This window comes from Passer montanus, unplaced genomic scaffold, assembly GCF_014805655.1.
Source record: "Passer montanus isolate IOZ18808 unplaced genomic scaffold, ASM1480565v1 scaffold75, whole genome shotgun sequence".
NCBI classification, from domain to species: Eukaryota; Metazoa; Chordata; class Aves; order Passeriformes; family Passeridae; genus Passer; species Passer montanus.
The window spans coordinates 2,556,002-2,684,534 of NW_024372702.1; the positions used below are offsets into that span (position 1 = coordinate 2,556,002).

Here is a 128,533-nt window from a genome sequence, read left to right on the forward strand (position 1 = left end):
CTGAGCAGCTGGTCAGGTGAGCTGAGAGGCACTGGTTTGAGGAGTTCCTGTAGTCCCAGGGATACACAGACAGATGTGAAAGAGCATTTCTGTCTCTAGCATAGGGCTTCAAATGCTAGAGAGAGGCAGGTAACCTACACAGCACATACATATGAACACAGGGATGGGCCACTCCATAGACTGGGCAAAATGATATGGCATAGCCCCGCCAAGACATGGTATTTCCTGAGATCAGAGGCAAGAAAATGATCATTCCTAACAAGAGCAAAAACAAGAAAAAAAAGAAAGTGAGAATGGAAAGAAAAAACAGGACAAGGTGAGGTGGTCATGTAAAGAAGGTCCAAGCCAATGTAAGCAAACCAAAGCATGAAGAAAAGGACCAGGTACACTCACCTTTATGCAAAAAACAAGGAAAAATGGTCGATGCTGCCACATGTTGGAGGGTAGGAGAATAAATTAACACATTAATAAAGGGCAAAATAAACAGTAGCTAATTATGGTGTAATTCAAGCCTCTCTTCGAGTAGTTAGCAACTGCAGCAGCAAGTAAGTTTCTGCTCTTCCTCTGTTAGGAGAGAGAAATACTGCCAAAATGCACTCAGGTAGTGAAGGGTCTCCAATGCATTTCCTGCAGACTAGCACTCTCTATCCATGTAAAAACACCTCCCACATCAGTGCGACCAAAGACACATTGAGTTGCTCCTGAGGGAATGAGATGTCACTTTGGCCTCTGGCCATTCAGTTATCCACTTCCCTGCTCTCCTATGTGAACTGGGGGATAGTAATAGGTAGGGACTGAGGAGAGAAAATACTTGTTCCTTCCCCAACTTTGAGCCTGTGCAGCAACACTCAACTCTGCACACAATGCATAAACACAGCAGGCTGGTGGTTGTCTCAAGTCTACCTCCTGATGGGCAAAGTTCATTTCTATCTGAAGTACAAGAGCAGAGAGACTATGGAAATGTCACCAAATTACAGCAAGGTATTCACACGGGGAAAAAAAAGACATGCTAGCCAGCAAGTGTTTTCAAGGCATGTTAACAAATCCAGTTTATCTCACATGCCAGCTCTCCCCCACCTCATTCCCATTCCCACTGAATAGATACTAATTGAAAATTATGTTTTCATGTGAAGGCTTTTTCTAATTTGGTCTTGTTCAAAAGCATTTAGGGATCTTATTGTTTGTTGTGTTTCAAAGTGATTTGCATGAACTCCCCAGGGAAGCCAACAAAGGGCACTACCAACATTTTGCTGGCAGACAGCAAGGGTTTCTACTCAGCACAGAATATTCATGTGCTCCAAGAAACACAGATTCTTGAGGTAGAGGAATCAGCTGAAGAGCTCCAGTGCAAAATATCTAGGAAACTGTTGTAATATCTATTCCCGTTCGGCATTTTTAGCAACCATGGTAAACACAGAGCTCAACTGAAAATATAAATATTTTTTAAATATTTTTCATGGGAAAGGTAGAATTGCCTATGCAATATAAACATGCTTAAAAAGATGCTTTCCAGGCTTTAAGTCTCATGTATGCATCACACTGCACAATCTAAAATCTCTTCATTGAATTCTATAGACTCCCACACATTTATGACAAATGAGCATACAAAGTGTAAAACATTTTGTATTTACCCAACAAAATATGTAATCATGCATTCAGGCATGCACTACACACACACTTATATATTTGAACATGCATGATGCCAGACATTGTGCATATGCACATATTTGTGCATATGAGTGTCTTTGCAGCTCACACAAAGCACAGGAACAGCCTGCACCTTACAAGACACCTGCAGGACCTGCACCTTACAACACAACCTTGCAGGACCTGCACACAGCCAGACATGCCAGTAAAGTTCACATTACTTATATGTCTGTTCATTAACAAAACCTGTGTTTATAGGTTTTGTTAATGAACAGACATATAAGTAATGTGAATAATTTGTAAATATGCAATACACGTCTGTACATTCATTTATTTAAGGAAGTATGGTATTGAGGAGAAAAAAAAAAACATTAAGGCACACAATAAAGTCTTCAAAAGAGACTTTGTTATACAGAAAGCCCAGTTCCTATTATTATGAGTTTTCAGATTGGTGTAAGACCTGGTCTGCATGCGAAAGCTTAGTTGGCACAGGTAGGTTAAGAACATAAAAAACAACCCCATTAATTGACATCCCCATGACAACAGAAGTCTTAGAGCTATGCCAGAAAAAAACCTCTTTGGCAGTCTAATTTCTCTAGTTCAAGAAATGGGAGAAGGAAAAAGAATATTTTGCTTCTTTTTTCAGAGTAATTAGAGTTTCAACTTGCCATCAATTTCTTTCCATTATAACAAAGGCCTGCATCTACTTAGGATGATTTTTCACATTAAAGTGGCTCAAAGTGCTGGAGGAATACTATTTCATTCTAATTTAGCCAAGTTCCAAGTTGCAAAAAATCATTCGGTTTAGAGATCCTATTTCAACTATGACTTGGACAACAGCAAGTACTGCAGGCTGTGGTTTCCACAGCCATGTTTACACAGCTTGCTACAGCCCACAGTGTGTCATCCAGGTGGCACAGACCATTATTAAGTGCTACTTGAGCATATATTCCAAGTGTTCCAGGTATTTCATCCACACTGCTGGGATTTTTCTGAAGTATGTCTGGATAACATCGCCAGAATCAACTAAAAACAAATCTCAGTTCTCAAAATTCTTCTGTCTCTTTTGTCACCATCTAGCTCCTTCTGTGTAGCCACTGTCATTTTCATATTCTTATCAGCCAGCACAGATGTAAAAGTGCTCCATGCCATTGCAAATGCCACTGCAAATACACAGAAGCTGTGGGAAAGTTTTCACAGCTTGCTGCCATGTGGCTTTAGCACTTCCAATCTGTCACTGTGCTGCAGAGCAGCTCTCACGTGTTTTCAGAAGCAGTGGCAGCAGCTGTCTCACCAGCAGCAGTCTCAGGAGCAGTGGAAGGTACAGGATGTCAAGCTGCTCATTGTGGGAGCTGGGTCAGCATCCATGGCTGAATTCATCAAGCAAGAGGCAAGTGGTGGGGAATTTCATAGAGCCATAGAATGGGTTGGGTGACCTTGAAAATCATCCAGTTCCAATCCCCCTGCTATGGGCAGGGACACATTTAAGCAGACCACATTGCACAAAGCCCCATCCAACCTGGCCTTGAACACCTCCAGGGATGGGGGATCAACATCCCTGAGCAGCCTGCTCCAGTACCTGACCACCCTCACAGTTAAGGATTTTTTCCTAATATCTAATCAAAACTTATACTCTTTCGATTTGAACTCTGTTCACCTTTGTGTTGTCACTACATACTCTTGTAAACTCTTGCCCCATCTTTCCTGTAAGTTCCCTTCAAGTACTCTAAGGCTGCAGTTATCTCACCCCAAAGCTTTTCTTTTCCATGCTGAACAATCACAGCTCTCTCAGTCTTCCCTTACAAGAAACAAAATTCTGACCAACTTGGTAACTCTCCTCTGGACTCACTCCAATAAGACAATATCCTTCCTGTGTTGAGGACCCCAGAGTTCCAGGTAAGGTCTCACCAGAGCAGAGCAGAGCAGAGCAGCAGAATCCCTTCCCTGGCTCTGCTGGCCAGACTGCTTTGGATGCAGCCCAGCACGCATTTGGCTTTCTGGGCTGCAAGTGCACGTGGGTGGGTCATGTCCATCTTCCTATCCCCAGCACCCCCAAGGCCTTCTCAGCAGGGCTGCTCTCGATCTGTCCATCCCCCAGCCTGTATTGATACTGTGCATTGCCCCAGACTAGGTGCAGCACCTTGCACTTGGTCTTATTAAACCTCATTATATTCCCCTGAGCCCACATCTCAAGTGGGCTCAGGGGAAGCTCAAGTTTGTCCAGCTTCCTTTGGATGGCATCCTGCCCTTCATGTGTGTCAGCTGCACCACTTGGCTTGATGTCATCTGCTGAGGGTGCTCTTGATCCCATCTTCTGTGTCATTAATGAAGATAATAAGTAACACTCAGCCTAATACAGACCCCTGAGGAACACTACTCATCACTGATGCCCATTGGGACTCTGAGCCATTGACTACTCTGGAGGCAATCATCCAAGCAACTCCCAATCCATCTAACAGTCCACCCATCAAATCCATCACTCTCCAGTCCGAAGAGAAGGATGTTGTGGGGAACCGTGAATGGGCAGCGTGAAAATGCAAAAGCTTGGAGGCAAAATTCAGAGATAAACTTGTTCTGAGCGAGCCCAGAAGCAACAGACTCACATTGCAATGTCCCAAGAGGTAGGAATCATGGCATGGCAAATCAGTGGTGATCATCATAGCAAAGAGGCACAATGCATCCAAACTTCAGCCTGTAGAAAAGTAACATCACAATCATTTTATGTCTTTTCAATGAAGGATGGAGTACCTGTTATCTGTCCTATTAATTTGTCCTAACCAACATTGTACACATTGCGGAACTTTTCAACAAAAGTAGCATAAACTCAGTATAAACTAGTCAGCTGTTCCTCTTTCACAGATGCTCTTCGAGCTAAAAAATTCGTGGATGCTATGTTGCTTTTAACTCTTCTTGCCAAATATCATATTTCACAGTCCCATTTTCTAATTCTTCAAGATGTTTTGTCTCTAATATTGCTGTATGAATGTTCCACACAAACAAGACAATCAAAGACTCTGAAGAGGGCTGAGTTTTCAATCTTTAGCCAGCCTTGCCCATGGGGAAAGTACATGCAGCATTTTGGTCTGCAAACGAGAGTGCTGATTGAGCGCAGTTAATGGGGGGGCTGTGGGAGCTTCTGGATTGTAGAAGACAGGAGTATTACAAACACATTCATAAAGCATTTAAAAGGATGTTCTACATTTCCTACACACTGTGGCAGGGTAAACAGTGAGGGGTACAAGCAGACTGTGTACAAAGGCAGCAACCTGGAAAAAAAAAATACAGAGAGAAAGAAAAAGCCGGCTCTATTTCTCTAATCCCCTTTTTCGGCTGAATTTGGAGAGGCGAGTTGGAGCAGACTCGGCGTTTTTCCCGAGGGAGCAGCGGCACCGGGCCGGGAGCGGCTCCTCCGCGGGGCCCGAGCGCCGCCTGCCGGCACCGCCGCGAGCGCCAGCCGCAGGGACCGCCGCCCCCGCGGGAGAAATCCTGCCTTGCCAAGGGGGAAACTTGGCAAGAAAACCCCATCGCACGAGAAGGAATTCGTGGAAAACCTGCGTTTGTCTGAAGACAGCAGCTAGGTGCTTGTAGCCAGGCAGGATACCTTCAGTGTGTGCCAATGAAAGGCTTTACTTCTACAAACACAGTTATGCACTCATTGTATTCCCCTGTGATGTCTGATCACCCTTTTCTGAAAAGCTCGCCACAGATTTTTAATTGCTGTACCCCTTCACGTGTAAAACCTCTGTTAGTGACTCAAGCCCAATTCTAAAAGGTGAGATTAAAAGAATTCAGGAGCAATTGCTCATGCAGAATAAGCCAACAAGTGGACTCTATTTCAGTCACTTTATTATTCACAGAAACCTTCCAGGTTTGGTTCATAGGATTAGACCACTGTTCCAGTGTGAAGTTTTCATTAAGCATGTCTTCTCCTTCTGTCATAATAGAAGTCTTTTCTTGCCCCATCTATGTTTTTGTCTGAAGCTGGTCCTCCACCAAAGACCGGAGCACTTATGGGATAGGAATAATAATTTTTTTCCTCTGAGAAAAACAGAAAAGTTCATTAATTTCACTAGTAAATTATTTTTCCTCTGGAGAACCTGCAGTGATTCCAGAATACTTGATTTATGGGCAGTGCACAGGAATGGGAGTCAAATGTATAATGACACCACTTCATTATCAAATTTACCACAGGGTTATCACCACATGCTTGGGTTTGCAGAGATTGAGAAGAAAAAAGAGAGAAAAATCCTGACTCATGGCCAGATTAACCCTGTTTTGTGAAACTATGAGACTTGCACTGCAGAGTCTGAAAAAGCTGTGTGTCATTTTCAAATGTGCATTTCAAGCTTCCGAGTTCCTAAAAATGCATTTTCAAAAATATCACAAATTTAATAGAGATCCGTTACTGACTGAAAAATAATTTCAAACAATTTCTGCAAAACATGTAAGAGTATCAGCTTCTCATTTATCTTCCTTTCATATAAAAGCTAAAGACTAAAGGTGATTAATTTTAAAGAGGTTCATTATAAAAAATGTTATATAAATTTCATAAATAGGTGAAAACTAAAGACTAGAAAATGGAAATTGTTGTCAGGCGAGAAAAAAAGAAATTAATAATGTAAAGAAACAAGGAAGTAATTGAGGAAATAAATTTCCAGGATGAAAGGATGGAAACAGAACAAACCTCAGAGAAAACAATTTTTTAATGCGACTCTGAATACCCCTTTTCATTTTGTGTGTTCTCTGTTAGAAAGACAATGAGAACAGCTGAATGTATTACTGCTACAGAAGGTAGAAAAGTATAATTCCAAGGCCTCTAATAGATGTTATAAAAATGTGATTAAAACAGTTAGTTGTAACAAAATACATAATGCTATCATAGTTTTTTGAAGTTGCTTACCATTCCACCCTACCAGTCAATCTCCCTGCCATGCAGCCAAAGTCCATTGGATTCATCTCCCATCTGAAGCATCCCTTCTGCTCTGCTACAGAATGCAGAGCCGGCCTTTCCCAGAAGGTACACAGCCCCTCTCACAACCATTTTCTTTCACGCTTGCTTCTTTTTTCTCCACAACTGCCATAGATAGAACAATGCATAAATGCTACATGTTTATCCATGCTTGCTATGGAATGTAATCAGAGTTTGATAGAGCATTCTTGATTGAAAAAAAGGCAAGAAAATGAGATAACAAGGCAGCTCCATCTATTTAACACTTCAGCAGGGGACAGTAAAAGGCAGTTTAATGAAATGTACATCTTTCCTCCTGTCTGGCCAAGTTGTAAAAGTTTGCCGTGGTAGTGCTGATAAAGATGATTATAGTGAATTCTAAAATCTGCATTCAGATGCAATGCTGCCTGGAAACTGCTGGAGGGCAAGAGATTGACATCTCTTAATATCCACCAGGCTGCCTGAGGAAGCCCTCCCTCCCTGGAAAATGAGAGGTTCTCCTAAGCATGCAGCTCTTCTGTTACATTAAAAATATTTCTTCTCTCATGTCACATTTTGTTCCCACTACTAAGATTACCCAGCATATTCTTTTTAGATGACTTTGGGTGAATGTGATGGCCACAAGCACATCGAGGGGCAGGATGTGGTTAGAGCTCTCTGGGATCTGACAGCAGCCACAAGCTTCCACACTCTCAGACCCCATCAGGGTGTGCAGGAATGACGTGAATCCACTGGTGGACAGGTAAAGGCACTGGATCTCAATTCAAGGAAGGGCAGAAAGGTGACTGATGCTGTCACTACTGCCACTGGCTAAAACACTGAATAGACAAAAAATGGAAGAAGGTAAATGATTGATGCTGCTGTACATCCCTGCTGCATGCGGACTACTGGCATGGACTCTGGAGACAGGCTGGAGCTTCCGATGCCTCCAACAGCATCCTTCATGCTGCTGGGAAGGATATTCAAGACAGGTCCAGTGCTTTGTGTAGCTCAGCCTCAGAGTCACATAAGCGGAATCCTCTTTCATTTTAAATGCCTGTGAAATGTGTAGGAGGCTAAAGCATATTGATATATGAGATGACACTGCTATGGCCTTAAAACCTTTGCCACAATTTCTATTTGGCAATTAAAGCCTAAAGAACACATGCTGCCTTCCTTGGCATGAGCTGCAGATACTTCAGTTTCTGGAATTAAGGAGCATCTTCCTCTGCAAGAAAAGATGCAAGCCACCAAATCACAGGAAAGCAGTCTCCGTCTCGTACTAGGAGCTCAGCGTGCAACAGGCACTTCCCGAGCACCTTCCAACGTGGTTGTATAGGACAGACAAAAAGGGATGCAGAAACGAGGCGCTGGGGAAAGGCATCAATCAAGGGAGGGAGAAGGAGGAGTGTGAAGAAAGACCCGGGGAGAGGTAGGGGGCGAACAAAAAAACTTCAAGAGCTGAAGGCCGTGGAGCATCTGTGAGCGCAGGAACGCAGCCCGTAGCGCGGCCCCGGCCCGAGCCTGCGGCGGGGCGGACAACGCAGGGCTCGGTGAGCAGCCTAAGGCCGGGCGCTGCGGGAGCGCGGCCCCTCGGGCACTCCCCGGGCGCTGGCCGGGCGCGGTGCCGGTGCCGGTGCCGGTGCCGGTGCCGGTGCCGCCCCGTTGCGGCCGCTCCGGGACTGGCGTCTCGCTGGTGCTGACGACGCGGCCCGAGCGGGAGCAGCGGCCGGAGCGGCGGCGGCGTCGTCGTCAGTGGCGGGTTCGGTGTTTCGGTGGCTCTGCCCCTTCCCCGCCGCGCCATGCCCACCGTGGAGGAGCTCTACCGCAACTACGGCATCCTGGCGGACGCCACGGAGACGGCGGGCCAGGTGCGGTGTGGCTGCGGCCTGCAAGGCCTCGCTAGGCCTCGGGCTTGCGTAGCGCCGCGGCGGGGAGTTCCGGGCCGAGGGGGGCGGACGGGCGGGCCGGAGAGCCGTCAGAAGGGCTGCTCGCCTCGCCGCACAGCCGGAGAGCCCCCGGGGCTGTGCTCGGCGTGGGTTTCCTCAGGCCGGCGGCGGCGGAGGGCGCGTAGAAATGGGCAGCGCGCCCGTGGATCTGCAGGGACCGCAGTAGCTCCCGTCGTTTTTCCAGCATCCGCGTCGTGTCGGCAGCTCTCCTTTAAATGCGGCGTCTCGGATATTAACCGCGTCTTAGCTAGAGTCAGGCTGTTTTTTCCAAGGGGGCGGGGAGTTTGGCCTGGCGAATTCGGGCCTTGAAGTCTTTGACACCGCACTTGCAGATCCAGCGCACTTGCAGGTCTGGAGGGCGCCTGGCAGGCTGCCTTGCTGAAAGACTTGCTGAGGGAAGGTGAGGTCTGTTATGGTTTGAAAGCTGCCCGTAGCCCTTTGGTTTTTTCTTCCTTGAGGCAAGAGCATAAGGGTGACCCTCAAGACTGAAAAATATTTTTTCTGTAAAATTTTGGCAAGATCTGCCATTTGTTTATATCGTTACTGAACTATTTTAGAAAATAAGATGACTTGGAATATTACCAATAGAAAATATTATGGCTAGTTACAACTACTTTTGGAATTGCATTAGTTCCTCATTTTCCCGAATGGCCCCCTGAAAACGCAGAAGATACTTTTTTTTTTCCTTTTGGTTCTAATGTCAGTAAGTAGGAAAGTAGTTTTGCCATGTCTGTATCTAACCGTGGATTTTAAACTAAACGAGAACGCTGCTATACAATGTCACTTAAAAAGTTCTTTAAGAGAACAAATATTTTGGTGGTTGTTTGGGAGGGCAGGGGGATGTTGAAGTTTGGGGTTTTTTTGTTTTAATTCAGGTCCCTTCACTTTGCTTGTGTGGTTATGCCCTAGTGAAACAAAGTATCCTTGCAGACAGTCCAACAAAAACATCACCTCAGAGCCAAAAACAAAGTGCAAATAAAATGTAGGGAGCTGCGGGGAGAGGTGCAGAGTAAAACATGCTGTTACCTTGCCACTTCAGAAATGCAAAGTTCATCTCACTTTGCTTCTTGTGAGTAGCTTTTGTGAGGAAGGAATGGCCATCTTAGGCAGAGCAAACTCCAGCATGGTGAGAAATGCAGCCTGTGACAGGGTAGGTGTGTAAGAACCTCTGAGGGTAAGTATAGAGTGGGGATTCCTAAAACACTCTCCAGCTTTGCCCCTCTCCAGCTTTTGGGTTCCCAGAGCCAAAGGAAGTGTCTCTATAACGAGCATAGCTTGTGAGGTTATTCTTCAGTGAACTGTCCTGATGCTTTGTTGAACTGGGTGTGCTTTTGGCATATAAAAGTTCTGTGCAAAAACATTTGTCATTGTTTTGTTAACCTTTGTGACAGTTACCTCTTTATATTTGTCATTTTGCCTGGCGACTCCAATTTCTGCATTCTGAGAAGCCATGACTAATTGCTCCTTGTTCATCAGTTTTATCCCTTAGTGCTTTATTATCTCTTAACAACATCGTGAACATGATCTCTTACTGCAAAACGTCATGATCACCCTGTTTGATACAAAAAAACATTGAGCATGGGCATGGGGGCTGCCAGAAGTTATGGCATCAAGAGAAGCACTGGGCTTGTAAAAAAGTGTTTCAGTTGAGAAAGGGGCTCAGGTATGAGGTGTCCACAAGTGGACAGGTGCTGTCACAAGTGGAATGAAGGTGAGAAGTTGAAAAAAACTGTTAGGAAGCTGGCTGAAAATAAAGAGGAAGACAAACATTTCTTCATAACGCATTGTGCAACTTGGGACAGGGCACTGCAGGGCATGAATTGACTCAAGAACTAACCTAGAGGAGTTAATGGATGATTGGGCAATTAACAGTAATTGAAAACAAAGGTCTGGACACCGTCTGCAGCTTAGGACATTCCTTTGTTACGGATGGGAAGGGAATGCACAAAAGGATCACACTGCTTCTGTAATTGCCTGTGGTTTTTCTAGAGCATTCCCAGCTTAGGACATTCCTTTGTAACTGATGGGAAGGGAATGCACAAAACAGAAGGATCACACTGCTTCTGTAATTGCCTGTGGTTTTTCTAGAGCATTCCATGCTGCCAGGTGCAGATAAAACAAACTCCTGCCTGAACTGTGTTTTGCCTACAGGGCAGGAGTAATTAGCATACAGGAACACAAATGCAGGGAACACAGGCTACTCTGTTCCATTGCTACGTGAATGCTTTTTCATGTGTGTTAAGTTTTGTGTTGTACAACAGAACTTGTTCTTAACATGCACCCATGTCTGTTCTGATGAGTGTTTTCATGGCCAGTTTGTGCTGGCTCGTTCCTGCCTTTGCTGCTGCGTGCACTGCATTGGCCCAGCTACAGAGGGAACTGGGTGGTGATGTGGTTTAGCTGAGAGGCAGCTGATTCTTTCACTTCTTGTTTTTCATCCAGATCTGTATCCCACTCCAGATTCTGGCAACAAGCTGTAGGGAGTGCTTCAGGAGCATGGGCACTAAATTGTAAAATGCAGCTTTCTTTAGAATGCAGTGTACTGCTTTGTAAACTAGTATCTGTGTTTGCTATGGGACAACTTTCATATGGAGTAGTGGTGATGAGATATATGGCTCTGGGAAATTTAATGTAAATAAAGCAAAGAAAGTGTCCTGTGCTGTCAGGGTTGTTGGTGTTCAAAGAATAAGCTGTTTTAAGCATTCCTTTTCACAACCATGAGGACAATTAATCTTAGAAGGTTCCAATTCCCAATAGTATCCTAATAATGCTGACTTCTATTTCACAAACACACAGCTAGACAACAAAGACTTCAATTAATTTAAAGTTTCAGTCCTGCAGGCACAGAATCAGAAGCATCTGTGTGATTCTGGTTGGAGCAGCTAGAGAAAATTTTACTGTTGTTGAAGTGTTTATTCCTGTATTTGGAATAAATGTATATTTCTATATTTAAAACTGAAGGTTTCTGGGATTTAAGTTTAGTTTCCCTTAACAGTTCTTCCAAGCACTGTATTTCATGCCAGATTAGCTACCTGAATAGATAGCAGAGATTCCAGGTGAAGTTAACTACCTGAATAGATGCCAAGGATACTTTAGCACCATATATGTTAATAAGAACTCGTGATCCACTGCAGTGGCACAGTTACTGGGAAAGGTAATCTCTACTTCAGAGACATGAAGTAGCGAATCCTGAGCATACAAAAGGCAGAAACTCCTTGAAAAACTGGTCAAGTTCAGTGGCAGGGATCATAGAATTTCTTGCACTAATCTAATCACATTGTGCAAGAGGTGTTACCCTTAGGGCCGGCAGCTGGAGCGGTACACGCTTGAACTGACAGAATAGCAGTAAAAGCCAGGCAACAGAGACAAATATTACCAAATTGGCGTGGTTATATCAGTCTAGGAGAAAAATATATTCCTTTGTAAGAAGCTTGTATAATATGGTTCTGTTAAATAGTTTCAGAGAATGGGAGAAAAAAGTCCTTCCTTGTCTTGAGAATAAGCCAGGATTTTTCCATTTATGTATTCTGGTTTTGTTTTTTTAGCATAAGGATGCCTACCAGGTGATCTTGGATGGAGTGAAAGGAGGTACCAAGGAGAAGAGACTTGCAGCCCAGTTTATTCCTAAGTTCTTCAAGCATTTTCCTGAGCTAGCTGACTCAGCTATCAACGCCCAGTTGGACCTCTGTGAGGATGAAGATGTTTCTGTAAGAATAAGAATCTTGTAGCAAGTTGATACTTTGAATTTATATTTTGCTGTTGTTTTCTCTTTTTGTTTAATGGGCTGTGTCTTTTGGGAGGGTTGGTCTTTGGAAAATATAAATTTAATTGTATTTTTGCATTTAATTCATTGTGTGATGGTTTGGGAAGATGCATTTTTCATTTATCTTTTTTAGCTCTCACCAGTGATCAAAAGAATAGCTCTGTAGAAAGAAACTTACAGTTTATTTGAATAGCATTTACATGGTTTCCTATCAAAGGGCACTTTGTGGTAATTGATTCTGAAAAATACTCCTGGGAGACAGAATCTTGTTTGCACATGAGAACGACAGGGATGTGATTCTAACTGTTGTGCTTCTTGAGATACTTCATGCTGCTTCTGTGGTGCTGGTAGAAGCTGTACCTTTGGAGCATCTCCATTTATCATGTTTTAAGGGATTTGGACAGATCATTCAAGGATTTTACTCAGTGCTGGGAACAAACCCTAGAGTTTATCCCTGCCATATGCACAACTGTAGAACTGTCCTTCCTGTCAGCAAATAAAACTCCTTAGTAACACACATTCCAGCCTTTATTTTGTTGATCATATGAATTATTTTGTGAATAGAAGTGCTGTTTGAATTTAATTTTTCTCTAGTGCTGCCTAGCTCTAAGAAAAATATATTATTTTCTTCATAAATATGTCAAAATAAGGGAATTTGGAGTGTTATGTAATTTCTGAAATTTTAAATTTTTTTAAATTTCTGCATTATTGACAATTTCAACAGATCCGGCGACAAGCGATCAAGGAATTGCCTCAGTTTGCCACGGGAGATAATCTTCCTCGGGTAGCAGACATACTGACCCAGCTTCTGCAGTCAGGTAGGAGACACGTCCTGGCTGATCTCAAGGCACACCTAAATATGTACACAATTTTGCTTCTGTAGAACATTTTTCATTGATAAATAATTTATCCCAGTGCTGTTGATGTACTTCTTGTGTTTTCTCCTGCTTTATATTTGCTGTATGGTTAGGCTGAAAGAGCACTAATTATTCTAATCCAAACCAAAAATTTTTCTTTTAGATAGAACAATTTTTTTTCATTCAAGCATCTGTAAAAAAGGGCAAGGGGGAGGGAACCTTCCAGTTGTGGACTGCAGCAAATTGCTTTCTGAAAAAGAGTTACTGAATTTCTCATCCCATTTCTAGAACCTGAAAAGGCCTGAGGGCATTTTGTTCCATACAGGTGCATTTTTGGTGCAAAATAAATATTTTGGAGGTAAATTGAGAAATTAATGTACATTTAATCTCAGTAAGTTATAAAGTACTAAATATTAGGTGTTCAAACTTCTGTTAAAACTGCATGGTTAAGACTGGGCTTCTCAAGATGGTAGATTTTGGTTTGGGTTTTTTGAGATTTATGCGTTTCTTCATTTAGTTTAAGAGAGAAATAGTTGCTGCCACACAGAAATACTGTAGATTAATAAAGAGTTTAAAAGTAAATAACTATGTACTTTATATTAATTAAGTGAAAGTTAGCTTGTTTATTAAAATAACTAAATATATAGATTAATAACTTCCCTTCAAATTTTCAGTCCTGTCAAGTTTTAAGGTTTAGTTTTGGTAGGGAGGCTAAAGTGACAAATAGCTTTTTTTTTTTTTACTTCCATAATCATGGCTTTGAACTTCCTCAGTCTAATAGTTTTTTTAAAAATACAGGTTATGTTGTTTATAGTTAAATGCTGAGGACAGAATTCTTCTTGTGCAGTATTAGCCATTTTGGTTTTCTGCTCTTACCTTTCCATTTCAAGTGTATATGAATTTTTTTCTCTCTCCAGATGATTCTGCAGAATTCAACTTGGTGAACAATGCCTTGCTCAGTATATTTAAGATGGATGCTAAAGGTAAAGGACACCTTTTTCTATACATGGCTTTTTTTAATACTTTCCAGTCTGCAGTAAGATGAGAACACGACTCAATTTTGTGTCTTCTTGGTGCAGTGCAAAACTGAGACACACACTAATAGTTTGGTTTTGCAAACAGTACTGAACTTAATAATCATGGAGCTGAATTATGCAGACTAATAAAAGAGTGTGGATTTTTATGTCAAGATACATGAAAATTGTAATGTTTTTTAAAAGTTAGTATAGCAGTTATTTTAAAATGTGTCATGGAATCTTAAAAGAGGGAACTTCTTCCATCTGCATAAAATTTGGTCCAGGTCATAACTTCTAAAATAATTTGTGTTACCCAATTTATTCTCCATTCAGGGACTTTGGGAGGTTTATTCAGTCAAATTCTTCAGGGAGAGGATATTGTGAGAGAGAGAGCCATTAAGTTCCTTTCTACAAAACTGAAAACCTTACCAGAGGAAGTGATGACAAAGGAGGTGGAGGAGTTCATATTGACTGAATCAAAGAAGGTGAGTGTCTGAGTTCAGTTCAAACTCAAGTATTGTTCAACCATCCCTTATCATTGGTGTTGCTTTGGAGGTCTGTTTGAGCATTGTACAAACATCATCTTGTACTTAATCATTCTGATACACTTCAAAGTTTGCAGCATTTTTTTGTGCTAATGTTAAAACCATGGCTCTTCTAATTTTGTTAGAGTGACTTTGATTAGAATTGGACACAATCATTCACATTGGAAAGGGTCTTTGAGAGATTGTTCAGCTCAGTGAATCATGCTCATCTGAAATCTGATCAGACTTAGTGCTTTTTCCAGTTGGGTTTTGAAAAGCTCTAACGATGGAGAGTTCCTGTACTCTATGGGCAACCAGCTTCAATGTTCAGTTGTCCTTGGGAGATGTTTTTCTTTCCCTCTATCCAGTTGAAACCTCGCATTTTAGTTTTGTGTCATTGTTTCATTCTGACCATGTCCACCTCATCAAAGAACCTGGCTGCTATGGGCAGTGTCTTGTTCTCAAGTGTTGGAAGATTAGTTAGTTTGCCCCACCCACATACAGCTCTCTTCCTTTAGGCTGGAAAAGGCTGATTGCTTTATGTTCTCCTCACAGCTCGTGTGCTCTAGACACAGATCACCTTGTTGATTTGCCTTCTTAAAGCTTATCAAGCACCTCCTCATAGAGGAGAACCCAACACTAGGTGCAGTATTCCACATTTGGTCAGATGAGGGCCCAGCCAAGGAGCTGTCAGTCCTCTGTCCCTTTGTTTCCTTGTGCTCTTGTCCTTAGCCCAGAACACTGCTTGTCAGCCAGGGTATGGTGCTGTCACACTTGTTTGTGTGTTGTTTAGCCTGCTGTCCCCCAGAACCCTCAGTCTTCTCAGCAGAGCAGCTCCCCAGACAGTCAGACCCCTACATGTGCTGATGCAGGGAAGTTGCTTCATCCCAGGTGCAGGACTTGGCATTTGTCTTTGTGGAATCTTAGGAGATTTCCATGCATTCCCTAAGTTGAGAAAGATGCCAAAGCTTTTAAAACAAGGAGTAATGATTAGATACTTGTTTAAAATTTATTCTGCCTGAAGCATTTTTTTTTTGTTAGATAGGAGTTTGTTCTCAATTTAGAGTTTAAAAAACTTTCTTGTGCACAACTTGATGCCAGTTGCTTTGGTTTGTAGGTACATTCAATTATACTGAATGTTTTCATGTGTTTCATCAAACTTGTGTTTTTAAATAACTACATGCTAAATTTAAATGCTAAATATTTGCATACTTTACCTTTTCAAATTTGGTAGGTATGACTTGGAGGTTTACAAATTGTTACCACAAAAATATGTTTTCTTTTTTTTTTTTTTGTTAAGGTTCTGGAAGATGTAACAGGCGAGGAATTTGTTCTGTTTATGAAAATATTGTCTGGATTAAAAAGCTTGCAGACAGTCAGTGGGAGGCAGCAGCTGGTGGAGCTGGTAGCTGAACAGGCTGACCTGGAGCAAACGTTCAACCCCTCGGACACGGACTGCGTGGACAGGCTGCTGCAGTGCACGCGGCAGGCAGTGCCCTTGTTCTCTGTGCGTACTGACTCGCTGTGCCCGAGGACTGGGGAGGAAAGCTAATGGCTGGAGCTTGGCTTTGGTGTTCCCAATGATTGTGTTTGAAAGACCACAAATTAGTACTACTGCACTTTTAACCTCTAATGTATCCAGATGTTGGAAAACATCCTTAAAACCCCCAAACACAAAGATACCTTGTGTTTTTCTCTTCTCTTTTCAAATTTAAGCTGTTACGGTGAATTATGACAAGATTCTCACATTATTTTGTATGAATTTGATTATTTCAAGTCTAGTGCCAGGCAGTTGCAGAGCTTAAGGGCCTATTCTTGGGTTGCAAGCAATCTTTTCAGCTGCTGTTGTGGTCATCCTCTGAATTTAGGCTACCTGCAAGGAAGTCTGTGTCTTAGGAATAAGAGGGAAGTTTATAAAGCTTTAAGGTACAGCTGTGGGCAGGCATTTATAAGGGTGGAGGGTTGATGGGAGAAAAAAATTAGCTCCTTCAGGGTCAAGAGTAACATGAATAATGTGTGATGGTTTGTTTGTGGTTTTCTTTTTTTTTTCAGAAAAATGTTCATTCCACAAAATTTGTTACTTACTTCTGTGAGCATGTTCTGCCAAACCTCAGCTCTTTGACTACTCTAGTGGAGGGTCTTGATATCCAATTAGAGGTAAGCCAAAGCTAAAATGTCTTCCAAATAGTTAAAAGTAACCATCCTAGATAAAGACAGCTATTTTAAAAATCACAAGCTCTTTCCTCAAGTAGTTTTCATTTCTTGGCTTGTAGGAAAAGTAGCTGCACTAGAAAAAACATTTGATCTATTGAGGCATGACTGAGCATTGCCTTTTAAAGCGTGTGTCATCTGTCCCAAGCTTTTGAAGCAAGGTAGAATAATAGATCAGTGTAATCATTTTTATATTACTCTCAGTTTTTTTTAAGCACATAGCATTTACTGAAATGATGGTTGCATAGTTTGGGCTAATTTAACCTCCTAAGGGAGTGGCTTAATGTCTGTAATTTGTTTACATTAATCAGTGCTACGACTTCAGTTAGATCTCTGTGGCTCTCACTTGAAGGTGAGATGTGCTGCAGATGTGGGAGATTAAGTTTTGTTTACTTGTTGACTAATGCTTGTTGGGATTACACGCACAAACCTGTGTTTCTCTTTACAGACAGGAAAAACAAATTAGGCATGTTCTTCCTTGAATTGCTTCCTGCTGTTTTGGGAGGGGTTTAGTTGTAATAGCTGGCCTCTACTGTGTCAGCCATAGTGATGTGATAATTGATTTTAAGTTGAATGTTAAGCTTTTCAGTTAACACACAAAAACCTGGCTATCCTTATGTGTAGGTTTTGAAGCTTCTTGCTGAAATGAGTTCATTTTGTGGTGATATGGAAAAGCTTGAATCAAATTTGAAGAAGCTGTTTGATAAATTACTGGTAAGACTAATTCAGTTTTTATTCATATAAAACACTAAGAAATTAAGTTTTCATCAAAACAAGTTATTTTTATGTATTCATCTCTTTATCCTTTTTCTGAAGTGGCTATTTCAGAGCTAGTCCTGTCCACTGATAGAAGGTTGAACATAATTTTTCCATTTAAAGCCTTTGTAGATAGAGATCTGTTATCTGAATAATGTTTTTAAGCCAATAAACTCACGTGTGTTTCTTCTTTTTAAATTTCATAGTCATGAGAGACTCATGTTAATGTCATTAAACACTGTATCTGCACTGACAATTCTAAGCATATTCAGCACTCTTTCAGAAGCATTGGTGCAGTACATTATTGCTTCCTGTGGTAGTTGTGCCACCATAGTGTGTCCTCTGAGTCAAGTCACAGAAGTGTAGGTAAGCCACCTGCACCAGGACTTTATTCAGTACTTCATCCATTAGTATAGAGATGGTGGATACTTCTTAAATTGTCAGTACAGATAAACCATCCAGTTCAGACACTGTGAAAGAGCTGTCATTCAGCATAAATGTGTCTCATGCATTTGTTTTCCTTTCTGTTCTTCAGGAGTATATGCCACTCCCACCAGAGGAAGCAGAAAATGGGGAAAATGCTGGCAGTGAAGAGCCCAAGTTGCAATTCAGTTATGTGGAGTGTTTGTTGTACAGCTTCCATCAGCTAGGTCGCAAACTTCCAGACTTCCTCACATCCAAGCTGAATGCAGAGAAATTGAAAGACTTCAAAATCAGGTAATGATTTAGAGGCAAGCGTTAATGTTCTTTTACCAGGTGTTTGTTAAAAAATGTTAGTGGAGTGCCCTGGGGCTCAGTACTGGGGCCCATCTTATTCAACATCTTTATCAATTACTTGAATGAGGAGATTGGCTGTATCCTCAGTAAGTTTGTGGGCAACACCAAGATGAGTGGGAGTGTTGATCAGCTGGAAGGTAGGAAGGCTCTGCAGAGGGTTTTGGACACGTTGAATCAATGGGCTGAGGACAACTACATGAGATGTAATAAGGTGGACTGCTGTGTGCTGCAGCTGGGTCACAACAACCCCATGTAGCACTGCAGCCCTGGGCTGGAGTGGCTTGAGAGCTGATCAGCAGAAAGGGGCTTGGAGGTGTTGGTTGACAGCCAGCTGGGTATGAGCCAGCAGTATGCCCAGGTGGCTGAGAAGGCCAGTGACATCCAGACCTTGTTATCAAGAATAACATGGCCAGCAGGACCAGGAGAGTGATTGTCCCCCTGCACTCAACACTGGTGATGCCTCACCTCAAATGCAATATCCAGTTTTGGGACCGTTGCTTCAGAAAGGACATGGAGGTGCTGGAGTGTGTCCAGAGAAGGGCAGTGGAGCTGGGGAAGGGTCTGAGCACAAGTCTCCTGAGGAATGGCTGGGGTAGTAGGAGCTGTTCAGTCTGGAGAAAAGGAAGCTCAGGGGCGACCTCATTGCCTGACTGGAGGTTGTAGTGAGGTAGGAGTCGGTCTCTTCTGCCATGTCTCAGCTGAAAGGATGAGGAAATGGCCTTATATTGCACCAGGAAAGGGTCAGATTAGATACTAGAGAAAAATATTTTACTGGAAGAGTGGTTGGGCACTGGAATAAGTTGCCCTGGGAGGTAGTAAAATCACTGTCTCAGGAAGTGTTCAAGAGGCATCTAGATGTTGCACTTGGGGGTATGGTTTAGGTGTGACAGTTGGATTAGCTGATCCTGTAGGTCTCTTCTAACCTTTATAATTCCCTGACTCTATGAAAAGTGTGAATTACTGTCTGGATGCTAAAGAAATACAAACCAGATTGATGGAAGACATACTTTGAGCATTTTTCTTAAAGGGGAAGAAGCAAGATTACCGTTTTCCTTTGCTTATGCTTTTATTTCTATAGGACTGTGTAAATTTTACTAAGGGATTGCTTTTAAATGTTGTAGGCTGCAGTATTTTGCTCGAGGGTTGCAGGTGTATATTCGACAGCTTCGTCTGGCACTTCAAGGAAAAACAGGAGAAGCTTTGAAAACAGAGGAGGTAAGAATTGTTCAGGAATTCGTATTTTTCTAATTGAGCCTATGGAAAGAACCACTGGCACATCTTAATAGGCTGCACTCAGTTTTAAGTATGCAAATAGATTAAGGGAATAATTGTGCTAACGTTATTGCAAGTTCATGTTACCTTATGCTACATTTTGCAAGTGAAGATGATCTCGTTTTGGCTTTCAGCTGCTTGCTTGCTGCAGCCATATTTGGTTTCATTGTGCTCTGTGTTTCGTTTTGAAGGGGAAATTTTCATATGTTGAGCAAAATGAAACACAGTGGGAACTACACTGGAACATTAAAAGCAACTAGTTAGTGTGAAACTACAAGAATCTTAAAAGCAGGTGTGATAAAAACTTGAAAGTGTCACACGTTTCACTATCAGTGTTACTATAGCAATTCACTAGGAAGAACAGTGAATTTAATGTTAGAGCTTCATGTAATGAGGTTGGCATAAAGCTACTAGGTGCTCATTGGTGTCTGTTTTTTTTTTACAGAACAAGATTAAAGTGGTTGCCTTGAAAATAACCAATAACATTAATGTTTTAATCAAGGTAAGTCCTCACATAATGAAGGACTAAATTCCCACGGCAGAGTAACCTATGCAGAAGAAAGGAATAGCTTTGAACCAAGTCGTTTTGTGTAATTGTGTATTGTGTTAGTTGGAGGTAGCCAGCTCAGAGTTGGTGCTACTTTACTTTCTCTGAAGAGAGGTGGATCTTGCTGATCCTACCAGCAGCTTAGCTTTTGCTGCTAATTGTCTTGGGATAGGGTGTGGATACACCTTTGTGCAGCACTAGTTGTCCCCAGAAAACGACACCTTGCTTCTTTGGGGGTCTCTGGATTTTCTTCTCATTTCCCTTTCCTGCAGTGTCAGTGAGGAGTACAGAATAGTTCAAAGAGATACAAGGAGATATAAAGGAAGGAGGAAGGCAAAGCAAGCTGCTGTACAGAACCTGTTTCTCCAAAAAGCCCAGAAGAGATGGGCTGCAAGAAAGAGACTTTCATCTGGAGCCCATGAAACCATTCTGATTTCTTCTAACCCTCTTTTCCTCTCTTTCTTCACTCTCACTTCCAACTATGAACCAAAAACTTGGCCCACCATATTGAGAAGCCTGTCTTGTACATCGTAGGGATATCAGATGTCTTCCATCTGGAAGGAGCCACTGTAGTTCATTGTAAGATGCTTGATGTGCACAAGATAGGAGAGAAAGCCTGGGCTTTCTCTGTAGATTCCTTGAAACATTCAAGGCTGGATGAGATGGGGGTCTGAGCATGGAATATGTCCCTGCTCATTGCAGGGTCATTGAAGTAGATGGTATTTAAACATCCCTTCCAACCCAAACTAGTCTATGATTCTGTATTTGGTCAGTGTAAGACACTATTCTGCTAAGATTAAATCCTACTTGAATTTCCTAGTGAAGGCAGCCAAATAAGGCAGTATTCTACTGCCTTCTCTCTCTGCCATGGGACTAAAGGATTTACAATTATTGGAAAGTAGTGGTTATTCTGGAGTCTCAGTAAGTAGCTAAAATTTTGAAGTGCAATTGACATAAATTTAACTGTAGAATAAACTATCCAATTCTGCATCCATAGGATCTCTTCCACATTCCTCCTTCTTACAAAAGTACAGTTACATTGTCCTGGAAACCAGTACAGAAGGCAGATGCAAGGTAAGAGTTCTTCATACAATAAAAGAAAACAGTGGGGTTTATTTTGTAAGCACTAAAAATTAACCTCCCAAACTGTGTCTGTACAATACAGACAGCATGAGAGTGAAAAGTTTCATATCAAAAATAACACCCATGCTGTGGCTGTGGTGAGATGCTCTTAGTCTTGCTTTAGGGATACTAAAGACAATCAACTGGAGGCTGTTGTGAGATACTATTATTCAGGGCATCATCATTGGCTGCTGCTGGCTTCCAGTGGGTAATCTTTGTGGCTGAGCTAGTATTACTGTACTTCTCACCATAGGGGTGTAATGATATGTTTTTGTTTTCTTCTGTCAGTCAAAAAAGAACAAGTGAAGACACAACCTCAAGTTCACCTCCAAAGAAAGCTTCAGCAGGACCAAAAAGGGATGCCAGGCAAATATATAATCCTCCCAGTGGAAAATACAGCAGTAACCTGGGTAGTTTTTCTTACGGTAAGTTAGGCAGCTTGGAAAAACTTTGTCTAGTGACAGTTGTGTCTTAGGGTGGGGCAATAAATATCACATTCATAGAAGATCAAGTTTTACTGTCATGAATTTTTGTTTGTGATGGTCTCTTCCAGCTGTTGATGTATTGCAGTGTTTGAATGTTACCAGCCTATGACTTAGGTCATTTGCAAGTTAGTTTTAGTAGTGTTTTCATACCTAGAGTTAGTAATTGAGCTGTTGTGTTCTCTGTTACAACACACAGTGCACGAGTTTCCCATTCAACAGGCCATTTGCAGCAAATGCAGAGCTGGGTCACCTCCTGTCATACGACTGGACCTGTGCTGCATTCCTATTGCAGCCACTGCTGATGTTGCAGACCTGCTCCAGAAGTTCTGGGAATTGCCATTTCACTGTGCATACACACAGTTATGTCCTCGTGCTGCCAGTCACATGGAATCTGCCTTTCTGCGAGTCATGTTTTTGGGTGAAGCACAAGAGCAGTCGCAGACTGAATGAGCAGGACCAGCAGTGGCAGCAGCCCATTCCTGTCTTTCCTGTAGGCCCATTGGTCCTACCTCTGGCAAGTAAAGAGTGCTATGACAAATTGTCACCCACACCCACAGGTTGAAAAACTATAATAAAGCTTTGGCAGATATATAAAGAAAAGAGAAGAGATAACACCATGTGCAAATTTCTTATTCTCATTCTTATTCAGGCGACCCACCTGTGTCTTTTAAGATAAGCTTGTAATCCTGCAGGTCTAAAGATTGGGAAACATTCAACCAGGAATGTTTTATTGCTTGCTACTGTTTCTTGTTAGTGAGATGCTTTATCCTTATCAGTCAGCATGCAGTTCTCTCTGTAGGTTAATATAAACTGTATTTTAAGACTATACATTAAGAGAAATCATGAAAGGGAAATGAGAGTTTGGTACACCTTCAAACAAATCCAAAGAAACTATATAAACTTATTAGGGTTTATGTTGTTGGGGATTTTTTTGCTGTGATCAGATATATTCTTAACAAAGAGAAAGGAAAAACTTTCTACAGTATACAAATAGTTTGTGTGGTATCCATCTTTAGCTAGGATTTGTAACTGAATGATGATATCAGCCCCAGAAAAAATAATATACTGGTGGTAACTTAATGTTAAGGGTAGGAAAGGACAGACAGAAAGACAGTTCTGGTTTTCCATAGTTTTATAAAATCACTAGTAGCAAGTCAGACTGACACCTCAAGGTTAATATTGTGTTATTGAACAGGAGGAAGAGCTAGGCAGCCAGTTTTCAATTCTGTGGTGATGTATTGGCCCAAATATGGTCCTAAATTACAGGGACAGTTATGTATCACAGTATTAGTATGCAGAAAGGCTGCACTTAATTTGGATGGGCTCATTCTCCTGACCTCCTTTTAAAATTAGTGGGGTCCATTTTCCATCAGAAAATAATTCAGCAATCTCATGGTCCATAAGGAGGCATAGCCTTAGAGACTGAAGTTACCCTTCAGTACCTCCAGATCCTGCTATTCAGTTTGGATCTGTATAGAGCATAAAACCTGCCTGAAAAGTTTCACCTCTTATTTCAGAGCAAAGAGGTGGTTTCCGAGGTGGACGAGGACGAGGCTGGGGAGGACGTGGCAATCGCAGCCGAGGAAGAATCTACTGAGAAGACTGCTAAATCTTCCATGCCCCTGAAGGGCTAGAGTGAAAGTGCTACTCAGCAAGTTTGCTTGGAGCATTGTTTTCTTCAAGGACTGCCTTCCATTGAGACTGACTTAAATGTTCTTTATACCTTTGTATGTATGATCTACTTTTCTAACGGACTACGACTTGTCCATAGTGAAACTACAACTGTATTTTTGGATGCTTACAGTCAGCAGTTTTGGGTTCTTTCTTTTGAAGTGTCTTCAAGATTCAAAATTGGAAAAGAGCATAGATGTTTCATCAAAAGCTGCATCTTGACAGTTTGTATATTAACCTAAAAGTCAGCTACTGCATAACTGAAATATATAATTGAGTTTATGTATTAAGTAATGGACAGGAAAGGCATGACAACAGAGATATGTGTTAGATAAGCTTAGCAGCTGAAGTAATCCTTTCCTCATCTGTAACCATATTTTGCAATATGTGGAGAAGAGTACCATTGTTAAATTTGCTTTGATTTACTTTCTTTAATTGAATTGAATGAAATACATGCTGGTTTTTTAAAATTTGCAACATGGCTGGAAATCTGTTCTGCTTGTAGCATGAAGCAGTCTACTTTCTTAGAGATGTGGAGAATGTGGCATTTTTTGGTTTGCACATCTTACTCTTCTCCGTGCATTGTAATACAGAAGTGATGTTTTGAAAATTAATTTTTAATGTTTAATATGAATATGTGCATATAGTTATGCCGTGAAATCTCAGTAAATGAATAGCATAAAAAACCAAAACAATAAATGATTAATCATTTCAGGAATGGGTAAAGACTGATGCAGTGATTAAGCTTCAGAGACTGGAGCTGGACCATAGGTGTTTCTGGCTCTTTTCTGTTTTATGCAGATTTCTGGATTAGTTGGCACTGGAGGGTGGACTGGTTGGTTGGTTTTTCTTGTTTTGTGATTTTTGTGTGTGTGTGTTTTGGTTCTTTTTTTTAACCAATAGTTGCATTTAAAAATATATAAATAAAATTGTATTTTGGGTAACATTGAAAAATTCCAGCTATGTAGTTCAATTCAGGTGGAAAAGTTAACAATTCCATGCTATTTTTTTCCATAGCAACTTGAGATTTTTATTTACTGGTGTGCACCCAGAAAATACAATGTAAGAGCACAATGCTTTTTTTTTTTATTCTCACCACTCAAAATTTTAACTTCTCAGGTCATTCAGCATTGTAAAGGAATTAGTATATAGTAAAAAAGAAGTCAAAACAGGAAAAGAATTTTAATTAAGTGTTCCGGAGCATGTTGATGTAAAATAACTTAGTCTTTAGAAGAGTGAATAATACTTCTTATCCTCCTTTATTTTGCCCAGTGATATCCACAGAAGGTGATGTCTCCCCACCCTAGTTCCATTTGTATTTGCTTGTATATCTGATTCAGGTGTTTTCATTAACACTCTTTGATATTTATCACTACAATCAGAAGGCCACAATACCAAAATTATGTCAAAGTTCAAAACATAGTTGGAGATACTAAATTCAAAGTCTTGTTTTTGCTTAACTCTGAACAGTAAGTAGGAAACTTTGGACATTCCAGGACCTGTGAGCTGACTTTGTATTTCTCATTACGTGCCAGCTGCTAGATTCTGATTTGGCTTTAAAACCATGAAACTTGGCTAAAAGCTTTGAAGAAATTTGTGAGGTCAAAATGTCACTCTGAAAATAGGCACTAGATATGTAATAAGCTTCTATTGGGAGGGGAAAAAAAGGAAAAAGACATTTTGCACTTGTGGCTATGACTGGTATTTTGAGGGGATTTAATAATGTAATCCCAAAGCCTAAACATAGCTTGTATTTAGACTAGTAACTAGGTACTAGCAGCTTCTTTTCTCACTGAATTTTGGGTGAGTTTTCTTTGTGTGACTCCTGTATTTCAGAGGTGATGTGCAAAGCTCTTGTGGCCTCAGAAGTAGATTATTTTTCCCCAGTTTCCTATCTAATTTTAACATAGTGAGTTCTTGTGAAAACACCTGTTTACCATCTTGTTAAATTGTAAATGTTCCCTTACAGCTTTGGAATAAATTCATTTTGTAATTTTGTTTGGCTCATTGTTTCACAGTTACTCTGCAGTATTGTGTCACCTTAGTAAAAGAAGTTCTGTGGTACCTTTTTGTTGTAGTTCAGTTACTCCTTAAGTTGCTGTAGATACAGAAAGCTGTTTACCACTAAGGAATGGATCATAATAAGACTGCATTAACTGTTTCAAGTTCAAAGTAATTCAACTTTCAAATGCAGAATTTTGAGGGGGAATTTAAATATTTGGCAAAGGCTGCATGTTTGTATCTTGGAAATTTGATGAAAAGGAATCAGTCATTGTCTTCCTCAAACTCCTCGATGTTGACTGTGATACAGTTTGTTAGTACCTTATGAGAGGAAAGCTAATGTCTGCAAACAATTTGATGGATGAAGATGTGGGTGTTAACGTCTTTGAAATGGCTCGCAATGTCTCTCCTACCTTTGGGCAGCAGGTTTGTTGCAGAGCCCGGACAGCTTGGCTCCTGAAAGAGACCAGGGTGTGCACAAACCTGAGTTTCTGAACTTTGGAGTAAAATGGTAGGTTTAAGGGAGGAATATGTGGAAGGCAGTTCAGGAAGGCTGTACCTTCCTGGTACCTCAGCCAGTGGGGAAAGGAAGAGGGCAACGTGCAGCCAGTTTAGGATAAAAGGAGGCTGCGCCCTGCAAAACCCATAGAGAGAAAAAACCCCATGGCTCTGTGCCTCAGTGGACTCCCTCCTTTTACTGGAATAAAGCTGCAGGACTCCTGTCTCCTTTTTGGACATAAACGTCTGGCGTTTGTGGATTTTCCTGACACTTACCATAGAGCAAGAGCCACTTGGAAGGGCAGCCTAGGGTTTTTTGTGGAATCTAATACGCCTGATTTGAAAACTCTGGCAGCAGTAAGGAACTATCATACTTGTGCAGTATTTTCTCTAGGCTGATACAAACCAAATCTGTTGAACTACTGCCACCATTTTGTAAAGTTGTTCTTGTTTCTACTTAATGAGTTTGAGGTGCAAACAAACGTTGCTGTTTAATAGGTGCTGGGAAGTTTGATGTTCCCAAGAAGCTGGACTGCAGAAAGATGGAACAGAACAACATTTGAATGTGGCAGCCTTTAGATTTCTCTTGGTACTGGGGAAACAGGCTCCCACTGCTGGGTTGGTATTTACTGTCAACTGGAGCAGGGAAAGAAAAGTTCAGGTTTTGCTGTGTAACCGAAAAGCATTAGAAGGGATGTGGCCTTCAGAGCTCTCTTCAGGCAGGTCGTGGGAAGGCTGGCATTAACTGTGTGTGCGTGGCCGCACTGTATGTGCACCGCTTGCTTTGCGCGGGACACAAAGTCGTTCCCTCGACCGGTCCTGGCAAATGTTCCAGTGCCCCGGACAAAAATCACCTCTTTTAAATTGAAGCGTTCAGCGTGTCGCCACACGGCGCGTGTTGGCCTTTAACGCCGGCCGTGTGCTCGGGACAGCAGCTCGGCCGTTACCGGCGGCTGCCAGGGCTGCGGAAGCCGCCGTTGGCCGGACCCGGTCCCCGCGCGGGGCAGCGGGTGCGCGGTGCTGTAACGGTGCTCTAGGGCCGCGCTCCCGCTGCTGTGCCGCCCCTCAGCCGGCGGCCGCTGCAGGACAGCAAGCTCTCGGGCCGGGTGCTCCCGGCGTGGCCTCGGGCACCGACCCGCCTCCGCTCCCGCTCCGCCCCCGGCGCGGCCGCACCGGGCCGAGAGCGCGGCACCGCCCGCTCCCAAAATGGCGGCGGCGGCCGTTCCGCTTCCGGGGGGTGCGAGCAGGCCGGGATTGGGGAAGATGGCGGCGGCTGGAGCGTCCGGGCGGGGCGGGCTGGGACGGGTATGGGTCTTCTCCGGCTGGGCCCTGGGCCTGTGCTCGCTGCTGGCCTCGGGGACGCGGCCCGCTGCTGCTACCACCCACTGGGTGGTCACCGAGGACGGGAAGATCCAGCAGCAGGTGAGCGGCCCGAGGGACGCGGGGCGCTGCCCACCCGGCTGCGGAGGCACGGAGAGCCCCCGTCCGCGGCGTCACTCACCCACAGCCCCGGTCTGCCCCGAGCTGTGCGGCGCGGGGCACGGCGCTGCTCGGCCCGGTGCGAAGCGCTGCCTGTTCCCGCAGCCGCTGCAGCAGCCGGGCGCCGGTGCCGATCGCTCCCGCGGCCCCGGCACGGGGGTCTCCTGCAGCGAGCTGGCGTCGCTTGTGAGACGTGGCTTGAACCCGCCGGAGCCCCGGGGCGAGGCAACGAGGAGGGGCGGTCGGTGGGTCGGGGAGAGCCGAGGATGGATCTGGGCTGGAACTCTGTTCGGAGCAGCGGCGGTTCCTGCCCGGGGCCGCTCCCGGGGAGCCCCCGGCACGAGGCCGGGTCCCGCTTTGGTGGCGAAGCAGCGGTACCGTGGCCCCGGCTCCAAGCGGGAGCCGGCCCGGGCACCCCCGGGCTCCTCGCCGCGGGGATGAGATGTCAGTGAGTTTGCGATTTTTCACATCCAGCCGCAGCCGACCCGGCCGCTTTTCCTTCCTGCTGGAAGTAGGAAAGAAGCGGTGGCGTGTGTGCTCGGTGCAGGAGCACACGCACGCCATGTGGGTTTAGTCAAAATGTCTTATTTTAGTGCGCTGTGCCTCATGTTCACTAAGCGGCTTGAAAGAGTCGATCTGTATCTCGTATTTAGGCATTTTCTTAGTTGCTTGCTTTCCTCTTTGTTGTAAAGGAAGCAGTACTAGAAATTTACTTTGGTGTCAGATCTGTCCCTTTCCCCCTGGAGTGGAAGAGTTGGTCGCTGTAGCAAGCAATGTGGCCTCCCCCCTGTACGAAAGATTGGAGCCGTGAATGTCCATTGTCAGCTTCCGTTTGTGAGGATTTTTAGTCGGGTTTTCCTGTCAAAACGCACTGAGGTCCTCAGACAGGTGGAGCAGACTTTTCTCTGCAGGAAACTCCTGCTGTCTTTATGACTCGGGCACTTCGGCTGTCTGGGTGGAACCAGGCACTCTAACACCCTCGTTAATAATAAATTAATTAATGACACCACTTCCAGTGCTATCTCATCACTTTTCCCCACTTAACATAATGGGGAAGTGGTGCAAGTATATGATAATGGTCTGGAAGCATCTGTGTGTGTATACTGAGTGTATATTATAAAATTTGGGCCAGCTGTTGATTTTGATTATTGCAAGAAAAGCAGCTGTGACTTGGAAAAAATCCAATTAGGTAAAAAGACTTGAAAATCTTATTAGCTAAATTCATTACTTATTTTAAGGAATGGCATTTCATTATGTCAGCTAACTGATGGAACAGGTAGAAGCTTCCACTATACCACTGCTATGCATTAGTCTTTTCTATTACACTTCCAAATGCCTTGTAAGCAGGGGCATTCGCATGTTCCCTCTGTGAAGTTCTCAAAGCCTGTAGGTGAGGTGAGAAAACAGTGTCTGTGGAATAACTTCTCTTACTTGCATGGTCAAAATTAATTCACCCATTTCCAGCAAGGAAATTCTAATTATAAATGTGTTATTACTTGGACTGTGAAGGAACCAGACTCTTCAGTACCTGGAATGTAGTGCTGCAAATTGTCCAGTGAGTTTTTTGTAATTAGATGCATTTTGGCATCTGTTACTGTCGTGTCCCTGGCTCTCATGAAAATTGTATTTAAATTTGTGGTTATTGCTATTGCCAGCTCTGCATGGCACCTCTGAATTTCGTTTTTTCCACTTGTGTTTTGGGGAATCACTGGACAAGTTTTTTAGTGAACTCCAATGTTGTTTTAAGTGCCAAAATGTAGCAGTGGTTCCGTAATTAACAGGAAAAGTGACAGTCTCCACCTGTCCAGCAACAGGCAGGAATTGTTGCAGTCACACCTTGAGTGCTGCATGCAGTTTTGGGTGCCTGGGGATAAGGACATCACACTCTTAGGCTGTGTGCTCTCCCAGAGGAGAGCAAGCAGGAGGATGGAAGCTCTCAAGGGTAAGACTGACGAGAAGCAGCTGAGGTCACTCAGCTCATTCAGCCTAGTTCTGAGGAGACCTCATCCAAGCCTACTGCTTCCTCAAGCAAGGCAGTGGAGGGGCAGGTGCTGAGCTCCTCTCTCTGGTGACTGGTGAGAGGACATGAGGAAAAGGAATGAAGCTGTGCCAGGGCAAGTTCAAACTGGACATTAGGAAAAGGTTCTTCGCAGACAGGGTGGTCGGTCACTAGAACAGGCTCCCCAGGGAAGTGGTCACAGCACCAAATGTGTTCAAGCAGCATATTCTTCGCAGACAAGGTGGTCGGTCACTAGAACAGGGAAGTGGTCACAGCACCAAATGTGTTCAAGCAGCATCTCAGCAGAACCTGGAGGATTCATAAGAGATTTATCAGTTAATTGGTAGAACCACAATATTCCAAAATATTTAAGCTCTCCTCCTAATACCAACAACTTATTAACAGGATAAAAGCCTCCAATTTCACTGCAGAGCATTCCTTTGCTTTAATTTTTCAGAATATTCTTCATTAAGTTGTTCTGTGTCATGAGAACTCATGGGTCCATTCCAACCTGAGATACTCTGATTCATTGGCAGTGGAAACCTCTGCATGTTATGTGCTCCAGGGCCCTCACCACCTCGCATGGGCTTTGCTGTCCCTCAAAGTCAGGACAGGGAGCTGAAGCAGGCGCCTTCCCGTGGGTGCCTGCTGGAGGGGCACGATCACGCCCCTTGCCCAGTGGGCTCCAGCCTTGCCTCTGCAGCCCGGGGTGCAGTTGGCTGCCTCAGCTGCCCCACCACCAGCTTTCTCCCCTCCAGAGCCCAAGTGCCATTTCTGGAAAGTTGTTTTTCTTTCAGCCCCAGCCTTTCATGCTGCATGGGGCTATTTCATCCCATGGGCTTGTGGCTGCTGTTGATGACTTCATGAGATAGGTCCCTGTCAGCCCATTCTCCTCCACCTTGTCTTGCTGCAGCCCTGCAATGACCACGCTTCCCCACACTTGCAGAGAACACCAAACTTGTGGTTCTTTTTTATCGCTGTCAGTAGCAAGGAGTTGTGTTAGTAACGATTGTATTGATCCCTGAGCGATGTGCTGGTGGTCAGCCGTTGTTGGACCTTGCACTGCTCATTGCAATGTTTCCAGCACAGCAGTCTCTGACTGGAAGTGGCTGCTGGTGGCAGAGAGTGGTGATATTAATCAGCATTTATATGATTTCATTTTGGAAATACTACCATGCCTAAAGTCTGAAACACATCTTCAAAGATTGCCAGCTTTTTAGAGGGACACAGGCTTGATCTTCACTTGAACTACTTCAGTTTATCTGAATGGAGCCTGTATAATTAAGAGGTAGGCAAAACTTGATTGATAGTAAGACCCAGACATTCCCACTGCTAAATGAGCCACTATCAGTGGAAATGCAGATGAGCACCAGTGACAAGTGACTTCCTTGTAGCTTTGAGTTTGCTGCTGTGAGCTTTGTTTTGCTTGTTACCAAAGTGTGGGACTTGTGGATGAGGAGCTGGCAGCAGGAGTCACAGATCCTGACCGAAATACAAAATATAGTTGCTGGAATGTGTTTGAGGGAAGAAAGGTGAGATTATTATACATTATTGACCTAAAATCTCTCTTAGCTGTTTCTCCTTACAGTGCAGCACAGTGCAAGCATTTAATATGAGACTATATTCAAGCATTCGAGTGAGATTGACTTTTCTGTGACCCAAGGCCACATGAATACCCTGGCTCAGCCTTGATTTCCTAGTGGTACAAAAACCTGACAGCAGTGGCAAAATTAACACAGACCAAACAATTTTCCATATATCATCAAGATCTCATCTAGTAAACAGGAGTACTTGCTAAGTAGGCACTGTTCAAGTTTCTAGTGAGCATTTCTAAATGACAAAACAAATTACTAGCAGTGCATATAGTATTTCAGAGTCTCAGCCATCAAGAAAAAAGCCATCAAGCTGTATCTGTTGCTATAGTAGCTGGTTTTCAGATCAAAGATATCATTCTCTGGATCAGTTCATGTTCTTCTTTTAGTCTTTTAGTCTGAGAGTCTTCTTCAAGTGTGTGCTCTTGCAAAGCCAGAGACTGACTAATCGTCTCTCTTTAATGAGATTGTATCTGCTCAGTGCAGATGTCTGTAAGCCATTTCACAACTCACAGTATAAAGTTCAGGCTAATATATAACTGATTTTTGACAGTGTTTGTCTGCCAGTAGGGACGCGAGTCACTCTACAGAAGTACTAGTGTACTTCCAGAGAAGAGAGAAACTCAGTGTGAAGAGAGGACAGACAATTGTCACATGAAATGTAATGCAGAATACAGTCATTCATGGCTTTAATGGTGGGGACCAGCTGCTACCCTGGCTCAAAGACCTGACATATGAGAGCAGAGGTAGGGTCTTTCTAGAGATGCCTTGATGGAGGTGATGAAAACTGAGCAAGTAGTGGGGACACAAAGAGCTGCCTTTTTGTGGACTGCTGTGAACTCTGAAGACGTTAGATCAGAATAATTAAACAAAGCACAGAAAATTTCCAGGCAGATGATCCAAAGCAGGATTGGGAAAGTGTTGTCAGGAACAAAGAGGCCCTGGCAAGAAATCTGAATTGGCAAAAAGTTGTTTTAGTTTAATGTGTTGTCATGTATTTTGAAGTTCATGAGAGATGATCTGGAGAGGAGAGTCAAAGAGCATTGCTGGCTAACTTATTTGGAACTAAGACAACCAGCTGCTCAATGAATGTGACATCTGAATTTCCTGCAGTGCTGTAGTGTGCTTCACTCTGGCTCAGTCCAGTAGAGAGGAGAGACAGCACCTATCAGTTGGTCATTTGGTTGCAGATTTGAGTGCAAGTGCTCCTCAGGCAGCAGCAAGGCAAGTTGATTCATGGATGGCTTTAGAGTTAGTTAATGCATTACCCTGTCTGGCACCTGAGTGCACATGTATGCTAACAGGTTGAGATGAGAGCAGTGGTCCATGTGCTCAAGAATGCAGGAAAAGCACCCATCCAAACCAAGGAAAGCTGAGATTCTAGTGCAGCCAAATAAAAAGCTATTTGCTGCTTACAAAAGCATCTTCTGTGATACATGGAGTAGTCGCTCAGTCCTGTCTTGAAAATGACAGGTGAATGTTTGCTTTGCTCTTACTCTAAAGGTTAGTTTGCTTGGTTGTATGAACTCCTTCTTGACTGAGTTTCTTATCCTTCCAAGTCTATTGTATGCTAAACAACAACACACAAACAAAAAAATAACAACCAAAAACCCAACAAAAACAAGGAAACAAAAACCTACACACGCATACACAAAAAAATGTTCATTTTTACTGAAGTGTCTGAGGTGGAGTTATGCCTTCCCCAAAACAGTTGTCAGTCCCTCCTTATGAGGGTGTGCAAAACACCTGGGCTGGTTGGTTTGAATGTTCTGTAGTTTATTAGATGTTATCCTATCCCTAGGATGAACTGAAGCAGAATGGTTTTGAGGCATAGGTAAGGTTTTCTTTAAGAAAAGAAAAAATTGTTCTGATTTAGAACTTCTCTCTTGATCATCAGAGGACCATAGGCCTTCATGTGCTATGAAAAATAGTAGTTAAAAATATTTCTTAAAATTTTCTGCCTTTACATAAGTGTATAAGAAGTTTTTTAACCTGTGAATGGCTGAGTTGCTTAATGTCCTTGTCCCAGGTAGGCATTTAGAACTGCACTTCACCTACAGGGTGAAACTTCCCTGGGGAGCACAGCCTGTGTGTGTCTGTGTCACTGTGAACCTCACGACTAGATTCAAATTTATAAAAATAGGCCTTGTAGTAGCCTGTATGTGGCATGAGAAATGCAAATGTTTCATTCAGTGGAGCCATGGTAGAGAAGAAGCTTCCACTGCTCTCAACTCAGCAGTCAGAGATTTGCATCTGAGGTGGATGAGCTAAGAGGCAGATCCCAAGGGCTGCTGAGCTGCAGCTGTTGGTGGCTGTGCCCCTCGCAGCTGCCACAGTCCAGCAGGTAATCTTATGCCAGGTTTTGAGTGCTGACAGAAAAGCTTTAGAGCAGAGATGTCTGGATTTAGCTGGGCCTGAACACCAAGGCAGTTCAGGCTGTGAGTCCAGAATGCTGTAGCAGTGGCTCTGACCACATTAGGCATGTCCTGCTCATTCCTCAGCTCCTAGTTTTCATACAGCCTTTGTCCTCTGGACACTGTGTGTTCCCAGGTCCCGTTTCTCTTAGGATCCTCACACTCTGATTTCCTGTTTTCTGTCACCTTTAAAATAAGGGTTGGACAATCTGAAAAGATGATACAAATCAACTGTTTAAAACTGGCTATTCTGTGGTGAGAGTTACACTTCATGCCTGGAATGCCTTCCCTGTGTTGTGAGCTTCACAGCTGAAGGGTAGCCTTGGAATTGGCCCAAAAACGTGTTTGCATGAAGACCCCACCAAAGCCCAAAAGAGCAAACTCAGCAAGACTTTGAAATCCGTTGTTGTTACATGTACCTGCCTGCTTTAAAAATACACTGCTGGATAAAGTAATTTCCCTCAGAGTTTAACAGAAAAAATTAATAGGCTTTGTGTTGTTCACTTGCTGAAAGTTACTGCTCAGGGTTAATCTTTTTTAGATACCTTCTAAGTCTAATAATTAGTCTTCCTGTCTGTATTTTCAATATTAGAATACTTGAAATTTTTAGGATTTGACAGTGAGCAGACATCAAGAACCGGTCTGTTTTTATGAAAAAAAGTACTTGCTCATTACAGATGTAGTCTGAATGATCTCTCCATCTCTTGTTTTGATTCAGCTGAGCATATGGCTACTGAAGAATATAAGACCTAGAATACACAGGTTGGAAATTTGTACCCTTAAACATGACTAGCAACACATTGGACACACGGTGTTCCAAGTAAAGTCTTGTTTCCCTTTGAGGTATTTAGATCTGTTACCTAGGATATTCATAGCTTGTGTGATCTCAGTTGAGCAGAGCTATTCGGTAATACTGCAACTTTGTTAGGTTTTATTTCTGAAGTGCTACAAGTGTTTAAAATTTGTGTTTTCCCTGTAGCACAGCTAGTGTTAATGATATCAAAATATCTAGTGCTGTTTGTTAACAGGTTCTGCAGCAGTAAGCTTTTAAATGGCTCAATACTTATAAAAACCCATTTCAACATCATTTTTCTGTGTGAATTTTTTCAGTGACAATCTTGGAACAAGTGTCTTCTGACACTGCCTACTCATCATCTGCATGAGTCAAAGAATTTATTTTCCAGTTTTGTAATTTGTCTTGCACTGAAACCTGTACAGATTTTTTTGTGGCTTTCTCAGAAATGCCATGTAGCATCATGTTGGAATGTAAAGTATCTCAGGACAGCAAGAATATACCAAAAGACAAGCACCAGTTTTCAGATCCTTGGCTCCCCCTCAAGACTGCAAGTTCCACCCTGTTGGAGGGGGAATTGCCTTTATTTTGTACAGTGACAAAACATCCACTGCCTGTAAAACAAATATGGGGAGCCCATATTTCTGTATGCCATCATTTGGTACAGTGTGTTTTCAGCTTTTTCTCCAATAATCTGCCTTCTGCATTTACTAAATGCCTATAGGATGTGCAGAGGCACTAACAGCAATTCTGGTTTTGATGTGCCTGCGCCTCAGTTAACAGCAGGGTTTCCACAGTACTTTTAAAAAAAGTCTTACTTAAAAATAGTTGACTGAGGCATTCATTCACCCTCATTTTTAAAAAAAGTACTTCCTGGTGCAGTGTAACTGGATTGTTAGGAAAAATATGCTGGAAGGTTTGGCAAAACTTGCAGGTCTAATTGCTGAGAGACTTTGATATATGGAGGTAACATAGGAGACTCTAAAACTTCAGGGTTTGATTCAACTCGATGTCTTTTTTCATTACACAAATTCTGTGTGTTTCTTGCTGAATCAGGTTCTTGGTGTACTTTGTGACAGTGAATAAATTTGAACTGTGCTTTATACAGAAACTTTCACCTTTGGGCAAAGTTGAACAGAGAACAGTTCTTCTAAAAGTGTTTTACTGGCAGGCTTTCTGCAGTGTAACTACAGTAGCTGTCAAAGGTTCAAAGAAAGCTTTTCAGCACAACTTTTTTTCCCTGTTTACTGTGTTGGAATTGAAGTCAAATTCTTGCATTTCAAGCACTTCATCTTGCATGTCACAGTTTCAGCACTTTGGAGGAAGAGTAAATGAATGTGGTGCTGTGCCATCAGCGAAACACTTTGAGTTAAAAATGAGTGAGTTGGACAAAGATCTGTTCTGGAGCAGGAGTCTCCACTCTCGGCACCATGAAGCTGTGTTTGCTGTGCATGTTGATGTCTGTTCTGTTTGATCCCAGAGAAGCCTTACGGAGAGTTGCTCACATTTTGAAAAACGTCCAAGTCACAACATCTGAGTATTTTTCACCCGTCTGACTCCTGAATCAGGTGACAAGGCACAGCAGACTTTGCATGAAGGGGTGAAGGTGGCAAGTGTTGGTCGGTAAGAGCACAAGACATGAATCTGAGTGAAACCAGTATCCTCTGAAATCTACCTGGAGTCTTGTTGTGGGAAGGAAGGGGCATAATCCAGAACAGTCTCTAGGTATCCATAAAATGTCTTTTATTTGGACTATTATATTTCTGACTGAAGAATTGTTTGACAGGTCTTCTCTTTGAATTTTAATAAGCAGCATCCCACAAGAAAATTCTGATTATTTTGTGGTTTCATTCAGAGTGTAATTTTCCTGGTTTGGGGACGTGGTTGCACAGGAAAACAGGAACATACCTGGTAGACTTTGAGCACAAGCAGCATGAGGGAAGTGTGAGAATCCATGTGACAAGCCCTGCAGGGCTTCAAGTGTGTCTTCCTGATTTCAGCACATCCTGCTTCCCACTTATCTTTATCGCTGCTGCTACTCATATCTGCGCTGTGCAAGTTATGCAGATGCAAACCTTTGTTTGCAACTTACTGTATTCTTCATGAGGTGTCACTACTGCCCTCAATGGCAAACACAGTGTTGGTGCTCTTCACAGCTCAGTATGTCAGCTTTGTCTTTTTCCAACCGTAGAAATCTCTGGCAACATGAAGAAAATGTGTTTGATGTAGAGATGGGTGTTGTAAAAAGCTGGATAATGAACTGTAAGTCTTCACAGTGTTGCTGACTGGATCTGAGATTAATAAATTTCAGTTTAAAAGCCATCTGTCTGTCACTACAGAAAAGGGAGTAATGAAGAGCTTACCAGGTGCCCACCAAAGTTGCTTCATCACTCCTCTCATCAGCTGCACAGGGGAGAGAAAACGCAAGAGAAAGTTCAAGAGTTTGGATAAGGACTGGGAGAGGTCACTCACTAGTTACCACCACAGGCAGAATAGACTTAGCTTGAGGAAATTAGTTAATTTATTACAAATCAGATCAGGGTAGGGTAATGAGAAATACAAGCAGATCTTAAAAATACCTTCCCCCAACCCATCTTTTTCTTCCTGGACTTAATTTCTGATTTCCTACCCCCTCCTCCCTGGGTGGTACAGGAGGATGAAGAATGGGCGTTCTGGTCAGTTCATCACAGAGTGATTTTACCACAGCTTCCTCCAAGAAGTACTCCTTCTCCTCCAAGGAAGAACTCTTTCCTGTGCTGCAGTGTCTTGTCCCTTCCACAGGAGAAAGTCCTGCATGAACTCCTCCAGTGTTCCTCCAGTTCCTTCTCATGGGCTGTCACAAACCGTTCCAGCTCAGGGTCCCTCCCACAAGATGCCATCCTTCAGGAACAGGCTGCTCCAGTGTGGATCCCCTGGAGGGCCACAGGTCCTGCCAAAAATCCTGCTCTAGTGTGGGCTTCTCACAGGTTCACAGCCTCCTTTGGGTATGCACCTGCTGTGGTGTGAGGTCCCCCATAGGCTGCACATGGATCTCTGCTCCCTGATGGGCTGCAGGGGACAGCCTGCCTCATCGTGGTCTTCACAACAGGCTGCTGGGAAATCTCTGCTCTGGCACCTGGAGCACCTTCTCCACTCCTTCTCTGCTGACCTTGATATATACAGAGCCGCTTCTCTTGCATGTTCTTACTTTTTTTCTGGCCTCAATAACTTCTTTTCTCTTCTTAATGTGTTATCACAGCAGTGCTGCCACAGTCACTGATGGGTTCGGCCTTGGCAGTGAATCTGTCTCAGAGCCAGCTGAAGTCTTCTCTGTCAGACTTAGGGGAAGCTTCTGGCAGCTTCTCACAGAAGGCACCCCTTGCCAAGCAAACACAATGCAGCTACTAAAATTCTGTGGTAGGAGCTTTGTGTTTACACACTGGTAAGGTTAACTTTCTACTAAGCTGAAGGATTCTGCTGTTATTAAAAAGTACTTATTTGCTGGTGACCAGCTGAGTCAGATGTGGAAGGGAAAATCTGGAGACTACAAGAAAAATATCCTTAACTGGGATGATTTCCTGGTGGATTGCTGTAACTTCATGAATTAATTCATTGTTGTTGCAGTTTTGTTGTTGAAACTTTGGTTTCTGCTGCCAGATAATAGTTGTTGGGAGTGTAGAGTTGCTTTCCTGTCAACCCACGCACACTGGGTTGGTAACTCCAAACTCTGCAATACTAAATTCAGACTTCTCATGAGACTGTCTTACCAAAAGTTAAAAACAGAAGGCGACCCTGAATATCATTCTGTTTCTGAATGAATGATAAGCCAGGATCCTTCATCTTTCAGAACAAGGTTTTCTAATTGGTGATGCCTGCATAACTTACTCCAAAAATTCCCAGATGCTGTTTGTCACTGAAAGTGGAGCTGATAGTTGACTTTTCCCTCAGTGACTGTGTAGAATCATGCAAGCAGCCTTTAGATGTCAGATGAGCAGTGCTATTTTGAAATGGGTAATGAAGTGCTTTAAACACAGTGAAACTTATTTTCTTTGCAAATTAATCTCTCATTCATTTGCACATACCGTGGTAGTTTCTTTAGCAAGTGAGGCATAACCCAGTGCTACATTCAGTGCATAACTCTGTCTTTGTGTGCAACCAGTTCAGAGTGAGGTGGGGCCCATAGGAGGAAATATGACCATCTATAAAATGCTGTAGACTTTAATACTTCAACTAACAAGATCATTTGACTTTTTTGAAATTCTATTTTCTCTGCTTCTCTGCATCATGGTGGATACTTGGTCATCCTTTATCTGCAGCAGTTGAATCCAGAATCTCCAAATTCACAGTGTAAAAATGGATTAGTGTCAGTAGCACCCATTATTTTCTATTCATCTGGTGATATGAGAGAATTAATTTGCTAAGGAGGAAACTGAGGTTTTTGTGTAACTGTTTGGACTGTGTAGGCAGCCACCCATCAAAATGGCTCCATACTAAAAGAAACACTGCAGCTTTTGCTTTGGAAAGGAATACTTAGCCAAATTTAGCCAAAACCATGCTTAGGGTTTAGTAAAAGGAACAGGTGTTTATATCTCAGAGGACAAGGTCCTCACTCAGTCAAGAATCTTGCAACAAACGTAGACTTCACAGTCAGTAGTCCAGAGAAAGTAGATTTGAGCTGCTTATCTGACTCACAACAGAGTACAGCCTAAGGTGTAACCTGTTGACAGGACACATTAAGATCACCAGAAAATATGCTGGAGATGCAGTTCTCTGCAGTAAGAGAGTGTAACAGAAATTTGTCCAAGCTATTTGGAAAGGTGACAAAAAAAGAAGAACTTGAGCTCAGGAGGTTCTCCTGCATCTGTATATACGGCAGACTTTTCCATTAAATGGTAATGTCATCAAGTTTGCACAGATGTCACGGGCATGGACAGCCCATTTATCAGTGCTAACAAATAGGTAAGTCCTCACATCTCCATGCAGCAGCTGGTTCTGTATCCCGAAAACTTGAATGGAAACTGAGCAGATCCAGGAAAAACATCTTGATGTAGACCATATAACAGTCACATTAAAAGTGTGAGATGTTGCTGTCATTGTCACCTTGTCTTTTCATCCTGTCATCACATAGTCCTATTTCCTTGTTTCTGTTCTCATGTTCACTGTATCCTTCATGAACTAATTTAGTTTACTAGTTCACACAAAACAACCAGGAGGGAGTTATGTTCTGTTCAGCTTCTGAGTTTGGGTTGGTTTCCAAGAGATCCTGGTGGTTACCACAGCTGGTGTGCAGCCAAGTGTACTGCTCTCACTGACACCTGGGAGGAAACAGGGCTGCAAGCCTGGAAGTGAGCTTTGCATCAGCTCAGCTGCTGCTGCACCACCTTCTCCACTGTAGGGACTTTCCCCCACCCTGTGAGACGGCAGAGTTTGGCATGAGGACAAGGCTGGGGTGTTTCAGCTGTGGGGTGAGTGCCGTAGTTAACTGAGCCCAGCTAGGGGCTGATGTGTACCTGCTCTATCTGTGACTTGCTTTCATGGAGCTGTGAGCTCCTGTGCATAGCTATGCAAGCTGTAGCATGGTCTTCTGTAACAGAGTTTTCGGTCTTCCCCTGCTTCCCTCTTGATTTTGTTACTTTACTTATTAATCCTGAAGGCAGTAGATCCTAATGGTAGGCCAGTGTGTTAAATTAGTTGCAGAGAGGAGTTGAAGCTGAGCTACTTCATGCCTTTTGAGGGACGTGGTGGAGGAATTTTAAAGTTGCAAAATGAAATAAGTTTTTGTGATTGCAGTTTAAGATACCTAGTATTTCAGCAGTAAGTACTCTTAGTAATGTTTGTTGTGGAAATTTATTTGCTCTTATGCTTAGAACTTGAGTGCCTGATTTAAATGAAGCATGGGTTGAATTGGATTCTCAAATGCAATGTTGTTTGAAGTATGGATTTTTAAATGGACATGTTATGAATGTTGACTGGACAGAAAACCTCCTAACAGACAAACTGTGATTGAATTAACATAATTGCCTTCTTTTAAAATCACTGTAATTAGGTGAATGTGTTACATTGATGGACTGTTAAAATGTCTTGCAGGTGGATTCACCAATGAATTTGAGAAACCCACATGATTTGGTAATACTAATGAGACAAGAAACAACAGTTAACTACCTCAAAGAACTGGAGGTAAAGCATAACATTTAAGTACTAACTAATTCTGAAAATACAGATTTTTTTTTCATAGACTTTATAGTGATAGTTTTAGATGGCGAAAATAATTTATTGTTGGCAAAGTTCTCCTTCAATGAAAGGATGAAAAATTTTTCAGATCTCGAGAATTTTTTGCCTCAAGTTTGCCTAACTGGTGTCCAGTTTTATCATTCCCTGTTGTTAGCCATAAATCTTAACGTTTTTAGATATATTTTGGAAGAACACAGAGCAAATAATCTGTTTTTCTTCAAGCCCATTTATTATTGAAAAGGGGTCTGAGACCACCCTTTTGAAAAGGGCTTTAATGAACTTTGAACTGATAAACTGATGTTCAAATATAATAGGGGTTAGGTAAGCAAACAGCTCACAGCCCTTCTGGCCATGTACCCCTTTCTTGTGCCAGCTTTGGTTTTATCAGATTGGGATAACTAACTAAGATTGGGATAACACACACCAGAGGTAGCTTTAGGTGAATGGGTGAAGTAGGAGAAAGGAAAATAAGCAGGACTGCCCCTGTGTTCAGCCAGTCTTTTTCATCAGAGTGTAGTCTTTTTTGTGATGATAGACATTTTGGCTGTGGATAGAATAATACTTGCAAGCTTTTTGGGGCATGGGTTGTGGGTGTGGAAATCACTAATGTCCAACTTCTGGTACACAAATGACTTTCAGCAGAAGTTACCTATTATAACTTGAAAAATACTTGTACAAATTGCCACTAGTATATGTATCTCTATTGTTTCACAGTAGCATGTAATCAAGTGTCTATGGCTTTAATTAAAAATGCAGGTTTTCTCATTTCACAGGTATTCATGTACAGTACTATTTACATGTACTCCTGTTCAGTTGTACTTAGCACACTGACTGGCTAAGATAATGATGATGATTTGTTGCGATGTCTCATATTATTTCCACAAGGTCTTATAGTGGAAAAAAAGGGGGCCAAATGTGAAAAAAATTTATTTACTTGTATCAACCATTTCTTCTTTTCCTAAATCGCCTACCATGGATTTGGAATGCTATTGGTCCACTTTTTAGGCAAACAGGAGAAATAAGGGCTCATTCAAGTTGTATTATCTCTAAAGAAAGCATTTATATGCCATCCAAATCCTAAAAAGTCCTACAGGTGTTATAAAAGATACAAAAGTATTCCCAAAATTCAATGAGAATTTTTAAGATTTTTTTCAGATGAACTTTGTTTTAAGGAAAAAGTGGGACTGTTGAATTGTAACAACTGTAGCATTTGCTTTCATTGGTGTTATATGATTCTGTTTCCTTTTTTTCCTACAGAAACAGTTAGTTGCTCAAAAGATTCATATAGAGGAAAATGAGGACAGAGACACAGGGCTGGAACAAAGGCATAATAAAGAAGATCCAGACTGCATTAAAGCAAAGGTGCCCCTGGGGGACCTAGATCTGTATGATGGCACATACATCACCTTAGAGAGCAAAGATATCCGGTAATAAGATGCTTTAATAATGTACTTTATATTCTGAGATTTTTACTGAATGAAAAAAAAATCAACACTACCTAAAGAAAAGTGAAAAATGACCAGCACTGACTTTCTTTAGATGACAGTTTTTGTTTTGTGTTACTGTGGGATAAAATTGAAACAACATCTGCTACTAGTTTTGAGCAGGTACAACATAAAAAAGCCATTTCCCCCAAACTGTCTATGCTAGCCATGCCCTGAAACTTTTCCTTTCTTCCCAGTTCTACCACTGTTTCTTTATACTGATATGCCCAGACGTGAATTGAAGTGAAATATGTCATGTAGTAGGGGGTTGAATTTGCTTGAGTGTGCTTTCAGTGTTTTGAGCTAGATATTTATTTTAGTGGAAACTGTCTTGACTCAAATGTGAATGAAATTCCATTGATTACCAAGCTGTTGAACTTTCTGGTCATATTTTGTCTCATGTTTACAAAGTGAAGGATGAGCAGCCAGTATCCTTGACATTCAGCTTCATTGGTAATTCATCTTCAGGAATGACTGTTTTGTTTTAGTTGTTTTTTTTATCATAATCACATGAGTACTTGAAGTGGGAAAAGATCAATTTTATCGTCATACACCTTCGTTTGGACTTCTCATCACCCATATTTGGGATTGGCTTGTTTGTTTCAGTTGAAGAGTCTGCATGCATTGCCATTTGCCTGGCAGATACATCATTAATCATAGCAGTGATACACTAGGTTGACCCTGATACATTTTGGAGGCTATCCAAGTGTTGATATTTTCTGTAAAGCAGACAAATTTATTTACTTTATCCTATAGTCGTGACATCTGAATAAAACAGAAATGGGCTAATGTGCCCGAACAGGGGATTTCTGTAATGATCAGAGTACTCTCTGTATCAGCTACCATACTGTCTCTTAGGAGCATGTGCCCAAACAGGGGATTTCTGTAATGATTAAATCAGAGTACTCTCTCTATCAGCTACCATACTGTCTCTTAGGAGCTCCAGCAGTATGTTAATCTGCAGTCTGCTATGTTATGTTATTACGTCCTCAGCCCTGAAGACTATATAGACACAAAGTCCCCAGTGCCTCCAGACCTGCAGCAGCCAGACTGTACAAAAGTTCTAGATCTTCCATACAGTATTCATGCTTTTCAGCACTTACGGGTAAGTGAGCAAATGCAAGTAAGTATTTTTCCCCATTAGGAAGAGGAATAGAAAACTCCTACTGGCAGTTCTCACTCAAGGTTGAAAGGTATTGTAATCTTCCAAGACTGCTTCACACTTTTTTAAAACAACAGTTGTTGGGCCCTGATTAAAGTACCTGCATATCGGAGGTTATACCTGTTCCATCAGGTATACAGTTTCTGTTTTGTTATTTTCTCCCTTATTTTAGAGGACATTTTTAGGAAAATGGAGTCTTTTGTTTTCATAACACATTAGCAAATTGGTAGCTTTCATTGGAACTGCTACCACTAGCTTGTGAATTATCTCAGTTGAAATATGGAGAGTGCTGAAGAGGGTCATTAAAATGTATGAAGATTCAGAATCAAAAAATTGTTTGTAGTTTTGTTGGTAGCTCCTAACATGAATGTCTGTTTGGTATCTGAATGCCAAGCCCTAACCAAGAGGATGAAATAGCTGTTACCTACTAGTGCAAAGTCAGCTGCTTTAGAAAAGTTACAGCAGAAGAGTGGTAGGAAAACTGGTTTTGTCAACAACATTATATGAGCACATTTTCTAATGTGAATGCAGCTTTAGTGCTTTTATCTTGATATTTATTTTATTGCAAGTCTTTTCATTAACAAATAAGGACTTTCTTACAGCTAAACACTAAGTGGAGTTGTTTTACCTCTGTTCCTGGGTCTGGATGTATTTTTGAAAGAAGTATGTTTGTGCTTGGGGAAGGAAGAAAGAGAAGAGGTGCAGGGATACTTCCACTGTCTGAATGTAACCTTACAATCCTGACTTTAGTGCTTCAGTGGTCTTTGGTGATATCAGTAGCTGCCAGATACGCAGTGCTACCAGAACTGAATACTTCCCCTGTAGAACTCACAGGCAGAGGCTGCTTTTGGCTGCTTCTATTGTTTTCCCTCCTGCAATAATATATATTATTATCTGTCAGAGGTGAAATTGTTCTATCAATTCCCAGAGATCTTGAAAGGAAGATAAGATTGTAAAATAACCAAGCCACATGTTTTCATAGAGTCATGCTTTTGTTTCTCTACTCTTAAGTGTCAGCAAATACCTGTATTCAATTTTTATTTCAGGGTGTCCAAGAAAGGGTTAATCTTTCTGCACCCCTGTTACCTAAAGAAGATCCAATCTTCACATACTTATCACGGAGACTGGGAAGAAGTATAGAGGAAATAGGTCACCGTATTTATGAGGGGCTTATGAAGGTATGAAACTGTAATCTTACCGGGTGCACAAAAAAGAGCACTGGAAAGGTCTCACAAGTTGAGATGCACCTCGTACAAGCAGTCAGATCCAGTTTTGCACATGTATTTTTGGTTTACAGTTCAGTTTCAAAACGCAAACTGAGACCATTTTCTTACAGGCAAGTAGAAGCAGGAGAAGGCATCAGCAAAGCCAGTAAATAGATAGTTTCTGTCATCTTTAAGGATGTATGTAGTTATGTTGTCTAGCAAGCCACATTCATTGCTTTGTCAAGGTAATCAGAGTTTTAAAACAAAAAATACAGGTACTTAAAGAGCAAAGAAGAAATAACCATACTGAAGTGTGTATATTTTCGTTAAATGTCTTCCTGTAAAATCTAGGAACCCTCAAATGAACTCCAGCTAAGATGCTGATGCTTAAAATACTGTCACCTCTCATTTCACCTCATTTTGTATTTTTACTTGCTTGAAATGCAGAAATTCTGTTTCTTTAATACATTAGCATGCTGCTTCAGTGTTCCTAAACATTGACAACTGTTGCCAAATGGCAGCTTTCCAGTGGAGGAGGATAGCTTAGAGCAGCTGAGCACCAACTTTGGTGCTCAGCTTTTCATCCTGTAGTAATTAAAGCCCTGATTAACCTTTTAGTTCATGTGTTAGTAGTTAGTACAGTTCATGTGTTTCTCTTTACTGCAGAACTCTTCTTCCTGGGTGCTCTATAACATGGCTTCTTTTTACTGGCGAATAAAGAATGAGCCATACCAAGTAGTAGAATGTGCCATGCGTGCCCTTCATTTTTCTTCAAGGTAAGACTTGCTAATAAGGATTTCTTCTCAGACTGCTTTTCTAGTTACCCTGGTTAGTAAACAGGTTTTGGTTTCTAAGACAGTATGCTAAGGAATAATCTGTGTTATTTGTTCTTGGTCTCTTGGTCTTTTTTCTGTTGTTTCTATGTGCTATACTATGTATATAAATAGTCAAGACATTTTTCTAGCAAGTGATATGTTTTAATGTGTGACTGGCAAATTAATGTGTCCTTGTGCATGATTCTTACACAGTCTTACATTCCTTTAATGTTAGTTTTTAATTTTTTCCTATTTATTTTATTTTACTCTTTTAGGCAAAATAAAGACATTGCACTGGTCAATTTGGCAAATATTTTGCACCGGGCTCACTTCTCTGCAGATGCAGCTATTGTGGTTCATGCAGCTCTGGATTACAGTGACTTCTTCACCAGCTATTACACTTTAGGAAATATATATGCGGTAAATACAATCTTTATTTTCCAAGACTTGAAGAAAATTAAATATTACTTAATCTTTTGAGGTTGATTTGTAATGGTTTACTCTTTTAGTGTGTCTTGTGGTCCACATGCATCCCATGCTTAAAGCTTAAGATTATGTCAAGATACTTTTATTCAAAAGTCTGTCTATTAGCAAAGGCTTTTCTCTGCACCTGGAAATAAATTCCAGTAAAATTCTTCTGCAGCCTTTCTTTAATAGATGTAGTAGCTTGAGAGTCAGAAATGACAGGCTGCTTGTTACCATAAATTAAAATTTCAGTTAATGGCTTCCTTTAAAACTGAGTATTGTTTGTTATATATTACTGCACAATGGCTAATTCTCTCTCTCGGTCGTTCTTCAGATGCTTGGAGAGTACAACCACTCAGTCCTGTGTTATGATCATGCTCTACAGGCCAAACCAGGGTTTGAGCAGGCTGTAAAAAGGAAGCATGCTGTGCTATGTCAGCAAAAGCTTGAGCAGAAATTGGAAGCCCAGCATAGGTAACTAAAATACCCCAGTGGCAATGCAGTCTAACTTCTGTAGTTCTGTTGCAGCAGTTATTTACCTTTCAAGAAGAATTGTTTTTAAATTTCTGTATTTCTTTGATTATACGATAGAATGAAGCATAAGAAAATTTTAAGAAACCTAGTGCAAGAGTGTAGGAAAAGGTGATATTCTAGAAAGCATTCAAAGTAAATCTTCTCTGTTTAATTTCCAAGATCACTTCAGCGAACGTTAAATGAATTAAAGGAATATCAAAAGCAGCATGACCATTACCTTAGGCAACAAGATGTTTTAGACAAGTACAAGCTCATCCAGGAGGAACAAATCTTGAGGAACATCATTCATGAGACACAGATGGCAAAAGAAGCTCAATTAGGTACAACTTTTTAGTGTTCATGCTCATTAAAACAATGAAATATGGCACATATTCTCATAAGTGTGAGGATATAACTTCTTCATATATTAAGATGGCCCTGAGTGGCTCTTGTGTTTTGCTTATTAAACCAAGAGATTGCAGTATGTTCTTGAACAGGGATTTCTTTGAGTCTTTTGAGGCTGGAGTTTCCTTTGGGCTGATGGAGTAAATAAAAAGGATTGACCAAAATGGGGACAAGAGAGGTTGACTGTGTGCTGTCTTTTGTCTTCTTGGAAACCACACTTCTCTAGTATAAGAGAATATTTTCTGCTCTGCAGGGAACCACCAGATTTGCAGATTGGGCAACCAACAGCATAGCTTGCACTGTCAGTGGGATCAGCCTGTTCGTTACCACCGCGGAGAGATTTTTGAAAATGTGGAATATGTTCAGGTTTGTCTGATTCAGGTTACATCCCATTTGCTTTATTAGCAAAATAATTTCAATTTTTTTCAGAGTTGACAAAAGGATTACATTTTGGGTGTGGTAATTATGGTAAAAAAATCTTAGTCTTTCTTTCCTAGAGTGCAAAGTATTTTAATGCATATTTCTTTCTATAGTAGTACAAGCTGAGAGACTCTGAACTATAGAAATAGAGAGGATTTATTGTGAAAGGCTTTGTTTTACCTAGAAAAGAGAATTACTTGAAATCAAAAACTTCATTTTAGTCCAAAGCCTTAGTTTCCTATGATTGCACCAAGAAAAATTGGTACAACAGTACTAAGAAGTTTGGAAGCAAGGTGTGTACTAATAGTGAAAATCCAGAATGACAGGCACCTTAGCAACACCTCTGCTGTGTTAGGACTGCAGATAAGGATTATGATTTTAGTTATTTTGCAATGTGGAGTATGTTCTGAAGTTTCCCCTTAACTAGTTTAAGAAATAGGAATAATTATTTTTAATTTTGCTGTTGTCTTTTGTTTTTCCTATTAGAAATTCAGATTATTGAGATAATTCCAAAAGCCGTGAGTCTTAGCATTTCTGACTTGATTTTGAGCTGTGCAACCTACATAAGTAGATTTTATTTGTGGCCTATTACAAGTATCTGCTGATAGCATTTTTCCTTGATTTGCACTTGTGTTTTCATTGTTGACTTTTTTGCAATATGAATATTACTCTTTCATGGTCTGAGTGGACCAAGAGGATGTTTTTTTTGGTGTCGTTTGTTTTTTTTGTTTGTTTTTTTTTTTTCCTACCAACATTTCAGCTTATCAGTGAGGCTTAACTACATAAGTGAGATGGGGAAATATCATGGAGAAATTCAACAAGGAATTTACCATCTTCTTTATTAAAATGTGTCTTTCTGTTGTTTCTAGTTTGGTGAAGACTCTTCAACTTCTAGTATGACATCCATGAATTTGGATCTTCATGCAAACCAAAGTGTTCACAGCCAGTCCTTGCAGTCTTCCCCTGTGGCTCGTTCTGTTGTTTCAGTATGGAGTGTGGAACCTAGCAGAGTGAGTGAAGAGGATGAGCTTTGCCCTTTCACAGAGGAGGGGTGAAAGTGAATCCTCTCCTTGTTTGTGTGACACTTCTTAGTGTTTGGGCCACAGTTTTGATGTGTGACAGCACTGGAGAATATAGCATTCTGTATTTCTTCAGTATACAAGAAACTGTGTCTAGGTTCTCTGTACTGGTTTCCCATCCTTTGAAACTTCTGGAGCACAGAAGGAGTTGTTCTTTAAACATCTGCTGCAAGTAAAGCAGTACAGCTAAAGACAGAAATTTCAACTGCTGATGTTAAAAAAAAGATGGAAAATAATAGCTATAAAGATCTCAGTTTTGTTTTGTTTTCTTCAGGCTATCCTTTAATATCCCTTTTATTATCTCATTCATTAGAATATTAAAAATGTTGAGAAAATATTAAAAAACAATTCCTTTCCCCCTTAGGACAAACAGCATATTCTTTGGCCTCAGCGGTCAGAATGCATGAAATCTTTCCCCAGAATTCCTGACCCAGAAGAACTGCCAACTTATTTCTTGCCTCCAGAAAACAGAGGATTCAGGCAAGTGTTGATTTTTAAAAGCTGTATTTGTAAATCTTCGTTTTATGAGTGAAGAGTATTTTCTTTCTGGAGAGGATGGATGCAATTAGTAATCAACAAAGAGGTGTTCAAACCTCTTTCTCTGGCCTTTCCACAGAAGGAAGGCATTTTCCTTGATTGTTGTCTTTGCTGTAAGTATAACAGCCGGGCCCGATTTCAGGGTGATTCTTCCCTGACTGTTGGTCCAGGGTGAGCACATTAAACACAGACAGAAGAGGATTTAAGCACAAGTCTGAATGTCTTGTGAACTATATTAACAAAAAAGAAATACCTTGAGAGAGAATGAGGTGAACATCTATTTAATAACTACAGTTAACTGTTGTGCATTACATACATCCTGTTAGCTTTAGTTATGATGAGAGAAAATGATGAAGACCAGAAAACAGTAAGAAAGGATTAGGGGTGGAAAACTCCAGCTCGTTCCTTTGGGACAGAGGTAGAAAATCAGCTTAGTCATAGAAGAGTCAATAATATTTGTTATTATATAGGATAAAATAAATGTGTCTGTACTGCAGTAGCTAACTTACATAGATCAATGCAGTGCTGTAATACCCTAGTCACTTAAATTATGACAGTGGTAGTAAAAAAGCTGGTTCGTTCTACATAGTCATTATAATACTAGTATTGAGCTTGTGTTAAAGGTTCCTATCTAAAAAACATCCAGCAACTTCCTTTGGAAAAAAACAGTTTTCATCTTAGAATGTTCTTTATACATAATTTGGCTACCTCTTGATGTTTTTGAAATCAAGTTCTTGTGTAGAAGTTCAACTGTTCTTTATCACACGTTTAGTCCTAAAGGTCACAGAATCCTTATTACCATAATATGAGAACCTTCTCTTACCTCTACTGCACTGTTCATTGTCTTGTTATTCTCTGCTCAAAAATGGAAAGTAAAGACCTTATAAATTACTTTTCAAGGGAAGGGTGGTCCTTGAGTTCTTCATGTTTGTAGTTCATATCTCATAGGAGTCTGCAGTATGAGGCTTAGCAGATTGTTGTATTTCTACATGATGACATGCAGCACATGCTGTTAATTTGTCTTGGTTCTCCTTATTGCTAGAATTCAGCCAATACTGACTATCCCAGGAGATACTGTTGACCATGGAGAAGCACAGGCACCAGATTGTTCTTCCATTACTGATGCTCGTAATAATGAATCTCTAAATATACTGGTCAAGGAACTAGACACTAATCTAGATTTGAAATTCAGGATGCCAGACAATCAAGCAAGACAAGTAAGAGTTGTTTTCTTGTTGGTTCTCTTCTGAATTAAAATCCTCCTTTTTATTGCATTAAAAATGTTATTCAGATCATGAAAGATTTTGATATTTCAAGCTAATGAGTATCTCTGAAAAATGTGGGCAAATTCTTTCTAATAGTATTGGAGAAAGGGTTAACTTGTCTGACTTCTTTCAGATGGTGGCCAAAAGCACACAAAATTGGAAATTTAATTTACTCTTTGAAATCACATATTTATTTTAAATCTAGCAGTCACTTGATACTATTCATTTCCAAGAGCTACTGCATTCTCCTAAGCTGCTAACTTCGTAGTGCATTCTGGAGATTGGTTGCTTTAATGTTATGTGTTCACATCATCTTCTTAGTACAATATATTTATCTTCGCTTTGCTAAAGAGACCATTTTAGGAAGCAAGTGTTGAATGGCCCTTGTAGATCTTGACTGTAAAATTTATTCAGTAGTTTGTGGAAAAACAAATCTTTGTCTTCCAGGTTTTGCATTCTCGTATCAACAATGAAACTATTACACTGGAGAAGATAGGAGTGTTTCTAGATCATGCCATGAAAAAGGTATGTCCTTCTGTCACATGAGATGAATTCAGAATTCTTACTCGAGATTTGTTTTTATACTTCTAAAGTAGTCAGTGACACACTAGAAAGGAGTTTATTTGCTGCCTGTAACTGAGATGAAACTAACTTTAAAAGCCATCTTTACAAGTAAAGCAGAAATACGTAGAGAAGTATCTTATTTAGCTTAATGTGTACCAAACAACCTGTAGTTGCTTGTTCATGTTGCAAGGATATGGAGCAGCAATATATTAGCTAATTCTGGGAGCCATTTGCTTAATTGGGGGAAGTAGCTTGAAACTACTCCTCCGTCTGCCACTCCTTCCTGCACGCCTGCCTTGTGCTTTTCCTCCTCCTTCCCACTGCCTTGCTTTTCCCCCTACTCTCCCTCCAAGGAAACCAACCCTCTGTCAATCTTCTGTCAGGATAATTAGCACTCTGGGGCAAAGAATGTACCTCTGTATAGAACCCAGTGGAATGCCACCTCCATCTTGCGTGGGGCCTTTTTTGAGTCAAATGACAGGAAGCATTGAGAGAGACGTTGACTCTTTTTGACATGTCAAGTTGATATTTCTCAGTTTAACTTTCTTGTAGAAGTTGTGTCAAGGTATTATATGTAGGTACTTTTTTAGTCTACAATCAGTACCATTTACTATATGCATTTGTTTTAATCAGGAGAAAAAATGAGCAGTAGGAGTTGATTCCTATTATTGTGTTGTTCAGAACAGTCCTATACACGTCTAATGTCTTACTGTGCAGTGCATCAGTATTTTAGTTTTAACTGTAGTATTCTAAATGCTAGAAGCCTTAACTTTTCTGCCTGCTGATGTAAGAACAGTCTAGTGTTTTACCTGTTCTGCTAATGATGAACTACTTAGAGCAGGAATGCCACAGTTAGTATCTTTGTATTGGGAAAGAGAGAATGCTAATACTTGCTGAGGATTTAGTTAGGGAGGTCATTGAGACCTGTGAATGGAGAGTAATTCAGTGAGGAGTTTGGAATGAAGAACATGCAAGTAATGTTATGTATGTGCATTGCAAAACAGGCGTCATTAATCATCTTGAAATCATAGATTATGAAAGATACTCCAAACAAAGAATATTGTATCACATTGATATCTTTCAGTTCATCTAGAACCATAGTTATAACTCTTCTGTGGGAGGGTTTTTTTAAAATCTGGAACAAAAATGTTCTTACTAACTCAATATAGTATCTCTGTTTTGCTTTCTTAATCCTAGCTGTATGTTTCCTACTCAGGCATGCATTTGGGCTTCAGACATGTAGGTAGGACTGAACATCCATTTCTGGTGTTGGTTTTATGCTGTAAATGTTTTGTAGAATTGGGTGATACAGAATGATGAAAATATTAAAACCTACTAGAACATACTTCTAAATTTCAAAGTGCATCTGAAAGTGGATGTTTTACCTACCTCTGTCAACCTATTAGTATTTTTAAATTCTGCTATTTCTCCTCTAGGTTGAGTGCTTCTTTTTGCTATTACAGGTTAAAGAGGAGGAAGGAACATTCAAGGTGTATTTGACACTTCCTCCATTCTTTCACCTGCTCTCACTTATTGCTTACTATTTTATAATCTTTAAACAGTATCTGATGCATGCCAGTTGTCAACTTTCATAAGACAAATAGATAACTAAGAAAAAACAACTCTGAAACCTTAAATTTATAGGGAAAGGTAATGTTAGAGGACCTGGAAGCACATCTAACTGTAATTTAATAGCTGCCTGACTTTCAAATTCTAGCATTTTACACTGATCTGATTTTGTATAATTTTAAGACTCTGAAGTGGCCCTCAAGCATTGCTTCCTGTAGTGAACTAACCATTATCACTTGTACATTTTAAGGGATTTTTTGGTCATGATACAGAGCATTCATACGAGTAGAGTGTGAGCAACAACTGCTACTAAATTGCAGTTCAGCCTGTAAATCATGCCCATTTGAGTAGAATGGAGCAGATTGAGTAATCTGCTAATAGTTACAGCAAAGTCTAATTTTTATCCATTTAATGATGTAGTATGCAATGTTTGCTTCTTATTAAAGAGCAGACATTTCTGTCTTCCTGAGACACCTCTTTGTGGGTGTTTTTATCCTTTTCCCTGACTCTCCTATAGCCAGAAGATCCTCTATGGCTTGTGCTTAATGAAGCTGGATTGTACTGGCGTGCAGTTGGAAATAGCACCTTTGCTATCACCTGTTTGCAAAAAGCATATAATTTGGCTCCACATGAGTATCAGGACATCCCTCTGGTCAACCTTGCTAACCTCTTGTTTCATTATGGTCTTCATTCGGATGCCAGCAGGCTCCTGCTGAAGGCTTTGGCCATCAATGCCTCTGAGGTAAGCTGAATGGGGGTTTGTGTTTGCCCAGCAGTGATGTCTTTTCCCTCATTATTTTCTAAGTACATGTTACTTGTGTTTACCTGCCGTCTTCCAGCTTGTGATTTGCAATGGATGTTAATTTCCATATAAATTCTTGACTGCACCAGGGTTGATGCTGATTGTTGAGAGTATAAACATCTAGAGAAGTTCTTGTAAATCAATGACAGTCTTCCAGCCTTGAAAACTTGTATTATCAACAGAACCTCCAAGGAATTTAATCCTGGTGTTTGGCAAGATTTTAACCTAAAACAGAGATCTGTCAAGCTGTCAGCATTGTATCTTGATTTCTAAAACCCTTAAAGTATTGTGTATGCCACCAAGACTTTTATAGACATCTTTCTGTGACACTTGATTTTTATCTGTACAGTTTTATTTGTCCCTAGGTTTTGTCTATATGCATGAAGGAAAACATGTTCTAGTTGTTTGGTGGCTTTTTTTCCAACTATAGATTCAAACCAGTTTTTTGTATTTCTGAACAGTAGCATGATAAACATTCAGTAGGTTGTCACCTATGTCATACAGGCAGTTTCTGTGTAAGCTGTTTGAACTACTGGACTGGCCAGAACAATTATGGAAAGAAAGAAGGAGGGAATGGCATTGCAGGGAGCACCTTTTTTCTAGCAGATAATTTTGGTCTCGCATCACAGACGCTTCAGTAAGAAGTTTGGCTTCTCTCCTGTGCTCTCTAATTAGATTAACAGCATTTAAACCTGCCAGGCCATCAGTCACCTAGCACATACAAAAGTTAAAAACAGGATAAGTTTATTCAGTGTAGCATGCAGAAATAAATTTTCAAGTGTTGGAAAGGAATATAGTCCATTTGGGTGGCAGGAAAGAGTGCAAAAAGGAGCTACAGAAAGAACTATGCTTGAATGATGTGCCTTAAGAAGAACATATGAAAACACAGCCTTGGAGGGGAGGAGCCTAGGAATCCTTAGGACCATGCTATGTGAGTAGGGCTTCTCTTGAAAAATACTTGCAAATGCTGCCTCATTACAGTAATGCCTGCTTGTATTTCTTTCAGATGTACTCAGTCCTGTAATACCTATTGTACCAGAAAAACTAGCAGGAGGCATTGTACTTGAATGGTATTTGCTGGAATATAATGGAAAGTAAATAAAAGTTAAAATTAATTACAGCTACTGGGAATAAAAGATGTGGTCCATCAACAAAAGCTGTTAAAAAGAAAAAAAATCCTGTTGCTCAGCTTGCACAGTTGTCTGAATGCTGTTCAGTAATTCAAGCTGAGTTGGAAAAATCTTCAGCTACTGCTCAGTCTTTGCATTTTTAGAGAATGAATGTAAAAAACTGTTTCAATGGGGAAAATGGCTGCTTAAATTAAAATACTATTGGCTTTTCTTTATCAGCATATTGGTAATTGCAACAAATTATTTTGTCCAAGTGAAAAACTTTTCAGTCAACCAATAAATGTAATACTTTACTGTATTAAAGTGTTGAGTTCTACCCAGAGGAAAAAGTTTTTATAATCTTTACTTTTCAAAAAAATACTTATTTTAGGGGTGGTAGCCAAAAGCAGTAACAAAAATATTGTTTTACAAAGAATCGAAAGGCATAAATAGCCCCAGACTAGTGTGACATTGGTGTTTTTGGTAACCTAGCTTTTCTAAGGAAAATCTGAACACTCTTGGCAAATGCAGTGCATCTGTCCTGCTAAAACACTAGTGATATTTTTATTTTTTGTGGACTTTTAATGATTCTAAATTGCCTTTACGCATCTCAGTTTAGTCCTGTGGCATTCTCTGCAGTAAACATTATGTTTCTTATGGTTAATGTTTCATTTCATTTTGTGTGTATTTAACAACTGTTTTTTTATTGTAGAAAGATGGAACTCCTAACACAACCCTATGGCAAAACAGCTTTTGGTTGCCACCAATGCATCAAGCTGTTAGTTTTCCATTTTAAGAATAGGCAGTGCCTGTTTAGGAAGTTTTCTAAATTCTTTCCCACCAAATTTATGAGCGTGTGACTTGACAAGGGTATTTCCTAGTTGGCTTCATTCTTAAAACAGTGAACATACTTATGCTGCAGTGTGTTGCTTTTGTGTTCACAGCCCCTGACTTTTCTGAGCCTAGGAAATGCATACCTGGCTCAGAACAACATCAGTGGAGCACTGCAGGCCTTCAGACATGCACTGGATTTGACAGCCAAGTGCTTGGAGTGTGAAAGCAGCCTGAAGATGATCCGCTGTCTGCAGTTTTATCCTTTCCTGTACAACATCACCTCTTCCGTGTGCAGTGGTAAGCAACTGCTGAAAGATGGACCACAAGTGAAATAATGTCTGTTTGCCTCGTGTATTTGAGATTATTTTTTTCTGAGTTTCCACCCTTCTGCTTCACAGTGCTTTCTACCTGTAAGGATCAAGGTTGAGATGTTGCTTTTAATGGAAAAGTTACAGTCCATTAAATAATTGCTTGAGGATAACTTCTTGAATATCTAGAGGGCTTCCACTGAGTGTAAATTAGTTCCTGACTGTCAGTAATACCTTAACAGCACCAATATCTCCTATTGGTTAACAAGGATTGCTGGATTCAGTATTTATGAAAGGGCACATCTACTGCTAGACTGCTCAACAGGGCCTTTGTAATCCCTTCAGGTTTTACAGTCAGCTGGATTTGTTTCTTTAAAGCTGAAGAATTTGATGAAGAGCAGTTTAGTTTTAATTCATATCCTTTCATTGTGTTCAGTACTTTGGTTGCAATTTTCTAGAGTTCAGTCTTTAAGGAACAGCCTGTCTTATGTCAGCATTATATGATTTGTATGGGGCCTGCAATCATTGCTCTTAACACTCCAAAAATTTGTAAGAATAACTTAGAATCCAATCTCTCTCCCAAAAAAAAAGTTGTAAATATTTTCAACAGAATGATTTATTGTCATTAATGGCTATTTATATTTTTTTAAAAATAATTGTTTTCGGAGGGGGATTCTTTCATTTTATTCAGTCCTACTGAATTTTTTCAGTACTTTTTCTGTACTTGAATATGGCCAATATGATACTCATGAGCAATCTTGAAGACAATTTATTAATGTATTTTCTAATCCCTTTTGTCTCAAATTGTTACTAAGGTATCTTTCCATCTAATATTTTCTTTATTTTCAATGTAAACCTTGCCAGAGAAGTGCTTGTGATTTTCAGCATTGGTAGGACTTCCCCAGAGGTTTTTTTAAATTCCCTCTTCAGTGGAGAGACATGGAGAAACCTCCTCTGATTTAGCATCTAGAATTGTGCTGTCTAAACACAGACTAGAGGCCATCCTATCTCCGGGTACAATATGGATGATGCCATCGTAGGTGAAATTCCAGGACTGTGCCATCAAAATATCAAAATAGTAGTACTTTATATGGCCCTGTGCATTTTGCAGTGATTGAGAGCCCATCAGCTGTGCAGAGAAATGAATGCTGCTTGGCTGAGTGAGCTGTAGTAAATGGTGTAGCAGCCCAGCTGGTGGGTCTCTTGCTGGTATGTCAACTCTTATGCTGGTACCTCACAATGAATCTCTTAACTTCAGATTGCCCTTAAAAAATCCTAGGAGATACTGTAAGCAGTAATGGAACTTCCACATTTCATCACAAGAGACACATTCATCTAAAAAGAAAAAACAAAACACTTATTTACTTTTAATTAAGATCTTTTAAAAGTCTGTAACTCGCAAGGTTAAAGTTATTCCAGTCAAACCTTAGTCATAGCTACTCTATTTTGCAGTCAAGCAGAAAGCAATATAAAAGTATATTCACAGAATTTAAACAGTAACAAGCAGTGGTTGTATCTGAACTCCAAAGTTATCTTTGACATCTTTTGCTTTATATGCTTTTCTTCCTTTAACTTGTCATAATGTAGTTTGGTTGATTCTTGGCTTCTGCTTGCATTGGTTCCTGATCCAGGGTGTTCATTCTGAGATCAGCTGTTGCAGCATATGCTGTTTAGGAGGTTTGTGTTTCTTGAATGTGAGGGAAAACCCATCTCAAAAGTGCTTAAGAGAAAAAGTGTTATCTTGCCTTTTTTTGCCAGCTTGGCCACTGCTTAGCAAAGTCAGTATAAATATATTCATGTGGTACATTGGAGTTGGGTTTTGGTCAATAAGGAATTCGTGAAGCTGCTAAATCAAGAGGGAGCAGAATATGCCTTAGCATGTTAATGTTCTCATTAAATTTCAGTATTCCATTATTTACGTATTTTACTCTGTATTTATATTATTTGCCTTTTTATAGGACTTTTCTTAATTTTTATTTTTTATTTTTATTTATAATATCATTTAGGTCATTTTTTGTTTTAGTGCAAGAAACCTGAAAATATAAAGCTGACAAATAGTGTAAATATTCTTTGTGCATTCTTGAGCAGAGTGTAAAATGAACATACTGGTTAACTCAGCCTTGATGATGATTTGTGATTTAAGTCCAAACTCAAAATTTAAAAATTGAAAAGTAGTTTTACCTATCTTATTTGCATAAGGTTTGGGTAAATATTTTTCCCCCACTGTAAACTTCAACTGACTCAAGAGGAACTTTGACAGGCTATATGAGGTAAAGTCTCCAAAACCAGAATGATTTCAAGAATGTGTACTCAGAAATCATACTTTACACTTAAAAGTATCCTGAAACTTTGGGAGCCTTCTGTTGCTCCTTCAGTCCAAGGAAAACAGTTGAAAAGAGATTGTTATTATTCACTTGATGGCATGTCATAAAGTATTTGTATCCTTTAAGATCGATATCTTATGCTGAAAACTGTACCAAGAATTTGGAATGACACATGTTTCTCTGGTTTAATATCTTGCTTTGATGAGCATTCCTTCAGTATTTCTGAAAGTAACAGCAGTAGGCTTCCTGTGCTTTGGGTTGTAGGCCCATGTGGTAGCTGTGTTTTTGCTTCGCCTGTCAAAAGCCTCTGTTCATGAAAACTGAACTGAGTAGCGAGACATGGAATTCCTTGCTCTGCTGCCGTGAGCCATCGGCAGAATCCAGCAAATGGTCAGTGGGAATTATATGCTAGCATGAGATGGAATATGGGATCAAAAATCTGAATTCATGGCCTGATTTTTGATTACAGTATGTGCTTGGTGTTTATTTCAAATAAGTGAAATAGGCATTATCTCAAGCATGTTGGGACGTTTGCTGTTAGCACAGGACATTGGAAGTGTGACAGACTAACACTGACTTTTTGGATGCTTGCTTATATTTTCCTGTCTGTACTGCTGCCTGGTACTGTTTTTTAGTAACTTATTTCTGGTATAGATAATTTATATTTCAAACGCAAGTCTCTTCATGCACATGAGAATGAGAATTAAAAATCTCAGACCAACACTTTTCTATTTAACTTTTGCCTCCTGTAGTCAAGTTTATATAAATGTTTGTTTTCATTGTAAAAGAATTTCTAAATCTGCAGAGGTTTTTGGTGGGGTTTTTTCTTATTTTGTCCAAAGTTATTCCAACCCTATCAACTGTGACATGTATTTTAGACAGCTGCAGGAGTTCAGGCAGTTGTATCTAATATAGATGATATATACAGCAAGAACCCACACAGTACCTTATTCCCAAATACCTGAGAAAATGGTTGGAAAACTTCATTCTTCCAGCATTATCCTGTGGTGATCCTTCTAGAGGTGACTTGGCAGTGTTAAAGGTGTTGCTACATCAGCTCTTAGGTTACTGTTGAGTAAGTTCCTGAAGCAGGTTAAGAAACTTCATGTTGCTTGACAGATAACTTCAGCACCCGTGTCTGACACACAGGTAACAGGACCAAGACGTGTGTGTTAACAAGCTTAATGTGAAAAACAGGGACACTCCCAAAGGTACAGAAATGAAATATTTGGACTGCTTATTAAGCTAGTAGAGAAAGCCAGGATCATTTTTGTCTGATACTAAATGGTGCATTGCTGAGATTTGTCTTGCACACTTTATGGCTTAAAGTATTGCGAGTAGCTTTTATCAGGTATTAAGGTTTGTAGAGGACTATCTAGCTGTGGGATTGTTCCTGTGGTACTTCACTGGCTGATGTAAACATTCAGATGTTGCCAAGCCTTATTACAAAGGTTACAGAATACGAGAACCATATTTTTAGTGTGATGGCCAGCTGGCCATTGAAACATACTGATTTGTTAGTTGCTGTTGGATAAGACTTTTCTTTCTATGTGTAAACAGAATTGTTGCCTGGGCAAACAGAAGTCATTTGTACTCAAAATAATTTTTATCAGACTAAGCATCTATCTCTGACTCACAGTTTGATTTGGTTATGAGCTCATGCACTTCACATCCTTTCAGACAAGACCAAAATTCAAAGTCTTATTAATAGACTGATGATATTCAGAAAGTTTCAATTTTCTTGAATTGAAACAACATGACTTGTTTCAAGCTTCAAGTCTCACTGTCTTTCATGCGTGGCAGGATAGTGCTTTTACAAAAGGCTTTGTGCTGCTCTGTGCACAGTCGAGGGAGTGTGAGTTCATTAGGAATGTATGTGTACACCACCGAAAAACCTGAATCCTTGTATGTGTTGAAACATGACTTGTTTCAAGCTTCAAGTCTCACTGTCTTTCATCCGTGGCAGGATAGTGCTTTTACAAAAGGCTTTGTGCTGCTCTGTGCACAGTCGAGGGAGTGTGAGTTCATTAGGAATGTATGTGTACACCACCGAAAAACCTGAATCCTTGTATGTGGAGGGAGTATTTGTGAGAGCAGTTCATCCTTCCTCAGAGAGAGTTCTGTAATGGGGATCCGCTTTAGGCGTGGCTTCAGTGCCCTCTTGTGGTACCAGTGCTCTGTGCAACACGAAATCAAAACTCCTGCTTTATTCTGTCTATTTCCCCTTAAAATAAAACATGGAAAAGATGCTTCAGCTTAAATGTATGTGGATTTCCTTTATCCCTCAGCACTTAGGTTCTTACAATTTAAAGTAAGTTAAAGTTAATAAGCTTATACCTTTAAGCAAATTGACCTGAAGGGGAGAGGTTGACCTGAAAGGAGAATCTCTACTTAAAACTCTAATAGTAAGCTTATGACAGATTAAATAACTTACTTAAATCAACATCCCAGTTTAAGCAAGCCCCTGACACTAGTTTGACAGCTGCAATCATCTCAAGTCCCTTTAGTAATATGAGATACACAAACATTAAGTAAAAGCATAACATAATTTTCTTCTCAGTAGTATGTTAAGACACAGGAATGTGAAATACTTTTGATTTTTAAATGCACCTCTCACTTAACTTAGTTATTCCCTACTAGTCATGAATGACTTGATAGTCCCAGCAATGGACAGCTACGTTTTTATTCCATTTCCTATGGATTGAGGTCCTCTTAGACATTTTTATTGTAAAAGTAGTTTTCTCCTTCTCAAACTGCTGTATCTTGTTTATCCAAGGAATGCTTATCACAGTGTGAATGGTGTTATATTAATGTTAACGGAATAAACATCCCCTAAGATGTTTACTTGTGGAACAAAGGGTATTGAGCTTCGCTCAGAATTTAATTGTGTTTTAGTTGAAGCAGAAGGCCAGAATCTATACCAATTATATGGGATTCTGAACTGAGCATTTCTGTACATTTAAAATTCAGCTTTTTCTCACCTTGATTTTCAGATTAGAAGGCAAAATTCATGAGTGCTCCTGAACCTTATTGAGAATACTGCATGTAATGGTACTCTTATTTATCTTAGGGTTTACAGAAGAAGTGGGATCTGTTACCATTTGTTTCTCTGTTGCTTTTACTCTCTCTCTTTTGCTTTGTGATAAAGTTCATCTGTATGAACAGAAGAGTCAACACCAGTAGGGTTTTTAAACAACAAGCAGAATTCTATGAAGCACAAGAACAGCTTGTCAGAGCTCTCAGAAACACATCATGGCAATCATTTGCCTTGGTCATGTAGCAGTAGCATGGAGAAGGCGGCTTCTGTGTGAAACAGTGGCAGTTTAAGATCATTGTTATCCTTTGAAGTTAAATACTCAGTTGTTTATTGGTGCCCCAGGCATGCGCAGGAGTGCACCCACATGCCTGTTGTTCACCCTGCAAGTTCTACTTGGAATCTGAAAATCAAGCTGGATTCTTTATACCTCTGGCAGCCAAGCATCTCTATCACTGAGGATCGTACAGTGACCATCTGAAAGATCTGGTGGGTGCCACACAGGTGGACTCTAGGTCACCATATTTGGGCTCTTTAGTGCTAAAGGAGTAAGAGGAGTATAACTTGTACTTGTGTAGAGTTAAAACATTTTGCAGAGTACAGGCAGGTGTGTGATATGAAGAATGATGTGTGCTTTTTGTCCCGGTGGAAGCCAACATCCCCAACATCCCTGGAGAGTGAGGGTGTTGGGAAACGTCCCATCAGGTCTTCCACTCAGATGTGCTTTTGAGTGGAAGATCTTAGAGAAATCAGCCTGGGAATGTGCTCTGTGAGAATAATGTGACCCAGTTATTTTGGATTTGTGCTACTGTTTCTGCACCACCGGCCCAGTAAGGGAAGAAGCAGTTCCCACAGTCCACTTTTGCTTCTGTAATCTTAGAATATTAAGAATATTGATGTGATCTTGAAGATAGTTGACAAGATGCAGGCTTCTTGGTACTTTTCATTCCTTGGAGCCTGATTTATAAAGCATACTTTTCCCTGAAAAGTCTTCATTTAGTGTCTCTAGAGTGGCTGAAGGAAGTTGAAGGTGAATGCCCTAATGCTGCTATGCCAAGCTCATTGAAACCTGTCTTCTCTTTCCATGTATTTTTCTTGTCAAAGCTATATAAAGGATATATAGATAGAGATTCTTAAATTGAAAAATGAAAGAATGTAGTACTATGTTAAACATGGCATTTTTAGCTACCCCAGTATCCAAAGGCTGTGTACCCACTGCTTGTGCACATTGCTTCCAAGCTGCTGCTAGCTGGAAAGCTTAGATTTAGAATCTTAAAGGTTTAAGATTGAGAATCTTAAAGGTTTCTGTAAACAATGCATGATTCTTTAAGTATATCTGTGTTGCTCAAATGTCATTCTCTTTTGCATGCATTTAATATGCTAATGAGTGAATTTGTTCTGCAGCTTCTTTTATCATGCAGAGTATGTCTTGCTATCCTACACACATGGCCTGCTTATTTCCTGCATGGCAGTGTACCTGACAGCTTCTCCCAACAGTCATTGGTCTCACTTTGCATCATGCTCTGTTAAGAATGGTATACCTGCCATATTTAGTGTTCTGTATCCATTCTGTCTTTTCCCAAGATCAGAAGGCCATTGGCTAGCAGAGGAGAGAGGAGAAAATTATGGCCTCAGCTGCTGTAGTAATTTCCCTGTGGAAGGGAGTTTAGAACTGTAGGAGAATTCAGTGGGAGTTCACTGATGCAAAACCATTCAATATGAAGAAAAAGCAGTGCACTATTAAACTAAATATAATATGATATTTCCCATTTTTATCTGCCTTTACAGTGCAAAAGACTATTCTTCATATGTTACCTGGATCTTTCCTTTGCTTGAGCAATGGCTACAGGTTCATGTAGGAAGAGGAGAAACATCAGGCATTGCTTAAAGGGAAAAGATTCCCTCTCCAGCTAAGTTTTAAAAAGTTGATACCTTCAGTTGTCAGATGTATTACCATTTTTTCTGCAGTGTGTGTGGTGCTTTTCTGTGACAAGAATGTAGAGAAAATGAGAAATTTGTGACTGTGTCTTCCTCTGTGAGAGGCTTTCTTTGCCAGTGGCAGTTACTTACGTGTAGCTGCTAAAATTTCTTACTGAACCTTAACTGGATGCACCACCTAGAGCTGGACTGACAAAGAGTTCCAACAACTGCATATGTTCAACAGCCTTTTAGGAGGAGCAGTAATTCCCCAGCTACATTTGCAGGGAGATTTGGTTTCACAAACGTGTTTATAGTTGAGCTGTACGCACTGAATTAGTGAGTTTATTAAAGCGTGTTTGGAAGGGAAAAGAGCCACATGTGGAAAAGTGACAATATGTAGTTTAGTGTCCTTAGCAGCTGGCCGACACCTTGAAGGCTGTATTCACTTGGTCTAAATCTGAGAACTTGTAAAGTGGTGATGTGTGGCCTCAGCCTGGAATGAGTCATGTGGAGGTTGTCTGGAAGCAGCATGCAATGCCATGTGCTCGGATTAAAATGAGCATTGCACGCTGAGCCACAGAGTGCCAGGCACTTAACTACCCCTGATCTGTCTGCTTTATTGATTTGTTTTTTCCTTTTAAGGTTGGTTGCCTGGTTCATGTGAGTTTGTGTTGTGCTCTGACTGTCCGCAAAGCTTTAAATCTATCATCTGTTCTGGCTACTAGAGACTGAAACTAGGACAGTTCAGCATTTCCCTAGAGGAAGAATTTGAAGCTTCTTGAATGTAACCATTTTGAGGAGAAGGGAATTCTTGCAAAAATTTTTAGTCTTTCTGCAGTAACTATTCTATGGCTTTGTACTGTTCTGGCAGTGTTAGGAGTGTTTTCTTGTTGAATTCTAAAGTGGTTGGCAGTATTCTTGTCACACATAACCTTCTGCAGGTACTCCTTACTTAAGGCTAATCTTGGTCATCACAGCCGTCAACACCAGGATTTTTTTTATCCTATTCACAGCAACAGTTCTGCCTTTTAATGGATTTGTGTAGAATGTGCCCTGTCAGGCAAACTGCCAAGCACTTAAAAGCTCTCTTAGATTAGACCTGACCAGTTAACACTGGTCTGCTGTTTGGGTGTGTCAGTACCTCTGCTTTGGTGTCCAGTTAGGAGGAGCAGTTGCATGGATATCTATTCCAAACAAATGTATAAATTGTCATGGATCAAGTCTGACTATGAATCTGCTCTTGCTGAACAGTATAACCTAGTGAAGAGATATACAGATAAACTTAAATACAGCCTATCAAAATAGTTTCTCAGAATAAAAAACATGTAATTGGGTCCCTGTGGTGTATTGTTTAAATCCCAGTATATAGTGCAAATCTCACAGACAAAGTGGTTATCAAGACATAGGCATTCAGAGAAGTGGGAAGCTAACAGTAACCCATGGTGGAGTTACTAACTCTCATAGAGTTCAACTGTGTGATACCATTTCTCAGTAGAAGGTTACTGTTGTACTTAAAGTCCTTTTTAGATGTGAGTTCATAGATACTTAGGATCTGACAGGATCTACAAAACAGGTGATGCCTAGTGTAACAGATATGTGGAAAAGAGGAAAGGTTTGAAAGCTCAAAAAAAAGCAGGCCACTGTAGGCCACTTTGCTTATGCTAGTGATTCTTAAACTAAGAATTGTCTTTTGCTTTATCATAAACTGATTTCAGAATTGTGCTGTGTGTAATGTAATGTAATATTCACAGCAAGCCTTATATTGGCATCTACTGCAGGTGAGTAACAGGCATGTAAATATTAGTAATGTAATATTCACAGCAAGCCTTATATTGGCATCTACTGCAGGTGAGTATTTCTTGTCAAGAAATTAATAAGTAACTATTTTCTTACCTACAGTAAAAAAATCTGGCCCAGGGAGAAGTCACTGAGGACAAGCCCTTTGTCTTCAGAACTTTTATGTGCTTATTTCTCTTGGGTTTTTTTCTCTCTTTCCACAAAACAAACAGAAAAAATCATTACCCTTGAGGCTCAGACTGAAATTCAGACTGGAGGGCTACTCACCTTTCTGCTGTATACATAGGAACAGGGTCCTCTGAAAGAGACATTTTCCAGTCTTCTTTTATTCACTGACAGGATTGGGGGGAAGGGGTCTACATATAGATGTTTAGATGTTTCCATGTTTTGTGCCCTATTCCTGACATCATAGAGTAAGTTTCTGCTTGTAGATGTGCATCATGAAAAAAATAAGTTTCTATTTTAGTGGGTGGAGAGTGAAGGCTTTAGGTAATCAGTCTCTTTGATTTTCCCCTCTGTGATGCTAGGAGGAAGATTGATATTTTCTACTCTGTTATGGAGTAGCCTGCTGAATTCTTCAGGATGTTTTGCATGTATGTCCCTTATTAAACTGCATTGTGTTCTATTTTAATTTCTCTTTAAATTTTCCCATGTTTTATTTATCACTTCTTTATCTTTCATGAGGAAAATTTTTGTTCATCAGGGACTGGTCTGTTACGCAGTGGTGAGATATTTCTCTCAATATGATCAAGAAATCTGGTTATGTGTTGTTGGCATTTGTATGTTTTGAAAGGTTTAATCAGAAATGCTGTGATGAGGCAAAGAGATAACCTTTATAGCTAAGCCAGTTTAGAAGCAGCTATTTTGCTACAAATCAGATTTTAAAACTTCCTACGAGTGAGAACAGTTTTACCATATAAACCTCTTAACTGGAAAACTGTTGATGGGATAAATAATAAAAAAAGAAAGAACTTCTCTATGCTTCATTTTGTGTGCTTTGGTCTACATTTTGATGGCATAAATTATCATCTTGTTTTTTGGTATGCATCAAATGAAAGCTTTTTATGTAGTGTTTTCTTTGACTATTCCTTTATGAGCACACCTCTCATCATCTTTGAAGAAGGGCCACTGGCTATCAGAGGGAGGAATTTATGAAAGTCAGCTTTTAAAATACTTCATTTTGCTTTTCATTATTTGTTTTCGAGACTTCACTTTTTCAATCAGCAGTTCGTCCTGTCCTTTGAAAATGTTTATTTTTGTCCTGTAAATTCTGGCTTTTCAAAGGAGGATTTATATTAAAGGAAAAAGCTAAAAATTAACAAAGGTAAAAATTAACAAAGCTAAAAATTAGTGTCTGTGTGTAGGGAGAAAACACATTAAAACTTGGTTCAGAACTTGGGCACTACACTCCTCATTCTTTTCCAGTACCCATATGGATATTTAACTCCATCAGAGTGAGAACTTAGTGCCATCTGTGTTTTGTTATCCAGAATAGAATCTATGATGATATGTGGGTAGTAGATACATCTTTTTAGTGGTTTATCCAGTGTGTTACAACTGTAAAAGGCATTGGAGGTCCTCTGGTGTTACTGTTCTGGAGCTGAGTCATGCGTGGCTGAAATCACAGTGATTTGTGTAGTAGACCTGGTGTATTTCTCTAGAACTAAATACAGACCTAGCAAACATTCACAAATCAGTATTGCACAGCCAGCTAATTCTAATTGGAACTTCTAGTTTTCTTTTCTTTTTGCTTACCTGCTCTTATCATTTGGTGATCATTTTTCACTAAAAATTAAGTGAATATTCTTTTAGTTGTATTTTTTATGCTTATGTGTGTGGAAAGCAGCAGATGCCTTTGATATTGCTTCTGGAGTTTTAGTGCAGCGTTGTTGTACATTGTTGTTGTACAGTTCAGCAGTTATGGCCTATGGCCTTTTTGTAACATTTTTAATGGCAGTCCTGTTCAGTCGTAAGTGTTCTGCAGTTTCTGCTTTCAGAGCTCAATCACGGGATTCATTTTGAAGTACAAACATGTATTTTTTTCATTAAAACAGTAGAAAAAGGGCTGCATTAATTTTAGAGCAAAATGTAAATAAATCCATGTTAATTTATTATTAAAGTGAGCAAAGCAGCAAGAGCTGCTAAAGATAGATCTCTTCTGTAGTTACTGCTCATCCTACTGCTTTTAAAACTCATGTCAAAATAAGTGGCTTGGATTTTTTCCCTTAGCAAATGCTTTGCAATCAAATACATGTTTATATGTGATTGGAATAACATGCTTGCTGTTAATGTCTCAGAAGATCTTTAGGAAATTACCATGTTCACCTTGAAGGATCAGGGTAATTAGAGTATACAGTGTGTTAATCACCAGTGTTAATGTTGCCATGAAAGTCAAAGTTCATGTTTTTATGTTGTCTAGAGGATGGTTTCTCAAACAGCACTTCCCTGTTGTTAATGTCAGATTAACACTTCCTGGCTTGTTAATGTCAGATTGCAAAAGGTGCAGAAAGTAAGACAGTTCTTAAGGTGCTTATTTAGCCCAAATGCTGATGAATGAGATCCTGGGAGTTCTAGATCCACAAAGCTTATGCTCTTATTCTCTTATTCTAGATTATTTTTGTAAACCCTGGGAAATTGTGTTGCCTGTGACACAAATCATTGAACAAGACTGGTTTCTATAAAAGTGATGGGTGACAATGTGCTGGATTTCAGTTTAATTTCTGTAATGAACATATTTTAGCCTCGTTGTAAATATATGTCAGTCAGGTACTGAGCACACCCAGATTTTTCATGTGACCTCTAAGCAGCATCATTATCCATTCTCATATGTAAATACATATGGTAATACACCACCCCCTTTTACTTTACACCTCCTTTGTCTCTGCATCTGTGTAAGCAGTGCAAAAGTAAAGAGAAGGTTCCTTATTGATGCACTGCTGCTGAGATGTCTGTGGATGAGTCTGTTCATCTGCATGTAGGGATTGAAGCTTATTTCCATTGAGCTCAGTGATATGTCATTCCTGCTGTAGAAAGAAAAAAAACCTGTCTTTACTGAATTTCACTGTGGGGAATACTAGTTTTAAGCGTTCATAAAAAATAAGTATGGAGTTAATAACTCATGGTAGCAACTTGGTTTCAGTTTGTTCTCTGCTCTGACAACTCAGGTATTAGGCTGACTTACATCTGTATTAAGGACAGTTCTCTCTTGGCTGTGTTTACCCATAAAGAGGCAAATTATTTAAGTGACACATATCTCCAGATAACGTGCATTTTGCCTAACCTAATGCAAGTCACTGACTACAGCAGCAGTCCTTGACTCTTGTAATAATTCAGCAGATAATGCAGCTCTGTTTATTCCAAACAGCAGGGGAAAAAAAATCTGTACTTAAATTTAAAATTACTTGACTTTTCGTTCTGAGGCATTATTCTGCCACTGTAATTTCTAAATATGTACCAAAAAAAATAAAATAAAGGAACTAGCCTGTATAACATTAGAAGTTAGGACCCAATAATTTTCGTAAACCTGGGATGTTGGAACATAGGTGGTGGAGTTAGAAATGCCGTAATTTTTTTTTTTTGCAGATTCTGCCCTGACAAAGAGCTAAATGTCAGTAAAAATTTTGTGCTGGCCAAAGACACTTGGAAATAATTTTTTTTTTTAATTTTTTATTTCTAATGCTGTTGATGACACCAAATCATGTATCTTTAGTTGGTATATGGGAATCAAACAATGAAAATATTTAATGAGGCCTCATTCTGTCTGCTAAATGTACCACAAGAAACAAGCAGCTACAGTGGCAGTTACTTTACGTTTTTAGAACAATCAGTGCCTTATTTAATGCTGAGGTTTGATTACTTTGAACACCTTACTAAAGGTGCACCACTTCTGTGTGATACTCTGGGTGGGAGTGTTGTTTGTTCATCTTTCCTCGTTTCTGTACTTCCCATATTTCTCTCCTTGCCTTAGGTGAGTGGCTTTAACTCTGAGCATCTGGGGTCACCTAAGATGACAGAAATTTGCTCTCAGATGAAAAGAAAAACCCAACATATAGCACCAGGAAAGTTCATATGTAATGAGGAAAGTTCATAATGGGTCCCAGATGTGACTTTTATGAGAAATGTGGCAACATTAAAGATGGTTCAGAAAGAGTATTTATTACCCGTTCATAGATGGAGCAACTCTTAAACTTCAGTTACTGCATCGCTTCTCCCTCCTAATATTTCTCCTTCCCTGTGACAGATGTCAGCACTCTGGATGCTTCCCTCCTTATGCTAAGTGGATTTCAACTGAAGAGTTCCTTCCTAAAGAACTTGAGTCTGACTTTTTGTCTAGGGCTTTTTCCACCCTACCAGCTGCAGTAGTTACCACAGCTTCAGTGGACATTTGAGAGGGCTCCTGAAAATCATGAAGGTGGTTGATATTAAATGGGATGGATAATCTAGCAAATCTTTGCTAGTTTGATTTGTGCTAAGGCTGCACAGGTGTGTTCACATTGGCCGAAAAATGACAAGTTTTAACAATATGAGAATAAATAATAAACAGTACTGTGCACCTTTAATAAACAGTACTGTGTTCCACTTTTAATCCAAGATCTCAAGGCTTCAATGTCAAATACAGAGTTTGTATTTGCTTTTTCTCCAGAGGATTTCCTTTGTAAATTAGGAACTACTTTGTGAGTTTTTTCTGCCAATTTCTACGTTAACCTGATACAGACTGTTTGTGTTATTTGCATGATTTAAATAAAGGCCCAGACACTTGCTTATATCATCAGTATGATTTTTGTTTTTCTGTCTGGAATTTAGTAACCAGGTCTCATAATACATAAGGTAAGGCAGACTCTGATCCACTTCCCTCTGAGCTTTCTTAGCTCTACAGAATCAATGGGAAGAGTGACAACAGCTGCTCTCAGAAAATAAATGAGCAAGTAGGTGATCCTTCTGTAGTAAATTTTCAAGGTGAAACAAGCTGAACTTACCAAGTACAATGCAGAGATTTTAGACTTCCAAGTTTTGTAATATCACTGTGTCAGGACTTTACACCTAAAACTCACATGTGCTAATTTAGACAGCCAGAATATATGTGCAATATGAATAATAAATAGCTGGGCATTTGAGGTCAGTGGTCAGAGGTGCTGTAAGTATTGCAGTGATACAGCCAAAGTTCTACAGACAGAGAACATGCCTGGAGTTTGGGGCTGTGTTGTTCCCTTGCTGGTCTCACACACTTCCCCACTGGACTTCCCGTTGGGTTTCAGGCATGTGGCTGACAGAAGCTGTGAAGTTCTGACTTGCAGTGTTTCAGTACCACCAGCTTCATGGTTCACTCACTAGAGATCCTCAACTTCCATTGGTTTTTCAACTACATTCGGCCAAATTTCAGACATTTTTGTCTCCAGCAATATCAGACAACTGAAAGCAGTAATTTGAAAAAATTAGGTCACTCAGGTTTCTATATATAGCAGCTCTCAGATCCCAAGAAAGCCAGCACAGTCATCTAGCCTGTTTTTAGCTGTCAGTGTTTGTAAATTAATATTAACAGAGTTGGTGTTAAGTAGAATTTTAAGTACCATCTTTTTTTTTTCTTCTGCTTGTGCTTTCCAGCTTTTTAAATTCTTTTTGGCAAATTTTTTTTCAGTCAAAAATAGTTGTCTGGGTTTTTGCCCCTCTGCTTCTTTCTTTATACTAATGATGAGTGGATCTTCAGCAAAGAGAATTGTGGCCATCACATTTCTGAGAAGCACCTGACTTGCATTGAAATCAGGCTGGGTTAATGTCAGGTGGGGGCAGCTTAAGTTTTCTGTGTGCACCATTTCTCATAACAAAATGTGAGGCTCTCCATATATTGAAGTGATTGTTTTCTCTTTTTCTCTTTTTCTCTTTTTTTTTTTTTATTAAACCAATTTGTTTTTTATTGGCAGAATGGGAGAGATGGACAGGGGATTGGAGAAAGAATCAATGACTGATAGAGTAGAAAAGGCTGAGTATAACTGGATGGTAGATATTAGAAGAGTTTATGAAGTTAACTACTTCTTATTTATTTACTCATAGCATTGTTTGTCTTCTTACATACAGCAGAAGAGGTAGGACAAGAAATAGTTTTCCCAAAAGATTTATAAATCAAGTTTAGTTTGTTTTATTTTGGTCACTCACACAGAGAAAATACTGGTCTGTTTCTCCTCCAGATATGACACCTCAGTGTTCCCAGATGGAGAACAGAGAGCTAAAAGTTGTAGTTTCACTTTGCAGAGAAGCAGTGGAACAGGTTACCCTTATGTGAGAGTTAGAACTATCCTCTCATCCCACTGGCCTGATAAAGGTGTAAAACCTAGAATTATCCTTTGTAACATAGGATCATTGTATGAAATAGAAAGGGGTCACTGATCTGCTTTATTCATGTTCTTGTTATTTTATGCTTCTTGGTTGAAAATATGCATGAAGAAATACAATTTGCAGTCAGAGAAGGTGGAAAGGAGAAAGTACTTGAGAATCTAATGCATTTAATTTTTCTTTTATTCAGCTGTGGGCTTCTTAATTCATTTGTTCGTGTATACTATTTTCACTCACAAGTGATTGCAATAAAGGAAGGAAGGGTTTTAGAGCAGTAGCTGTGTACATGTCTGTGTCTCAGCCCCATAGCTGCACCTTGGGGTTCAGGGCAGTTCCATCCTCTCATGCATGTGGAGAATGTTGTCATTAGCTGTATTCCCTAAGCACCTCTGGCTGTGGAAAGTAATTAGTGTTAGAAAATTGGAGATATGTAGTTAAAATTAAAAAGTATTGTTACAAAGGTGCAGGTGGCCACCCTTTGAAGTGTCTAAATGCTTATGTGGCACTAAAGGATGCTCAAAGGCTACTGTTGCAAGTGTGTGCTTTTTTATTTCTGCTTATTACTGACTCTGCATCTGTTATTCCTGGATCTTTGCATTTGGTGGAATGTGAACTTGTAACCTGAGCTAAAAATTATAGATGTTAAACTTTCAGCTATATAAACTTCTGATTTTTTTTTTGCACAGATTAATGCTCTTAGCTTTTGTCTTTCTGTTTCATGGGCTAGTCATACCAACATGCTGTCTGTTGCTGGCATAGAAGGTCAGTCTGACATTCCCACATCAGTCTGCCTTGGCCCTTTTTCTCTTGCACGTAAGCATGGTGACCACTGTGGTGTCTCAAGTGAAAATTCATGTGACAGGCAAACACCTCATATGATGCATTGTCACTAAAACCTGCTTGGGAGTGTTCATTGGAGCGGGCACCAGCACACAGTAATTTCTCATCTCCTGTGCAACCTTCCCTTGAAAAGTAGCTGATTTTTCTTGCATTGGTAGTTCACAGCATATACCTAATAGCATAGTTTCCTATAACTCTTTTACATTATCTCCCTTGTCAGTGAGCAGATCAGTTTTTTAATCACTGAATGAAGTCTTTCATACTTCATAGAATTATTCTTCTAATCCATAGATTAAAAACTTAGAAAATCCACAGAAAACTAGAAGATGGTAGCTTCCACAATACAGCTTCTGCACTTGTATCCAGGAGGAGCTTTCTCTCATGGTATATCATTAAATTTCTCTTTTTCAGGCCACTGTCATGAGAAAAATCCAGATGGCAGTTACGGCAAGGAGAAATACTTTGATGACCACTATGAGTCAGCTACAGCAGTGACAGAAGGACACTCTGAGGGAGGTACAGAAGACCCAGAAGTCCTTACTCAAAGTTCAGCAAGGGATCCCTCCTTCTTGAGACTGGAAAGTAAGTCAGCCTTACAAAGTCAGTTCTGGTAAATAAAATTGTTTCTAGATTTTTCAGAAGAGCTGTCTATTTTCCACTAAGAAGCTGTGTTTTCCCCTCTCTGTCCATAAAATAACAAGTAACCCGTGAACTAGTTTCACTCTCTTCACCAGTCTTCTCCAAGCACAACAGGGATGCTTATTTGTGGTGAGGAGGTCTGCATTGACTAGTTCTCTCTTTGTGCAGTTTGCAGTGAGTAGTCAGTAATACTTGAGTTGTGCAAGTGGAAAAGTCGGGTCACAGAGAAAAGATTCTTTTTGTACAATTTGTGAAAGCACAAGGAAAACAATTTTTGAAGTTTTTTATGGTACTCCCTCTTAGACACAGTGACTGCAGAAAGCAATGATTCAGAAGGAGTGGAGGGTTTAGAAGACGATCAGATGTCTGAAGAGATGCTGGCTTTGGTGGATGAGTTTGAAAATTCTTGGCCTCAGGAAGCTTTTGAGGGGGCACTGGAGGTAAAAGGTCGTCGGATGGACTTGCAGGGAATCCGGGTCCTGAAGAAGGGATCTCAGGATGGACTTGCTAGCTCCTGTTTTGGAGACTGTGGTGATGATGATGAAGCTGAATGGGTAAGTTTGAGTTAGTTTACTTAAGTCCTGTACTAAGTGTTGTGGACGAGGGAAAGATGAGAACAGTTCGAGGGGTTTAGCACTGAGAGATACAGAACTTCCCCTATGAGCCTAAAAGATGTAGTCATTGATGGCTGGTGTGAAATGAACAAGTAGCTTCAATCCACCACCAACTTCTTGCTCACAGTTAAAAATAAAAATATAGTTTAACCAAAAATTGTAGTTAGCATGAAAACACGGGAATCCCTCTTGTCATCAAATTACCAGTAAAATATATTATGAAAAATGCCTTTCAGTTCTCCAGCAGTTAAATTGATTTTCTCTTGTGTTGGAGGTCAGAAGTTGCATACTTCATTTGCATGATGTGATCAGTGAAAGGGAGCAGGCTTTGAGAATGAGTTGAGATGGGGAGGAAAAGAGGGAGACAAAGATCTCATCTGTAACATCTTTGGGTTAAAACAAGTAGTGCATTGGGCTAAAACAAGTAGTGCAAAGCAGTCATGGTGTTTCTCACTGTTAATCTTGCTAATACTGTTCTTTTGGTAGATCACTTTTCAGGTCAAACGTTTAAAGAAACCAAAAGTTGAAAGCTTGGATCTTCAGGAACCAGTTGGGAGAAATGTGGAAGAAGGAACTAATGCAGAAAATGAAAACTTTTACCAAACTGCTCTAGAGATCAGTGGACCAAAGATACCTTCTCCTGGACCAATAGGTAACCTGAAATTTCTAGAGAAAGCAAATCATTTGCAGCTGTTGTATTACTGTGGTTTATTTCCTTTGCACCTTTATATTACACTGGTTTATTACTGAAAATAAGCATCACAAAAACTATGTAATGATATGGCCCTTCTAGATGAGTACATGAAAAGACAAGAAATCTCTTCCATCAGCACCTTCTTGATGAAGTGCAGCCTAACTTTGTGTTGAATGAAAACTTCCTAGTTAATTTCCCCAGAAGTTCTGGGGATGAGGTGGTGAGAGTGGAGAATGAAATAGGTAGATATTGTGAGTAGAAGTTGTAAAACAGAGAGGGGACTTGGGTGATCTCTTTTGATAAACTGAATGGGCAGAGGAGTTAGTTTATCAGGATGCAGAATAAGAGTTTGTACTGACTTCTGGTTAGCAGAAGGCATACAACTCAGAGCTGAAAGTTTAGTCTAATAAAAACAAAGTAAATAAATCAAGTGTTCTTCTATAATTATTCAGTAACATTATAAGAGAAAACTTAGAGACTGTCTTCCAAAACACTGTAGTTACAGAAGAGTAGACTTCTGCACCAACACAGATGAGATTTTGAGAGGCAGATGGAGTTTTTGCGAGTTGAATAAGAGAAATTGGAGAGTAATCTGTTAATATGGTGCCAAAGAATAAAACCAAAGTAATTGACCCCTATACTTCTTGTTTTGTCTTTCAATTGAGCTAAAATCTTAATGTTATGGGGCTGATGTGTAAGCAAATTCTAGAGTGCATCTTAGTCCTTGATGATTTGATGACCTGGAAAGTGATTTCACATTTTGAAGGCTTTTACATTAAATCTTTAACAACCTCCTTTTTTAGCAACTGACAAATGTAGGTTATTGAATTAAATTTTAAAATGAGGGGGTCAGGAATACATGAAAACAGACTGTCATTTGTGAGCACACCCCTGTCCTTACCTCAGTGTTTATCCTCCTTCCCTCTGAGTTACTTTTGTGGCTTTATTACATAGCATCCCTCAATTGTAAAGTAATCTTCCCAACAGTCCTGTGAGGCAGAGTCTGCTGGCATCCTCTTTGCAAGAACTAAATCATTAAAATTTAAGTAACAAATTGAAGATCACCTGGGGAGTTCTTAGTAGAACGGAGGAATGATGGTATCTGTCTTGTGTTTCACTCCTTCCCAGACTACTGAACTGTCTGTAGCATTTCCATACCTCTTTATGTGCTTTGCTGTTAATGCCAGTAAGAACTAGCAGTCAGATAGTTCACAGTGGTGGTGATGAGAACTGATCATTTCCATTTGTATCTCAAAATTAATTTCCCCTTTATTACAATATTTTACAAAATACATGGTATTAGAGGCTTTTTCGTTGTTTGCAAAATATGATGAAGTGGTTTACTGTAACTTGGATGAGAAATAGGCATTGCATCCAAATGGGCAAAATTTCATGTAACTAGAAATAAATACTGAAATATTGTCCACATAGCTGGTTTGATAGACTGGCACGTTTTTAAACTTGGCTTCCCACTGTGCAAATCTACTTCTGTAGTGATTTTTTCTTATGTTCCAAATAGTTTGGACATTTTTGGTATGAGAGGAGAATGTTTTCTGACATTTAACACAGGCCAGTTTCCTAGGACTTGATACAGTATACACCAAATCTGAGGGAAAGATTTCAATAGGCTTTAGTTTAAATGTAAAGATACCTTTCTCTGCCTTGCCTTGCTCCTCTGCAGAGTGGGAGAGCTAAAGTGTAATTAAATAGTTTCAGGAAGGTTTCTATCTTGAGTGTAAGAAGACGGTAAAAGCCACTGACTGTCTTAGGCAATACTCATTAAATTGTATTTGCAGTATTTTTCGCCTGGAATTGTCAACAGATAGACCAGTCAACTTTTATTAGTTTTTAACTGTAGCTGTAGAACATTAATGATGACTCACAAATTTGGCTTAAGGACATTTAAGTAGAGACATTACCTGTAAACGAGATTGGCAGTTGTTCTTAATCTGTAGTTTTGGTAAAAGTGTAATGAAACAGATTTGAAATTTCATCTCCTAATCTGTCTTGTGCACAATCTGGTTCTGTCTGTGCATGCTACCAGTCCCATTCAGTCCATTTAAATTTAGGAATGTTCTTAAAGAAATGTCTCTGTAAGACAGACTTTTATAGTGTAGGGGATGTATCCACTGGCATAGAGTATTTTAAGAGTCGTTGTACTGAAATAGAATGTCTTTGTCCTTCCAGTAAGTTTCTTCTATTTTTGTTTTATTTTCTCAAGGAAAAAGGCGTGACTACCGTAGCCTTGGCTGGCCCAGCCCTGATGAATGCCTGAAACTCCGCAGGGTAGAGCTTACAACTGTAGCCAGCACGTGGCTTGCTGTTTCTGCTAAAAACATTGAGTGAGTATCTTGGATATGAGCCCTAAGTAAGTTACTTACACAAAGCAGGACAATTACGTGGTCTTCAGTATGTGTAAACTGAAGATTTTATGTTAGTAAGAAAGAACTTCCAGGATTTCTAAGTTTGAAAGCATCATGTGGAATTTCATCAATTAGACTTGAAAAGTACAAGTGCAGATGTAAGATCCAGTTTCTCTTGCTTCTTGAGCTACTCAGATGAGATTCTGCCAGGTTCAGGGCAGTTTACTTTCACTAGAGAGCTTTCTAATGACTGTTCTGTTCTCTTAACTAATTTGACTTGTTTTATGACATTTGTAGCATTACAGAACACATTGATTTTGCCACACAGCTGCAGGAACCAGCCATGGAGCCCCTTTGTAACCCAAACCTCCCAGCCAGTATGCATACTTTGGACCACCTGCAAGGTGTCTCTAGTCGGGCCAGCTTGCATTACACTGGAGAAAGTCAGCTGAAAGAGGTATGCCAGAGCTGAAGGCCGTCACACAAAAGTGGCCATACTGTGGCAGATTCAAGGTGCATTTAGCTCAGTGCCTTGTCTCCAGAGATGACTTTCAGTGAGTGAATGCCTGGATAAAACTGTAAGAACAGTGCAGCATGAAGTTTTACCAGAATGCTTTCCCAGCCATCTACAGTCTGCCCTGAGGGAAATCCTAAAACACCATTAGTGTCTCTGTATTTATAGCTCTTTGTGGATGAATTAGTGAAGGTAAAGTCCAACTCAGCATACTCAGAATTTTTAGTGTTCTAAGTATTCAGTGCCATGGAGTTACAGCACTGTGTTATACAGATAGTATCAACCCAAGATAGACGGTTATGTTTAGGTTGAAGCAGGCTACAGCATTTGGAAAACGCCAGGCAAAAAAACAACCAACAAGCAAGGGGACATCTCTTACGAGGTTCCAGCACCTAAGCACTTTTACTTCCTCTTCCATAGGTCCTACAGAATCTTGGCAAAGACCACTACTCGCCACAGTCACTAGAACAAGTTGGTACTCGAATAGCCAAAGCTTTGGAAAAGGTATGTGTAAAGGAGACGAGAAGTCTGGGCTTACTGCTCATGACTGGCATAGTGGTCAATCCGGTCTGCAATCGTTTGTCTGAAATCCTACTCAAGGAACGTATTAGTACTTGGGCTAGGGATTTGTGTCTATTTAGCATCTGTAATGCCCTCACAGGTATTTTGTGGAGGTATATCTTATGCTTATACCATCAAGTGTCTTCTGTATCTCTCTGCTGAAACCTTAGCTTGTCTAATGTCCCAGTGTTTCCTGCCCTGTAGTGAGCAGCATTGCTGATTATTGATTTATGAAATGATTTCAACAGTTCTCAACCCTCTTCTTTCTCTTTATGCTACATTGACTTGGAGCTTATGGAAAGTGGAGTTAAGCTATGTCTCCCCTCTCCAGTAACACTCCTCCTGGCATGCTGCTGCCAGACACCTCAGAGGGGCTTCCTGTTTCAGCCTGCTGCTTCTCCCTGGTGCAGTGTTGGCCTGAAGTGTCACATGGGTTCAGGCAGAGGTGTGGTACCATGTGCAAGCCTGCACTCCCTGTTCTCCCCAGAGAAAGCCAAGCTTCTAGCTAAAGGACCTCAGCTGTGAGCCCTAGGATGAGAGGATTAGGGACATATTTTCACAGGATCCACGAAGCAGACAGGAATGTCAGGGATTGCTACTCTGTATTTACAACTAGTAGGGACAGTATCCCAAACTACTGTGGAAAAGAGGGCTCAATGAAAACAGTTTGGTGCCCCTAGCCTGTTGGACCAAAAGCTGTCTGAGGTAGTTGCTGTGCTTTGAAATTATTACCAATATAGCTTTGTCCATCCCCTGAAAGTAAAGACATTACTCTTTTCATCATATTACAAGAGTTAGTTTCTTTTCACTTTAGATGTATACTAGCTTTTTTGCTTCCATGCTAGTTTCCCCTGCAGAAACCAAGATTTATCCAAATTAGCTGAATATTTAGTGCAGAGATTAGAAACAGAATTCTCAGTATTTTCCTTTGTAACACAGGGCATGGGAGTCAGCCAGATAGAGGCTGGGCTTTGGCAGGCTTCTGGACTGAGCTGCATCCCAGGGCATCCTTTCTCTTTCCAGTGACTGCAGGGAGCCTACAGGTCCAATCAGCTAATTTAGCTAAGTTTTTTCCTTCATGTTGGGTAATGTGTGTGCACATATAGATGCTCAGCATCAGAGAGCTGGTTAGAAGCTGTTGTGGCTGCTGAAACTCTTGTTGCTGTTGAAAGCTATTTAACTGCTGTTCTGTTCCTAAGGAAATGATGTTGCACTTGGAATTTGTTTCATTTGGCAGTCTCATTTACCTTGCTATTGCATATATGTTGTCAGAAACTTTTTGCTGCTTTGAAATAGTTTAATACTCTTTTAAAGCGTAACATCCCCTACCTCAGTTTCTCAAATAAATTGGAAGAGTGAAATGTAGGAAGAGTATTCACTACCGGTGTATACATGACAATTTTTTGTGTTCTTCTTTTGCCAGAATCAGACTTCATGGGTCCTCTCTAGCATGGCAGCTCTTTACTGGAGGGTGAAAGGCCAAGGAAAGAAGGCAATTGACTGTTTACGGCAAGCATTGCACTATGCACCCCATCACATGAAGGTGTGTATACGTGTGTGTGCCCTCTACTCAGGTGAAAGAATGTTTTGCTTGTCACAGCAGAGCTTTCACAGGCTGTTGTGAAGGCCAACACTGTATATCAGGTGTCTGTAATGTATTAGATATTAGCTGGTTGAGGTGAAAGATTTTCACCATTTGTTTAGTATGGACTGTCTCTTAAAAAAAAGCTAACTGCAGAAAAGGTTCAGTGGAATTTCCTGCAGTTCCGTGGGTGTGACACCTCCTCTGGGTATCCCAGACTTGAACTTCCTCCTGTTAGGACTTAGAGTCTTCATCAGCCTTTGTCTGAACAAGTGTTCTAATCTAACATGTGAGTGTATGTTTTCTGGTTATGCTTTTAGTGAAGGAAGTACGTCTTCTGGTTGTGCTTTTAGAGAGGTTGGGAGGTGATTATCTAAAGGAATTACTTAAGTGCTTGAATCTTAAGCGTTTGGGCTGTGAATCTCAGTTGTACACTAGTCCTTGACTTTGTGCAGCAGTTCTTTGCTCAGGAAAAAAAAAAAAAAAGCAGTACTTTGGACACAGTCTTCTCTTTAGTGTTTCAGTTGGCTGAAGTGCTCTGTACTCTTCACCTTGCCAGGTGCTATGCTGAGCATTGTAATGTCTGGTCTTAAACACCAGGCTCCCCCTTGCAAACTGATAAATGCAATACAGGCTCCTTACTCAGCATAGCAGATTTTTCTTTTTGACCTGGGCAACAAATTGTACAGCCTGGAAAAATGTAAATTCCACTGGAATCTTGGTCTTCAACCATTCTCTGAAAATTGCGAGACGAAGTAATTCATGCTTTCAGGATATTATTAGGAGGATTTAGCCATTAACAGCAGAAATGCCTCAACTAAGAAATGCACATCCCCACTGCACATTCTTTGTATGTTTCCTATAATTATATTTATTTGCATTATCCATTTAAAACAAGGTTGGAACCAAGACCTAACACATCCAGCTTTTGTTTATTTTCTTGTGTTTCCATGTAATTGGTTCCTCAGGAAAGGAGTCCTGAGCTGTGTGATTTGTAAGGGCCAGACTATGGTTTGGAAACTACAGTTGTCAAGATTATGGTGAAGTAGTGCTTTTTTCTGGAAGTATGATATCATGTTGTTTGAGATTGTATGACTCTCCAAATTTGTGTCTTTTGTCCTCCATATTGAAGCTGCCTCTAGAGAAAATCCTGGATCTTGTTTGTAAAGACAGAGCTCCAACTTTTACTCAGACTTAGCACTGAATTAAAAGCTATTTTGTGTATTTTGGTTTATCCTCCTCTTTGCTTTTATGCACTTTGGCTACTTTCACTTGACTTTTCTCATGCAAACAAAAGGTAATTAATTTTCCAGTGAGCTTCTCTTGTGATTCTGACTTCCATAATATCTGCTTTGCAAACATGAATAACTTGGCCAGCACAGATATTCCTTGAGATGTGAAGGTCAAGGAATTGGGGATCACATACAGAACGTTTATTGTCCTGTTGAAGGCACCTAAGCCTCGGTACTAAGCAGTATTTTGTGCTTTGAAAGTTTCAGGCCCAGCTCCCAGAGAGTCTGTCCTGGCTGCCAGGGCTCTACAATTTTTTCAGTCAGACAAGGTCACAGTCTGGAAATCCAGGAAATAAAGAACATACCATCAGTGTCTAGCTGAGAAAATTTTATTTATAGCTATTACTCAGCATCAGAATAACAATTCTGTGGCAGAGGCAGGACAAAAAATGATGCATCTGTTGCACTAATGGTTACCCCATGTTTTCTTCCCTGCTGTCCCCTTTGTTCATATTCCCTTTCCTTTTATGCAAGAGCTGAAGGAGGGTATTCAAAAAAACCAGCTTCTCTTGTCTCTAAAGAGTGCACCTCATCTTTGGGGAGAAAATAGTCTAAGAGCTTCTAAAAACTAAATGAACATTCAGTTAAGTGAGTTAATTTTTGAGGGCTTTTTTCTATCCAAGAGGAATGTTTGTCACTGTTGTGAGTGGATGTAGATGTGAGGGTTTTTTGTTTGTAACTCAGGCTGAAATGCAGTTTTGTATTAAAATAGGTCTGGATCATTATTCTCAACATCAAAAGAGAGGGAAGTGGGTAGGAGCCAGATGAGTGCGATTTGGTAGTGGATTCTTCTGTTTGTCTTGCTGATCCCGAGACAATTGCAATGGAAAGAAACTGTTTGTTGCTTGCTCTTCTCCTCCAGGATGTACCACTAATAAGCCTAGCAAACATTTTCCACAACGCCAGACTCTGGAATGATGCCATCATTGTGGCTACCATGGCAGTGGAAATAGCGCCGCACTTCGTGGTTAACCATTTCACGCTGGCAAATGTCTATGTAGCAATGGTGAGTGTGCTGTTGCCCAGCTGTGGCTGTCTTTGGGACACTGTTTACATGTATGTAAAAGTCTTATTCTCACAAATAATTTTGAAGGACCAACGTTCAAGAAATTGGGTATGATCATAAAGAATTAGTATCTTTAGAAAGACGACTTCTATTATTTATTTTACTCCTGTTTTTTGTTTAGTACTTTTAAGTACTGAACATTTTTATAAGCTGGCTTAAGAATGCCATGTGCAAAGCTTTGTAAAGACAGGAGCAAACAATTGGTAATTTGTGTTGTCCACCTATCTAAATACAAGATATTTTATAATACTGGAAAATTAATGATGAATTTGGTCTCTATTTTGAAGAGCTAAGCTTGGAATAATAACGAAAACCCAACTCACAGTTGTGGTGAACATACACAAGGGAAGTTCATTTTCAATATCTGGACTATCAATGCCCAGTATAATTTTCAGATTGAACTAAAATTTCTTTATACTGTCTATATATACTATTAAAATACACTTTTTTAAAAAGCAAGATTTACAACTCACCTTCATTTAGTTAGTCTTTATGATATGGCCAGAAATTCATATTATCTCTACTTCATAACTAAAGTTACTGAGAAAAGGAACTTACGAGAAAAAAATAAGTGATGAAACGGACAAAAAGCCCCAGAATGTTTTGGGTGTTTTCTCCTCTCATTTTTCCTCTAATACACTCTCAGATATTGGCATGCTTTCCTGGTTAATAAAAAAGCAGGGTGGCATAGGTAATGAGATTTCACCTATACAAAAACAGATGCTATTTCCACATGAATGCTTCTAACTACTAGCCTGGAGTTCAGCTTATCAATTGAAATTGTCTAGCTATTGTATGCTATTTAAGTTTTGGGGGTTTTTTGTTCAGGTTTACACTTTTTATTGAGTAATCTTTTAAAAATAATTTCAGGTTGTTTCTAAAAATGTCAGCTTTTCAGAAAATGTGATGGTTTTGCATTGTCCATGATTTTAAAGCTTTGATCTACTCAAATTCTGACTGAAATCTGTTTTTAGAAGTTATTTTTACAGCAAGAATACAGAGGTGTACTATTAAAAAGAAAACACAAGAACATTGGTCAATAATTCTCAGCAATAACTCAACTCCTTTCCGTGCATTATGCAGAATTGAGTCATTAGCCCAAGAAAATATCAGTTATTTGTGGGAGAAGAAAAAAAATCCTAAATCACAAGGATTGGTTTTGTTACTTCAGTGCATATCATGCTGCACAACTGGTTGGGATGGGAAAGGCATAGAAGATGTGTTCACTGTTTTTAGAATCTGACTCTTTGCACTCTGGTTTCTTTCTTCACAGGAGGAGTTTGAAAAGGCCATGAAATGGTATGAGTCAACACTAAAGCTTCAGCCGGAGTTTGCCCCAGCAAAGAACCGAATCCGCACCATTCAGTGTCATCTACTTCTGAAAAAAGAGCGACGGTCTCCTTAGAGATCAGCATCTTTCTCTTTTTTAAAAATGTCATTATTCTCTGTTCTGCTCTTAAGTGTGCTAAGATAAATTGATGAATTGAAATTTTTAACAAGACTGTTAAAAAGAGATGGGATTTGGATCAAGGGTTCTTTTATTATTTTTTTGTCAAATAGAGGAGCATCTTTGGAAAATATATTTCACAGACCATAATTTTAAAACATCCGTGTAAATATTAAACAAAGAAACTTCCATGAGTCCATGACCACCTGTAACAGGACCTAGGCACTGTCAGTTTTTCCATAATGCTCAGATTGGCATCAGCATCCAAAATAACTTGCTTCATGTCTTATAATCTTAAGCCAATGGAAATGCAAAGCACACAATTGTACCAAATAGTAAGAAGAGATAATCAGCAATCCATGTGAAACTCATGCTTTGTCCAGTCTTGTTCACTCCATACCACATTACCTGCTTTTTTGGAAGGAGAGGAACAGACTTTTAAATATTTATTAAAAAACATGAGAAACATGAAGCATTTTTGGAATTCTTCATTTCTGTTGGGGAATAAGGAGGAGGTAGCAGCAGGACCCTAAAGTCAAAGTAGTTTTTAATCATACTTGCAGGAAAAAAAAATTGGTAAAAATTCCAGTAAGATGTTTTATATTTGTCTATATATTCATAGCCCTCTGCCTCCCTGAGTGGTTGATTTACTAATTCTTTGTTCACTGTATTTCTAGCCGTTTTGGAATAAGGTGCAAGTTTATGCTCACCCTGAGCCATACTTTCAGCTGCCAAGGAGGAGGAGGTACATGGTGTCAAGGTGTCAACAGCAAAAAAGTCAGGTGGAAGATTTCCAAATCAGTTCCGTCTTTGGTTGGTGGAGGACATGATTCTCCAGAATCAAAAAGGGCACATACTTGAAATAAAATAAATTGTTTATGAACAACTCGCAGCTTCGCTGTACTGTGTGTGTCATGCGCCACTCGCGAGAGTCCAGGTTAGTCTGGAGGAGCTACAGCCTTTCCTTGGGAGCAGACGGAGCTGGGAGCCAGGAAAGCCTTTGACAATCCTGATCAGCCAATTATTTCGTATGTACCCTTGAAAAATTCCTTGAGCCGCTGTGTCTGACTCTGTGGCAGAAGGAAATAAGGAAAAATTAACTAACTCAGCTGTCATGTCAGCCACTCTGCAGCTTCTAGTGTTAAACATGCTTCTTTGTGATTCTTTTTAAAGAACTAACAATGCTTACAAACTTACTGCGTGTTTTTTCTCCCCCAATATTTTTCCTGTCTCGTTGATGCAAATTAAGAGTAAGTATGGCAGTGGTAGAAACTATGACATCAGTGTAATTTTTATAATACTGGAACTTTGTACTTCATAAAAGGATCATTGAATATTTTTGTATATGACTGAAGATGAGCAGTTCTAATGCAAATTTTACCTCTGTTTTATTGCAAGTAATTTCCATTTATCTAGGAGTCCTGACAGAGGTATGAGCAAGTGCTACTGTTGGGTAGATTTGTATTAAAAGTGTGCGAACCTGTCAAATTTTTGTCAACAGAGTCAACAGCATGTCAGATTTTATGCTCTTCCCAAGGCTGCTGGAAGGCTGAATGTTGTTGGCTGGAGACAGGCATAACTGTATCTCTGTGTAAACTCCAAGAGGAAGATCACTTCATGAAAGGTCTAAAACCACCACTAGGATCATGGGCTGGGATAATGAATTACAGAGATTTCTGACATAGAGCTGTGGGAGAGGAAAATAGCAAGGCAGGTGCAAGTAAATTGAAAGAATTTCCATTTGATGTAGGAAAAAGTGCAAAGGCTTTTCCTTGAATTAATGTGCAGAGCAGCTGCTTTTATTTAGTTTTGTTAACTGGTCTCCTTCACTTTATGGTGGTTGATAAGTAGTTGGGAGTCACTTAAACACATTTGGTAAATCTTCCATTTCATATACTAGTTTTAAAATGTAGTATGCAAAAACTTAGCTTGGTACAGGCATGTACCTTACAACTTGGTTTCCTAATGTATCACATGGGTAAATCAAGTGGTTGCCATGTGCTGAGCTCTTTTCTAGTGCGTCTGTCCCACTGCTGCTGGGAGATGCTGAGATTCAAGTGAAGAGTAAGGCTGGTCCTTAAGAACCTAAAGCACCAGTATGTGGAGCACTGGTGGTGATCCATGGCTTTGACAAAAGATGGAATGAAAATAGATCTTTTCTGGATCAGCAAGGATTATGCTCATAGAGGATATTGCTGGGCACTTGAAATTGGTAATTAATACTCAAGCCAGCTTACATCTTGCTTACTGCAGTGTTTACTAATTTATTTAAAAAATCCAGCAAGATGCACTGTGCACAGACTTCAAGCAAAATGTAGGAAGACTAAGTTTGTGTGTGGCCATACTGTAAACTGGCAGCAAGGAGGTAGTAGGACATTGCTGTTCTTGCTATCTTTGCATTTTCAGAGAATTTGCCTGTTACAAATGGTTCTTGAAAACTGCAGTAGTCTGATGATGGGGTTTTTCTTCTGAATCTTGGGTGAGTACTTAAATGTGTACTGCCTTAGTCCCATAAAATTTGTATGTACAGATGTTCATTTGCTACTTGGCTACTGTGTGCTCTCTCTGCCATACAGCCAATTTTAAAATAGCCTATGCTTCCCTCTTAACTATATTTCCTGAAATTTTAAGTAATTCCTGGATGTGTACTGCACAAGCAGTACATCCAACTGAAGCAGGGAAGTAAAAAGATCTACTTGGGAGCATGAACTTGGCTTAATGCTAGCACAGTGTGTCTTAAAGATTTCACCCACAGGTGATCTGCTGGGGAATGCTGGCTTCTGCCCTTGGAGAAGGCTAATGGAACACTCTCATGCCCATGCCTTTAACCCTTCTGTATAAATGCCAAGAAGTTGTGGGTTTCAGTGGTTTGACTGTGTTCAAATTAAAATTATTTATGCTGATCCTATGAACAGAAAACAAGTTGGGCAGCATGCTGAAATGGAGGCCACTGAATTTTTAAGAGCAAAGGTGTGATTCTCTGCAGGGTATGTTACCTATTCAGAGACTACATGCATCTCCTTCCATTTAAGTTATTTCAAAATAAGCTAAGGTGGTTGTCTAGGCTCTGTCTTTCACAAATGGGAAAGATGATTATCTTGAGAGGGTGATCTACCCTCCCTGTTGTAGAGCGTGACAAATTGTCTGTTCCTTTCCATTGACTGTTGGGATACCTTTGAGAAACTGAACTTCAGTATGGTTTCTAATATTGAGGCTTGGTAACTCATTTCACATTGACTGCTCTGCTTAACATATCACCAAAGCAGTCTGATGTAGGGATGACATAACCATAGGTAAATAGCAAAATCCTCTCTTCTCCAGAAAGATGGGGTTTCCTCAGTTGTTTTCAGAGCATCTCCAGGAATTAAGTGCAAATGGGGAAAAAAGTCTCCATTTGTTCACAGACAGCATTCTTGAAATCCTCAGCATCCTCACATATAGCCTCTAAAGCTCCTGACATTCGGGGGGTTTTGAGGGGAAAATGGTACAGGAGAAGAATCAGACACTTCTATCTATAAAGTGGTTGGATTTGATTCAGTGTTGATGCCTTAGTTGTACTGGTCAGGACTGCACTGATGCCATACAAAAAAAGGAAACTGAAATACTATATTGGCATCCAGTGTGACTATAGGATCATATTCAAACAAGAGGTTTTAAAATGCATTTGAGACTGAGATCACCTGTAGATGCCTTGCATGACCTAGGATAGAAAATAGGAAAATAGCCATCAGAAAAGTTTTGTGATGCAGCTCACCTTCTTTCCCCATATATTTTTTTCCCAAGGTTATAGAACCTCGCTCTTTTCCTCTCACAGGAAAAAGGCCAAAAACAAACTAAAAACCCACAACCTCTCCCTAAGAATAGTATGGTATAGCTGAAGATGCTAATTAGTTCTGTTGCTGTATTGTGATGCTTTTTGCTTCCTACAATTTGCAGTAGCTGCCATTAAACTTTTCTGGGTACCAATTTAGGAACCCCCAGATTTGGGCCCAGGTCAGTAATGTTCCTACCCTTGTTGCTGTCCTTCTGTATGACTTTAGGCAATACATTGCCCCTCCTTGCTCTACCTCTCCCTCCCACACATTGTCTGATTTATTTTAGAACATATTGGGGGGGAGGTGGTTGGAACTGAAATTATTGCTGTTTATGAATTCGGATGAGAAACAGTTGTAATCAGAGGCTATGAATAGTAGCAACCCAAATTAAAAACAACCTATTGAAACAGGGAATAGGCCAAGTTTGAGTCTGTGTCAGCACTGAAAGAATGAAAATGCTTTAGAAGGACTTGCCTGGGTATTCAGAAAAACACAAGCTCCTCTTCTCCAGAGCTACTGGATGTTGTGTGGCAGATTCAGCTGATCCTCCCATCTCAAGCATTACTTAGATGTGTCCTTCTGGAGTGCTGTAAGTTGTCTTGATTCTTAGAGGACCAGCTGGCCATGTTTGAGTCAATGAGACTCTCTTAAAATACACATCCCACAAGAGGAGGCTTTGTCACATGTAGGATTGGTTTGTTGAGTTTATTTTTACTCTTGATTTGCTGAATGTACTCAAGTGTACCAGTATTTATTCAAGCAAAACAATTTGAGTCTGTGAACACTGAGGCTTACGAAGCTTTCCTACCAATTTGTGGTCCTCTTGCTGAAGTCCAATGGCTGGTCATCTGTGAGAGCCAACAGAAAGTTGTGCAAATGACTACTGCAAAGGAACAGGCAGTGAGTTTAAAGGTAATTCGTTTTCACTACCATTTTTAGGGAATCTGCACAAGAGTGGTACAACCTATATTACACACAAAGAAAGTTTAAAAAATGACAACCTGAATTAAGGGAGAGGGTTCTTATACTTTAAGCGTTTTTCATTTTTGAGTATTGAAAAGCTCAGGATTGCTTAGGAACAGTGTTTTGATAAGGCTGACGGCTTAGAAAAGCATTCCCTCCAACTTTTGTAAGTAGCTGTTTTGTTAAACTTTTAAACCAAATTATGTACTTCTGGATTCCAGAGCAAAAATCATAGTATTCAAGTTCAGTAGTCCTAGAGGAGATGCAATGACAGTGCCACAGAAGGAATGGTTTCAAATATAGGTGAGCAGGAGTTAGCTTTGTGATATTTATAATCTAGGAGTATTTTCTTAATGCAGGTGTTTTGATTTGTTTTTTTCTTTAATCTGGATTCAGGCTTCTCCTTCCATTTTCAGTCCTTCAGAACTGGGGTATTACTAGTCTAACAGTGTATTGCTGTGCATGTTTATATGTGCCTATGGCATGCCAGGTACTTCACAGAAGAGCCAGTCTCTGCTCTGAAGGGTGTACAACCCCAGGCACTGGCCCACAGAAGGATTTCAGTGGTTACTGGTGCCTTAGCCAGGGATCAGACAGCTGTTGAGTCAAATCTTCTGGCCACAGTCCCTCCATGGTGACACAGCTGTTGGTTTTAAAATCCAACCCATCCCTATGTCTCTGAGAATAATACTCTGACAAATCAATGATCATTCCACTACAATTCAATGGAAAATTTTTGTCTGTTCTGCTTCTTGATCTAAATCCAACCATGTCCTCTCTCTCTAATAGTCTAATTCTACTGTTGGGTTTTTTTTCTTTTTTTAAATAAATTATTTCCCAGAGCTGCAGCTGCTACAGATTACAGTATGATAGCATGAGTTACCACTATGTCTTAGGATTTAGTTTTGCTGTGCCCTGTCTTGTGATCCATATGCTGAGGAGCAAAAAATTCATATATATAAGTTGTTAAGGGACACTCACTTGGGCAGATGCAATCCAAACAAACTAAATGGACTGGAGGAGCCAGTCTTATCCCTCTACTGTGCTAGAAGCTAACATAGGAAAATGTTTTCTCTGAAAGCAGACAAGAAACCAGGCTTTAATGGTGAGACTCTTGAAGGAGAAGAGAGGAAGCTCCAGGTAAAAAAAAAGAAACCAGGCTTTAGTGGTGAGACTTGAAGGAGAAGAGAGGAAGCTCCAGGTAAAAAAAGCAAGGAAGGCAAGGGTCCTGCTTTTTGTAGCATCAGAGACTTCCTGGTGGCAGAACTAGACAAGATAAAAAGGACAAAGCAGTGGCCTAAGTGGATGGTTCCTTCTGGTTGTCTGGAGCCATCAGAAAACGGAGAAGGACATCTAAGAAGCCGTGAGTCAATGTTGCAAAGCCATTGCAGACAGTGGGGCACTGGCATTGACATGTATTCCTGCATGATCAGTATGTGGAGTTTGGAGGGCCACAGCAGCTCTGCCTCCCTGGCTGAGGGACAAGTGTAAGTGCAGAAATGTCCTGTGAGCACAGGAACGAAAGCTCCCATGGTCACCTACTGCTGGGACTTCCAGAGGTCAGTTTCCAGTGAAGAAGTATCTGTTCTTTTTGAACCTGCTACTTCTGTGTTATAAAAGATCATTAACAGCTTTTGTCCCTCGCCTTTTCTGTGACATGCTTATCTAAGGCATACCTTCCTGACTACACTGAAGCTTGAGCAGACTCAGCTTGGCTTTTAGCCTACTGACTTCTTTGGGAAAGTAGAATACTTGCTTAAAAGCAATTTCAATATTTTTTGTAATAAGACTGTACAGCACCCATAGTCTGCTTTTTTCTGCCTCGATTGACATTACCTCTGGAAAAGAAAGGTCAGGATGTGATTTTGGTAACTGAGGTGCTAACACCAGGGTAGCCAATCTACACCTCACACACGGGGAGTTATCTTCCAGCCCACTCACTCTTGCCCTCTTTCTTGGGGACATGCAAATAGTGAGTTCTGTGTCTTGTGTGACACATGGACCTGTCTGCCTGTGGGCAGTTTTCTGTGCAAGTGGGTGGCATGATGGCAGGGTGTGTATGTCCCTAAGCATGGCTGGATGCACACATTTGCATAACAAAAAGTACATGATGTACCCTACCTCAGTCACTGAACCAGTTCTATTAACTATTAGACTGCCATAATGAGAATTGGGTCTAAAATCTATTTAATCTGTGTTATCTCTTGAATACAGTAGTGCCTTACAGTCTTTTTCAGTGATCTGAGAGAGGTGAATTGAATGATCTTCCAAACCCCACTTAATTAATTCCTGACTGTCATCATAGGGCAATTTTAATTATTTGGAGCAGCTTAGTCAGCACATCAGGTTGCAAGAACTCTACAAGAGTTCTTATCCTTGTCACTGTGGGTTTACATGGGCTTTCCTTGGAATAGCTATAGCAACACCCCCTACACCTGCATGCAATAACCAGCCTTAGCAGGGGTGTCTCTGAAAGCTCTTATGAAACTGGGTGGCTGCAACCCATGTGAGAGCATTTCCTCAGGAGCAGATCAGATCCATGCAGCACTGCTTGTGGTACCCTGACAAAGAACCCTCTGTCCCTTTTCATAAACAGGATATTTTTTGCCTTTAGATGCCTAGAGTGTTTCTTATGAAACACTTTCTCCTAAAATGTTTCAAAGACATTTTGACCAGAAGAACAAACAATTTGGTGTATTTTAGTGCAGGCAAGGCTTGCTTTCTTCAGTTGGAGGACCTGCAAGAGTCAAAAATAAGGAAAAAACCAAAATGGGAGGAAGTTTCTTTAGAAACTCTTCAGAAGAGAAGGCAAGACAAGCCCCTTCTCTTTGCCTGTAGTTTCAACCTTCCTCACTGCTGGGCAGAGGTGTAAAGCCTGCCCATTTCATTACCTGCATGAATCTAGGGACAGGGCTTTTATTTTCTTTCCATCTTTTCATTTATTGGCTTAGCCCTGAGCTTTTTATTTTTTTTTAATCTTTTTGACTGACTGCATGGCAGTTGTAGTTCTTTCAGTCTGGATAGCATGTCCTAGCATACCAGGTTACTGTGATTTCTTTGTTCAGCACACAACCCTTCAAGTGGGTGAAAAAGAAGAACAAGACCTTCTAGTATTGTCAGCATGACTCTAGGAAGTTTGAGAGGGGAATGCGAAGTGTGAATGAATTCACAATATTCATTTAAAAGTTGGTATTACTAGAAAGAACAGCAAGGTCACAGCAGATAAAATGTAAATTAATTCATTTCTGTGACTCTTTCACTTCAAAGTGTCACCAGCAACTCTTGATTACCATCTCAGAGCCTTGCTTGCACACTACTCACAAGATCTCCAGCAAAATGGATCCTGGATGGCATGGCTTGGCTTTTGCAGGGAGAACCCATGAGCTTTACTTTTTTTTGTTTACATTAATCCTCCCTTACTTGCAGCAAAGTGACTTCTTCCCAGGGCTTTAATTCCCAGGCACCCACATTTCTCTGTGCCCCACTTCGTCCACATCATGCAGCTTGGCCACTCTGTGTGTACTGCTGCCAACTTGGAGCAAATGCAGGAGACAGTGAAGGTCAAACGAAGATGGGGCTCTGGAAAGAAACCAGGCAGTGGCATCTGTCAGCTTGTAAGTGCTTCCCCTGTTCCTTACTGTCTCCTCCAGCCTCTTAGAGCTGCTGTGTGGGAGGAAAGAGCAGCACCAGCAGCTGGAGGAAAGTGGGAGGAGTGGGAGGAAGAAGAGGGAAGAGCACCTGGGGGCTGAGAGCCAGCCTCGCTGTCTGCTCCCTTTCGCAGCCCCCTCCAGCTGTGTTTCTGTTCCTCACCTAGAGGAAATGTCAGAGGGGCTGAGGAGCAGGTAGTGGTGTGAGCAGTGGCTGTGGGGCAATGCCCACCGCCTCCCTCCCCCTTGCCGTGCTTCTGTCTTTCTCCATGCCGGGAAAAGTGCTGCCACTGATGCACTCCAGCACCGTCACGCCTTATTCTCTCTACCTCCAAGTTAATAAATGGGCAGCTGAAGCAAAGATGAGAAGTGACCAAGGACAAAATTAGTATTGCCTCCTCTCTGGACGTTTTTGGACTTGGATGGATAGTCTGTCCTACCAGGAGCAGGTAAGATTGTCCTATCCCAGTACACCTCTCCTATCCCATCCCACAGACTGTCCCAGCATCTTCCCGGGGGGAGTCACTGTGATGTGAGGGTCTTGCAACTCTTTGCCAGTGTGGGCACACCAGGTTTGTCGAGCTGTGTGCCCTGTCACAGTCATGCTACCAGTTCTCCCCTCCTCTGCCACCGCAGTCTTGGTCTCCATTGACAGAATCACTTTTTCACGGCCCAGTTTTTGCCCTGCCTTCCTCTGTGTGCCAGCTTTGGCCCTGTGACTCCCTGGTAGTGCAGTTTTGTGCCTACACACCTGCAGCTGGAGCCTCCCAGGTACACCCAGAGCCCCCTTCCTGCCTTCCAAAGGGCCCCTCACTGTTATTCATGGCAGCCCTCTATCTGTCCCCTCTATTCCCTTCCCGGCCAGCTTTGCCAGTGCGACCAGTGCTGGCGATGGACGCTGAGGAACGCGCCGAGGCTGACGCTGATTCCTCAGTACCCCCAGCTTCGGGCTGAAATAACACCCTGGGCAGGAGTTTCTCATGCTGGAAGGGGATGTCCGCGCCGCAGATACCCCGGTGTGCCCCGTTCCGGGGAGGTGGGGATGCGGCCCTTTGGCCGCCAGGGAAAACAGCCGCTCCCGCCGCAGCTGGGCGGCCCGGCGGCGAGGGGGGAGCCGGGGGCGGCGGCGGCGCTGCCCCGCTCGGCCGGCGCGGGACCGGGACTCCCGTCGGGGCTCCCCCGCCGCGCTCTGCCCCCGCACGGAGCGCGGCTGCAGCCCGGTGGATCGCCCCCATGGACACGCGGCTGCTCCCCGGCCCACACCGCAGCCGAGAGGGCGCTGCCCTCGGAGAGCGGCGCCGGGCGGCCGGGAGCGCCGCCCGCTCCCCTCCGTGCCCGAGGTGCGGCCGCGAGGTTCCCGCCTCGGCCCGGGTTCTCCCCTTGTGGGGCGAACGGGGGGGCAGGGGCTGATGTGTTCTGGGCTTTTGGGGACGGGAGCCTCCATGGCAGCTCCGTGGAAGCGCCAGGTTTTGCGGGGGTGTTCCTGAGCCCCCCTGCTTGGGGCCGCCCGCACTCCGCCCCGCAGGCCGGCTGGAACCCCCGGGTCCGGGACAGCCCCGGCTGCGGGAAAACCTCCGCCCCGTCCCCGCCTCCCCGCCCGCCGAACGGCCCCGAGGGAGGCCCGGCTTCCCCGCGGGCACTGCAGTGCCCCGGCGGCGGGGGGAATCTTCCCTCCCGCCCACACGGCCGGAGACTCGGGGGATGCGGCGGCCGGGGGTGGAAAGGCGGAGGCGGCGCGGTGCTACCGGCGATCCCCTCCGGGGCAGGTGGAGTCCAGCACTGCACTTCTGAGGGGTTTACCCACTTCAGCTCTAAATGCTGCAAGGGGAGGGTTTGCCCATGGAAGGTTTCTCCGGGCGATCCTCCCAGCCTTCGGAATGCTCCTTTGTGCAGCCTCACGCCGATCCGCCCTTCGGGCTGCGGTGTGTGATTCCCTCGCCTTTCACTGTGGGTTGTTGTTTTGGCCAAAACTTCAGTCACAGCTGGGTTAATCTTTGTCTATTTCACGAAGCTCACGATTGTTGCTTTCCAGATGACCCTCCCCAGCTTTTTTTACCAGCTCGGTGCCTCACCTCTGCGTGCCCTCCAGCTTCTCAGAGCAGCCCGTCTCCCCAGAGCCCAGAGGACAGCCCATTGGCAGGGAGTTCCCTGCTCACCTTTTCTGCCTCTGGAGCGGGCAGAGACATTATCCAGCCCTGCATCTGCCCTAAAATGTCTCTAATCAAAGCACCTCAGACTCTGACAGTTTCAAACCTTTCGGGCTGGATTCATGCTCAGAGAATGACACCACTTTCTTCCAAACTGTTTTAAATTCAAAAAAAAATCAAACAGGAGAGTCATGCTTCGAGCTGGACTATGTGGAACCTGGGAGTAAAACATCGGGTCTTTTCACCTGATGGCCACCAGTCCTGCTGGGACAGGTAATAGCTGCCTTTTGGAGACCTAGAGGGGCAGAGCAAGAGAAGTGGTGCAAGCATCCCCACCCCAAGTCCCACCACCATTTGTTAGTCCTTGCTCAGCCCCCTGGCAGGAGATGAGAAATGAACTGGGAACTTGCCCACGCAGGGCGTGGCACAGGCACTAAAGACTGAAGTACAGAAGCCACAGCCATGGTGGGGACTTGTCCTGCCCGTGTCTGTGATGTCCTTTAATATCTTAGGATACATAGGGGATTGCAGTCTACAGGATTCTCAGACTGCCCCCCATTTTCCAGCTTGAAATGCTGTTTAAAATGGATTTTTAAAAAAATCCAAACACTATTAAATGCAAAGAAATCATGAAAAACAACAAGGAACAAAAGCTCTCAATCCTAGCTGAGCACTGCACAGACAGGAACCTGCTCTGACGTACATGAGCACCCCATAGGGATTAACTCTCTCCTGCCCAACAAAGCCAGCCTTCCAGCTTCTACTTTGCAGCACATTTTGCGTGCTATAAATGTATTTAATCTAGCCAGATAGGGTGATTAAAATGTACAGGCTTAGTGCATTTTACAGTACTATCTGCAGTTGTCCCCAACCAAAAAAAAACCCTCACAATCCTGGTCCAGGAGTTTTCTGCCTATATGACAGATAAAAAATGTTTTTTCCTGTGAAGCAGAAACAAGAATCAGGCAGCAGAAGTCTAAAGGAAAACAACAAGGAGAAGCTCTTAGAGTCATTTTCCCCTTCACTTTCTTGTAGTCAATATGCAGAAGGGCATCTATTGCATGTTTAGTACCAGCCAGTTAATATTTTCTTACCCTCACCCCTTAACTGAGGTTCCTAAAGCCCTTTGCAGCCACTGCTTCACTCAGTCTCAGGTACCCCCAGGAGACAGCTGGTGTCACTAACCTGTTTATAAAAAGAGGGGCAGTGAGCCACAATTGTCTGTGTAAAGTCTCCTAACAGACAATTCCTGGAACAAAAATTAGGAGGTGAGATTCTCAGTTCTGACTTTAACCTTCAAGGTAGGTTTCCTCCTTTTCCCAAACCTGCAGTGCCAAACCACTGCAGTATCAAACATGCAGCAGCATCCTCCATCTTCTTATCAAGATGATAAGTCCCTCAGAGTGGAGGGACATGTAGGCTGCAAGCCTCCACACCCTCACCTGCCCTTTGGGGAGACTGCCATTTAGAAAGCTGAACCAGGGGATTCATGCTTTTGGCTATTTGCATTATCCTTCATTTCTATAATGGAGCATCATTGCTGAGGAGGGAATTACACAGAAACCACTTGCTTTAGGTGCTGCATTTGTCCCATGTTTAAGCACCATGAGAAGGTTTGATGTTTTCCCCAATGTTTTCTCCCTGCATCTGTGGGTAATTCAAAATCCCACCATGAGACCACCTGTGCAGGGACACAGTGCTGAGGCTGTGGACCACAGAAGGTCTCAGCTGTGGCTACAGCAAGAACCAGCGTAGAGGAATTTTTCCATAGCAATGACAATTAAAGCATGACATTGCCTAAATATTCTTGTCCTTCTCACCATGGTCCACAGATTTTGAGTTCTCTCATTTTTTTACTTTCAGGTCTGACAGCATCTTGGGGTACCTGCATGGGAGGTGTGTAGAGATTGTCTCTCTTTCACTGACAAGCCATTACTGTGGTACAGCACGGGACATGAGCAAGAGGCTCCATACCATCTGAGAAGATCCTGTGACAAGAGGCAAGATCCTTGGAGACAGGTATGTCATAACAGGTATGGTGTTTTCTCTGAGAAAGCCAAGTGTAAAATATTTGCTAGCTTACACTCTACTGCACTTTGAGAAAATCTAAAAAAAATAAAATTCTACCTCAGAAGAAAGGGGGAAATGGGTTCTTTGGAAGAAAGGATTTATAGCAGGGAATTCCTCATGTCTGCACATATGTTCTAGAACTAGAAAATGTTCATGAGCTCTATTTCACTTACTTGAAATCTTTTCCCAAAACACCACATCTACTTTTCTTAATTCTGGGATGGTACCATTCTGAAATATATACTTTGAGTTCATCCTAAAATAAGATAAAACTATGCTGAGGATGCTTAGTTAGCATTGCAGAAGTGTGGTACAAGACATAACTTTTCATATATGATATGAAAAGTGTGATGGACCAATACTGAACTCAAAAAGCATGCCAGCAAATTTCTGGATGATGTTGCTGATCAGTGGTCCTGTGTTTCGTGTTCTTGTGCTCTCCACATATCCAGGCAGTGTAAAAGTCCTGGGGGAAGCACCATAGGTGCCAAACTGGACTTGTCCAAGCCTCTTGTCTTCCACTTGACTGTGCTGAAGGCCCTTGCCCTCTGCAAGAATCTGTCTAGGAGCAAGTGCAAAGTTTAAGTGAGATATCTCTGAGGGTATTGTGGCAGGAGATGGGTAAGAAAAGAGGAAGAAAGCATTTGCTGATAATCAGAATGTGAAAAATTTAATTTCAGTAATTTCAGGCTTGTGTTGCTCAAAAGTCAGCATTCATTGACATTTGAGAGGAAATGAGAACTTCTCAGCTAAGATCAGGCAGACATCAGTGTTGTTCAATGTTTCTTGAACACTACAGGGGGTGGTTTAAAATCCTTTAGTGCTCCTAATTTCTGTGTGCTGGGAATTCCTCCTAACGTCTATCTCTAGAAAGTCCAACAAAGATTTTCATACTGGTTTAAGTGTCCTGAATCTTGGCTTGAAACACAAAACCTTCCTCACCCATGGCTCTCCTGTCAGTGATGAGACAACAGGATCACAGATCCTCTTAAGCATCTTAAGTTAAAACCCCTTTCTTCCAGTGTTGCTCTTCTTGTCTCCATTTGCTAATTGTGAACATGGGAACTTGATAGCCAGAGACCTCATGCTAGAGCCTTACAGATCTCCAGATTACATGGCCATAATTAAATTGAGGAGAGCAGCGGGAAAGGAATTAATATCTTTAAAAAAAAAAAAGAAAGAAAAAAAGAAACAACAACCTAACCCCCAGAAATCATATACATGGCAATGACTTTAAATGTGTAGTATATGGTCAGTGACATATGAGTCACTTGAGCCTATCTTTATAAGAGCAGCTAAATATGAATAAAACCCCCAGCTGGCATGGTGCCACTGTCCCTGTAGCTATATCAGAGTATAACAGCAGCCTGCATTGTCAGCTAGAGGCTTATTGTCATCAAGGCCAGTAGAAATCCTAGTCCTGGGGCTCAGCTAAAAGTCATCTTATACCTCAGCCTCCTATTGCAAGTCTTCCTTGGAGCTATCTTCCATAGCTGTATTTCTTTTTATACCCCCATTTCACTTTCATGATTTCAAGAGTTTCCAAAAGAAGGAGTTGAAGGTATGGTGTCTCTCCTCTCGTAGTTATATTGTTCACAAGGCTCGCAGCTCTGCATTGCAACCTACACTTGCTTAATGTTTCTGGGCTAACACAGAAGCTGGTTGCTGCCTGCCAGGTTTGACAGTCCTGTCCACCTTATGTGATGTTACCATGGACCTTGGCCAGGTCCATCCAGGTTCTCCCTTTGGATGTATGAGTGTGGCCAGTGCTGAACCATTGCTCTTACTGTCTGCAGCACAAGGAGGTTCTGTGAAAAGGAGATGTGTGTAAAGGATATTGGCCTTTAAAAATGTTGGACTGGCATCTGTCAGCAATGACATTGGTTTCGGCTGACTCTGCTCCACCTAGATGGATAGATTAGATAAAGTAACCCAGGTGCCCTCCAGCTCTGCCACTCTGTGACAACACCCTGAGAGCAGTCTGTGCCACCATTAGCTTGATGAGCCATCACAACCAAAACATAAAGAGACGACAAGAGCCCATTTTGGTTTGGAAAGAGGGCTTGTAGTAAATTAGTGTACTTCCAAACCTGTGATAGTGAAGATGCAGCCATAGTGCAACTGCAGAAGTTGGTAACCTGCCATAGTTTAAAACCAGGGTCCATCTCATCCTCTGTTGCCAAGGAGCAGACTAGAGGGGAGTTGGAAGATCAAGATGAGTTTTCCAGAAATGGCTGGTCTTCTATGCTACGTCACTCTTTACCAGCGTGCCGACATTGCCACCACATTGTGTTAAAAGGTCAAGTCCATCCAGCACCCATGTTGTGTCCCCCAGTTCCCCCAGGGAGTCACACAACACACATAGTTAGCTATTTATGCTAGCTCACTCCTGCCTCCAGTCCCAGGTGAAGCAGCTATTTCCCTTGGAGAGGAAACCTAGAAGAGGAAAGAGTTTCCATGAGGTGCAAGACAACCAGTTGGCAACACAAGCCCAGTGACATTGCTGAGCAGCAATCGTTAGCCCCTAATCCCCCCAAAAAAGAAGGGGTTTCTTCTTACTGGCTCTAAATGGGACTAACACATGAATTCCCACATGAGTGAGGACGTTACACAACCATGAGGCAACTGATCTCATGTGCATATCGCTGAGGAGAGGAGCCCTCCCCCGCATCTTACCAGAGCAGACAGTGAGCAGGGTTTCCTTAATGGGAATCCCTCCACTGCTTCTCCCCCAAATCCCAAGCTCCTCTGTGTGGGGTGTTCTGCCTGTGTATCAGATGGGCGGAATGAGGCTGTCGACTAATTTTTCATTCAAAGGTTTAGCTGAAGATAGATTTGATCTCCACACATATATTTCAAGAGAAGTTTTTTCAGCAAGTGTAGTAGGCTTAGCTTGATATGCCCACCTCTATCCACCCTTCTCCCTCTGGAGAAAGGAGGCAGCTCAGTTTGTTGCCTTTCACTATATCTGTTTGTAAGAAAGTTGTGAGAGAAAAGCTCAAATATGTGGGCTGCACACTCCAAGATAAAAAATAACAAAGCCAAAAAACTACCATGATCCTCTTAAGCCATTTGACAACTTGAGGTTCACCTTGATGTTGGTGAAGGCCAGTTGGGGAAGGGCTTTGTCCTTTCCCAGCAGTGTGGTGTGTGTGTGCAGGGCAGGTTAAAAAAGACTGGTTGGGAGCTCTCCTGCATTCCCAAATTTTTCAGCATCTTCCATCACCTAACTTCCATTTTTTTCTGAGTTTAGAAGCACTTACAAGTCACTGATTAATCTCACCCTGTGGCTACCCCAGCTACTCCTGCTCTATGCTGCTGGGTAAGGGAGCATGACTTACCCAGGTCAGGCCATGACAGAAGCAAGAGGAAGCCTGAGGAACATCTGGTCCAAATGATTTCCTACCTGTTAGGTCATATCTGTTATCTCTGCATGCAAGTTTGGGGAAAATTTGGTGCATGAAGGGGTTTTCCCAGGAGACTGGGAGTATATTTGTATATGCAGAGCTGATAAATTAGGTAACTGCCATAGCTGGTGAAGACCAGCTCCATCCTAGGAGGCTATAGAGGAAGATGACCTTCCACATGTGACATGGCTGGGGAGAGGGGCTGAGCCCTGACCAGGAGGTGGAGATAGGAGACAGGTCATGGCCCCCCAGGAATGGATTTCCCCAGTGTCACCAGGACAGCCCTTGGAGAGAAGAGCTAAAGCTCCCTGCTCTAGGTATCTGAAGAGTTATGCTGGAGCCTCCGCTGACCTCTCCTCCCCAGGAGTGAGGAAGCTTTGGACTAGGGCTGGCCCAGCTCAGCAGGGGGCAGGAGCAGGGAGCCCTGGGCAGCCCTACCAGCAGGAGCACCGTGACCACAGGCATCTGCCACCACAAGCCCCAGGCACCCACAGCCACAGCCAGACTGAGCACAGGAATGACTGCAACATGGAAGGGCCGTGGAGGCTGCTGGGGCTGCCTCCCCCCACGATGCTGGACACTAGATGGGGAGGGCAGCTCTGACTGGTACATGTCCCTCCATGGGAAAATAATAGGAAGATTGCTGGGATTTCTGCTTTTGTAAATTATCCTGCCTGTGAAGTAGCTAAGCAGAAACACCTAGGAGACAAAAAATGGAAGCATCTTCTTGATCATATGAAGAGTGTTGCCCCAAGACAGAAAAACTGTGTCCCAGCAATGCCACTACAGCCTTGGGTAAGTCGCTCAACTTCTATTTACCCACCTATAAAGTAAGTGCAACTAGTTTTTTCCATTTGTCTTTATTATTTTCTTTTTCTTTTATTTGTCTTTTCACATACTGAGGTCCTTGGGCAGCCTCTTAATACCCAGCATGTTTAGCTCCTTACATGTTATGCTGCAGATCTTATTTGGTTGTTTACTTCCTCCCATATCATAAATGAAAATTCACTATTCAGATATCCTTGTAGGAATACTGTGACTGGGAGAGGCTATTTTGAGAATGACAGGATGGAGGGGGAAAAAAAAAGGATTTTGTTAAAATGCAGTCATTGCCCTTCCTAAGCAAGGCTGAGTTAGCATCCTAGAATTGGGCAATAAATGCTACTTTTTTTCTGTGTCCAGCCCTTCCTTCATCCATTCTGAGCTGAACCTTTCTGCTGCAGTGTATGTTCTGTCCTCAATTAAGAAAAAAAAATAAAAGGGGGGGGGGGGAAGGAAAAAACCCACAAAATAAAATAAACCCCTGATAATATAATTCTTCTTCCACTGAGTCTCTGCACCAGGGAACTGTGAACAGTCTCCCCGTGCAAACAGCCCCCGTGTAAAAATAGCAACACAACTGCAAACTTCAGGGTAATCACTGCTTGATTTCAAAATATTTGTTCTGCTCCTGCCCTGTCCTTTATCTCTCAGGCCTCTATATGTCACTAAAGCAACATTCGACAGCTCCTCACCAGGTCTGCCTCCTCCAATGTGCTCCATCATTATTAATGGAAACAATCTCCATTTCAGAGTATTTAAAAATATACCCTTTTCTAAATATAGGCAATCTGTGTGTGCTTAACTACTACAGGGCAGAATGAGAGGGACCAAAATATTGACATGCACTGGGTGTGTATAATTTGTTTTGATTCCTGCTCCCCCCCCAGCCCCCCAGTGCCGATCTGTATATTACCCACACACCTTGGAGGAAAATCTGACATTATTTAGCATGAGGAATGTAGCTGCTGCTTGGAGCCTGGAGTTTCCTTTGTTTATTTTTCCATCCTCTGTCCAAACGGTGTCAGTGAGAGCGGAGCTTACGGAGCTATTTATAGCCTCTCTCCACACCAGGCTGCACCTTGCCAGCAGCAGCAGCAGCCCCGGGGGGGACGGGACAGTGCATTCCACGGGGCAGGGCAGGGCACAGGGACCCGGGCAAGGAGAGGAGGGCAGGGGAAAGCCTGGAAGGCAACGAGGAGCAGGGAGCAGAGCAGAGGAGGTGTGCAGAGTGGGGGACCATGGCATGCAAGTGGAGAGGAACTGGGGGGAGGTGGACGAGGAGAGCTGTCTCCAGTTCTTGACAGAAGCTGTTTTGGAAGAGATTTGAGGAGGGAGATGTCAGGTAGTTATTTCCTGGTTAGTATGGGGGCTTTGAATGAAATCATCTTGAGGCAACCTCTGCCTAGGGGAGTACTTGGGAGCTTGGAGTCAGAGTGAGACCTGCCTTTTTGGGGGGATGCAGAAGCATCCAATCTCACCCAGTGCAGAGGGAGAATCTAAAAAAAGAGGAGTTTTTCCCAATGGGAGGGGGGCAGCAAGTCCAGTGAGACTCATGAATGGGACTGGGAATTCTGCATTTATGTGGCCTGTTGACTCAGGGGATTGGGTGCAGAGTGTGCTTCCCAACCCTTTGCTGGCATCATCGCTTTTTTGGGGTGCCAAGCTCTGACCTTGGCTGGAGCAGACAGTCAGAACCATGGCATATGCGTGGCAATCCCCAAGAGGTTCTCAGTGCCTCCTGCCCAGCTCCCTCAGCTGTCACTGAGCCTTTGCTCCCCTTGCCATGCCTGGCCACTCTCCCTGGGGATCCTGCCTGCTTCCTGTGCCCTACAGGGACATTTTCCCTTCCCTGTTCAAGAGTGGATTTGATTCATGCCTGGCTTTATATGCAGACGTGTGCTGGTGGCAGTTCCCTAAAAGGGGGTGAGGGCAATGTACCCACTGACGAGGCAGCTCTGGGGCTCCATTTGCAGCTGTGTTCTGTTGTTGTTAGCATTAATAATCTTGCCCTTGGTGCAGTCTGCAGGGCTTGAGGTGCTGACTAAGGAACAAAAATCCAGGAAAGGTGGAGAGCAGGAAGGAGAGCCTGATTTGGGAGTGTGTGTGCATTCATGCTCTCCCCTGAGTACATGTCCAGAGCCTAGGGCCACCCTATTTTTCTAATGGGGTGCAGGGAAATAGCTGCAGTTTCTGCCTGAGGTATTGCTTGAGCTGGCAGGGAGAGCTGGGCTGGCCAGATGGAGGGATGAGAGGGAGGCAGGGAGAGAGAGGCAGGCAGGGATGGGAGGAGGGAGAAGGGAGCTAGACACCTACGCAAACACAGAGTGAGAGGAGATCCTTGGATGCAAACACAGACACAGGCGTCCTCCTCCTCCTCACATGCCCCTGATTCATTTCCACATGCCATACACGTGACATGCTAATTCAGGGCTACTACAGAACTCCAGGGCGAGAGAGGAACAGGAGAGAGAAATAAAACCCAGTAAGGCACCAAACTGCAGATTTTTTAAGGGGATTCAGCGCAGCTTAGGCGCACCCCCGCCCCTTGCCGCCTCCGGGCGGGCAGAGCCCGGGTGGCCTCGCCGGCAGCCCGCACCCCCCGCCTCCTCATGCCCCCAGGCACCCCCACACCACCACCTTGCGGGAGTGGCTCCACGTGAGCCCCGCACACAGAGCCAGCACGGAGCCGGCACACGTCCCAGCCCTGGCCAGGACACACGCGGTTACATCAGCGGCACGCTCCCCTCCGCGCCCCTGCGGCACCGCCGCGCTGGGGCAGCCCAGCCTCTGCCCTCCTTCCCGGCGCTCAGGCCTGCCGAGCTCGACTCTATTTTTAGGCACAGGCACGTAAGCCTTGCATGCTGGGGCGAATAACTCCCAACAACCCCGTTACAAACCCGAACATGCCCAAGGGAAACGTAGTTAGCTGGCTCAGGGGCAGGATATGCTCCCCGCCGCAGCCCACTTCCCCACACCAGCCCCGGCGCTTCGTGCCCCTGCCCACCTCCATTCCCGAGCCACGGCAGGATGCCTGCCCTGCCTGACTCAAACAGTCACATCCCCACTACGACAAGGAACTGAAAAGGAGAGAAGGTAAAACACAAAATACATCTGTAGCTGCAGTGGGCTCAGGTAACTCTGGCAATATAACTGCTCTGACCCTACAGGGTAATGGATAGGACAGTTTTATCCTCTGTACCTGTACCTTTGCCTGGTTTATGTGGTGCCTTCTTACCATCCACTCTTCCAACGCTGGGTCCAAAAGGAATGAACCACCTGGATTCATAATTTCTATCATGCAGAAATAACGTCAGTACAAAGAGCTCTGCAGCCCATCACCAGCCATCTTCCTCCCACTCCCTGTTTAAGGCTGCATCGATGCAAAGACCTGAAGAGCTTCACCCTCTCAGGCACCACCAGATGTGCCAGAGACATGGGCAGGGGGAAGCAGTTTTCCCCTTCAGAGCCTCCCCAGCATGGGTAGGCAAGGACTCTTAACCACCCCAGATGAGCCAAAGAGGGGTCAAAGTCCCTGGACCACATCAGAGCAAATGTGGTGAGCAAGAACAAGCACCCTCTGCAGTGCGCTTGGGAGTGGTGGTGACCACAGCAGCAGGAGGACTGGTTCTCTCCCCAGCAAACAACCAGTGATGGTGGGAGGTCCCAGGGCCCTTCAGAGTCAGCCCTGATCACCAGCAGCTCCCATTGTATCAGGTCAGTTTGATGGGGGCTCACTGGGCATGACACAACCAACTTAGGGGAATTGATGTCTTTGTAGCACGGAGAACCAAGGATATTTTGGGCTATATTGTATCCATAGTATGTCTTCGCTAACTGGACTAACCCTCCAGACATTTCTAAGAGGCGCTCCAAATCTAGTAAGCCTCTTTGCCCTCTCTTGGGTAGATTCTTGTGTGTTTTACCTTTGAAAAGCATATTGAAGAAATTTGGGATGCGGTCCTGGTAGTTTGCTCCTGTGAACAGGTGCAATGACAATTTTTTCACCAAGTGTTGAGTCCTCTTCTCATTTTGGGAGCCAAAGGAGCTGGCCCTTTGCCCCAAGAAAGAAAAGTTAGCAAGCTGCTTTCTTCTGCATTTCTGAGGAGGAAAGAGAGATCTAGTTTACTGGCTTAGCTCTCCCTACATGTGAATGGGCTTTATTTGCTAGACTGAATGTTTTGAACCAAGACCAAGGAAGGAGAATACACAACAATTTCAGGTTTAGCTGCCACTGCTTGTATTAGAGACACGCTGCTCACTCAGGAGAAGAAACTTGTGTTGCAGAGTATGAGTGAAGAAAGTGGAAAGCATTCAAGTGAAATATTCCACACAAGTATTTTAAACTGACAGTCACATGAACTAAAACATCCCACAAGCTATATGAGACTGTGTAAGGCTTACTGAAAAACAAGGCTTTCTGTCTAAGGCAGAGGAAACAAAGGTCATTCATAACACCCACTACTGTTTGTATTTTTAAATTTTATTATGTCCATTCTCAGAAGCCCTAATCATGATCAAGGTCTGTGTGCACAGATGTAAATATGAGATACCAACCCAAAAATGTTTTTAATGATGTAGACAGACAGTTACACTGAAAAGGGTTGCAAATATACACATGCACAAGTGTGTCTGTGTGGTTTATGTCTAGCATCCAGCCTCCTCCTCCATGGACACAACAGTGCTAGGTACTGCCCCCAAAATAACAAGGAAATCCTTGACCAGAGAATGTACAACTGTAAGTAAGGATCATACTGCCATGAGTGCTTAGTTTGAGCCTAACATGCTGCTGCACACATGCCAGCATTGCAGTCCAGGAGTCCTGCCTCTCCCTGTCTCCAGTAACCATGAGACAGCACTCCCTCCCACATTTGCAGAAACAAAGATTTTATTTTTCGTAATTACATTAATACCTGTTCTTCCCTCATGCTAGCAATTTGGTTGATTTCTTGTTTATTGCTTTTCACCTTCCACCATTTATAATTCAGCCACATAGCCCCCAGGAGGTGGAGAACTAAATCCTCATTTTACAGAGACTTTCCCAGGAAAGGAGTGATACGATAGCTGGAATTGGATCTCTGGCATTCCTAGTTCCTAACCCAAGACACAATCCCAGAGACAGCAATCCCACAACCCGTAATGCCAGGGCTCTTGCTGGCTTTTAGAGGTTTGTTCTGGCTTCATCTCCTTGGGTTTTGCCATGAATGACAACTGCAGGATGTGACCCTAATTGTAAATGAGGCAGGTTATGCACTGTCAGTCTTGCTTCTTCTCCTCTGGTCTTTAATCCTGTATTTCCCAAATCAAAGTGTTGTACCAGGATCCTCTCAGGAGTCCCTCTGTGGATTAGGTCATGGGATTCATTTAAGTTCTCAGTAAAACTGGTTCTTGTGATTAAACTGCTACCATAGTCGACCCCAGAAAATCCTGTGTTAGGGACTGGCAGGGGTGAGGAGAGAAGAGGCTGTGAAGAATCAGCTCCACTCACGCTCTCTAGCGAGTGTCTGAGCCATATAGGTCAGGCAGAAGCCATTTGCTGTGCTGTACCTGCTCCACGGATGAGCAGGGGACTGCACTTTGCATATGTGTCAGCTGCCTTACTTTTCAATTTGGATCAATTAGCTAAACCTTTCTTAAAACCCTGTTGAAATAGATATCCCTCTATTGCTCAAGCTACTGCTTTTTTTTTTTTTTTAATTCTTTTTATTTTCTGTCTTTCTTTGCCTGCTGTCGTTCCAGCTCATCCTTTAAACACCCCGGCCATCTCTTCGGGTGCCGTGGGCTATTTTTAACCTCTGTGCAGGTTCGAGCGAAGCCTCCCCGTGCCCGAGTCCCCCCGCCGGGGTGCGGAGGGGGCTGGCGGTGTGGAGCAGGGAGCGAAGTCAAGCCACAAGGGGGCATGTGCTCTTCTAATTCATAAAATGTGCCTTCATTGACAAAAAAAGCTGAACAATTGGTGAATGGTGTGTGCATAAGTTAATGCTGCTGGAGAACACACGGGTAGTGGCGGGGCAGCTTTGGCCGGGGGGCTTGGCTAGGGAAACAGAGAGATGGGGAGAAGTGGTGGGGGTCTAAAGGGCATCTGGGGTCTCTCTGTGCCTCTCTCCTGATGAAGCAGGGAGCTCTGGTGAGGGGAGAATCAGAGAGCCTAATTCTAATCCCAGATTCCACTGAAAATAATGACAACAGGAACTCTGAAGCCAGGAAGATCTTGGTTATAGTCACAGGCTCGAGCTGGTTCTGGGAATGCCTTGGTTTTTTTTAAGGTTTTGTAGCAAATGCTCTCAGCTGCCAAACATTTTTGATTCCTTCACTAGGTGACAGTAGAGGAGACTAATGGCTAAGAAGAATATTTACAAGCAGAATATTTATTTCTAAGCAAACTTAACATCCACCTCCACCTCCTAGCCTGGTGTGGCTGAACCCATCCTCAACATGTAAGTTCCCCACCTTTTGCTGTCTCTTCCTGCCCTACAGCACTGTGTTGGGGATTGGGTGGTTTCACCAAAGGGCAAACAGTGTAGAAGGAAGAGAGAGGGACTGAGCTCTGAACAGAAAGCATGGGCCCCTGGGGATGCTTTAGCTCAGCCCTTCTATGATCTCAGGTGTGTGTGAGTACTCTAATGAATTAAAGCACTAGGAACTGCTAAAGACCACTGTAAAGTCTTGCTTTCAAACAAATTTCCCAATGAAAGGGATAAAAGAAGATATGAGATGAACAGGAGCTTTTCTGTCTGAGGACCTCACAATAAGTATTTGGTTTATTGGCTTTTTAGAGTCCTATATTCTCAATCCAAAATGGAGACAGATGTGCAGGGAGTCAGTTTATAAATTTCCAGGACATGAAGTTCAGCCAAGAATGAATTTGACAAAAGTGAACTTATCAGGATGGTCCTAAGTGATATCAGGATCGGGGAGACAACCCTCATTCTGCCTGCCTTGTGAGCCTGTGCCCTTCTTCTGCAACCCTTCCCTTCCAAGTGTCTGGGCAATGCTGTCAGACCTTCACCTCCGTGGGCTGTGACCAGCTGGCACAGTCAAGGGCTCTTCCACCAGTCATTACGGACTGCACTGAAACAAGGGGCAGGGTTGCAGACAGTGAGTCTTCCCCTGCTCCCTGGATTATTTCCCATTTCCCATTTCTTTATTTGATGGGGAGGGAGAGGGGGAAAGCCAGACAGTAAGGAGAAGTACCAGTGCTGTCCCTACAGCATGCAGAGGGAAGATACTGGATTACTCCCTAGTGACAACTGGTGTGTCACAAGAAACGCCTCCCCAAGTAACAAGGCATGGGAGGACCAGGCCTACAGCCACCATTGTTTAACTTTGGTTATTCAGTCTTCAAGCCCCTTTATCTCATTTTAAATAGGCAGGGAATGCCTTCATCATGCGGATCAGAAGGTAATGTTTCCTTCTGTGTCCATCTCTGCTTCTGCACAGGAACAAGCAAGGTCCTGCAAGGTTTTATACAAAAAAAAAGACAAGGGGAAACAGGCTGGATTTACTTGTAGTCTGAAACAGATTAATGTCTCAAATGATTTTCCCAAAATGGCATGTCTGAAAATTTTGAGTACAATCCATCAGAGGTAGAAATAAACCTGCAAAGGGCTTTCTGTCATGTAAGATCCTCTGACAAAACAGTGGCATGTGTGTATGATAACATTTGTTAGACAAATCAGCAGAAACAAACTCAGCCTGAAGTATGCTAAAGCCTGGGACATCATATCCGAGGCTGCAGCATAAGTCTCTTTCAGAAGCTAATTCATGTTGACAGCAACACCACACCATTCAACATTCCGTGTGTGGCATGGGCAAAGCTTTGGGAAGACTAGGTTGCCCTTGAGGTGTGTTTGGTTAGGTGAGATGCAGGACAGTCACCTCTCACCATATTACCAGTTTATCAGGCTTTTGATAGTTTTTGCTTTTGCTAAATCCCAAATAAATCCTCCATCCAACTCCTTGCACTTTGTGCAGGCCAGACATTTTCTTTTGGACATCAAATTCCAAGGGTAATCCTCCTACACATGGGAAAAAAGACATCTTCCTTTGACTAGAGGCTAGACACAGCCACTTGCTCTTGTGCTCTCTGTAGCTTGTGGCCTCTAATACCCCTAAAGCCATGTGCCATGAAGCTTATCCAATCCAAAAGTCTCCTGCAGGACTGAAGCTCCTGCAGTAATTATAATAGTCTTTAAAGGCAAGATGCTGATTTGATTTAAAAGCTGAAAATAGCAAGATGTATGTGTCCCACCCACAGTGAAATTTGGTAACTTACTTTGTCCATCCTTCCTCCTCTCTTCTAATTGTTCTTCTTTGAACAGTTCCTCTTTTAGACTGCAATCTCCTTGTGTACAGCATGCTCTCTTATACTGAGCCATACAGCACTGTGTGCACTGAACTGCCTCCTTTCACTATTATTTAGTGTTTAAAACATTTGCTGCTGCACAGGTGGTGTGGTAACTCCCTACTCTTCTAGAAAATTCCAATAGTCATAGGACTGCGATGCTTAAAGAAGTCAACAATGAAATGCTAAAAGAAATATGCCTTCCCAACACGATTTTAACTGTGAACTGCTAGCATTAGCTCCTGGAAATGGCATGGCAAAAACTGAGGAGCCTAATAAATAGACACTCTCTTTGGGTGTGCTATTATTAGAATCACAGACAACAAATTGGAAATCCAGCATTTATCTGCGTCTATTCTGAGTGTATTAACTGTGTTGACTGTAGCTGTATTGATTGTCTGTCAGAGTAGCTTGGGAAGGCTGATATCGTGATACACTGCAAGGTCTACATTGAGAGATGGTGTGTGGGTTCACCGGCAGAGGTTTGGCCAATGCGTCTGCAGGAATTTTTCACAGCCTTGTGGTGTGATCTCCTGGTCACTGGGAGAGGTCAGCTAGCCATTACACAGAAGGAATCTGTATAGAAAGGGAAAAGTCAATACATCTTTTTACGTGATATATGTAGGCTCAGCACTCAAACAGAGGCCAAGCCTAGCTCATACTTGTTTGCTTGTGTGACCTTACCTTGTGTTTTGCCACAGCAAGGGAGACATTTGACTTTGATCAGGAGTCCTCCATACTCATTTCCAGTGTGCATGCAATGGCAGGTAAGGGCCCTACTGTGTCACAGCACCCAGAGGGCAGAGTTGAGGTCTCATTGCAAAAAGCAATGTGTGCAACACAGTTCTGGGTCTCTTCAGTTTCCTTGCTTGGTTTCACCCACTCTCTGCTTCTCTACTTCCTGAAAGGAAATTAAGGAAATTTAATTCCCTCTAAGCAAAGTTTTGGGGATACCAAGTCATACTAAGTCTTCTTCAGTTCACACAAACATACACACCCCTAGAAAAATCTAACTTTTTCCACACTGAGAGCCCAGGTCCCCACACTGGATTTCATTCACTGTCTTGCACACTACTTTCCTCTTTATGCTCCTATGTTTGCAGGTACCAGCAAGAAGCTCCAAAGAGGAGCTAGGGAAGGACTGTGGAGTAGCCTGGGCCACTGACTAGACTTTGAAAGGTGGAGAGGATAAATGTGAAGGAAGTGCATAGGACAAGCAGGAGACCTGAAACAAAGTGTCCCAAAGCCCTCTGTGAGGTATGGGTGTTGGTTCTGAAGTTGATCAGCTTCTCCCATTATTTTTCACTGCTTTCATCTACCATATTAATTTGGGTTCTTTTTACTTCCTACAGTGCTTCAGGTCCTCTAAATCTCTTTCATTGCACCCACACTTTGTACCTCCATACCTTCTGACACCTTCCCCTTCTTTTCCATGCAGATGTGTTTGCAGCTCTCCCCCCTTGTTTCCTCCCACATGTCCATCCCAGCTTTACCCTTCTGCTTCACACATCACACTTGGACATTATTTGACATATCTGTGGGCAACTTAGAGCATGGCAGTGCTTTGAGGTGTGGGTGAACCATGCACAGAATGGCAGCACAAGGGACAAGAGGCAAGGGCTGACCCCGGGCTGCTCCCAGTGCATTGGGAAGTGGGGTTACAGCTCTGGAAATTCAGAAACTCGTTCTTGGTCAAACAAAAGTGCCACATGAAGGAAAACAATGTCTGCACAACCCCAGGTGGCTCTGGCCAGAGACAGGCTTGATGCCCAGCAGAATTCCTCTCTACTGTGCTAATACAGAGGGGAATGGGAGACGTTTCTAATTTGTCCTCTTAACTGCCCACCTGGCCTTCATTCTGCACCAGGCCTTCCACCATACTTCTGAGCTAGGGCCCCAGCTCTACTCCCTTGCTTTTTTTCCTGTTGTCTTCTAACCACCTCGCTCTAATTGCTTTTGTGCCTGCAGAATCCTATCCTTTACTTCCTGTGCTCTCCTCCAGATCCTTCTTGCCTCTGCTTCCAGCCAACTCCCCCTGCCCCTCTTCAGCCAGTGCACATGGCTTCCCTCTGTCCACTACCCCAGAATGTAAAAAATTTAGAAACTTAGAATAGTTTGTGCTAAAGGGATTTTTTGTCAGTGACTTATTGGAGTAGATGACCAAATTGTTTGTTTTTCTTCGACTGCATTCACTTTTCTTGCTCCAGGTAACCTAATCCTGTTGTTTTTAACTGTCTTCTATCTTCCCTCAGTAAGTCATTACTGACTTTTCCTGACTACCTATGTTTCTAAAACAACATTGGACTGTTTATTTTAGAGAACACACAAATGTTGGTTTAAACCAGAGATAGTGGGGTTTGGACAAAAGGAGCTCTTGTAAAACATGAGAAGGATGTATATCACTCTGTTCCCAAAAGCTGTCATGAGAAGTCACCTGCACAGTGCACAGGTGCTGCTCAGGTGTAGCCAACAGACCATGGATCCACGTGGATCACTTAGTTGTTTTCCCAGCAAGCTGCCTGGAAACCTTCTTGCCTCAGCATGTCTTTCTTCTCACGTGCAACTTACTTTCTTTGACTTGATAGTTTGTCACAAGCTCATGTGGGGACCTAAGGTCAAAGGTCAATCACTTTTGAAGTAGAGTCGCTTGTGCAGAGTAGCATCACTGGTGCTGAGCACCAGCAGAAATGAGTATCAAGGAACAGACCAGTCTGAACATGGCCAAAACATCTTTTGCAAAACCATGATGAGGATGATGATGACAACAACAATAATAGTAGTAGTAGTAATAATAATATCAGCAGTAATACAAAGATGAATGAATGGATGAATGAATGATTCATACAATGGCTATTCTTTCAGTCTTTCTCTATTTCTCCCTCGGAACTAAGAGTGGAGCAAGCCTCTGTGCACACAAATGGCATGTGAGATGCCCATCACAGGCAGGCTGCGCATCTGCAACTTCTTGCTTAAATGACTCCAAATTTGCCCCAAGTGGTTTTAGCCAGGACCTCTGGGAGGTTCATCAGTATTGCAAAAATCAGATTGAGCATATGAATATTGGGGTGTGTTGCATACTTCCTCATTCAGCAGAATATGATGCTCATTCCTCACTACAGCAGAGCAATACACACTCTCCAGGATGCATCTGAGTGCTGAAGTATTGTAAGTAACAAACGGTGTACCCAAAAGTGCCTAGCTGCAGTGGTGATTAATCATTTAGGCCCTGATCCTGCAAACATGCATGAGTTTAATGTTACTACTATGAGTAATCCCCTTGATCTCAAATTAGATTAGTCACAGTCTTAACACTTGGCACGTGAATAAATGTTTGCAGGGCTAGAGCCCTATTTATGGCCTGATCTTGCAAATTATTACTGTCTAGCACTGTGGTTCTGTTTTTGAATATTTTCACCAATGCAAAAAAACCCCAAACCCTCACTCTCCTGAATTGTGAATGTTGCAGGATTAGATCTGCTATTTGGTATGTATGTACAGCTCTGCATCATGTAGGTCATGGATAGATACAGCTGTATCTGACCATGGGTGTGTGCCTTGATGCAAAGCACTCAAAAGCTGATCGCCATCAATGTTCTTTACTGTCCTTTACCACTGGTTCTAAGATTTAGGTCTACCATCTACAATGCAAATGGAATTTTTCTCCTTTTTTTTTTTTTTTTTTTTTGAGAAAGGGAGAGAGATATTAAATCAGTTTTGCTAACTTAGGATGAGGACAATAAGGAACCTAATAAGCAGCTTGCAAATTTAAGTCACCAGTCTAATCAAATTCCTCTGGGCTGCGGTGTCCTTTCTGTGAAATCAACCTGCATTAAAGCGACTGGGTTGCTGTTTGTGAATGTACCATCTCTGCAAATTACCGCTGCTCCGTTGCATTGTGTTTGTATGAATGGGGGTGACATGTGCTTGCCCACAGGTCCACGTGAGAGAGGTGGGGTGAGGAAGGAAAGATATTTTTAAAATGAATCTAGAGGGAGAAAGTGGAAGCTGCGGCTTCATAGAATGTGAATGGTATCCTAAAATAACCCCTGTCATCTGCCCACCCACCCACTGCCAAAATCAAGGTGCAGCTCTTTCATTTAAAATTAATTCTTGGCCCCAGAGGGTATCAATAGATCAATATCTTGTGCTTCTGATCTTTCGCGGGCCACCCTTCAATGGCTCATGCAAGGGCTAAAAACAGAAAGATGCAACACAAAAGATACCGCAGTCAGCTCAAGCAAGGGGGATATTTTTAGATCAGAAAAGGGAAAGGAGGGGAGAGGGAGAGAGAAAGGAAAGAGAGAGAGAGAGAGAGAGGCTGGTCTAGGGTTTGCAATCTAATTTGGTCTCCCTCTTCCCCCCTCCTTTTTTTTTTTCTTTCTCTCTTTTTTTATTCCATCGGTGGTATTTTCCATACAATCTGATTTCTGCCCGCTTGGCTGGGGGGGCTGGGGGGAGGGGGGTGGGCTGGCACAGCAAAGCCAGGCTGAAGATTCTGGAGTTTTATGGCTCATTCCAGCTAGTGGCTTCTCTCTGCCAGTTGAATTAATTTGATACTATTTTTGAAAGTCAGTGTTTCTAAGGGAGACCTAATGACGCAATGACGTCAATGCAGGTCAATAGCACACACTGGAGGAACTGACTGTGCTACCGGGAGCCAAGGGCTGGGAGCCCGCTCCAACACCCCGGCTCCCGCACACATGTCCCCGCCGCCTCCCCGGCCACCCCCGCCGCCCCACGCACCTCGGGGACTGTTGGCAGCCACCTCCCACCCCCCCAAAAAAAAAAAAAAAAAAAAAAAAAACTGCGGTGAGAGGCAGAGTGGTGAAAAAGAAGCCCACCCTCACTACCTGTGAAAGGCAGCGTTATTGTGGCGGTGCACGCACACGGAGGGAGGGAGGGAGGCAGGCAGGGACACGCGTGTGCCCGCCCGGCCGGCCGGGCCCGCGGGCTATAAATAGCGGGGGTGCGGGGCGGCGGGGGCCGCGCGGTTCCGTCCCGCGCGCTCGCCCGGGAGGTGCCGGGCTCGGGGGGAGGAGGGGGCTGCTGCTTCTCCCTGTCTCCAAGTCAGGCTCTGAACACGAACTGGCTTCTTTTTTTTTTTTTTTTCCCTCTTTCTTTTTTTTTTTTTTGCCTTTCTCCTGGAAGAGTGCAGGCACACATTACGCGAAACCCACAGCCTTTTGCGATACACAGCTCGAAACGCTCTAGTTTATTTATATAGCCCCTCCACCCTCGGCTCTTCCCACCCGTCCCCAAATTCCCTAGAAATCCAGCTAAGGCGTGGGGAAGAGGAGAAGGCAGTTTTGGAGGGGAGGGAGTTATTTATTTTTGTTTTGTTTGGGGATTGTTTTGCTTTGTTGATTTTTTTTTCTTTGCATACAAAAATAAGTGAAGAAGATTTTGCAAGGTAGGTTTCTCTGTGCGTGTGTGTGCGTGTGCGTGTGTGCAGGTGTTTTCCTTTTGCTTTTTGCGAAGTTTTCTGATTTCAGTTGTTAGATGCTTTTACAAGAAGTAGACTTTTCTGATTTGTTCGGCTGCCTGCCTTGGAAAAGACTGGACAGCGTTGCATTCCCCCTCCTTGTGAAGAGTTCTCTAGGCTGTCGTGTCGTGTGTCCTGTGCATTTGATGTTCCTGCAGGAAAGCATGCTAGTTTGCAAGCTCAAACTGCGGGCAGGGAGCTATGCATTTAAGAGCCACACACACTTTTTGTAGAGGCTGCAACTTTCATTTTGTCACATTTTGGGGTGGGGGGAGAAGAAAGGCGACAAGTCACTCGGGAAACGAGCTTGCAAGTGCAATTTTAATTGCAGAAAGAGTCAAAGTCAGCAGCGTTGAAGCTTAAGGAGGATGGGAGGGAGTTGACATTTCTTGCATAGAGAATTTGCTACCACTGGGAATAGGCTGAAAGTCCATAGTGGAGGCTGGGAAATAGGTAAAATAGTAACAAAGTAAATGATGAGGCAAAATTCTAATTAAAGTTATGCAGGAAAGTGAGAGGCTGTTACAAGCTCTAACCACCTGTAGAGGGAAATCTTTATACATAGTAATTTCTGATAGCTGATCTATAGAGAAACTAAAGAGAATTACAGGTTCCAAACTTTGCTGCTCTGCAACGTTCAAGCCAAGATGCCAAATTTCTCAGTTAATTCTTGATGGCTTGCAAATTGCAGATACTATTAGCTCAAGAGAAATGGGGGTTTAGCAGCTACTGATTCTTAGTCTCCACCTTGGCTGCAGCCATCTGTGGTGCACATCCTGGTTTTCTTTACTGCTGCTGCACTCGATGTGATTATCAAGAGATATCTTGCCTGAGAAGAGTGGGTTTGGTTTGTTATTAATTTCAAGCAGGTTTTCTAATTGGAAAAACTTGGATGCTTTTCGCTGTCTGAGGGGAAGGTTTCCAAAGTAGCTGTAGGGACCAACTGGTCTAACCAGTGGAAAACATTGTTCCCTTCAGAGGATCCTGCTCAAGTTCTGTATAACCAGAAGGATAATACCTTGTGACAGCTGACACAGGGCACAATATGAGTAATGTGTCACACCTTGGGCAGTGCTTTTTCTTCTGAGGAATCTCAGGACACTCAGCAGAGCAATGAAACAGCCTGGCCTCAAAGGGGACACAACATGCAACTGCAGGGTGATAACCAAGTGGCTCAGAAGGGTGAGGTGGCAGTGGAAATCAAAGCTGTGGCAGGATGTGGAGAAAGTCAAAAGTGAGGTGGTTAGGAGGCAGCATTTTCCCTTCATATTTGCTCATATGCTATTTTCACTCCTTGTGATGAAGGACAGATCTGTCCAGAATGGGCTGCTGGTAACAAAGCACTCATTTCTTAATCATAGTCATAGAATGGTTTGGGTTGGAAGGGACCTTAAAGATCATCTAGTTCCAACCCCCTCTGCCCACTTGACTGTGTTGTTCAAGGCCCTATCCAACCTGGTCTTGAACACATGCAGCACTTAATTCTTCTGATGCCTGCTGCATCATTGGTCCACCTCCCTTACAGAAACATGGAGATCTCAAGTTAACTTGGACTTGAATCACCTCTACTGCCATCTCTTGACCCCTCGTCTCTCATTTGCCTGTCCAGCTGAGGAAACATGGAAATCCTGTGGTTTATTCCCATGAATCTTGATGCATGTGTCATTGGGGTCATCTGAATAGTGAGACTGCAGAAGGTGAAACACCGCAGGACAGTGCCACTCTCTTGTTTCCTCCACATAACATTACAGCAGCTGGAGTGCATCATCTCGGGGTGCTCTTTTGGGTCCAACCTGTGCCCTCATAATCTGCATTAACACCTCTGATTTTTGGTTCAATGATCTCTATCATCTTCTGCTAAAACCTCAAGTTGTCCCCAACCCTTGTTTACTGAGGTTTGTGCTTAATCTTTTCTTTTCTCTGCTCCTTATCCCAACCCCCAAATCTTTGACTGATCTGGATATCTGAATGTTTTGAAATGCCACCAGGTTTAAACAGCTTCAGGAGTTCCTCCCTTGACACTTCAAGAAAGCAGTCAGTGGCAGGATGACTCTTGGTAATGGGTTTTCATTAACTCCTTTCACTTCCTCCTCTCTGGGAACTTCTGAGGTCCTACACATGGTCTTCTCTATACAAAGTCTCTTTAACCCAGATATTCTCACATCCACTTCACCTATGAGTCACTGCACTTTCTAGCCTACAATTACATTTGCATAGCTTGTGCAATAGAGGGAATTCTCCAGCTTGCACACTGCTCATCTACCCTCCTGCAGCTTTCCAGATGCTGCGTCTTTTCATGTCAGGTTTAGAAGGATTCTCTGTGTTGAAAGAGCTAACCACCACCTCTTTTTCTGCCCATCCTTTCTCTCTACTACCATCTCCTCCTAGTCCAACAGTGAACAGGACTGCATCAACAAAGGATCTTACCCTGGAAATGCTTATGTTGGTTTAGATGCTTGTGCAGAAGAATATTGCTTATTAAAACTCCTCCCAATTTGTATGGTCTTCTGCGACTCCTGATTTTCTCATGTTAAACTATGTCCTGTGATGCAACTTATCTGAAGTAGACTGCATAAGCTAATTCTAAAGTGAGGTTTTTATTTAAGAAGGTGGTTGTTTATGTCACCATACAGCATATTAAGTGTCAGGTGGACAGCCATATAGATGAAAATCCTGTATTTCTTCTCACAGTACTTCTCCGAATGGTCTTACCAAGAATTGCATAGTACCTCTGGACACCTAGATACAGTCTTCTTCATAGTAAATGGGCAATGAAAGTACCACTTTCCTTTGAAAAGCCTTCAGAGAAACAACCCCACACTACCTTATAAACTCTGGACACAAGAAGCAAAACTCTTCCGCTAAACTATGCATTCTGTAGAAGGACTGAACAAAAGGTCAGTGCTGGTGAGGTAGAGCAAAACAGTTTGTTGCTTGGCCTCCCTTTTATTTTCTAGAAATATGGGCAAGGGGACACAAGTCCACCAACTGTCTGGCAGAAGAACTGCCCTCTCTCAATTTCACTGTCTCTGAAGGCACTCCAAAATTCAGTGACACCTCTGTGCAGTCCCACTGCCCAGTTAGTTTACCTCTGTTTTCTCAATTGAAAACCTAGTATCAAGATGAGTGGCTCCACTCATCCTCATCCTCATTGGAGTATTTTTGAGATATGTAGCATTTTTCCCCTTGAAACACCTGGATCACAAATAGGATTCAAAGGTTGTCTCAGCCCTCATATTTGCTCTATTGCAACACATTCTTGCAGATTCTTGTTGGGTAGAAACTTCAGTTCCTCCTGTTTTACAGGCTTAGCCAGCTTCCCCATTGACTCCAACTGTGAGTGTGAGGCCATGCATCTTGCTGTTACTGCTTGCTTACTTTCCACTTTTCTTTGTACTACCCAAGGTCTCCTGCCTATGAACTTGTCTTTCACTTACTGTAATCTTATCAAAATTATCTGCACAATATAAGTATTATTATTTTATAAATTACATGTATGTGTGTGTATATATATATATATATATATATAAAACTCCATAATATAAAATTTATAAATTACATGTATGTGTGTGTGTATATATATATATATATAACTCCATAATATAATTTATAATGTAATAATAATATTTCTGCAAAATCTAACTATTCAAAAATACAAAACCATGCTGGGACACAAGTAATTTTCCTCTGTTTTTCATGAGACTCTGTTATGTGCCCTTCCATTTTATTTGTAACCTCGTGGGGCAGGTACTGAGTCTTGTTCATTCCAGTACCTGTCACATCACAGATGGGTAGGTAACAATGACATAATTTGTCATTATTTTTACTTTTTGCCCCCTCGAATAAGGATCCAGCTTTATTTTAATGCTTCACCCTGTTTTCAAGTGTTTGCTCCCAGCTAGAATGTTCCACGTTCTTACTTTTTGATTCTGGGTTTGCACAGCATCCAGTAGGATGGGAGCTTAATCTGAGATTGCCAGCATATGATAATGGAGCTCATGTTCGAAAGTTTAACTTGTGACGTGTTGCTAATGTAAGAAGCAATCAGCTGATACAATATTAACATTAACAAAAATTAACACATTTCTAAATTTAGCTAAATACTCATTCTCAGTCTTGAATAACAACTCAGAATAGCTTTTACATGCAAACCTTGAACTACTCAGAAAATCGTTACCTGGAATGTAATTCAGACTTTGTATCTCTGTTCATATAGCCCCATAATAATTGCAATTACTGCAAAAGCAGCACAAAACAGTGATCTGTGAGGCATTTGCATAACTATATGGGCTTCATCCCCTGGCTCTGCAGCAGGCATTTAGAGCAATATGATAATGGCCTGCACTTCTCTGTTGCTCATCCATGGATCTCCAGATATTCTACTAATACTCAGTAAGTTATGTATGATACTTCTCCATCCAGTTCACATCATGAGCTGAGTAAGTATTAATACACGTCTCTTGTCATTAAAAGGATGTACATACAGCCACAGCAAGGACCAGACAGAGCTGCTGCCCATCCTGTGTTTTGGAGGGGACAAAATGGAGAGAACCACTGTAGTTCCCCGACCTGCAGTTCGCCATATATTGGCTGCTGGTGGTGGTTTGATCAGGTGTGTGCAATACAGTGGTGTTTCGGGGGACTTTCTAAAGGGCCTATGCACTTCTAAGAAATGAAGTTTGTCCTTCTTCCTGTGAATTTCATGGCATGTCTTGTCTTCTCAGCGATAGCTGTTAGTCCAACAGCTGTCGCAGTTTTCCCTAGGGGAGCTGAAGCATGTCTTAGCAGTAAAAACTTATAGGTGTTTCCACTTCTATGCCCAGTCACATGAATTACCTCCTCCCAATTCATGACCAAATAACACCATGTACTAGTAGACATAGTCACTTATTTGGCAAAATGAAAGAATGTGAATTCTACCATGTTTCTATTGAGAAGATTCAGCATCTGGGAAAGTAAAAGCCATTGGTCAGCTGGTCCTCCTGGGACTTTCACAAGTTCTGTACACACTGATGGTTTGCCAGTCACAGTCAGGGGAACCAGTGGCTTAATTTGTAAACTGTGCATAGAAAACACAGCTTGGATCTGAGCACAAACAGCTTGGATCTTGGTGCCATTTCTGGGGTTGAACTTGCTATTAGCACACAGTGCATAAATGTTAACTGAGGATAAAAATAGATGTTCAGACAAAAAGTCATGTGTGATCTAGATCTTTTGATCCATTTGTGTTTTAATTTTCCTTCATGTTATTGGAAACTGCCAGATGTTTCTTCTTTACTGAATGTGGATTTCTGTAATTTGGGGGTCTAGAGAGACAGGAATTCCAGGACTACTAAACAGTCTGAATTTGAGACTTTCTGTTACCCCAGAAGGTAAGTAGAGGAGTGAATGATGAAATCACCATCCTGTCCTTATTTGAATATGTGTTACATTTTCTGGCTGAATAGCAATTTTTGTTGCAATTTTTGATAGCCACATCAAACTACATTATAAGGAAGAATAAATCAGAAGCAACAAACAAGGAAAGAACAGTGTTACAGGAGCACCACAGGTCAGGATAAGAGCTCACAAGGCCATGTCTTCATAACCCTAGGCATCTCACCCTGTCTTTTACCTCATCATCTAAGAAATGAAGCTAAATTAATGTATTTTCTTTTCTTTTCACCTCACTGTCTTCTGCCTTGAGAGAACTTAAATTTTTTTTCTTTGTTGGATCCTTTGTCTTCATGATTTATTATCTCAGAAAATAAATTCTTCCTAAATTACTTCAATATCACCCTATCCATATCCCATTCTCTCACACTGACTGTAATACTGGATAGCTTGAAGTAAAGACTGACACAGATTTTTGGCGTTTCTTCATCACAGCCTTCTCTTATTTTCTACCTGTTCAAGTTCCTGTATAATTTACCTTGAAGTGTTGTCTTATCTTTTTGGTCTTGTTTATAATTCTTTCTTTAAGGTGGTTGCCAGATATATGTGCACATTATGTTAAAGGTCATGGGTCTTATTTGTGACAACTTCCATTTTAAAGGCTAATGAAAATCAAATCTTAGTGTATCTTAGTGTAAAGGCTCATCAAATATGTAGCAGGATTCCTCAAAGGTTATGCTCCTTGTATCTGAAGTATGATGCCTATTCACTATATTTCTTCCATAGGTTTAACTTTTATTAAGAAGTGATATGAATTTCTTTTGATATCATCCTCAATATTGAGGCCTTAGTACTCTTTTCCACCAGCTTCATTATGCTAATGCTTTTCTTCTTTTCATCCCTGTTACGCAGAAGTGTGTCTCCAGGGCCTGATTTTGCAGCCATTGGAGGAAAATCCAGTTTCTATCCTTCTACATGTTATAGCAATGATATATATCTATAATGTAAACAGAAAAGATTATGATGACAAAGCAATCCACGTATACTGACATTTCAACCCCAAACTGTTCAAAGTGTTTATTACTACAATCTGTGTAAGATGACACTTGCACAAGTTGTCTATTTTATTGGTGTCCTGGTATATGCATTTAGGTTCTCAAAATGATCCATAAATTGAAGTCTTAATAAGTCCTTGATCTTCTGACACAGGTGAGATTTTCTTTACTAATGTACTGCAGTTTCTCATTCTGATGTTGGAGGTAAAGTGTTCCTTTCCTCCTTTTGCTTCCTTGCATGCTCTGATCTCTGATTATTTATGATATTGCTGTCTTCTTACTGATGACTTTTATTGATTATCTCAATGCTATAGATATCTTCAAGAACATCCTGTTTAGGTAAGTGAGCATTGTCTTATCTTCATTTCATGAGTAGATATGCCAAGAATAAAGTGATTGGCACTTCATCTAAAATTTGAGGAGGACCTCAAAATTATTCAAGGAAAAAGTCTTTCTTTGAGAAATTTCAGATCAATATTTGTTCTAGCAAATTTGTGATTGGAAGAGGAATATCTAGATTCTAATCCTCTGCTTTAACTAGCAGTAACTCTTCTTCAGTCCTTTCACTAGCCTATACTCTACCATCTATAAAATCCAGCAAATTGTTGAATAGATGTTGCTCTAATTTATTTCCATTTCAATGTGATTGCTCTTTCTTCTGCATTCTACGTTTTCCTGTAACAAGAGTTAACTAGCAGAAGTTATTCATTGACTGATAGGAGGTGAATTTTATTCAAAAAGATGAGGTGAGTTTGTGAGATCCTAGTATATCCTGGTGGCACTTCATTCTGTTTCTGTTTATCTTCTGTTCTCCTTATGTTTGGAACATATCACGTGTCTTTCAGCTGCTTGGGTAAACTAGGCCAAGAACAGACTTAAAATGTTAGTGGGAGTAAGACTGGGTTAGGAGAATATTTTATAGCAATTATGTTATTGAATGGCAAACAGGTGAGCAGAACTCCAAGGCTCTTAGGAAGTAACTGTCAAACTACAGCAAAGCCAAATTGAAAAAGAAGTGGTGCCTTGAATTTGCTGGATCAAAACTCCAAACAAGTTATGAATACCACTAAAATGGTTTTATTTTCAGAGTATATTACTTTTAAAGTGTCAGATCATATCTGGTTTTGAGCAGCAATTTTGTGCACACTAATATTTCACTGTTAATAATAATAGTAGTATCCCAATGTGGGGCATTATCCATCAGTGCAGAGTCTGAAAGGGATATTTCCAAGATTGAGGACAGTTTGATATGTGGAGCATATGTGTTAGAAACTGGGCTGCCCCTTTGGCATCTTCAGTAGCTGTAGGTGAAAGGCCATGTACCTGCAGCTGGTGGGGACTCTGCTGCTTCAGTCACTTCAGTCAGGTACCACTTTACAGAGGAGGAACACATACAGAATCCATTGCTTTCATTAAGACTTCATTGGCAGGGAGGCTTAATTGTTCAAAAATGAGATGGCTAATAACGAAAATATCGAGATAGAAGATTTTCTTTTTAGTGCTTCTAATGATCAGGAGAAATGGGAACTGCTGTTTGGTAAATGGTCACCTGCCAAACATTCTTTTCATTTTGGATAGCTTCCATTTTTTTTTTTTTTCATGAGAGAGATTCTCTGGGCACTGGACGTTACTTCAACTAAGCCTTTAGCAGCAGGCAGGGACAACAGGAGATGGTTCTGCTGAGATGGAGATTATGCATTGGGCTGGAGAAGCAGGAGAGAGCAAATAGGAAGGCAGGGTGGTTTTATGAAAATGAGGCTGAAAGATGGTACTACAGCTTCCATGAGAACATGTTAAACCCATTGGCAGGATGATTTAGTTCTTTCACTAAGACTGGAGAGCTTAGGGGGGAAAAAAACTCCAAAAAACCCCCATAAAAAACCCAATCCCCCATCCCCAACACAAACAACTAATCAAGATTTAGTTCTTTCACTAAGACTGGAGATCTTAGGGGGAAAAAAACTCCAAAAAAACCCCATAAAAAACCCAATCCCCCATCCCCAACACAAACAACTAATCAACCAAAATCAAACCTAAATAACCCACACGTGACTGCAAGGAGCTGCTCAGGATGTGCACCAGAGAGGGAATTCCAGGCATCTTTATGGCTGGAGAGGGCCTGAGGTCCAGGAGCTGCAAGGCTTGCCAGTATGTATATTCCTGACCTGCCTCAGAGATCATCCTTGGTGCACAACCAGGTTGATACCATTTTCTCTGTGACAGAGAAAAACTAAAGCTGAACACCTTTCCTCTGTTCATGTGCACAGAAGTGAACACTACGGAGAAATGCAAAGCTCTTGGGGTGTGTGTGGGAGGGAATAGAGTAGATGATCATCCCTTCCTTACACAGTAAGTCATGGGTTATCTGAAAGCTCTTGCATCTGAGTGACAGAAGAGAGTTTAGGTGTGCACTCCCCCATACTCAGACTCCTGTGTTCCCTAATGTTTTTATTAATCCAGGATGAACTTTGTTGCAGCTCCTCAAAGAAGGTATGTTGTGTGTCTGACACTCTGTCTGGGTTCTTGATGTGTCTTGGTCTTTCCTTGGTATAAGGTCTTTCCCTACAGTGGTATTTCTCTGCATCTGTCTGGCTTCTGGGATGCTACTGTTATAAGGGCTGACTTCCCAGGTGTATATGGTGAAAACATAGTTTAGGTTTGGACTTTTCTCCTAGGTCAGAAGCACAACATCTGTCCCAGTCCTGGGAAGATGGATTTGTGGCTGGCATGCCAGAGATTTGTGAATGAAAATGGATCTGCTCCCTTCTACCAGAGAGTGTGTGTAGTCATTTTAAAATGCCTAATCTGTCTCCCCAAGCCTGACAGTGCCTATGACGTGATCTCATATAGGTGTGTGATGTCCCCCTCCCTGTGTGCTGCTATATCACTGTATCACTGCCCTAGCTTGCAATGGCATTGTGTGGCTGAGACAGAGGAGGAGACAGCCTTACCTCATTGATTGCAGTTTATTGACATTAGGAAATTCATTGTCTGCAAAAGAAGTTGGTAATAATTAACTGAGTTAATAAATAAGGAATGTGTGTGTACAGATTAGACAGTAAATAACTTACTGGCTTCTTGATTGCCCCAGCATCTTGCTTCTCTCTTCATACAAGGTGTGAAAAGGGCTGATGGTGGGCAGGGTATGGTAGGATATTCTCACCTGGTGAAGAGATGGTCCCATAAACCTTGGCTTTCCCTGGGATGCTGGCGTGTGTGCCTGAGTCTGTCCCTGGGGCGGGGAGGTTGTTTAATGCTTTTAGTGCCATTTTCCAACAAATGAGAGATGTGTTTAAAAATAGCAACAGCCCTTTGCGCTTGCCTTTTTTTTAGGCATTTTAAGAAACAGCTGCATCCCTTTGACTGGGAGACAGGGAAGGCGATCTGCTCTTCAAGGTCCTCATTAGCTCCTCTGGGACTGTGGAAGGGCTACTGGTGCCCTCCCCTCGTAGGCTGCATTTGTTAATTGACCCCTCTTCACACACTTAGTGGCAAGAGAGGTCGTTTCAGAGATGTGTTTTGCTTAATGGGAGCAGGGAAAGGTGTGGTACTTAAAGAAAATCCCTCTCTTGGCCAGATAAACCCCGGATTTGTCAGCAAGACAATTCTCCTTTGTCTGGTTGCTATTGATGCCTGGGTTTGAGGCGGGGGGCTCGGGGGTGCGACTGCGTGTCTGTGTGTGTACCACTGTGCAAGCTCAGGTTTAGCCATTTGCGTACAGACAATAGCAGCATTATAATTTTTAATTGCAATTTCATTTGATATTCTCTCCCTTTCCCCCACCCCTCTCTCTGTATAATCTGGATCATTGCTCTCTGTAGCTGATTCCGTGGGAGACCAAGCAGAGTGCGTGGGTGCAGAATATAGAAAGCCAGAGCCATAGAATCTGTTATTTGCGTCATTCTAGGAGACGGGGCTGTTTGCCTGACAAATATACAGAATTAATCCTGGTTTTATCAATATCTGTCTTTTGCTACAGTAGCCAAATACAAGTGTAAAGTGGTAGGGGGACTTGCTGGTGGTGCTGTTGTTGATATTGGGGGGGGGGCACGCGGGGGGGGTGATAAGGAAAGAGAAAAAGTGAGGATGCTAAAATATATTCAGCAACCCCCATGCTGTTTGCCTTACAAATATTCAGAAAACAGGCTTATGTTTCCAAATTGCTTTTTGTTAAAATTGGTAACCACGAGAATGGGGCGGGGGGGCGAGGGGGGGGCTAATGTTCTTGCAAGGTCTGGCTATGCAGATTGCTCTCCCTGCCTGTGCTTCTGCATGGGATATGTGTGTGGTTTTTAAGAAATATTTCCCTGTCCCCAGACCATATTTCCCCCCACCCCCCCTCAGGATTTTTGTGCAACTGTACAGAGAACCGCACTACACAAAATATGGGGCTTGCTAATTAACTCTTTTCCTCGAATTGAAGTGCCTTACTGCAAGCACAAAGCTCCAAGCACAGACATCTTTTATGATGAACTAGAGCCTCTGAAGAGGAGAATCTGAACGTGACGTCAATAGCTGATAACTGACGCAGCCTTGCAAAGGAGTCTCAGGCTGGCTCCTTGCAGCCTGCAAGCCCTAATGATTCTATTTTTTCCCCAGTCCCCCCTCGTAGTGAATTACTAGAACGCAAACACACACACCCCTTTTTTTCATATATATATTTATAGATCCTTTATTCTCCAAACAAAGGGGGTTTTTTTTAAGGGGGAAAAGGCAGTGGGTGGGGAGGGGAGAATTTTTTTTTTAAAAACAGCCCTTCTTGGTGCTGGGTGCAGTTCAGTACATGAAACCATCCCTGTGTCTTGGCAAAGCAAGCATCCCTGCCTGAAATCCACATTTGTGCATGATGGCAAACTGGTGCATGGTGGTTGTGTTTTTCCAAAGCCCACTTTATAAAGACTCCGGAGGAAGACAGACACAATAATGCTTGCAAGGCAACAGGCAGAGAGGCACAGAGACAGACTCAATACAACTGTGGATTAGGGGTTTGTGCAATAGGACAGCATGGAAGGCGGTCAGTTTGGGTCGTTTGGTGTGGGGTTTGTTTGTTTGTTTTTGTTGTGGTTTTTTTGGTGGTTTTGTTGTTTCTTGTGGTTTTTTTTGTTTTTTTTTTTTTTTTTTGTTTCCTAATTCTTCCCCCAAACATGGGGGTGTGTGGTTGGGGGTTGTTGTGTTGTCGGGGGGCAGACTAAATGCACATTTAATGTTTTGGACGTAGCGTTCCAGCAAAATGCCTTTGTGTGTGGATTTTTTTCCCCAGTACCTGCTAAAAATAGCATCAGGGTTTTGATCGCGTTCCAGAAATAGACAGAGGGTTGCACTTGTATAAAAAGCGAGCGCGGGTGGAAGAAAACCTGGACATCACCGCAGTATTTTTTTCCCAACTCCTGTCTGGAAATTAATTGTTGGATTCTCCCCCCCCCCCCCCTCCGCCCCCTCCCTCCCCTAACCGAGGAGTTCCCGTTTGGGTAAGTAGTGATCTTTCCTGTGCATGATACAGAGAGTGGCTGTGAGTCTTGTCTTTATTTTATGCATGCCTGGATTGTTTTTTCCTTCTTTTCTACTTTTCCTCTAAAGCGAGAGGGTTATACTCGTCTACATAATGAATTTGGTGCATGCCCGGAGCTCAGACAGAGGGAATTCTTGCAGAAAGGGGAATCACCCTGTCGGTAAATCTCTGAATCAATAGCGAGCTGCAACTCTCTCTCTCTCTCTGTCGGCGCTGTTGAGCCCCTCTCCCTGCCCGCCCCCCCCTCTATTTTCGCTCTCCGCGGGGGGAGAGGCAGAGCCGGCGGCGGGGCCGGGGGCGCAGGCCGGCCGCTCCCCGCAGGGCGGCCGCCGGGAGCTGTCCGCGCCCCGGTGCTGGCTGCGCCGCCCGCAGCGCCGCTCCCCCGGCGGCTTCCCCGCCGCCCTCCTCCGCCCGGCGCCGCCTGCCCTTCCCGCCCGTGCGTTTGAAAGAGCCTGTACCTGATGATGGTGCTCCGCAAAATAAGAGGCTATAGGTTGCTTTATTTGGACTCACCCCTTCTCCTCCCACCTCATTTTTCCCCTCTAAGTGCTCACACTTTCTGCAGATCGCGTGTGCGAGCGTCTGTTTTTATTATTGCCCGTCCTTCGCGTCCTTAGTCATACCCTCACCAGCGGAGTTGGTGAAATGACTGAACTAGAGGCGAAGTAGTAGGGGATTGTTGTGGTGTATACGGAGTAGCTATGTGGGGTTACCTCTGTGCTGCAACCACCCGTCACCCCCTCACCGCTTCTGAGAGCCAGGGAAGTTCTCGCTAGGCTACGAGCATGCAGGTTCGCAGGCATTCCGGCTAGCAAAGGCATGTCATCAGATTGCATTGAAACAGACAAGGAAACACCGTCTGGCACTCACATGCACCACCGCGTTATCCCGGACAATGGTATCCCCTCCGAAACCGCCGTGGAAGGGGGCTTAGCCGCAGACTGAGACCTGCAAAGGATGAAAAACGCACGAGGCAGACAATAACCAAGGAAGGAGCTTCCCCCGGAGCACGTTTATCCATGGCCTCGCAGTAAAAGCAAGCTTAGAAAATGGTGCACCTACCACACAAAGCCCAGCAACAATTGCGGATCCTGCAGACAATGGCATGATGCAGCCATGAACATCAGTATAGCACAGTACACGGGGCTGGGGTGAGAGCACCTCCTGGCCAAGACCGCATGCAATGGCTCTAATCTAGGCATACAAAAGACATAATTTCTTGCAATTAATCAAACACCAGCGCCTGAATTCACAGCACGGTACTCCACCCACGGCTCCTCTTAATGTCTAAGCCATCCCTTCCCCGAGCTTGCGTGGTCGTATTTACAAGCGGACCAGATATCTATTTTTTTTGGTTGCTTTTTTAAAGCAAGAAAAAAAACCCCTTACAACACGTGTAGCCAATCATTGCAACTCTTAATATACCTCTACAAAACAGGCATTAAAAACAAGAAATGCCCTCCTTCCTCGCCCCCTCCCTCGCCTTCCCAGCCCTCCCCTCCTAGATCGTTGCCTCACTTGACACAATGCATAAGATTACCCTTAACTGGATCCTATTAAATAATTCAATGGTGGCGGTGTAATTTTGGTTGGAAACTGCACGGATTTCCAAGTCGTGACTGTAAAAGTGAGTAATGTGCTCTGGCTGCGTCATGGCTCCAGTCACAGATGGTTCCAAACTGAGGAGAAATCGTGACTTCGACTTGAGACGTCCCCTCTCCATGAAAAGACCATCCAATCACAACGGCGTCGGGGGGCAGCCGGACTCCGCGGAGCTCGCTTTCTCCTTGCTCTCCCGTCCGTGTGTGTGTGTGCGCGTGTGTGTGCCCGTGTGCCCGTGCCTGCGCGCGTGTGTGTATAAAATCCTCAACAAGTTGCAGAAGGGGTAGGGAGAGGAGGGGTTAATCCTGGGGAATCTTCTGCACCTAGTGAGATCGTGACCCTCCCACACAGTACAGTAACTTATATACACACCTGAAGGAAGGGACGTTTTGCTTTCGGGCTTTCCAAAAAAAAAAAAACAAACCAAAAAACACCAAAACACTGTTGGTGATGGTTGCACCCCGCGCGGGACTCCCCGGAGCGGCCAGGGACGCGCCCCGCCAGGTAAGTGTTGGAGGTTTTCAAACTTCTGCTGCCTGCGCTGCCCCGGCCGCCCTGCCCGTCCTGCCTGCGCTCCGCTCCGCTCCGTTCCGTCGCGCCGCTGCCGCTGGTGTCGCCGGGGGCTCGGGAGGCGCGGGGCGTCGTGCCGCCCGGCGGGAGCAGCGTCGGGAGGGAGCTGCGGCCGTGCGGGATGGGACGCGCGCGGGGGCGTCACGCGTGGGGTTCCCGTGCCGCTCGCGCGGGACCCTTTGCCGCCGCGGGGCAGTGGTGGAACTGCAAGTTCTGGAGTTCGGGCCGGGATGCGACTCCCCTCGGTCCGCCGCGGGTCTCCGCCCCGGCTCGCTCGGGATCCCGGCAGGCGGGCGGGCCGCGACGCGGACGCGTGTTTGTCTTGCTCCCGTTGCCGCCGGGCACTGGCGGGGCCTCTGGTTCCCCGCAGGCTTTCAGGAGAAGACCTCTGGAGTGCAGTGACACGTCCTGGAAACTTTTAGCAAGCGGGTGTCCTCGCCGGCGGCTGTGGCAGGTGGCTCAGCGCCCAGGACGGCGCTTAGGAGCGTAGGGGAGGGGACGTCCCGCGTCCCCCGCCGACCCGGAAGGGTCGCCCCTCGGGTCTGGCCGGGTCCCCGCGCTGAGGCGGGAGGAATAGGGGGGAAGGCAGCGGCAGGTCCCCGTGTCCCCGGCTGCCCGCCGCGAGGTGGCGGACGGCCTGGGGCGCCCCCGCCGGGGGGACCAGCGGCTCTGCGCCCGGGGTAGCCCGCGGCGGGGCTGGTCCTTAGCTTAACGGCGCCCCTTTGGCAGAGGATTCCCGGAGAGGGGCTCGGGGAGCGGCAGAAGCGAGAAGGGATCTGGGCTGGCCCCGCCGCGCTCTTGGACGTGCTCTTGTCGCGGATTTGGTGACTAATTGAATATGGAGAGGGCCTTTTTTTTCCTCTTTTTTTTTTTTTTTCTTCCCCCATCCTTCCTTCTATCATCCATCCTTCCCTCCCGCTCTTGTCTCCTCTCCCCCTTTCGGAAAAAAAAAAAAAAAGGGAAAAAAAAAAAAAAGAGGGGGAAAAAAAAAAAGGGGGAAAAAAAAAAAAAAGGGGAAAAAAAAAAAAAAGCCGAGCGAGGCAGTGTGAGGCGCCCGCTGATTGGTGGGTGACGATTTTAGCCCGCACCAATGAGAGGCCCGCCTGCTCTCTATTTATTTAGCGCTCAGGGGGGAGAGTTTTCTCTTTACGCAGCGCCCGTGCCCAGCGTCGGAGCCTCCGCGCGGAGCGGGGCCGCGGACACGCCGCGCTCCGCCACGCTCCCGCGGCCCCGCGCCGCCGGCCCGCCGCGGGGGAGGGGGTGGCAGGACACCCCCCGCTTCCCTCCCAGCGCCGCCTCGCCCCGGCGGGGTCCTGGGTTTCGGAACGGGACTTGGCGGAGATGGGGGGTGGGGACCCGGCGTGGCGGGGGACGGCGGAGCCGATCGCCCGTGGGTCCTGTGGATGTTATGGTGGCAGCCGGATGGATGGATGTAGGAAGCCGCGGGAGACTTTGTCCTTCGCGAATCTTTTTGCGGTCTGGGCTTGCTGTACATAACTACCTACCCGGGAAGCCCTTACCCCAAAAAGCATTCGCGGAGGGCGCATTCGCCGAAGGAGCAGCAGCTGCGATCGCCGAGCCTTGGACTTATCTAGACTCTGTGGGCTTCTATTATTAATTCCTGGCACCTTTCCCTTTTCCCCGTCCAACCCACCCCCCCCCACCCCACC

General features: G+C 42.4%; 2 protein-coding genes across 4 annotated transcripts; both read left to right on the forward strand.

Moving 5' to 3' along the window:
• Positions 1-8,241: 8,241 nt before the first annotated feature.
• Positions 8,242-25,521, forward strand: API5 (apoptosis inhibitor 5). Of its 2 annotated transcripts, XM_039730962.1 has the most exons (15): positions 8,242-8,445; positions 12,069-12,230; positions 13,011-13,104; positions 14,061-14,126; positions 14,493-14,644; positions 15,984-16,190; positions 16,736-16,840; positions 17,519-17,608; positions 18,186-18,367; positions 19,549-19,642; positions 20,145-20,201; positions 21,244-21,320; positions 21,657-21,793; positions 22,050-22,367; positions 23,371-25,521. In XM_039730962.1, the coding sequence occupies exons 1-14, from the start codon at positions 8,377-8,379 to the stop codon at positions 22,301-22,303; spliced, it is 1,746 nt and encodes a 581-aa protein (XP_039586896.1). In that variant the 5' UTR covers positions 8,242-8,376; the 3' UTR covers positions 22,304-22,367; positions 23,371-25,521. The 2 variants fall into 2 exon arrangements, with proteins under 2 accessions (XP_039586896.1, XP_039586897.1); XM_039730963.1 differs by lacking the exon at positions 22,050-22,367.
• A 1,693-nt stretch (positions 25,522-27,214) lies between these two features.
• Positions 27,215-82,952, forward strand: TTC17 (tetratricopeptide repeat domain 17). 2 transcript variants are annotated; one of them, XM_039730966.1, is made up of 25 exons: positions 27,215-27,445; positions 40,367-40,456; positions 41,768-41,937; positions 42,988-43,099; positions 44,203-44,334; positions 45,028-45,137; positions 45,452-45,596; positions 45,976-46,115; positions 46,335-46,495; positions 46,813-46,925; positions 47,849-47,989; positions 48,423-48,538; positions 49,638-49,812; positions 50,308-50,385; positions 52,511-52,735; positions 54,849-55,035; positions 71,700-71,870; positions 72,231-72,481; positions 73,028-73,193; positions 75,457-75,577; positions 75,896-76,055; positions 76,533-76,616; positions 78,097-78,216; positions 80,410-80,553; positions 81,887-82,952. In XM_039730966.1, exons 1-25 carry the CDS (start codon positions 27,230-27,232, stop codon positions 82,016-82,018), a joined length of 3,660 nt encoding a protein of 1,219 aa, XP_039586900.1. In that variant the 5' UTR covers positions 27,215-27,229; the 3' UTR covers positions 82,019-82,952. The 2 variants fall into 2 exon arrangements, with proteins under 2 accessions (XP_039586900.1, XP_039586901.1); XM_039730967.1 differs by lacking the exons at positions 78,097-78,216; positions 80,410-80,553; positions 81,887-82,952 and adding an exon at positions 77,613-78,079.
• The last annotated feature ends 45,581 nt before the right edge of the window (positions 82,953-128,533 follow it).

Excerpts from the sequence above, each read along its gene's own strand:
- API5 (XM_039730962.1), top strand. The coding sequence starts at position 8,377 with ATGCCCACCGTGGAGGAGCTCTACCGCAACTACGGCATCCTGGCGGAC. Across the intron at positions 17,609-18,185 it reads AGCTGTTTGATAAATTACTG|GAGTATATGCCACTCCCACC; the intron begins GTAAGACTAATT and ends TCTGTTCTTCAG. Across the intron at positions 20,202-21,243 it reads ACATTAATGTTTTAATCAAG|GATCTCTTCCACATTCCTCC; the intron begins GTAAGTCCTCAC and ends CTGCATCCATAG.
- TTC17 (XM_039730966.1), top strand. The coding sequence starts at position 27,230 with ATGGCGGCGGCGGCCGTTCCGCTTCCGGGGGGTGCGAGCAGGCCGGGA. Across the intron at positions 46,116-46,334 it reads AAATTGGAAGCCCAGCATAG|ATCACTTCAGCGAACGTTAA; the intron begins GTAACTAAAATA and ends TTAATTTCCAAG. Across the intron at positions 71,871-72,230 it reads CTCCTTCTTGAGACTGGAAA|ACACAGTGACTGCAGAAAGC; the intron begins GTAAGTCAGCCT and ends ACTCCCTCTTAG.